Below are 141,765 nucleotides of genomic sequence, written 5' to 3'. Positions count from 1 at the left end.
GCCTCCCAGATGCTGGGGTTGCAGTTGTGCGTTACCACATCTGGAGCCTCAGTGGATTTCTGCAGAAGCAGATGGTTTGGAAGAAATGTGTGTTTAGGGGAGGCAGAGGGACCTCCTACTCCTGGGCCACTCAAGCCTCAGGTCCCTCTCCTTGCCAGCTACCCTATCCTACCCTGCCGGCTCTTTTCTGCTATCACGTAAATTGCCCAACTCACAAAACAAAACAAACAAAACCCTCTCTCCTGGGGCCCCACCTATCTCTTCAGATAACATCAGATCTTTCTCCCCTGTGCAAATCTCTACACTATGTCTCTCCTGGCTTCTCTTCATCTCTGTTACTTGTCAAGCCATTCAGAATTGGAGTCCCAGTGGCTCTCTTTTGAGGGTCATCACCAGTCCAGCCATTTAAAACCCAGCAGCCATTCTCAAGGCCTTTCTACTGTCGAAAGACAAAATGGCAACCATTTAGCTTTATTTTCAACTCTAGAATCAGGCAAAGCTTGTTTCATAAAACAGAGCAGATATTCAAATGGCCCCAGCAAAGACTTTTGGATTTACAGAGAAGGGCTAAAAGAAAGCCAAACCCAAAATCAAAAGCAAATTGGTCATTTCAGCTCCTCTCCTTGTATGTGGGAGGTGGAGACAGAACAATAGGGAAATAATTGATTGGCTAACATTGGGTTACTTCAGGTTACCCTTTCCTGTATATGTCTAAGGATTAAGCCAGAGGGAATTTTATTATCATGCCAGTCGAAACCAACCTGTTTAGGAAATTTGGCTGTTATCTCTCTAATCCTGATTTCTCAGAAGAGGAGATAAACAGCTTAGTTTCAGCTTGGTGACATGGATGTTTAGCGTGAGTGACTCCATTTTGATTTTCAGACTGTTGGGGCCTAGGCAGAAGATTAGTCCAAAACAGCATCTCATGTAATTTTTTTTTATTTTATTTTAACCCTGACTTAGGCAGCGTTTTACCAAGTGGGCTCCTGCTCTGAGATGCTACATCCTTGGGTTTCCTGTATGGGATCAATACTGTCCTGTTGGTCTCTGTTTGCTAGTTGCTCTCTCTTCACCCTGCACCTCCCCCGCACTCCTTTCCCCCCACGCTCCCCAGCTCTGTGCAAAGGCCTCTCCTTCTTTCCATTCTCCTTGTGAACTCATCCTCCTTGTGGCTTTAATTACCATGGAGAGGCGGTGACAGCTCTCCAGTGCAGGCTTGCCTGGGTAGCAGGATGCTGAACAGCCCCAGAGCACCTCTGTATGGATGCCTCATGGGCGTCTCCGCTCTGCATGTGCAAACTTGAACATCCTCTAGAGTGAGTCCCTCCCTGTCTTCCTGACACGGTCAGTATCCCAGCCAGCACCACCTACCACACACCTATCAGAAACATGGACCTTGTCTTTTTCCTCTTTCCTTTTTGGGTCTTTGAGACAACCCTGGATATTCTAAAAAACAAAATAAAACAAACAAACAAAAAAACCCTTGTAGACCAGGCTGGCCCAAAATCATAGAGATCTGCCTGCCTCTCTGCTCCCAAATGCTGGGGTTAAAAGCGTGCGCCACCACCGCCCCACTGGCCCTTGTTTTCTTGTCTTGTTTGTTTTGAGACGGTCTCTTAAGACATAGAACCGACTTGGTGCTCACCAAGTAGCAGAGGCTGGTCTTGACTCCGTGCCCTACTTCTAAAGTCCTGGGATTACAGGTGTGTGCCACCATACCTGATGAGAGTTGCCTTAAAAACGCTGGAGGCTACCCTTATCTAGGTAGTAAGATGTTATCTGAGCAAGCAAACAAACAAACACCCAAATCAAAGCAAAAAGTCCTTCACACACATTTGAGAGATAAAATCCTCCTTTCTAGGTAGCCCAAGCCATCTTTTACCTCTTGATCCTCCCACCTCTGTCTCCCTTGTTCTAGATTACAAGTGTGCACCTGGCTATTATTATTATTATTATTATTATTATTATTATTATTATTATTATTATTATTATTATTATTATTTTGGTATGTTTGCTGGATTAGGTGTTTTGTTTTGACACTGAATCTTGCCATGTAATGCTGGCTAGCCTGGAACTTGCTGTGTAGATAGGGCTGTCTTTGAACTTGTAATGCTCTTCTTGCTTCAGCCCCAAGTGCTGTGCTTCCAGGCATGTGCTACTTGCAGGCATACTGTTTTGTGTGTGTGTGTGTGTGTGTGTGTGTGTGTGTGTGTGTGTGTGACTTGCACTGCCTCCTCTGCGTCCCCAGAATGCCTCCTGCCTGTCTCCACTCATCTGTCTCTGCGTACCAATCTTGGATTCGTGTTTTTCTATTTTGATAGAAGAAATCTGGCTGGTTTTCACATGCATGCTACAGAAATAGAATTATTGTTTTTTGGTTGCGTCCTGGGTTCTGCCTTCCATTTCAGCAGCGGTTCTTTGAGCAGGAAATCAAATGGACACTGTTTGCTGGTTTCTCATGTCTTACACACACCAGCGGCTGTGGGAGGAGGTATCTGCTGGCCTCTGCTGTGAGTGTTAATTCTGTTGTGCTCGGAAAGCAGCACTCCAAAGTGCACAGCTCAGACACACTGAGCGCTTTGAACTAAAAAAAAAAAAAGCCATCTTACAACTCAGCCCTCCCCACTTCCTCCTTCTCCCAAGGACACATGTGTCTCACAGGGGCATGGCCTCACAGCACAGGACCAGAGTTGACCTTGGTCCAGAGCCTTGATAAGCTACCAGTATTATTTTTACCCACTCAATACCTCTAAATGTGTTTCTCTTTCTAAATTACCAGTCTGCCCCTTCCGGGGGGCATGTGTACAAACCCTTAAGTCTCCCTGGCTGCTTGGTCCTCACCCTCCTGTGAGGAACAAGCTTAAGTCTTTTCTCTGTGAAGGTTTGGGCTTCCAGAGGGCACGAGACACATTCCTTTGGCCTCTACAAATCCATCTTTTAATCTCAAAAAACAAAACAAAACAAACAAACAAAAGCAACTTTTGAGACACTTATCTCATTGTAGCCCAGGTTGGTCTGGAACTTACTATGTAGCCAAAGATGATGTTGCGTTCTGAGCTCCTGAGCCTCCTGCCCTGACTCTTGCGTGCTGGGAGCTTTGTTGTGTACATGGCCAGCATGGATGGAGGATTTGGCCCAGATTTAAAAAAAATTAGCAAGTATATAGTATTATGGATGGGAGGTAGCTTGATAGAAATTATTAAAAACAGATGGCATGGGACTGGGACAGGTATCCCATACCTGCTCCACTATGGGAAGTAGTTCAGAGGATTCATATCTGCCTTGCCCCAGGTTAACTGTTTTAACTAAGGCTGTTTTAAAATATAACAGGTGTCTGTGTCTTGATTGATTGTTGTAGGGTTACACTGCTGCGATAATAATTATAGGCCTGATGATAAACATTATTAGGCCGTACTGGTAAAATAACACCACCACCCCATGGTGATAATCATCTCTTCTCCTGCCTTATTGTTTAGACAGAGTCTGTCTGTGAAGTCCAGGTTGGCCTGGGATTTTTTTATTTGTTTGTTTGTTTGTTTTTCTGTGTGGCCTTGGCTGTCCTGGACTCACTTTGTAGACTAGGCTGGCTTCGAACTCAGAGATCTGCCTCCCAGAGTACTGGGATTACAGGTGTGTGCCACTGCACCCGGCTTTGTTTGTTTGTTTGTTTTTTATTTTATTTTGGCCTGGAACTTTAAAAAACTATTTATTTATTTTATGAGTATGCTGTCTTGCCTGCATGTGTGTGTACACCATGTGTGTGATGGTGCCAGTGGAGGTAAGGAGGCATCCTCTGGAACTGGAGTTACAGACAGTTGAGAGCCACCATTTGGGTGGTGCCAATCAAGCTCAGGCCCTCTGAAGGGGCTTCCAGTGCTCTTAACCACTGGACCATCTCTCTAGCCCCAGAATTTGTTCTATAGTTCAGGCTGTGAGCTCTTGGCACTGCTACCTCTGCCCCCCAAAGCTTGGGTTGAAAACCATCATGCCTAGCTCCATGGTGGCCCATAGCTGGGCGGAAGCTGGCTAGCATCAGCCAAAAGCCCCCCTATTCTATCTTTATTCCTGACTTCACTTCTGAATCTTGGGGTGTCTGTGCTGTCCAAGTAATAGAGAGGAGGCTGGGTACTGTTAAATTGAGGGGTGCTCCTGGAACACAGGGGCCGTACCTGATGAGTCACCTGGAGCTCTAGTTTCTTGTTCGGGAAATGCATGTACATATGAGCCACATTGAATGTATGCAACACTGCTGCTGTTGATGAATTTCAGATTATGTCTCTATAGCCCAGGTTAGCCACAAACCAGTGGTAATTTTGTCTCTCAAGTACTACCACATGTGCTACTGTGACTAGCCAGAAAGGCTTTTAAAACAGAAGAGTTTGGGGAGTGGAGAGATGGCTCAGAGGTTAAGAGCACAGGCTTGGTCTTCCAAAGGTCCTGAGTTCAATTCCCAGCAACCACATGATCACTCACAACCATCTATGGTGAGATCTGGTGCCTTCTGGTGTATAGGCATACATGAAGGCAGATACTGTAAAAAAAAAAAAAAATCTAAAACAAACAACAACAAAACCAGAAGAGCTTGCCTCTTTATATTAGAAACTTGAGCCTAGATGTGATGTCTGTGACCGTGAGGTTAGCTAAAATAAAGGCAGTGTGGTCAGGAAGAAGATGAGAAATGTGAAAGAAATGTGAAAACCAAAACAAAATTCACACACACACACACACACACACACACACACACACACACACACACGCAACAGTAATGTAATCCATCTGTCTTTAATCAACAAAAATCAAGCTAATAAACTCTTTTTACACATGTAGTTAATGAAACTTTTTTTTACACTAGTTGCAACTAAGCCAGGAGCTGCTAACCCTGAGTGTATGCAACTGTGCTTTTAACATAAATGAAAGACCGTACATTCATCTCTACTTCATTTTATTTTTAGTTTTCATGATTGTTCCTCTTTCCACACATGCTGGGTTGCCAGTTCAGCTGTACGGGATATTCCTGGTTCCCCCTTCATTCACAAAGTTTCAGCTCAATGTCTTCTTTCAGGGAAGAATAGGGTCCTAGCCGTGCAGGGCTCTAGCCCCAGCTACTTAGGAGGCGGAGGCAGGTTGGGCTGCAGAGTGGATGATGAAGGCCAGCCTGGCAAACTTAGAGACTCTGCTTCAAAAATGGAAAAAAAAAAAAAGCAGAGGGGAAAAAAGGTGTGGGCATAGAGTGCAGCAGCAGACGGTGTGCTCAGCATGCACAGGTCTGGGGAGAACGTGGGGTAGAGGGAAGCTTGATGCTCAGCCACACCACACGGGTAGTTCTCAGGCATTCTGAGTCACTTCTCTAGGTCTTGATGCCCTCACTTCTCCATGCTGTTCCCATCTGGGCAAGGCTTTGTTGAGGGCAGGACGCAATGGCTGTGACACATGCAGGAAAGTGGAAGTTGTACTAGGCCAACTGTACTGGACCTGGGTATGTTCCCAGGTGTGTGTGTGTGTGTCTGTGTGTGTGTGTGTATCCATGGAGCTTGGCCTTTGTGGCTTTCTGTGTACTGTTTATAGTCAGGCCTGTGGGTTTTTTTCCCTTTGAGGGTTGAGCTCCTCTTTAGTAACTGGGATCTTGAGGCACTAGCAATTTGGGAGAGAAGATTCACCCTCCTAGTTGACTGCTTTCCTGACATGACATTTTCCTGCTTTCTACTCAGAGCTGTCCACCTGAGCCTGTCTTCTCCCTTCCTAGCATATTTTGGTTGGTTCCTTGGTGGTCCCTGAGGAAGGGGCTGATGGGACTTCTAGTCCAGGAGTCACTGTGACAGCCCGTCCCTTCCAGACTATAGGCCAGTATGAGAAAGGAAGGGCAGAGGCAGCAATGGGGCATTGCTCAGGCGTTCCCAGGGTCCAGTCCCTGTGCCATGAGAGAGAGCCACTTGGAACTAGACTGGCCTAGATGCTTCATTGCCCTTAGAAGGAGAAAAAGTTTATAACCTGGGACCCCTGGGCCCTAAAAACATGAGTAAAGAGACTTGGCTCAACCAGAGTGCCCCAGGCTCTGAAGGGTCAGCAGAGGTTGCTGTCTGGTCCAAATTGTTGAGATCCTAAGATGACCTACCCATGAGATCTAAGACAGGGGCTGGGGTGACCAGGGGGGGAGGGGAAGAGACCTTGGGCTTGAATCTGGAGGCAATTTGGGGATGCTGGAAAGCAGGTATAGGGGCCACATAAGGTCAATTCTGGTGCCTCCTCAGGAACTTGATGTTTGGCTGATGTTAAGCTTGGGAGGCCAAAAGGAAGTCCGGAAGTGCCTGTGAGAATATGGACCGAAAGCCTACATATGGTGGTGGAGATGGCAAAGCTCTGTGAATTCACCCTCCCCATGCTCTCCTACACACAGTGAGTGTCCACAGGTATCACACCCACATGTACTTTTAAGCTTGCCCTGTGTGGAGAGCTGAAAGGAAGTTAACAGTCTCAAAGCACCCCCCACCCCACCTCGGTTTGGGTAGGGATCCTCCATTGTAGGAGAAGCTGCTTCCTGGTCTGGCCCACTTGCAGCAGGAGGAAAGGGGCACACGTATGTGTGAGGTGACCGCATTGCCTCATGGATGCCAAGGGAGTGAGTAGAGCCCTGGGAGGCTGGTGAGAGGAGGCTGGTTGATGCTCTGAAAGAAGGTCATGGCCCTAGCCACAAGTGGGAAGCTGGCTCCAACGCAGAAGTCTTCCGGTGTCAGTTCTGGGGTCCTGGGGCCCTCATACTAGAGCTCTAGGGAAAAAGAGGAGCGAAGAGGAAAGCAAAGGAAGATGCTACAGGCAACAGGTGCCTCCCATACCAGGCAACTCCTTAGCTCATTTCAGCTCATAACAGCTTTTCCAAGATGCCCAGAAGTGGTCCTTACTCTCCTCCTCCACAGGCTTAAGGAAGGTCATATAGGTGAATAGCAGATTGGTCTGACCTCTTCTCTGTAGGGATCTGGGGGAGCAGACAGAAGGGTCTCTTTCCTAGGGAAGGACATGGGTGGGCGGCAGCTAACTTTAGAGGCCTTAAAGGGACCTCCACTTGGCTCCTCACCACCCTGAGTCCTGGAGAGGACATGCCAGGATCTCTCTCAGCCTCATCTGAAGTCTCTTTGTGGCTTCTCAGAGGGGCTCATTTTGAGGGACCCCCGTTGGTCTCAGGGTGAAAACGCTGGGTGCCCTTCCTGGCCTTCCCAGCAGGGGGAGCCCTGGCCTCCAGCTACTGTTTCCGAGGTCCCACAGACATCAAGGGTAGGAATAACAGGCCTCTTTCTGCTTTGCCATTAGACCAATGGGCATGGGCCTTGGACAGATGACTGGACACTTGCTGGCTCAGGGAAGGGGCCCCAGCGTCATCTGCCAGGCTTACAATGTCCAGCCTCCTAGGAAATCAGACATGAGAGTCAGGCCTTTGCAGGCTTCCTCCAAAGGAGAGCCTTCCCTCCCACCCTCCAGGTCCAGAAAGAAAAAATGTCTAGTTGAAGCTGCCCTGGTAGCACAGAACACCTCCAGGAAGGGAAGGAAGCCCTCACATTTCATCACAACCCTACTCAGAGAGCTGCTCGTTGGGGCAGCACAGGCCCTACCCTCTGCCCATGGCCACCTCTGGTCAGCACATTTGGAAGCTCAGTGTAGCCTGGACCGGGTTAGGGATGTTAGGAGGCAGAGGGTTTTTATGCTTTGTTTTGTTTTTGTAATTTTATCTCTCAGTGTAGATTCCTCAATGTAGTCTGTGATCCTGCTTCTGAAGCAGTTACTGCTGTCTGGAGAGACTGTGAAATCATAGGGGGGGGGAGTCAGGGTGGAAGAGGTTGATGATGGAGGTAGGGTGGGAGTGACCCAGGGCAGGGATAATGGGGAGCTGTGTTTTGAGTGGCTGGTAAGGCAGCTGCCAGCCCTTGGTCTCTATTGAGATTAACAGACATCATCATTAGCATAACAAAGGCCCAGATGTTAGAGGCTAGGGCCCCTGTTTCCTGCCCTCCATCACCTCCCGTGGCTGGAGGCTCCTAACAGGAAAGCAGCGGAACCAGAGCACCCTCCTTCACAGGTGCTTCTGTGGGCAGCACTGGTCCAGTTGTCAGACACCTGGTGACCTGGTGCAGGGCTTGGAATTGGGGTTTGTAGAGTAAGGAAGCTGAGAAAAGAACAGATACATGTGGGGTGGGGTCCTGTTTCGGGGAGCCTCAGGTCAAGGGAATCAGGGGGCAGCATCAGAGGAAGAGAGATAGAATCCAGGGAGGATGGGGCCAGTGCTGGGGCACAGGGGGCGAGGGAGGTGGATCCCAGGCAGAGGGTAGGCTGACAGCACGGAACAGTGTGGCTTGGTGCTAAGCCGGATCCCATCTTCAACCTCAGATCAGTCATGTGGTACAGCAAGGCCCTCCATGAAGCCTGTATATACATGATTTTGGGGGCATTCCTTCACCTCCTAAGCTGGGTCGCTTGCTTGGTAAAGCAGGGCTGTAGCATCTCCCAGGAAGCCCACATTTGGCTGCGCGGGACCTCTGAGGTCCTGCAGTTCAGTGAAATTATACAGTTTGCCTTCCTAAGGAAGGTTTGAGGCAGCTAACCTGTTATTTTGCAAATGAGAGAACAAGCTTGCTGAGGCTGAGGGACTTACTCAAGTCATACCGTCCCCGAGATTCCTGACACTTCAAGCCAAGAACAGCTTTGTAAATGGACGCTCAGCCCCACTTTTCTCCCACCCAGGAACCATCATCCCCTAGGGGATGTGGGATTGGATTGTGGGAAGGTAAGGAACGGCCTTAGACGGGGGGGGGGGGGGGGGGGGTGGGGGGGAGCCAAGCTAAAGGTTTAGATGATCCAGCAATGAGGGGATGTGGCCAAGTGTCCAGCAGGGGTGATGGGGGTGGGTGGGTGGGGCGTGGCTTTGTTGTAGTCAATTCATTCTGCGAGGCTCAGAGAATGAGTGGAACCTTCATGCCGTTTGGGGTCCAGAAAGGGCATTTTTGGGTTTTCCAGGACAGTAGCAGGCTTATCCCTCTGTATTCTCACTTTCATCTCTCCACGCCACCATGCCAGAGGACCTAAATAGTGACATTAAGAGCAGCAACTTACTGAGCACCTACTGTAAGATAGGCACAGTCCATTTGCTGCTTGCACTCTCCCCTTTAATCCACCTGATAGCCTCACGAGATCAATGCTAGCCCTATTTAAAATGTACTATTATGCTGGTTGCGGTGGTGCACACCTGCAATCCCAGCACTCGGGTGGCAGAGGCAGGTGGGATCTCTTTGAGTTTGAGGCCAGACTGGTCTACAAAGAGTGTCTAGGACAGCCAGGGCTATTACACAGAGAACCTCTGTCTCAAAAAAAAAAAAAAAAAAAAATACTATTACTCTAGTTCAGAGAGGTTCAGTAACTTCTCCAAGACCACAGAACCTACTAAGGGCTGGCTCGTCTTAACTTCACAGTTTGTTTTCTGAACCCCCAGGCCCTGGCTGTAGCAGTGAGAATCTGGCTGACCCTGTGCTCCCCAGGGTGGGAGCATGGAGGACTCCGGCTTGTCAGGGAGAGTTACAGTTATGGGGAGGGTTGCGCTGACAGAGCTTTGATGGGGGAGCCTGACTTTGATCTCCTTTTGAAGTTCTGACACTAGGACCAGGGACTTCAGTGGGGAGAGTGTGTGAGGAAGGGGGGGGGGAGATGAAAGGGTGGGATGGGGGTAGGGCGTAGAGGGAGGGGGTTAGGGGAGGGCCAGGAGGAAGAAACAGATGTGTGAACAAGACGAGGGAAGTCAGGCAGCTGAGAGGGTACAGAGAAGCTGGTGGGAAAGGCTGGATGGAGGAGGAGTGATGCTGAAGGCAGGCAAGGATGGTCAGGGCTAGGCCAAGGGGAGAAGGGGGAGGGGCTGAATGGCAAGGGGTGGGGGCGGGGCAGAGAGCGAGGAGGACTCATGTCCAGGCTGTGGGGCCCTCATTTCCTATGTCTTCTGAACCTAAGTCTGGGATCAGGGTGAGCCACAAAGAAGTACCCCCAGCTTCCCTAGAGCCTAGCCTTTAGTTCTTTTCCTTTCCCAGGCGGAGGCTCTCAAGCTGGCTCAGCCTAGGCTGCTTATGGGACAAGTTCCAGCTGAGGCCTCTTGGAAGGTACCAAATGGCCCCAAGGAAAGAGAGCGGTGGAAAGAGAGGAAGCGGGGAAGGGAGACTCTCACCTTGAGACTTCTGTTAAGGCTCTATGCCCCAGCCCTGTGCCCAGTCAAGGGGGAGGGGTGGATGGGCCTGTGCACCTGTTCCTGTCTGACATCCCCGCTTTTTGCTGTGGGGTTGCCTCAAGGCAGGCATGTGAGGACATGGCAGGAAGGGGCTCCCAGGCAGAGAGGGCTAATTCCCCAGCTGCACAGCTCCCCGCATCTCCCCCAACCCCCCAGTCCACTCCACAGCTCATTCTTCATGTTCACCCCGCCCCCTACTCTCCAGGCCCCTTGTGAGCTCTCGTCAGCTCTGCAGCTCCTCCCTCATCCTGGGCTTCCTAGCTCAGCTCCTCCAGGGCAAGGGCCTCTCTGGGCCAGGAACAGCCACCTCCCCCTCCACGTGGGAATGTTTGGCAAGAGAAAGCCCTAGAGGAGGCAGTAAAATATGTCCCTTTCCTGGGTTCCTGCCAGGAGCACCCAGGATTAATTTGGCCCCAGCCCCAAGGACTTCAGAGAGGCCGGGAGGGCATCCAAATTAGGATTTATAGGATTAGCAGCTTTTCTGCACATCCATCCACCCCCTCCACCCCCAAGCCTGTCTTCCCCCACCCTGAGCCTCATGCCTAGAGCCAGACCTCACAAGAAGCTGCAGCAGCCCCTGGGAGTCGAGGAGGGCAGGTGGGCACCTTCCTCTTGCCCACAGCCACCCCTTCCTGGTGAGGTGATGAGGAGTTAGAACGGGCGACAGGCAGGCCCCGGGTTATGGAAGAATGATTTACACAGGGCCATTATGAGCTTGCCTTTGCTGTCTCTCCTATTAGGCTAGACGCCCAGCCCCATCCACCTGCATAGTACGTGGGGTGCTGGCCTGCCGAGGCTTACTGAGATGCAGCAGCAGAGGTTAGGGGACAGTTCGTTGGCTTATGAAGCCCAGCTGTCTGGTAGGAGTGATAGACATCTTGCAGGGGCCTCCCCACAGAAGTCCCTTCTGGGAGCATCTCCAGCTGCTAGCCCTCACTGGACCTGCCAGCTGCCAAGCCCACAGCACCTCTCATTTTTCTACCTGTCACTCCTAGCCCATCCTACCCCCTCCATCCTGTCCAAACTAGTTCAAGTCCAGGAATACTATGTCAATACCAGGTGTGTTCATCTGCAGCCAGAGGGTGTCCTTTGCCCCTCAGGGAGACTCCTTGGACCCTTCCTATCTTCCCCAGCCAGTATTCAATATCTCTCTGCTCTCTGACCTCCTTGTGACCTCTAGTATCATCTGGGGCTCAGCTATGTTGAGGCACCTGTGGCCATCTATCCCTGTCCATCAGCTCCCTTCAGTCTATGAGCTCAGAAGTCCTGAGACGTCTACTTCAATGGGTACCACTCATGGGATAGGAGACTACCCCAGCCTTGAGGCTCTCAACATCATGTCTGGTATAAACAGGTGTTTGATGACAGTTCATTGGATTGAACTCTTCAGTTGGACTGATGGAGGTCAAAGACAAACGTGAGCATCCAGCCCTGGTACTGGGGACCCCTTGGTAAGAAAGAAAGATGCAACATCTAGGTATCTGGAGAGGGCTCAGGGGCCATCTATATCTGTGATGCCAGGAGTGAGCCACCTTACATGGAAATGAGGGTCACTGGGGCATGAGGGAGTGCCAGAGGTCACTGGGTCCACCCTTCTCTCTTCACAGGCTCAGGGAGAGGGGAGGCAGCATGCGTCACTTCAAATCTTGGAGGCTGGTGGTAGGAGCAGGTCTACATCCCAGGCCTCTGGGATCTTGGTCCTCCTACTTCACCTGGCTCCTGCCCCCTCCCAACTGCTGGGACCCAGCTCTGCCCACCCCAGTCCACCATGCAGCAGGGCACTGTGCTGTCAGGAGGGGAGAAGAGCCATCGCAGAGCAGGAGGGTGCTGGCAGGTCATACCTGTTGTCCCGAGCTGGGCGCTCGGTGCTCAGGTGGGCTCAGTTGGATGGTGGCATACTCCACAGCTTCCCCAGGTCCCAGCACAGTGGTCTGTGACCCTGGTACACGTTCCAGGGCTGAGGTGTCCAGCTCCGCATAGTGGACGTCACTGTCATTTAAGCAAGAACTCTGGGTATTGAGCAGAGGGTGGAAGGGGACAGACCCAGGTTGCAGGGTGTGCATGCATGTATGTGTGCGTGCGTGTGCATGTGCATTTGTGTGTGTGTGTGTGTGTGTGTGTGTGTGTGTGTGTGTGTGTGTGTGTTAGGAGTGGAGGGAGGAATGGAGAATTGGGCACAAGAAGGGGGGTCAGAAAAGCAATCCATTAGTGACAACAGAAAGCTAAGGTGTAGAGAGATGTTTTATGAGAACAGGCCAGAAGGCATTTATATGCTCTGTTAAATGTGTATGTGTCCCTTTAGACCTGCAGTTCTCAATCTCTGGGTCGAGACCTCTCTAGCGGTCAAATGACCCTTTCACAGGAGTCACATATCAGATATCCTGCATATCAGATATTTACATTATGATTCATAACAGTAGCAACAATGAGAATAACTTTATGGTTGGGGGTTGCCACAACATGAGGAACTGTGTTAAAGGGTCCCAGCATTAGAAAGGTTGAGAACTGGAGCCAGGCGAGGTGGCGCACACCTTTAATTCCAGCACTCAGGAGGCAGAGGCAGGTGGATCACGGTTAGTTCACGGCCAGCCTGGTCTACAAACTGAGTCCAGGTCTGCCAAGGCTACACAGAGAGGCCCTGTCTCAACAAAACAAAACAAAACAAAACAAAACAAAACAAAACAACCCCCTCCACCCCACCCCACCCCCGGGAAGGGCTGGAGAGATGGCTCAGCAGTTAAGAGCACTGGCTGCTCTTCCAGAGGACCCGGGTTCAATTCCCAGCACTCACATGGCAGCTCACAACTGTCTGTAACTTTGAGATATGACACCCTTACACAGACATACACACAGGCAAAACATCAATGTATTAAAATTATTTAATTATGTTTTTAAAATTAATTATTTTTTTTAAAAAAAGGTTGAGAACTGCCACCTTAGATGCCGGATGCAAGTGGGAAGAGTCCATGGGTTTCCTCATCCTATTGTTCTGGGCTCTGAGGGGGTGATTTAGATCTACCCTCTTATTTTTCAGAGGGAAGAGAGGGGGCTCTGATGTGCCTGAGGTCATGGAAGTTTGCAACAAGATGTTTGCAGAAGCAGAGTCAGAGCACCTGCCTTCGGATTTGAGCTGAACCACTTGCTATGACTTGCCAGGCAGATTGTTCAACTCATCCAAACTCAGTTTTTCATTTGTGACATGGAGACATAAAATTTATGAGCATTATCACTCTCGTTAGAGCCCAAGGCTCCCCTCCCATCTTGGGCTATTTGCAGCAGTGCTTTACTTGGGCTCTTGGTTTGATGTGGAAATTACCAGGAGTAGCTGAAAGGCAGACGCCCACCCCATCCCGGCTGACAGCTCAGCACTGGAACCCTGCCAAGCCCCTTTTTCCCAGGCCTCAGTTTCCTTTCCAATGTGAGGGTGGCCTGACCATCTGAGGTCTCTCTGGCTCTTATCTTTGGCTCTTTCTTCACAGCTGCCACCTCCTCCAAGACTCGGTGCCAATCTTTGGGCAGATAGACAGAATGCCCTGCCCCTCCCCCATCAGGAGGGCAGGAGACAGGGAATAGGATTAGGGTTCCATGCAATTGGAGGGCACCCCTCCTAGGCCGTGTCTACTCTTCTTGGGTCATCTGAGCAGCAGGCCAGGCCTTGCTTGTCCTGGTTTTGCTTGCCCTCCGGTAAAGCCCGGGTGGAGCCTGAGGTCAGGGACGTGGCGGAGCTAAAATTAGTGTAATTAATTTCTGATTTGTCACAAGCAAAAGTCACACCCTGGCACCTTCTTCTGCAGCCTCCTGTCCTTCCAGGGCCTGGCTGGAGTTGGGGGGAGGGGGGAGGGGGCAGGTTGTATATCTCTTCCAGAAGACAAGAGCCCTTGCAGGGAGTTGGCCAGAGACAGAAGGAAAGGGAAGGGGCTGGACTGACAGGCAGTCCGGGTCCTCCCTATGAACACCAGGGGTCCAGAGGGTAGCTGTGTGTGGGTAAGACAAACGAAGGCAAACAGAGACGTGTGCATGCAGCAGTCTTAAGGAGCAGGGAGCATGGTGGAGCCGAGAATGACTGTGTACTGACACGGTGTGGGGCCGTCCTGCTGACGCAAGGACTGGACATGTGGAGAGCACCCTCATTTTACATCCCCTCAGTACAAGAGGCCTGGGTCTGGGGTTCCACTGAATGGAATGCCAGGGGTGTCTGGGGGACTACCCAGGCTCCATAGAGTCCACCAAGATGTGTTCTGGCAACTTCTCTGTAGTTCTTTCCCAGTGCTGCCATCAAAAGGTGGCCACTGTGGCTGTGACCGCAGGGATGCAGGAGATTGAAGGTGAGGTGCTGGCTGAGGTGGTTTGGGAACACCCTACTTAGGTAAGCAGAGGGAAGAGGGATGTTCATTTTATAGATTTCAAGGATAGGGGCTGCCCTGGGAGCCCTCAGTACGTTACCTAAAAAAGCTTCAATAAAATCTCCCAGAGGCAGACGGAAAGCTGTGACCAGTGGTCCCTGCTGGGTAATGCCAGGGGCAACCAAAGGAAACAGGCACAGAGGGTGGGATGGAGATTTGGTCTGGTGGCCTCTCTGCCGGATAGCTAGGACTCTTCCTGCCCCAGCAGAAAGTAGGGCAAAGGTGTGGTGATGCCCATCTGTCATCCTAGAACTTGGGGGGGGGGGCAGAGGCAGGGGGCCAACCTGGTCTACATAAGGAGTTTCCAGCCAGTCGGAGATACAGAATGGCACTTTGTCTCCAAAAGCCAAAGGAACAAACAAGTCCCTCACAACAAACAAACAAAAAAACAAATGGGTCAGTAAGATGGCTGCGTAGGTAAAAGCATTTGTTGTGCAATTCTGATGGCCTGATTTTATCCCTGGGACTGACTCCTGAAAGTTGTCCTCCTACCCTACTCAACCATATTATAAAGAAATTTAAAACAAACTAATAAACCCCGCCCCCTTCTCTCCCCCATAGCCTTTGCTATGATGTGAGTTCGAGGTCAGCCTAGGCTAAAGGAGACCCTGTCTCAACAAACAATCAACTCCCCCAAAAGAAAAAGGAACGAAACAGGGCACAGAGTCCCTAGCACAAGGTGGCAGCCTAGTCACTGAATATTTCACTAGTGGTGACCTGAGAGAATGTGTTGGTGAAGGGACCCCCTGAGATACAACCAGGCATGAAGCAGATGCGGGGAAAAATGACAGCAGAGGTGGCTTATTATGAAGCCATGTGGACACTGATTCATGAATAGTGAGCCATCACCAGGAAAGCTCAGCGTGAGACCCCATCTCTTCATAACTTCCTAGGAGGCCCTTCTCTGGCAGTGGGGAGGATTCAGCTGAAAGGCAGGACCTGGGTGCGGGGCTTGCTGTAATGAGGTATGGACCCAGACAACCCTAACCTAGCCTAAAATGAATGGACAGAGGTCCTGAAACTGTATCCCCACAGCAGGCAGAGGCGGCCCCTTTTCCCTATTAAGAGCTACTACTGCTGGGCGCCCTGCTGCTCCGTACCTCAGTACCTCAGAGGCTTCTTTGCGAAGCATAAACCCTGGCTGCAGGCTGGTAATCAGGAATAGAGCCTCACATGACCCAGCTCGGAACATGCTGGACCTGACTGAGAAGGAAAAATTATACCCTGGCGTAAGGAATTAGCCGGCAGGCACGGCAGAAGCCAGATGAATACTCCTAGGTTAGATTTAATTTCATTTTTACAGAGTCTCTTTGGTAGCTCCGACTCTTTGACTTCCGACTCTATGGCCCTGTCTCATCCGGCTGAGGGGCTGGGATTGCTGGAGTATGCTACCTCCTTTGCCTATAAGTTGGATTTTGAGGATTCTGATCCAGTGGCCCAGGAGAAGAATCAAATAAACAGGACACTGACATTTTCTCAGAACCTGGGATTTGACACCTTGGATCTTTGCTATGATCTGAGTCTGAAATGTTCTCCACAGACTCATCCGTTTGAGTACTTGGTCCTTAGCGGAAGGAATTTTGTTTGTATTTTTTATTTTTGTTTTGTTTTTTTCTCAAGACAGGGTTTCTCTGTGTAGCCCTGGCTGTCCTGGAACTTGCTCTGTAGACCAGGCTGGCCTCAAACTCATAGAGATCTACCTGCCTCTGGAGGGCTGGGACTAAAGGCGTGTGCCATCACCGCTAGGCTTTTTTTTTTTTTAAGTATTACTAGGAGTGTGTCACTGAGGGTGGGCTTTGAAGGTTATTCCTGCTTGGGGTTCTTCTTTCTGCCTCCTGGTTGGTCATGCAATTAGAGCACACCATCACCATGTTTATCCTGCCATGATGGCCTCTACCCTCTGGCTTGGTAAACCAAGACAGACCTTCCTCCCTTAACTTGCTTCTGTGCGCGTTATTTTGTAACATGACAAGATCTGCGACTGACAGACAGCAGAGAATAGGGAATGCCACCGCCAGGGCTGTGGTCTGTGCTCCACACAGGAGTGTAGTGTTGGGACTGACATACTAACGCCACGTTGGCTTCTTGGCCTGTGGGAGAAGAGCCAAGTGGAAATCACCACAGATGCAACCCGTGAGGCGAGGTAGGCCGGGGATGGGGGGGCGGGGGAGAGGGAGGAGCTGTGAGGTGTCACCCTTAAAGACCCAAAGGATGCAGGCAGATGCTCCCTATCTTTGGTCTCCTTACTCTGTCAGTCTAGCTTCTGCGGAAACCAGCAGGCTCTACAGAGAGATGGCTGATGCCATGATTTGAAGGTCAGTGTCCTCTGGTTCTCATGCTGGGATCCCAAGGTGAGATGTCCCCAGCCGGGGCCTCGAGGAGACGAGTGGGAACTCACCCACCTTTCCGCTTTGCAAGGGCAGCACGAGAGCTCGCTGTCTGGGGAACAGAACGTGGTGCCCGATGAACACTAAATCTCTCCAGTGCCAGCCGAAGGACCAGCTTGGGAGCAAAGCCAGCTTGGGAGCAAAGCCAGCTTGGGAGCAGTTACACTTAAAAACGGCTTTTGAATTAGATGTATGGATATGCGCATGCGCGCTGGCGCTTGTGTGGAGGTCGGGGCGGGGGATTGGGGGTGGGGGGAACTTATGGAAGTCCGTTTTTTCTCTCCAACATGCGGGTCCCAGGGAGGAGACTCAAGTCATCAGTCTTGGAGGCAAGCGCCTTTATCTGCTGAGCCATCTCTCCAGCTGTTTATCAGTACTTTGAAAAGCCTCTAAATGGGGCTGTGTCCTTTACAGGAAGAGTGCATAAGTCCAAGAACCAAAGTACAAAGGCCAGCAGGAGCAAATTCCACAGCTCCCAGTACCCAGTGGAGGGAATTCTGTGTTTCCATCCCTGTGCTTGGGGCTCTGCAAGGCTGCCGGTCCTATTGCGCCAGTAGCTGAGGCTGCTGCCTGGCCACTAGAACTCCCTGTATTTAGGATCTAGCGCGCAAGGTTGGTAGGGTAATTGATCCACAGGAGGAGGCCAGCTGCAGCTATCTGATGAAGACAAGGAATGTTTAGATCCTACACTTGATCTCGTTGACACGTCTTCTGGTCTGACTGGGAACTGAGACAAACAAAACGCCTGGGTGAGAGGGTCGGGCTTAACACAGATCCTGGGCCCTGAGGAGATGGCTTAATGAAAGGAGCTAAAGGACACAGGAGGAAGAAAGTGACCTAAGGGCGGTGAGACTTGCCTGTAACCCCATGCCTGGAAGATAGAGGCAGGAGGATCAAGGCTTTAAGGTCTTTGTTTGGTTTGTTTTGTTTGGAGACAGGGTTTCACTGTGTAGCCCTGGCTGTCCTGGGCCCCCTTTGTAGACTAGGCTGGCCTCGAGCTCATAGTGATCCGCCTGCCTCTGCCTCCCTTAGTGCTGGGACTAAACGCGTGTGCCACCTTGCTGGCTTAAGGACTTACTTAGCAACGTTTCAAGTATGAGACTAGCCTGGGCAACACAAGACTCTTCTGATAAAAACAGACACAATGAAACCAAACAAACGAAAATAAAGAGAAAAAAAGGAGAAGGTAACACCAGTTGTGAGCCTAAGGTCCTCCATAGCAACAGGGCTCCATCTCTTCGGAAGAGGTAACTTGGGTATCCTGGACATGCCTGTGGTCTCGGGATGCTATAGCAGTTGGCTGTGCCCTACCTGTGCTGAGGCCACCCATGGCCCAGGCTGCTCTGTCTATTCATCAGCGAGGATTGGTCAAAGCGGGTGGATTTCCGTGGGACGGCCATGATGAACTAAGTGTTTTCTATTGCCTGAGATTTCCCAGGTGATTCTCCTCTGTCCCCCCTATCCTTTCATAGGCAATAAGACAGCCTTCTGGTCAAAACTGCCCTCTCTGCTCCTGAGTCTTTCAGAGCTGCCCCCCGAGTGACTCCCACATGTCTGATTTCGCTCTGTGACATCTGCTTCTTGGGGGACTGGAGTTGACATAGTGGCTTCCAAACCCCAAGGCCACTGAGTAGCACCTTAAGTTTCTAGCCTGGCCTGTCTGCTCACAAGGCTGAGGAGAGAGGACTCTCTCTCTTTAAAGATAGGGCTGCCCCTCTTTTCCCCCTCTTCTGGACCTTATGGATCTCATGGGGTCCTCCCTAAGAGCTAACCTAGAGCTGTGCAGCTTTCCAGTAGTGCCTGGATAAACTCCCAGCAGGCATGCAGGGGGGTGTTGTCACAGCCTGGGTTAGCATCTTGGGTACAGCACGGATCTGCCTCACACAGAGAGGAGAACGTGGGTCCACTCAGGTTAGGGCTACTGAGCTTGTCTGGCCCTTAAGGTGCTAGCCCTCAGGCTCCCTGAAGTCTTCCTGGCCTCTCTGGAGCTTTGCCTCAGTGAATAGCGAACGTTGCCTGCCTCCCTCTCTCACCACTTGTTGAGGAGAATTGATGACCACATCAATAATGTGACTTGTATACAAGCTGCACGGACAACAAACCCGAGTACTGGGGATAAATCCTTTCCTGGCCAGTAATTGCTCTGTAAGGCAAAAGGAATTACACTTTTCCTGGGAACAATGATGGAGCCTCCCACAGTGCCAGACTCTCTTTCCCCTGGAGACCTGTGCACACTACCCCACTGGCCATTCTTTTCAGCCCCTAGCCACCCAGATGTCCTTGTTAGACTGCCTCTGGCTCACGCAGGACACAGGGTGAAGCCATCTCCTGGTCTCATCTGCCTGTGACTGGTGGGTAGAGGCGGCTTCTTCTGCTTTTGGTCCCTGGAAACTCTTGAATGGATAAATTTACAGAGCAGCGGTTCTCAACCTGTGGGTCGCGACCCCCTTGGGGTTGCATATCAGATATTCCCATTATAATTCATACCAGTGGCAAAAATTACAGTTATGAAGTAGCGACAAAATAATCTTCTAGTCGGGGGTCCCCACAACACGAGGAACTGTTTTTAAAAGGGCCGCAGCCATTTAGAAAGGTTGCGAGCCGCTGCGCCAGAGGATTCTGGGAGTCTAGCTAAAGCCGAGCTGGAAGAGAAGGGCAGGCTGCTCAGGAGGAGGGGGCCTAGAGCCATGAATATGGGGTGTGGTGCTTAGTGGGGAGAAGGGGAAAGGACTGTGCAGCAGGGCCTGAGGGATAGGTGCTGTCCTTGATTGGGAACTGCAGGGTAAGGTCTGGCTCCTCCTGAGTCCCCAGGGAAGCCTGTGCCTGCTAGGCGGAAGGGGCAGCTGGCAGAGAACAAGACAGAAAGAAGGTCGTGGTGGGGATTAGGGCCAGGCGCAGCTGTCTCCTTACATCACCGCGATTATTACGGTGAGCCTTGGCCCGCTCTACAGGGGATCCCGCTCTACCCACAACTTCCCAAATTGCGAACTTCCATCATCTCTTCTCCCTGTGCCACAGCTTTGGCTCCTCCTCCCTTTATTTGCCCCCACACTTCAGTTTCCAGGTTGAGGGAGATGGATAGTTTTGCAGATCTTGGAAGGGGAGTGGCTTGCTTGTCTGAAGATGGGGGGAAGGGGCTTCTCCACTCTTAGCTCAGCCACCTTGCCGCTCTTACTTTAAACCTTGCAGGCAGACAGGCAGACAGTAGACCTGGATCCTTCTGCACCAGACAGAAGCTCCAGGACCTACCCTAGTTCCCGTGACTTCCCTTCTCTCCCTCCATGTCTGGGGGTCGTGCTGGCTGCTGTACACGCAGCACCAAAAGCGGGGTCCCAAGGGCCTGGAAGGAGGAGTGAGCTGTGCTGTCTGCAACTGCTCACTGGGTGGTCTCGGTCAAGGCTGTTAAGTCCACTGAGCCTCAGTTCCCCAACTTATCCAGTAAATATCAACAGGGCTCCTGGTTTGGATTGTTGTGAGATTAAATGAAATAGTGTTTGTGGAACAACTGGCAAGGGGCCTGGGGCCCAGCCAGAGCTCTGCAGTGCCTCTGTGATTCCTTCTGAGGGGAGCTGGCAGGGCCATGCTATGCAGCCTCCAGTGGGGGTGTGAGTGGTACCGGGGTTGTTCTCTGAGGAGTCAGCTTCATGTCAGTTCTTGGCTGACCAGCTGGTGGTCTTTTGGACCCCCTCATTGGATCAGAAGGCGGAGGCTGAGTTGTTCTTCTGGGTGCAGTCCCCCCAAAGGAGAATGTGTCTGTCCTGGGGCCAGGATTTGGCACCTAAGTTGGGCCTTCACTGGCACTTCCAGCTAAGAGGGAGGATAGCAGTGCTGAGGAGACAAAGGCATGACTTGGCTACCCATGCCAGGAGAGAGGGTGTTATCTTTGGGCCCAGGCGCTCTGGCCTGGGTCTCTGAGCTGGCACCATATGGGTAACCACCTCCAGTTCCCAAGCCTTCTGAAAGGAGCCGGCCGTGGGCAGAGGTAGCAGCCCATTCAAGTGGTGCTGGCTCTTTGAGCAGTTGGGAGTGAGGCCAGGAGAAAGGGGCACGAGGGAGCTTTCTGGTTGTTGTTAGAGCCTGGAGGCTTGGGTGCAGGGTATAGAGCTCCGGCTGGGGCTTGGGGGAGTGAGAACTGGGCATCAGGCTACGGTTGGCTTTCTTGGATGTCTTACCTTCCCTCTGGTAGATAGGATGCTGCAGCACCCTTCTGCCCAGGGTCACTGAAATGGGGGTCCTCCTTCTCCCCATCCCTCTGAAGAATCCCCCCTCTGTCTTCTCCCCTCCCTTCCGTCTTCTTCCCTCCCCTTTCCTCCTTCCTGGGGGGGCTTGAACCTTGGGCCTTTTGAATGCTAAGTATTCTGTGCAAGCACTCTACCAGTTGAGCTATGTCCCCAGCCCAGCCGCTCACTCTTTTCCCTGGCTTTTCTCTCTAAGGCAGCTAGGTTCTGGGGGAGCTGGGCTGTGGCACTGCCCTAGGTTTTAGCCATCCTTACCAAGGGTCGGTAGGTTGGGGAGACCCCCAGGTCATAGTAGGGGGGCTGTAGAGGCAGATCTTCTTCACGTTTTTCCTCCAGTTCTAGGTGGAGACCCTGAAAAGGAAAGAGGGAGCTGCACAGATCACTCCACACCCTGGTCCAGGTGAGGTGACCCTATCTGTCCTGGAGGTTGGTGGGGATGTCCCACCCCACCCCATCCCATGTTCACCCTAGTGGTGATTGGTTCAGAGGTGATAATGACACCCTGACAGGAGCCAGTACAGGCACATCACCTCACAACTGCTCTTTGGATTTTGTTTTTCATTTTGTTTTTGAGACAATCTCATGTGGCTGTCCACGTTGCTATGTAGCCAAGGCTCGTCTTGAATGCTCTCTTCATTTAATTTTTGCCCCCCTCCCAACTCTCTTTCTCTCTTTAAAAACAGGGTCTCACCATGTAGCCTGGATGTCCTGGAACTCACAGAGACCTGCTTGTCCTACCTCCTGAGTGCTGGGATTAAAGGTTTGGGTCATCATGCCTGGCTTGGTCTTGAACTCACGATCATCCTGCCTCCAAGTCCAGAACGTACTATCTTACTTAGTCTATTTGGAGCTGGGCATTGAACCCCAGGCTTCGTGTGTGCTATGGAGGCACTCTATCAACTGAACTACATCTCCATGGATGGTTGAGAGGCAGTGAGAGGTTCCTCTGAGGGCTCTGGCCAGGACAGCCTGAGCATGTCACTTCTGGTTGGGCGGGGGAGCAAGAGAAGGCTTTGACCTAACCTGGGAGGACTGACTCATGAAGGCACCATACTCTCTTAGGGAGGATTCCCTCCCTGAGGTTAGCTCTCGTTCTCTGCCCCCAGTTCCTGTCTCCACAGGCCAGGGATTTTACCCTGTGCTGCCCTAGGCCCACCTGAATGTCCTCCAGTGCAAGCTGGCTCTGCCCTTCTGGAGGTGGCTCCGGCTTCTGGGAGGGGGACAGGTTCATTCTGGAGGAACAGGATGAAGGTGAGTTTAGCATAGCCTCAAATGGGGATGGGGGACCACCTCTGTCCCTGTCAGGATACCTGAACATTACTGTCCCAAGAGCCCTGAGCTCTGCTCTCTAACAGACCCCGGTAGCCAGAATCTGAGACGAGGCTACTCAGCAGAGGGAGCAGAGGCTAAGGGTGGCTGACCTGTCCATCCTTCCCAGGTGTCCTTGCTATAGTCCAGCTCAGTCTACCTTGGACGGTGTAGGAATCCTGTGAGTCTCAGGCTTTCTAGCTTCCAGCAACAGTGAGACCTCCAGAGGCCACACCCAGGGCCAGGGGAAGGAGAACACAGGGACAAAGTATGGGGCACAGGCCATCTGAGCCATCACAATAAATCATATTTAATGCAGTATTTTTCAAATGAAAGATAATGCAGAAATCCATGATGAACAAAATAACATTTTTTTTAAGTAAAGAGAGGATCAGTAATAGCATGCTGAGCCATATTGGAGCCTGAGGCAAAGGGGAGAAACCAGTCATTCTAATTCTGTCTCTATTTAAAATGATAGTTTGTTCATCCTAGATTTTTTTTTACATCGATTTTAATGTAAAAAAAATTTGTATTCAAGCTTAGCATGAGGGTTGAGGCAGAAGAATAGTTTGGGCCCATAAATCTGAGGTTAGCTTGAGCAACACAGTGAGACACTATCTGAAATTGTAATAATAATAATAATAATAATAATAATAATAATAATAATAATAATAAATGAATTAAAATGTTATTGATGGTGACAAATAGAGTTTTGGGCTCCTTCATAAACTTCATAAACTTTACACCTCAGTGGTCCCTGTCTCCCAGTTGGTCCAGTGGTTCTCAATCTGTGGGTCACAACCCCCTTGGGGGGGGTCACATATCAGATATCCTGTAGGTCAGATATTTATATTACAATTCACAACAGTAACGAAGTACCAGCAAAATAATTTGTTATGAACGTTGAGGACCCCTGAGCTAGAGGGAGGTCAGACTAATAGTTATAGTAGCTCCTTTTGGCCATGGTTTTCCTCACTGTAAATTGCGCACTTACTTTGAGCTGCTGCGGAGCACCTGACCGCCTGACCCCTCTGCAAGGACAAGTGCTTGCTAGGAGTTTAAGGGCCATAGGGGCTGGCAAGGGAGGCAAGCTTGTCCACACTCACCCATTGATGCCAGTTCCTAACTGGTTCTTCTGCTGCCAGTGGTACAGAAGGAAGACAGCCAGAGTCATACCGAGGATAAGGACCATGGCCAGTGCACCCCCAAAAAGCCTGGCTGTATACTTCCTGGTCCCCCCTGGGGGAGGGGCTTTTCTGGAATCAACAGACCAGGAAGAGAAAGAGGGGGAGGGAGGGAGGAAGGAAGGGACAGAGAGAGAGAGAGAGAGACAGAGAGAGACAGAGACAGAGACAGAGAAAGAGACAGAGGCAGAGACAGAGAGACAGAGACAGAGAGAGAGAGAGACAGAGAGAGACAGAGAGACAGAGAGAGACAGAGAGAGAGAGAGTAGTTAGTTAGTTAGTTAGTTATGAGCTAGGGAGAGTCAGCAAGGCTAGCAAAACCCAGAAATTAATAGGCAGACCCCAGGCAGGAGTTCCCCGCTGCACTCTGGTCCAGGAGGGTGGTTGCCAGCTTAAGTCAAGAGGTCAGAATCTTTCCCAGAGCTGTCACTCTAGTCCAAGTCCTTGCTTCCATCCAGATCTAGGGCATGGAGATGGGGGGGGGGCATCCAGGCTTGGCTGAGGGTGCTCAGAGGTGGGGTCTCCACCCCCTCATTCCATTTCTGGCCCTGCAGGGGAGATCCCTGACAAGGAGTTTAATTCCTTCCCCTCCCCACCCAATTAACCAAGCAAATGAGCTAATTGGAGCTCTGCCCTCACAGCTCTGGAGGGGACAGGATCCTGGGGGGAAGAAGGCTAGGAGATTAGATAGGGAAAGGGCGCCTGGAGGCTCCTGAGGGAACCCTAGTCCCTTCAGTCAGGAGGGGTTAAAATCACAGAGGCCTGTAGTCTAAGATGAGGGGCTGACTGTGCCTCCTGTCTGGGCTGGGGTGTGGGTGTGGCCCCTCTCAATTTGCCCTGTGCTGGGTATGCCACGTCTCTGGGCCTTGGAAAGAAAAAGGCCTGGGATGTGCTGGGACGTGGGGATCTAGGTCGCAGTCTGTGATGAGCCACCAGCCCACCCTGCAGCCAAGAGTACAAGCGGCTTTCTGGCTCTGCAGATTTGTCATCTGAAGACCCCCCCGAAGGTACCAAGTCCTTGCCCCCCACTGTGCTGGACTCCATGTCCCACCTCTGATCTTTTCAGCACCTCTGGGAGGAAGAGACTGAGGAGCCAGTCCTATGGAGTCCTTCCTCCGTTTCCTCCCCTCCACCGTATTATCCCTAATTAAACATGGAGAGGACCTGAATAGAGATGCTAAATTGCAGTTTGCAATAAACATCATGTAGCCAATTTTCCTAAAGTGGATTTGACGAGCGTCTCCCTTCCCACTCCCCCAGTCCCAAATGCTGTGAAGAAGAGGAGGAGGGGGACTGTCTGGCAGGTACCTCAGCACGGCCTGGCTTTCATAGACCCTGTGGCCTCCTCTTTGTTCTAGCTTCTGGTATTCAGAGGACAGTCTCTCCACAATGGCTCCACCCAGCCCTAGGCAGCTTCATCCATACACAGCTGCTGGCCTGTGGCTCCATCGGGAGGGTTGTGTTTGCTGAAGGGAGGCCTTGCATGGTAGTTATGGGCTCTTGGGGCTGGGGTGCGTGCGTGTGTGTGTGTGTGTGTCCATCTATCCACAGGGACGCAGATGCCCCAGGTTCCTCCTAACCTTTGTTCACAGACATCTTGGACTAGGATATGATAACCAGATATAGAAACAAACTTTGTCATCTCCTCTCCTCTAACCCCTGGCATCTTGCAAGAGTGTTTCTCTTCTGTATCCTTAACCTTCCTTCTCTCCCCAACCTTGTCCCTGCTCTCCACTCTCTCTCTGCCTTGGCTTTAGCGGCTAGGAGTATTCAGACTGTTTCACAGTTGTAGTAGTGCTGGCCACAGGGTTGTGAGAGGCTGAGACCGAGGCTCTGAACCCCACCAGTCTTTTTGTTGGGTTTTCGAGACGGGATTTCTCTGTGTAGCCCTGGCTGTCCTGGACTCACTTTGTAGACCAGGTTGACCTTGAACTCACAGAGATCTGCCTGCCTCTGCCTCCCTGAGTGCTGGGATAGAAGGGGTGCGTCACCATGCTTGGCTAACCCCACCATCCTCTTCCATGTCTGGTGCTACTGTCCTATTATCAGCTGCCATCACAGCCGAGCCTCTCCACAGCCAGTCTTGCCCCCTTGAAGCTATTCCCCACCTTCTATCCTGACTTGTATCACTTCCTTCCTCCCTTCCTCTCCGTTCCTTTTAAGACAGAGTCTCATGTAGCTCAGGCTAGCCCTATGTAGCCAAGGGTGACTTTGAACTCCTGATCCTGCTGTCTGTACCTCTAGGGCTCTGGGTTTACAGGTGTGTACCTCCGCAGTCACTTTATTTGATGCAGGCGCTCAAACCCAGTGTTTAGTGTACGCTAGGCAAGCATCCCCCTGCCTGAGCTACATTTCCACTCCCACCCAGCATGATCTTCCTAAACTACAAATCCCCTCAGGTCCCTGCCCCATTACAATCCCCCAGAAGCTCAGGGTGCTCAGAAGAAGGTCTCCGGGCAAGGCTTTTGAGGCTCCTTGAGAAGTGGTCCTGATGTCTGTATGTCCTGACTATTCTGTATCCTCATGACAGGATCCCTGGCTCCTCTCTTGCTCAGGTGTTATGGGATACACTTTTTTGCTGGGGCCACTCCAATATACCCCTCTCTCTGCCAGGTCAACCTGGCATCTGCTGCCCCCTATTTCCTCTATCCCAGTGGCTATCCCTCCCCCCCACCCCCCCATCAGCATCTTGTCTATGGATTGTGAGTGCCTGGATGACTAGTTTGACATGGCTGTCATGTGCAGGATCAACTAGCTTAGTGGGGCTTGGTGGGCCAGTCCCCAAGGGCAACTCTAGGAAAAGGGTGGGACCAAGCACTGGAATATCACCTTCCACCAGGGGGCGCTCTCACCCTGAGCCACCTTTATTCCGTTTCCCCCACCCCTGGCTAGGCCCCAACTATATCTGGTACCCTGGGCTCAGCTGAAACAGGCTGGCATTTCTGAGGTGCTGAGTGGGTGGAGCGGCAGGGGGATGAACACATCCCTTGTTTGGCTCATTGTTCAGGTTTCTCTTCTACCAGTCTAGCTGTGGGGCACCAGCTATACTAACAGAGCAGAAGGGAGGGAAAGCGTTAGGACCAAGGACTGGGGTCTCGGGCTCCATTTGCACTCTGTTTATGGGTTAAGGCCCTGTCTCCTGGGACAAAAATATACAGGAAGGGTTTGTGTATGCCTCAAAGGATGGGAACATTAGAGAGTGTCAGGTTCTTAGAAAGGCCTCACGGGTGCCGGGGCCCAGGTGAAGGCCTCTGACTTTGTTTCCTCTAAGTTTATCCTCTCGAAGTGTAGCTATCCCCATTGACCCTTGACCCTGCCCCATCGACCTGGAGGACTCTCCCCTCCCCCAACTCAGTGGAATAGAAAAGAGTAGAGAGGAGAAAGGAGGTCAAGAAATGAGAAGGCCAAGGGAAGAAGTTGGCTTATGCCTGCAGCTTGCCAGGCGCTCTGCTTGCAGAATTAGATCATATTATTCTTGATGAGCAAAGTCCAGCTTAGAGAGGTGAAATAGTTTGTTCAAAGTTCTCCAGGTGCTCAGGAGTAGACTGGGACCCTCACGTGTGTGGCTTTCCCTGGCCCAGGCTATAGAGGATTCTTACAGATCCTGGCTCCCTCACGCAGCATGGACCTGCTGTGGCCTCCTTGTCCCTTTGCAGACAGGGCCCCACCTATCCCCTGCCCCCAGTGAGGGCCCCTAGTTGCTTTGTCTCTGAGCCTCCTCTTGACAGCTGTGAGGAGGGGGCCTGGCGCTGGCCCCAGCTGGAGCACTGGCATCAAGCCCCCAGACACTCTCTAGTTACACCGTGACAAATGTGTTCCCCCGTCTCAGCTCCACAGGGTTTAGAGGAGGCTCTGTCACCTGTAGGCAGCCGGACATGGCTGGGAGAAGAACCAGTAAGGGGCCAGAGGGAACTGGGAAAGCACGTGGAAGAAAAGTCAGAGTTTCCACAAAGAACCTATGGTGTGTGAAGCCCAGTCTTTGCCAGTCTCCTGAGGTTGGTGTAAGCCCCTTGCTCTACTGAGAATTCTCAGAGGGGTTAAATCAACAGAGTTCCACAGCCAGGAGCACCACTTAGACCCAGTGTGACTTTTCTTTTCTTTCTTTTTTTTCTTCCTTTCTTTTCCTCTGCTCCTTTATGGTTGCATATAAAACAGGATGTCCTTAGACTTCATATGTAGCCTAGGCTCGCCTTGAACTCCTGAACTTACTGTCAACAAACTGCTTTATCCATCATCCTGCAAACTGAGCACATGAAATCTGGTGAATTACAAAAGAGGCCTGGGCTCAGGCCTGGAGGCTGTGACAGAGACAGATAGGGCTCTAGGCTCCTTCAGGCGCTAGCCTGGGTGGGTGGATTGGGGTCCCTGGGGAGCTGAGGATCTTGTCCTCTCCATGTGCCTGTCCGGGGGACTGTGCTCTTGACGATAGCCTGCCTCTCACCCACAAGCATATGGTCAGCTCTACATGCTAGGCGCTAAGGCAAGGGCTTTTCCTTGGGTAAGGTGGGGTCAGACACAGTCACGCAAGCACCCCACTTTAAGATACTTGCCTTGAGAGGTCTTTACAAAGCTCAGGATGAGTATAGAGAAGAGAGAGATTAACCCTGGGAGTTCAGGTTTCACAGAGCACAGACCTCTCGGTAGGGTTTTGAGAGCCTAGTAAGAGGTCCCAGGGGCATCGGTATAGTGGGTGACTGTGCATAAAGGGGCATTTGTATAGTGGGGCGACTGTGCTCCGGGGACGTGTGTATGAAGTGTGGGGTGCATGGATAAGGATCTGGATAGGAAACAGGCTCCGGTTAGATATGGTGGGGCAGGAGCTGGTAGTGGGGACAAGGATGGAGCATGATTAGCGGTGTAAATGGTCATAATCTCTCTTGTGAGGTCCCTGCCTGGGGACAGAGACCCTGGCTTTCTAAGCAGCTGGACTGACCAGGCTGTCCCGACCAGGCTGTCCCAATGTAGCCTCCTCAAGAGCTCTTTACTCAAGGCTGTCCTGGGTAAGTCACCTCCTATGGGGCAGGCCAACCAGGTGTTTCTCGGGGAGTCTATGGGTTCTGTGGGTAAGTAGCTGTTCTGATGGGAGAAGAAGAAGGCGGGACTTTCATTTTGGGAGACTGGTTGTTTGGGCATGGGGGAGGGTGGGACAGAGGAAGGGCTGGCTGAGTTCTCTGCTCAGTGTCCCATGGACACTTCCCCAGCCCAGATGTACAGGGTAGCCTCTGTCTGCTGGTTAGACAGAGGTTATTCTAGGTCAACTCCAGGAGACCTGAGGGCAAAACCCAGCATTTTACTGGGCCACTCAGCTGTCTCTAGGTCTAGGTAGAGCAGGTGTTTTGCCATGCAGTCTAGGCTGGCTTTGAAATAACTGCTGCAATCCTCCTGCCTCAGCTTCCCAAGTGTTGAAATTTCAGGTCTGTATCAGGCACACCCAGGGCATGATTCATTTTAATGTCATTGTTGCGTGGAAGCCCATGGGGACAGGAAGCTTCTGATGGTACAGGTCAGAGCAGATGTGAGGCTAGGGCGAGGCAACATCCCAAGGCATGAGGGCTTCTGCTGTGGTTTACCACCCTCTGGAATAAGCAGCCACTGCTCCCACAGGCCTATGGCCTTGGCATCTAGACTGAGCTCCCTCAGCACCCTAAGACCATGGGCTAACTCTTTAGCCTGACTCTAGTCATGCCCCACACAACTCTGCTGCTCTCTGCTTGTTCCAGTTCTCTCCAACTCTCTGTCCCATTTCAGTCTTGCCTTCTTAGGACCCCAAGTATAGCCGGCTGCTGTAGCAGCATACTGGGGGGGGGGGGTCATAGGACTCTCCTCTCTTCTGCCTAGAGGTGACTGCATCTCTCCTCTGCTTATATGAGACAACTCTTTCAGGCTCTTCCCTTTGACCCAGGCTGGTATAGAAACCATCTAGAGGCATGTAGAGGAGCAGCCATGGCATTCTTTTGTTCTAAGCAGCCAACGGCCACACGACTTAGACATAGCCAGGCTCTACTCGTTCCTTCTCTTTGGCTACAGATCTGGCCTCTATTTTATCTCAAGGTGGTTCTGGGCTGGGGTGAGCCTTTGACTATCTCATTCTAGAGCTCCTGCCTCTGTCACTGCCAAAGGCCTGAGTGCTGGGCCTGCACCAGTGGACCTTCCAGGGAAAAGAGCCTTGGCCATAGAAGTTGCTTTGGCTTGGGACTTGGCTGGAGGTCACTTTGCAGCCACCCTCTGCAGTCCCCATCTCTTTGCTCTCTTGCCCTTCACTCATCTTTTGCTTGCCTGGGGCAGACATAAATGATGCTCAGCCCCGTGCTTGGCACATAGTCGATATGTAATAAATGGTTACTATTTTTGTTATTAGCTATTCAATAGGTAGAAATTGATGGCGGTGGTGCTGAAGTTGCTGATGGTCGGGGCAAGGCTCCTGCTGCTGCTGGTTGTGGTGGTGATGATGGGAGTGAGGATAATGGACATATTAGTACCATCTCTCTCCTCCTCCTCTCTGCCCCTCTTCCTTTTCCTTTTTTTTTTTTTTTGGATGTCTTGGGACAGGGTTTTATGAAGCCCAGGCTGATCTTGAACTCATGATGGCCTTGAAGCTCTGATCATCCCGTCTCTATCTCCCACATGCTGATTGCCTGTGCATACCACAATGCCTGGCTTGGAAACAGAATTTGACAGAAGTGGCACCACCCTCAGCCAAATCCTCCGTGGCGCTGAATTGTATCAGTCGTGTCTTATATGTACTTGCACTTGAATTATCTCATTTGACATCTCCACTGTTTAATCTCTGCAGAGAGCTCGGGAACTGAGGCTCAGGGAAAGCTCGTGGCATGGCTAAGGTCACGTTGCTGGTGGAGACAAGAGAGAAACCAAGGAGTCCTGATTCTCGGCGCAGTGCTCTGGGTAGCGTGAAGGAGGATCCTGCCTGAGCCCCCCTTTAGATCTGCCTCTAGCTCTCAGTGTCTCTGCAAGGGAGTCAGGCAGCTCAGCCTTAAGTTACCCACTTTCCTAGTAAGTCACTCAAAACCTCCAAGTACCAGCTTTTCACCTGGAAGGCGGGAACAGTGGCACATACTATTCAGGGTTAGTCACATAACACATGTTTGAAGCATTAGCACAGTGCCTGAGCATGTTATTGACAAGCATTTTTTTTTCTCGTAGGGCTCCTCAGGAAAAGATTCATGCTAGTCTTTCTCCTGCCCTTAGCTTTCTTTAGTCGTATGATCCACTCATAAAGAGATCATTATAAATGCCTTTGTAAGCGTGCATGTGTGGGTGCATGCCTGTACGTGTGTGTGTGTGTGTGTGTGTGTGTGTGTCTGTGTCTGTGGTATGTTGAGGACAGTCACTTTCCACAGTGCCTATGATGTTCCTCCAACCTGGAAGGGTCTCTCCAGTGTCCCTAGGCTCCCCAGCTCCTCCTACCTAACCCTTTGCACCTTGAGTTGTCATTAGGAGAGAAGATGCAACTTAAGCTGAGCTCCTCCAGCGTCAGGCCCAGCTGGAGAGAGTTACTGGGATTTCATGCACATTCCTGGGGGAGGAGGAACTATCTTCCTGGTGGGGACCTTGCCCTGCAGGGACCTGACCCTTGGCTTCTTGGAGGGCGGGGAATGTCCCAGCCAAGTGAGGAGGGCATGGGAAGCCATTTGTGTCACATGGCCATCCCTTACTCAACTGGGCACCATGGTTCCCCCTCCTCTGTCAACTCCTTTCTTCCCCAGCTGGTTTCAGAGAACCTCCATGACTTAGGAACAAAGACCCAAACTGGAAAAAATGGAAAGGCAGTGAGAAGATAGAGGCCTGACTCTTTAGCAGCGTGGTCTTTGCTGGGCTATGTCAGGGGGACTCCCATCTGGGTAAGGGGGAAGGGTTGTGAGGTCTGGGCTAGGTGCTTTGGCTTTGACATGTTCCCCCTGTGGACTCCTTTTGAAGATCTGCTCCCTGGTGCTATGGAGAGGCAAGTGTATCACACTTCAATGGGCTGACAGGAGCTGTGGCTTGCCTAGAGGAAGTGGGTCACTGGGCTGTGCCCTGGAAAGATACAGTGTGACCACCCCGAGCTTCCTGACTGCCAGGAAGTGAGCAGCCTTCCTTCAGCATATTTGGTCTCTCTCACACCAGCCTAGACACAGAACAGGTGGAGAGTCTGAAACTGGGAGCCACAAGAAACCTTTCGTTCATTAAGTTTCTCTCACGTATTTTGTCTCAGAGGTGGAAAACTAAGAGCATCTCTATACCGAACATATGTTGGCTCTTTTCCTTGTCATTCTTCTTGAAACAATGGACCATGACAACTATTTACATGTCACTTAACCGTAACCAGTGTTTCAAGTAATCCGAAGATGACTTGAGGTATGCACAAGGATTGTGTGGGCGCTGTGTGACCCCGCACCGTTTTATGTAAGGAGCTGGAGCCTCTGTGAATTTTGGTATGGGGTGGGGGTGGGGGAAGTCCTGGACTTAATCCTCTAATGAGATCAAGGGATTTCATTAGAAGCTAGAAGATAGATCTTCTGCCTGGGATTTTCAGGTGTTGAGATTTGAAGACAAAGGAATAGGGCACAGGGCAGAACACCAGTGGCTTTGGCTTTGTGAATAGCCCTTGACCACTGAGAAGGGCTGATGGCAGTGCTAGGGGAGTGTGAGCTTTCCTAGTTAGTTGGGTCCTGGTGCATTCCCTATCCTGGAGCCTCCTGGAAGACCAGTACCAACCAGCTGAGTGCTCTCGATTCCACAGGGCTTGGGGACATCTCCCCAAAGCATTTCAAGTAAGGGAATCCACTTTTCATTACTTAAGCCCTGCTTCCTCCTCCTCCAGTAAACAGAGAGGAAATCTCTGGGGACAGAGTAAAGGCACAGTCTCCTTGGGCGTCTGTCCCTGCCTCGGCTATGGCAGGGGGAAGCCTCACCTGCTGTAGTTTTCTCTGTAGGAAGGGCTTCTCTGCTCATCTTGTCATGGAGGGGGCTTGGATGCTTTTTGTTTTAGAGCAGATCCTTCATTTCTCTGCAGTGGAAGGCAGAGGGGGGCCTGTCACTGATGAGGTGGGTCAAGCAGTGTGACTGGGCTGTCCATCCCCTGCCACCCCCGCCCCCACCCCCACTGCTGCTGTAGCTGCAGACCAGATTCCTCTGCAAACCTCCTGCCACTATCACCCCAGGCACCTGGTCTCAGCATCCACTGAATTAGACAGAGGGCATGGAATGGGGTGTGGCGATTCATCACTGCCAGGCGGCAAGAGCTTGGGGACTCGCTGTCCTGGCCCTGAAGCTTTGTCTGCAGAAGCATCTCAGAGGAAGCTAGTGTGCTCCCATGTCTCCAGCTCCTTGTTTCACACCCAGAGAGGGACCACACCCTGCACAGTCCCATCATGGAATCAAAGAGCTTACTTGGTGAGATGTGGCAAAGTAGGGGAGGAGACCTAGCCCTGGTTTTCAGCCCAGCCCTCTCCAGTGCTCTCCCCTGGGGTCCAGTTGTAACCGATGCTCTTCCCCGGCAACTCCTGATAGTCACTGGAGAAGAAACATGAAGTGTCCCTCCCTATCCACTGCCTTCCTTTTGCTACCCCACCCCCCACCCCCCAGGAACTCTGAATTACTTGGGAGTCAACCATGGTGGGCAGAAGAAGGTTTTTCAGCAAACTCCACCTGCTGTGGCCAAGGTGGCACCATTAACACCTCATGCCAGCCAGCTACTCCAGCCATCAGATTTTTTACTGCTGGTGTTTCCTTCCTCTCTAGGATAGCCCCTCCCCAAGGGTACTCATCGTTTCCATCCTCCTTTGGCTCCCAGTACTTCCTAGGTCCCTAAGAAGACTCCAGTATGCCCAGATGGACAGGTACCAATCTCCCCTTCTGAGCTCTGGAGAATAAGTGTCAAAAGACCTCCAAACTCTCTCTCTCCCCTCCCCTTTCTCTGTCTCTGTCTGTCTGTCTCTGTCTTTCTCTCTGTCTCTCTCTCTCTGTTTCTGTCTCTCTCCCTCTGTTCAGTGTGTGTGCACATGTGTTTGGAGGCCATCCTTTGTCATTCTCTACCTTATGTTGGGAGACAGGGTCTCTCGCTGATTTGGCTAGACTGTCTGGGCAGCAATCCCCAAGGATGCTCCTGCCTGTCTCTGCAGCACTGGGATAACAAGTGGATGTCAAACCTTTTTTATTTTCTTATTATCGAACCCTTGTGAAAGCCCAGATCATTTATAGTCATGAAAAACAACTCAAAACACCAGTAGCTATCAGAAAAGTGCAAATTAAAGCCACAATAAGACACCACTAGGTTCTTGCTAAGATGACTAAAAGTAAAAGGAGATCACAGCAAGTGTATAAGGTAGTAGGGCCACCAGAACATGCATGATGCTAGCAGGATTTGCCCTTAAACAACTCAGGTGCATCTGTCTCTAATCCACTTTCAGATAGGGGTCAGCAGACACAATTGCAATGGCTTCCACAGTTACATAGAACATGAATAGCAACTGGATAAGTGGTCATCTCACACAGGTGACCACTGTCCGCAGAATAAGTACACTGTAGCCCCACCCCCACCCCAGGAATAATACATAATGAGGAAACAAACACCAGAAGAGAACTGACTCCTGCAGACTGTCTACTGACCCTACACACATGCCATGGTACAGGCACATATGTGCTTCTGCACACACACACACACACACACACACACACACACACACACACACACACACACACACACACACCACATAAGTATACCCCATGGCTTCAGATGAAGGTCTTGCCTGGAGATGTGGTGTGGGAGGTACTGTCTTGATGGGGAGCTGGTGTGTGTGTATATGGCACTAGACCCTGACAATCTGAACACTTTACCCTTGGAAAATGAGGAAGTTTAAGAAATTACAATTGACAAACTCTTATGCAGAGTTCTGATAGGTAAAACAAACCAAAGACCAAACTTGAGACCTATCCACTTGCTTCTCCTGGGATTTTTTTGTTTTGTTTTTCTTTTCTTTTTTTGTTTTTGTTTTTATTTTTTGAGACAGAGTTTCTCTGTGTAACAGCCCTGGCTGTCCTAGACTCACTTTGTAGACCAGGCTGGCCTTGAACTCACAGAGATCCGCCTGCCTCTGCCTCCCGAGTGCTGGAATTGAGGGTGTGCATCACCACTCTGGGCTCCTATTTCTTTTTTAATTAATTATTTTGCAGTCCTTGGGATCAAACCCAAGGCCTTCTGCATGCCAGGCAGGGCTCCATCATGAGCTACAGCCCGGGGCTCCCATATCTACAGAGGGCGGCAGTCACCACAGCTTGTACAGTGCAGAGTTGGCCTCTCAGTTATGGTTTGACAAGTGTCCTGATAGCTTTTCATGGCCGATCCCTCATTAGGGAGACACATAATACTAAAAGTTATGGTAGGAAAGGATATCATCTTGGCTAAACCTGACTGGGCATCCCTCCCATCTGTCCAGGAATATATGTTGAATACTTGACAAGGAGGTTGTTTGCATTTGGATTGAGCCCTTCTGTGTTCCACGTCATGACTCTGAAGTCAGCTGCTTTGGCTGTGCCCACTGCACAAGAGTGGGTGGGACAGCATCAGGGAGGACACACAGTTCCCACCCCTGCACCCTCATCTTTTCCTGGTCAGACAGCTGCAGGTAACAACATCTCATCTGTGCCCATGAGGATGAGAGGGAGGTGGTTTTGTTCCCCTGGGGAACACTGGACCTGGGGGCTTGTCAAAAGTTGACTTTATGTTTTTGGAGTAATTTCAGGGTCCCAGAGAGCCCCTGCCCTTGCACACAGCCCCCTTCTCACACTCTCGGCAGTCTCAAGGTAGAGTGGTCTGTTTGTTAGAGTGGGTGAACCTACTCTGACACCTAGTTATCACCTGCAGTCCAGAGCCAACTGGGGCTGGGTGATGCCAGCTTGAGTGCTGGCCCTGTACCGGCCTTGAGATCATGCTTTCCTAGAGTTTCTTACCAATTGCACCAAGACGTAAGCACAGCCTTGCCTGACTCCCAAGGGCAGGTGCCTCACCGCTGTGGTGGTCAGTGGCCTGATGATTACTGTTCAGGTCAAGGAGAAGTAGGTAAACAGTGACCGTCTCCTAATATCCAAAGGGCTCTCCTAGGAAGCAGGTTGAGTTATTCTATGTACCCAGATCAGTGCACAAGACCTGGGAAGGCAATTTTTTTTCCCTTGCAGGTCAGAGCAGCGCTGCAAAGGCAGGGTTACCTGGGAGCTAAGCTATTCCGTCAATAGAGACATCTATCAGATGCTTGGGGGATAGCCCTGCCTTGGAAGAGGTTGGCCTGTGTGATCCAAAAGGTCTCTTTTGACTGTCCCTTTGACAAATTCTATTAGTCTTTAATTCTACGGAGCCACCTATTGTATGTCCCTCTTCCCTTAGTGCCGGGGGTGAGGGAGACACTCATCAGTCCAGTGAGGAAGGCAGCTTATGTGGCTCCTTGGCTTGCAGGTGATGGGCTCTTCCTGACACAAGTTAGAGTTATTTGGGAAGAGGTAATCTCAATTAAGAGAATGCTCCTCTCATATTGCCCATTTGTGATGCATTTTTTTTTTAAAATTAATGATTGATGTGGTAGGGATGGCCTATTGTGAGCGGTTCACCTATGGGCAGGTAGTTCCCCCCGGGATGTTAAGAAAGCAGGCTGAGCAGGATTTGGGGGAACAAGTCAGTAAGTAGCACTCTTCCATGGCTTCTGCTTCAGTTCCTGTCTCTAGGTTCCTGCCTGAGTTCTGCCCTGACGTCCGTAGACGATGGACTATGATGTGGACGTGTGAGTGGATAAACTCTTTCCTCCCTGGGTTGCATTTGGGCATTGTGCTTTACTACAACAACAGGAAGCTAACCAAGATGAGCTAGATCCTTCAGTGATGAGGAAACTGGGTGTGAGGACATCTGAAGCATCCATCCCCTCAAAGTTTTCATTCATTGTGGAACACACGCTTCTCAGGACCTTTGGGCCTGGACCTCAGGCAGGAAAAGGGCTGACAGCTATAAGCACTGCCACCTCTTTCTCTATATCCTAGCATGAGGGTCCTTTCTCATTTCTCTAACAGGGCCATAGGGGAACCATCAACTTCCTTCTTGAAGCACATTCACTTCTGTCAGCTCCATGAACCAGGACTCTTCACTCACAGAGGGCCTATGGAACCTCCTTTCTCTTCTGGAAAATGCCCAAAGCCCCCACATCCAGGAGTGATGTAACATCGCAACAGCTGCGTACAGCTATGGCTATCCTCTGGTCCCCTCCTTGCCTCCAGTCGGTGGCCTCTGTGAAAGGCATCATCATCCAGGACATTATGTCTTGGAGGATGATGAGGAGGGTGGTTAACAATGACAATAAATAGTCTTACTTGCCACCTAAGCCCTATGTGCACTATTATGCCATGTCACCCAACGACCCATCTACTTTGATGTTCAAGATACTGCACTTGTTATTAGCCAATAGGTAGCTCCTCTCCCCCCTCTCCTCCCTCCTTCCCTCCTTCTAGGTATTGCTTTCTATTCAAGGCTTGCCTTGAATTTACAATCCTACCCCAGCTTCCTGAGTTTTAGCACCTTCGTGCTTAGCCATGCTCCTATCTTGGGACCCTCCTCTTCTTCATGATTGACACCTGAGAATGTTCCCTCTCAACTTCATGCTGGAGGTCTTGAATCTGACTGTTTTGTTTTTTGTTTTTTTAAACTCTCCTGGGTAGCTAGTTAAAAGCTCCCAAGCTCCAGGGTTCTGCCTTTATCTGCCTGGGACAAGGCTCAGTGTTTTAAAACCTCAGCTGTGGTGGTCCATCTTGATTGCCACCTTGATAAGATCTAGAGTCACCATGGAAACAAATCTCTTGGCAGACCTCTGAGGGATTATCTAGATTAGGTTAATTGAGTTGGGAGGATCCGTCCTAAAATGTGGGCAACACCATTCCCTGGGCTCAGGTTGCAGACTGAGTGGAAAGGGGGAGTTGAGCATGAATACTCACTCCTGAATACAGACTCCTGACTGTGGACATCATGCCATCAGCCCGCGAGATCCTGATGCTACGACTTCTTGACCGAGATGGACCACATTGTCAAACAGTCATCAGAATAAGCTTTCTTCCTTAAGTTGCTTGGGCCAGCTATTTTGTCATAGCAACAGGGCAAGTAATGACTGCATTGGACAATTCTGGATTGACTCTGCTCAGTGGAGCTTGTGTTGTATGTAGATGGTGCTATTGTGTTGGTTCTCACGGCAGACATAACAATTCCTGTGCTAGTCTTAGCCTGGAGTTCAGGGTGGGCTGGATATGATGCGGCTGGAGGTGGGGCAGGGTATGGGGTGTGGAGTGTGTGAGTGGGGGGCGCATATTGGGGGAGGAGTGTTGTCAGAGGGAGAGAAACAGAGGACAATGCCTCTGTTATCCAGGAGTTGGTGACAGAGATGAGGAGTGAGACGGCACCCCCCCCCCCCAAAAAAAAAAAAAAGATCTGGGCATGGCTGTCATCAAGTTTATTGACCAAGGGGAGAAAACAGGGGCTTGAGGACCATGGAAGGCAGCACCAAGTTCAAATTCCAGGACTGTTTCCTGGAGGCTGCTGGACATGGAGGCAGGTACAGAGGTGTTTGCAGAAGCAGAGTCCAGCTGGTGCTTATTCTAGCTGTCAGAGGCCTTCTTCTGCCCACTGTCCTACCATTCACATCTATCTATCTATCTATCTATCTATCTATCTATCTATCTATCTATCTATCATCCATCCAGCTTTGTAAACCAGGCTGACCTTGAACTCAGATCTGCCTGCCTCTGTCTCTCAAACACTGGGATTAAAGGTGTGTACCACCATCGCCTGGTCCTCTCATTTCAAACCAACTCATTATTTTAAATCTTTCCCAGGTTGTGTTCCTCAATGAGTCTAATCTGACTGGCAACCCTACTCAATGCTCAGTGTAGCTCCCACTCGCCTACCTTATTTATGTTCCACTGGGGGCTTGTATTGTTGTTGTTGTTTTTGCTTTTTTTTTGTCCAACAGAAACTTGTTTTTCCTTCCCCAAAGTTTTTTGACACCCAACTTCCATTCTCCACTCTCAGAAGTGGCCCTGCCCATAAGCAAGCTCAGCGTACACTTAGGGGTTATATCTGGGTTCATCCCTAGTTTCTTCTCTTGGCTTCAGCTCTTCACATACAGAGTGAGGGGGTTGGACTGGCACGGTCACTTTGGAACAAATAATGTAAGATACTAAAGTCTGAAGTGTGCTCAGAGTACTTGTGACCTAGCAGTATCTACAGAGCCCTTACATATACAAGGTCAAGGTCACGTCACACTCTTTCAGACAAATGAGCACTTCTCATCCTATGCAGCTAGGGCCTTGCACTGCTAATAGCCCTTAGCCAGGAAGCCAATGGCTAATTTGGAATCTAGGGTCCTTGGTGCTCTGAATTCTTGGGAGCGGGATAATCACAGAATACTAGCCTGGCCTCCAGTGACCCAAAATGTGACCTAAGTGAAAGAATTCACGATCAAGTTTATTCCCTTAATCATCTGCAGCAGGAGACACACTCAGAGAATGGCCTTTAGGGGACAGGGTACCATCTGGGAGTGGGCAAAGGTGGCACGCAGGAGGTAGACTTAGCCCTGCTCAGGCAGGGTCTTCTGCCTCGGGCCATCCAACCTGCGTTCCTTGTTCTGTCTGGCTGACACACTGGCCAAAGGTTTTGGGTTTAGACAGATGGAGGACCCACGGCCTGACTAGCATGAAGTTTCTCCTAAGCCCTTATTCAACTAGGAAGCCTAGTGTAGATGCTGGTATCCTCAGGCCTGGGGAAGGTGTGGGTCTGGCTTCTCCAGGGCAAAGCTCCACCCACAGAGGCTGTGCCTGAGACTAATTGGCTTGCCCTCCTTCCTCGAAGCTGAGAAAGTCTTGGCTAATTTGCCGGAACGCTCTAGTTAAATGCCAATTAGGATGTTCTGTCCACTGCTCTCTTCCAATATATTAATAATGTAATTAAGCATTTATTGCTCGCACAAATTAAAAATTAACTTAAACAGACAGCCTGAAAAACTGAGGAAATAACCGCTTAGACAACCAATTTGCATCTCATTCCAATATCAACACCAAAACACAGCTCTGTCTGTCCTGGGCGCCTTGGTTTAACCTTGCAGTGAGGGGCTCAGCCAGCTGCCAACAGCTGCTGGCTCCTCCTTTTCCATGCTGGATTCTGCCTTTCTGTAGGGCCCCAATCTTAGGTGGGGAGGAGGTGGCCTTGCTCCCAGTGGACCTGAGAGCTGTCTGCTAAGCTGCCCCCTTGGCTTCTGTGGTCCCTGCCCCTCCCCACTAGAGCCCAAAGCTCTATGGTGTGGATCTTGGTGAAAAGCGATGCCACCAGGGGTGAGAAGGAGGGGGCAGTCCCTGGAGCCCCCTGTCCTCCCACCCTCAGGATCGATTTGTCCTGCATTCCAGCCCAGGAGATGGGAAGCAGATGGTGCTGGCATTGGTGGGGGGTGGGGGGGGAAGGGAGGAGGGAATGGAGGATCCAGAAGAGCTCCTCCCAACCAGCCCCCCTGGGAGAGAAGGGGTAAGGCTGGGACCAGGGAGAGCTGCTGGGAGATGGGGCCGCATCCTTAGAATGGAAGAGCAAAGGAAAGAGCCCTTCTCTTGTCTCCAGGGAGCTGTCGAACACAGCAGGTGCTCCACTGTGAGGGTGGGGGTGGGGTTCCTTCTCCTCAGAGCCACAGGGGACCTGGCAGGGAGAAACAGGACTCCAAGGAAGTGGGCAAGAGGGGACCAACCCGGGGAGGGTGGTGACTGACACAAGAGCTCTGGCACAGGGGCTCTAGCTAGAGCAGGCCTTCCTCAGCTGTGTACTTCTGTCATCTCTTTCTTGATCCCTCCGCCCCCAAACCCCCACATGCCTTGGCTCTGGCCAGCGGACAGAAGTCAGCCCAACCCTCTGTGCCCTGCACAGCTCACATCTTCTCATGGGAGGATGGCTCCATTGTGACCTGCAAGCACTCAACCGGGATGCCTGCAAGGTGGGCCAGTGGGGCACCTCACTCAGTAAGTCCCTGTCATAGAATGGGACGCTCTGGTTATCTGCACTGCTTCTTTGTCCTCCCTGAGGTCTGGCTGGGTGTGTCTTCTCTAGCTTTGCTCATACACCATCGCAGTGACATGAGGCAAACAGTCTTGTTTTAAACGCTTTATTTATAAAAAAGTACATTTTTTTTCTCAGTACATTTTCAACCCATCTTTTTTTTTTTTTTAATACAAGTAAAAGGGGGTGGGACAACCCCCACCCCCCAACTTCTGGGTCAGGACCAGGATCTGCTGGGCTGTCCCCAGGACCAAAGAGGAAAACAGTGACGAAGAAACTGACGCAAAGGAAGCTAGTCACACTCCAGAGGTGAGGGTGGCAGCTTCTCCTGGATTTTGCTTCCATTTGTTTAAAAAAAAAAAAAAGTCACCCCTCCCCCAACCCTTTCCTTACAGCCAGGGTCAGAAAGCAGCATCGGTGAGGCCAGGTCCTACACCTCTGAGTGTCTCTGGCCCAGGTCAGCTTGAGCCACCTGCCCTCACCAGGAGAGGGTTTCAGTTGACAGTCAGGCTTGGGGAAGTCTCTACCAGGACCCCCAGAGGCCTGGGAGCACCCCCCCTCCTCCCAGGAAAGGGAATGCAGTGTCCTGCTGGATTCAGGGGAGTGGCCCCACCCACCCGACATGAGTCCTGATTCTCCCACCTTGGAGGATGGCAGAAGTTATTGCACCAGTGACTGGGGCACACAGGGGTGGGCTGGCAGAGAGGGCACCTTTCCAGGCCTTGGGTCCCTGTCCACCTGTCTTGGGCCTGAGCATTAATAAGGGGGCTTCTTGTTCCTCCTGTGTGTACTTGTGTGTACTTGTGCGCACACCTGCCTGCACGCCCGCCCATGCTTGGTCTGTGGAAGGCGTGTGTCCGTGGGTAGGGCATGCTGTTCGCTGACTATGTACTGGCGTTTTCCGGGTCTTTCTGGTAAAAAAGGCTTGGGCAGTTGTTGCACATCAGAACAATATCAAAATCTGAAGGGAAACGGGAGCTCTGGAGCAGTGGAGGGTGACAGGAGAAGGAGGGACAACCACCGGAGAGGCCTTGGCAGTTAACACACCGAGTTTATTCTCTGCAGTATGGCAGAAGCTCAGCTGTGTGTGGGGGGGCATGAAGGTGAAGTGGGAAGCCCTCCTCTCTGTGGCACTGGACCTTCCACTGTCAGCTGTGTCCACTGCCCCCCCCACCCCCCAACACAGGGCAAAGAAAGCCTCGCCTCCTTAGGCCTACCTACTGACCCCTGCCTCATGCCCTCTTTTAGCCCAGGTAGCAGCTGCCTGGAAGTGATGCCACGGCTGGGACCCTGGATCCTGCTGCATGGACCCTATAAATTGTGCTTTGCTTGGGGGAAAGGCGTGCAGGTATCTAAAGGGGAGCTTGGGTGCTTGTCCGGGCCCAGGGCCTCCTCAGTCCATGACAAAATAAGGAAGAGGGGTTGACAGTGAAAGGTAAGAGAGGCAGGAGAGCGAGTCCTTTCAGTCTTATGGTTCCATAGGGGCAGAAATGCCTTTATGTGGCAGTCAGGGTTCTGCCTCCTGCCTTCGGGAAATGGGACCAAGCAGAGGGGCCAGAGTAGCATGAGGAGCAGGGGAGTGATGTGACATGGGAGGGACAGTAATACTGCTGGGAGAAGCAGCCCAGCTCTTCCATTTTCCTCTGCCCTGTGGCTAAAAAGGCCCCAGAATCTTCTTGCCCAAACTTCACCCGATCCAGTGTCCCCCAGTGCCAAGAGGGGAGAGCCGCCACAGGGCCGGCATGGCTTCAGACTTCTGCTACGTGGCTACTGGGCGGCCTGGGCTGGGACTAGGGCAGTGGCAGCCTGACAAAAGGGCCCCAGCTGGTGAGCTGAGGGGAGCCCTGATGGCGCTTGGACTAGGAATTCAATAGCAGCACCAGGGAGGGGAGGAGGGGGTGAGGGCTGGGGCTCCCTTAGGAAGCCTATGGCAGGGCTGGGTCAGTGCCCGTGGGGCACAGAATAGGCTGCCTCCCGCTTCCTGATATTTGTTCTCCCTCAGAGAGTGTCCACCTTGGGCTGAGTTAGCTGAAATCCTGGTAGGCAGGCCCTAGCTAGGGCTCTTGCAGCCCACTTTGCTGACCCCCAGGGCATAGGCATGCCCATTTAGAATGTTGGGAATTTGGGGGCACAGATGGAGAAACTGAGGCACTTTGAGCTTGGGGACAGAGGGCTGGGAGGGGGCCTTTCTCCAAGGGACTCAAGGGAAGGCCTAGCCCCGAATGGTCGAAGAAGCCAGAGTCCCATTCAAAGAGGGAGTCTGCATGCAAGGGTTTTCCTCCTCATCTCAGCATGGCACCAGGAGAAATTGAGCAGGGAATCAGACCATGGGCAAGCAGCAGGCTCCCAGGTGTCCCTGCACTTTCTTTGAGACCAGTGACATCCACGCTGGCCTTGCTGTACGAGACGCTAGCAGTCCCCTTCAGCCTACCAGATTGCGTTTGCAGAGCTTCCACCAGGCCGCCTTCTCCATGTAAACACTTCTTCGCCTCAAACTCCTTCCTGGGATCCCAGCCCTGACTTTCCAGAAGAGTCAAGTGTTGCTAGCACTCGACAGATAAGGAGAAATCTGAGAAACGTGCACACTGGAAGGAATCGTTGGAGCTATACTGAAATCTTAAGAGCAGCAGCAGCTGGGTGGTTCACCCTAGCTGTCTCTGGATGCTTCTGTGGGCCGATCTCTTCCTGAGGGGGTGGTGGTGGTGGGGCTAAGAGCTGGGACAGAAGTTTCGGCCTGGGGCAGTGTTCAGCCTGGGCAGGGCGTTGGGGGGGAGATTGGCATCGACTCAAGGGTGTGTGCATGGATATGTGTGCACGTGTTGGCAGAGGCATATAGGGTAGAGCCCACCTGGGGTCACCCACTGTGTAGAGAACGGACTCGGGGTTGAACGGGAGGGATACATGAGAGCTAGGCCAACTCCACTTTGTAGGTCAGAAGGAAGAAACCGTAAAACCACCCTCACTAGGAAAACACACTGCCCAGGGCCCCAGCCTCATTATTTCACAGACAAGACTCCCGTGTATACCTAAAAACCTCTTAGGTGCACTGGTAGCATCAGCTTAGTGGGGGAGATTGGGGTACTTCTCTCTGGGAAGAAGAGCAGCATATGGGGTAGGGGTGAGGCTGGGCTTCATCTTGAAGCTCCCTTTGCCCTCCATCCCCAATAAAGAAAACACAAACAAATTCCAGTGTTGGGGGTGGGGGTGGGGGTGGGAGAGGACTGGCTCCCCAAACCCTGGAGGGGTGCCCAAGTACACAAGACAAGAACAGGGCTCCCTACACAGAGGGCAGTGGAAGGGGTCCTTAAAGGAAAGATAGGGTAACACCAAAGCCACGGTCGAACACAACACCATTGGGGAGGGTTGGTGAGGGAGGAGATTTAAAAAAACAAAAACAAAAACGAAGCCAAGTGGGGTCTGCCCTGAGCTCCCCTGGCTCCCCAGGAGTTTGGGGCTGGTTTAGGGCAGCTGGTCAAGTCTCTGTCGAGCTCCTGGGGCAGTGGTGGGCTGTGGGGGTGGGCAGGGGGCGTGCGGGTAGGGGCCAAGGAGAAGTGGGCATAGACAGAGGCTCCAGAAGGCGGGGCTACACATACCACTCTTTCTTGGAAATGAAAGACCCGTCGTTCTGAGAAACCATGTTCTCAGCTAAGTCCAGCTGTTCAGGGTCGTACTGGTAGCCCAGAGTCCGGTCCCCATAGCCGCCCTGACGGGCCTCAGCCTCATCCACAGTGAAGTAGGGCCGCTTGGCGTCCTCGTCATATTTGGGGTGGGGGCCGCCCACCTTGCGTTCGCCTCCTCCACCACCCTCCTCCTCTTCTTCCTCCTCGTAGCTGCTCCCACCCAGTGGACCAGCCTTCTTTTCATCATCCGAGTCATCCGGGTACTGCAGGTTCTGTGCCATGGGTGGGTGATGCTGGGGGATTCCTGCCTTGCTGTAGCCGTTGCCGTATACATGCTTCTTGGTGCTGTAGTCACCCTTGAAGGTGTGCCGGCGCCGGCGCAGGGCCACCACGATCCCTCCAACCACAATCAGCACCAGCAGGACACTTCCTGCCACGCCCCCAATGATGGCTGTGGGCATCTGCCCCGCGCGCCGCCCGTGTTCAGGAGACGGGGTGTAGGGGAATTCTGGGTGAGGAAAAGAGATGGAGGGGATAGTGTCAGTGTCTGCTCTTCGGAAGTCAGCAGAGGTGTAGGGAGGCAGGGGAGGGAAAAGCCCAGGACAGGATGTCCACACCCTAGGTTTGAGCAATCCTGGTTCCAGAGGCCCCTTAGTGCGCCACTTCCCTAGGTCAAGTCAGCTGCAGCATTAGGAGCTAGGATAAGGCAGGCGAGAGGAGAGAAGCAGCTAATGTACCCATAGCACTCAGCCTTCCATCCTGACCATGCTTGGAGGTATCACCAATCCTGTCCTATCCTGCCACGCTGCAGAGGCACATCTGCATGTCCCCCACTGTCACCACTCTCCAAGGGTGGTCTGCTGTTCATGTCTATTCAGTGCAGAAGACAGTTAGGGAGCTTAACTTACCCAAGGCCACTGAGCCAATTAGATATCAATTTTTTTCAACATATAAATCCCATGCACATGTCACCAGTGTCGTTTAGCCTGACATGTTAAAGTGACTGTCCCAACACCAGGAGCCTAGGAGGTATTCCAGGACTAATTTCTTTTGCCTTCAGGACATACAGAAAATAGGTTCCCAAGTTTTGGCTCTGTAGATACCCTATGAGTGTCAATTGCTTGTCAATGTGCTACAAGCCAGGGCTGTGACTCTTGGTTGTGGTTTGGCCCTGCAGGGCAAGGTGGAGACCTGCTGGGATTGCCAGTTTGGGCCACAAGATTGGACCACCCAAAGTGACAGATTGTAGGTACAGAGCAGGGACAGGCAGAAAGGGGTTGTAGAGGCTCACATGCGTGTTACAGATCAGGAACATACACACTCAAAAGCATGTCTGATGGCCCACAGGCCTTGCCAGACACAACACATGTGTGCATAAAGATATGACGAGAACGAGGGCAGTTGGAGCCAGGTGTAATGGCTCATATTTGAAATTTCAGGATTGGGTTATAGAGCAAGACTGTCTCTCAAAAAAAAAAAAAAAAAAAAAAAGAAAGAAAGAAAAGAAAAGCCAATAATACAAATAGAGTAGAAATAAAAAGGCAACAACAGTGGGGGAAAAAAGACCAGGAGAGGGTGGGAGCAAGAAGTGGGTGGCTTTTTGTTAATCCTGTTGTCTTTCCTTTCCTTTCTTTCCAGGCCAGGCCAGGCCAGAGGCCAAGAGGTCCCAGGGCATGTGTGTTCCCAGCACTACCACAGGGTGGCACTGGAGACCATGGCTGGCCTTGGCAAGGAGCTGGGGCAAGCCTGGAAGGCTGCTGTCCAGTCCTCTCTCCAGCGTGGCCCAGGAGGGCCACGGCCAAGGTGCTGGATCTGTCTGGGCTCATGTGTCTGCTCCTGGGAGCCTGCTGCAACCAGCTCACTCCCTGATTCAGCATCACTCACTCTATCGGAATCACACTCCTCCTCCCATGGGCCCCATGTGAGTGTGTGGGGTGCTGTTGGCAGGCAGGCGGGAGCAGGGCGGAGGTTCTGAATGGGGGAGAGGCTTTCCTGTGGCTCAGGCTGGAAGGGCTAGTGAAAACTCAGGGGCCCCCAAAGGGGGGGGGCACTTGCCTGAGGTCACATGGTTGAGCTGTGGCCACCCAGATGCTCCTGAGCCTGGAGCTGGTGGAGAGAAGCCCAGGGCCAGAGGATTCAGCTCTCTACTTGTCACCACTGTGTCCTCAGTGTAGGTCACAGAGTGAAGGTCCATAAATGTTTGCTGATATGTGTCTTTACTGCAACACGCTGTGGGAGCAGCCTCAAGCTCATCTGCCCACTGCTTTAGAGAGGAAGCACCTTACTTATGTGTACTCAGCTTGCTCCCCCACCCTCAGCCCAGTCCTCAGATCCAGTCCTCTACCTCTGCCTCCAAGCCTTTCTTTGCTTGGTTGGTTTTGCAACAAGGTCTCACTAGCCCAGGCTGGCTTTGAACTTGAGATCTCCCTATCTCAGCCTCCCGGGTGTTGAGGTTCTGAGCCACTACTCCTGGCCAATCCTCTTCCCTTGTCTACTTCCTTATTCAGTTAGCAAATATTCCCCAAGTGTCTTTCTCTTTAGCCACTGCAGAGCTAAATGACATGCTTGGAGTCACAGCAGCAGGCAGACATCGAGGGAGCTGATGATGGGGTGCTTAGGGGTGTAGAATACTGAGACACACACTTCGCACAAGGTTTCTTGGAGGCTGGTATGGACTCAGAGAGGCCAAAACAGTAAGCGAGGTGTCCAGACAGAAGGGCCAGCCTGCAGCTTCTGAACTGTACCCTTAGCCTGCTGAGACGGGAGCCCTGGGTCCCTGGCTTTCCCTTTCAATGCTCTGTAACCACCTGCACTGGAGGTCTTTCTCCAGCGGTCCCAGTACAGGCTTTCTCCATTTCATGGCTTAATTGTAATCCTCCTGGCTTCTCTCTCTCTCTCTCTCTCTCTCTCTCTCTCTCTCTCTCTCTCTCTCACACACACACACACCAGAACCCACTTAGATAGCAAGCATAATGTATCAATCAGCTTTCTGCTACTGTCATAAAATACTTGAGATAATAAACTTAAAGAGAGGAAAGGTGGGTCTGGGTGTGGTGGCACACACCATTAATCCTAGCACTCGGGAGGCAGAGGCAGGGGGATTGCTGTGAGTTTGAGGCCAGCCTGGTTTACAAAGCCAGTCCAGGACAGCCAAGGCTAACACTGAGAGACCCTGTCTCAGAAAAAGGAAAAAAAAAAAAAAAAAAAAAAAAAAAAAAAAAAGAAAAGAAAAGAAAAAGAAAAAGAAAAAGAAGAAAAGTTTACACGCCTTTACTCCCAGTACTTGGGAGGCAGAGGCAGGCAGATCTCTGTGGGTTCAAGGCCAGCCTGGTCTACATAGTTCTCACTCAGCTGCAGAACTGTACCTCTGAAGGTCTCTGGGATACAGTTTCCCAATCTGTACATCATGGAACCATGACCCATTCACTCAGATCTCAGTGAAAACAGCGGGACAAACGTGGAGAAACGTTGGCTTAGATGACACACTGGAGCCCTTCACCTTCTCCCATCCTCTGGACTAAGGGACATATATATACAGGACACGGAGTACTTCCCAGCTTCCTGAAGCCTGACCTCATTTTCCCGCTCACAGAACCATCCCAAGGAACTAACACTTGGGGCTACAGAAACTTCTGGGACCACTAACTCAAATCCTTCCTGTTCCAGCATGGCTGTCTGTCTGTCCTCCTCTGTCATCCTCTGCATTCATCAGTCCTTCCCTGGGGCTCCCACTCCACCAGCATTGTCCACCTTGACTCTTCTATTTCCTCATTGTTTATTAACTCATTGTTTCTCTCTGGGTTTTGTCGTTGTAGAAGATTCCTGGGCCTCACACCTTCACTGGGTCTCTACCCTCTTAGTTGTCCCACCCAGTCAGCAGATTAGCTTCCATAGGAGAGACATGACCACTGTTATCTCAGAGATCAGCAGCAACTCCCCAAGGCCTGCTGGGACTTGGAACCTGGCCTGCCAGCCTCCTACCCTCATCACTGACTGCTATGATTTGGAAAACTGTCCCCACCAAAGGCCCGGGTACCAAAGACTTGGTTGCTAGCTCATAGCACTACTGGAAGATGGGGGTACCTTTAGGGCTGGAGCCTAGTGGCAGGAGGTCCAGTCACTTGGGGGTGTGTGTCCTTGAAAGGGCTATGGGGAGCCTGTCCCATGTCTGTTAGCTGGCTTCCATAGGGTGAATGAGTCACTCTACCTATCTCACATTTTTCATAGGCCTGAAAGCAACAGTCAAACAGTCATAGATGGCAACTTTTGAAACTGTGAGCTAGAAGGGAAACCCCCACCCCCACCCCGACACCCTTTGACAAGTATCTTACTATGTAGCCCGGGCTATCTTGGAACTCACGATGTAGACCAGGCTGGCCCTGAACCCACAGAGATCTGCCTGCCTCTGCCTCCCGAGTTCTGGGAGTAAAGACGTGCAAACCTTTCCTCTTTTTAAATTGAAAGCTGATTAATATGTGATGCTTGCTATCTAAGTGGGTTCTGGTTAGTGTGTGTGTGTGTGTGTGTGTGTGTGTGTGTGTGTGTGTGTGTATGTGTGTGTGTGTGTGTATGTGATATTAAGGATTTAGCATAGAGCCTGTGCTCTACCATCAGGCTATATTTTTAATTCTCATTCATTTTACGTTTTGAGATAGGGTATCACTAAGTTTCTCAGGCTGGCCTCAAACCTCTGACCCTCTAGCCTCAGCTTCCCAAGTAGCTAGGAATACAGAACCCACTTCAAGTGAGTCTCTAACCACAAACAGACCCTTGAGGCAATGCCTTCCACATTCAGGCTTCTCGTCTGTAGCTCACATTTAACTTTTTTTCCTCTGTAGACTTTCTATGGACCAATGGCTTGTGCCCTTCGCTCTCTTTTAAACAATTTCAGATGCAGATTTACTAATCACGTGTTTATTGCTAATAAACACAAACTAGGATTAAACACAGTTGGTCCTGGTTCTCCTTTAATTCAGAATAAGGAAAGGGCTGAGGGAAATGGCTCCCTGTCCTCCGGCATCGCTGCAGCTTGGCTCGCGCAGAACGTTAAATTGCACTTTGGTTACTTTCCTGCTTTCCCGGCAAAGAACCAATGAAAAATACCATGCTCTTACATTTAACTCAGCTAGATTGGATTTTCTGACCCTACTAATCACAGAGTGACAGGGTTTGCTGTATCATCTGTCTGATGAGAATGCTTGGTGTCCCAAACTACTCTGTAAATTATATTTTGAAATAAATCTAGAATCCAGCTGCTTCTCGCCATTCCGTCCCAGCCGCGCTCACGACACCACCATCTCTCACCTGGACTATTTATGGCTATCGACACCCAACTGCTCTCCTCCCCTGACTTCTATATGCCATATTTGCTACAGCAGCCAGCAAGAGCCCATTAGAGTGTAGCTCACATCCCATCACTACCCTGCCCAGAGCCCCTGATGACTCTGTTTTACTCTCAGAGAAGGCTGAAGCCACACACAGAGCCTACAATGTTCTCCATGGCTTGCACCCTGCTCTAACCTCCGACACCATCTTGTCCTGCTTTTCTGCAGGCCGAGGGAGGGCGCTTTGTCATGGCCTGGAGCTTCCCGCCATCACCTCCTTCAGGGCTTGGCTTGAATGTCACCTCCTCCTCACGGGCACTTTCAACCACCATAACTTAAAATTGCAATGTACAAGTCTCTCATCCTCAACACAGTGACCTCCTTCTCACTGTCCTTCCTCCTGTATCACCTTCGGGAACCCATAAGCTTCACACAGATGGAGTTTGGTCTGTTTTGCTCACTGATTTATCCCGAATGTCTAGATCCCATGGCAAAGAAATCCTTGTTGAGAAAAAAGACACGCTCTCATGCTGTGTCAGGCAGAGCAAGCATTTGGCCCACAGATAAAGTGGCCCTGTGACACACTGGGGACCTCATTTTATAGCTGGGGTAGGAGTAAAGTGGTTATAGTTGCTTTCCTTTCTTTTTTTTTTTCTTTTTTTGGTTTTTCGAGGCAGGGTTTCTCTGTGTAGCCTTGGCTGTCCTAGACTCCCTTTGCAGACTAGGCTGGCCTTGAACTCACAGCGATCCGCCTGCCTCTGCCTCCCAAGTGCTGGGATTAAAGGCGTGCACCACCACCGCCCGGCTTATAGTTGCTTTTCTACCTCTCACCTTCTCACTAGGGTCCTTTACTTAATGTTTTTCCTAAGCTCTAATGAGGTTTAAAGTTCATGGGGGGTCTTTTGGGACTAAAGGGAACCCACGTTATTTTGACTGCTCTAAGGTCAGGTCTGTGTAGAACAAGAGGGCTAGTTAGCTATGGTGCCAAAAGCACGAAGCAAGGGAGGCAGATGGAAGAGATAGTTATGGGAACTTAGTTCATGTGCAGGGAGGGCAAGAAGGGAGGATCTTGCCCCTCTCCTCTACCTTCCATTTGCCACAGTCAGCCATAGCCTCTTTCTGTGCCAGAAGCAGAACCACAAGGCCCACAGCTGCGTGGAGAGGGCAGAGCTGAGCACTGCGGTCCTTTGCTTCTGCTGCCGGGGGCCCAACTGGTCCCTCTCACATCCTCTTACAAAGTGGCCCTCAGAGCAATGAAACTTCTCATTCTGGGTCTCCAGTTCCCAGATTAAAATGGGTGGCTCAGTAGGGAGGTGGTGGTGGTGGTGGGGCTTTGGATGGACCTGAGGTGAACTGGAGTTAGGTTTTATGGTCTGGAACTAGGATCTAGGGTCAAAGACGATGTCTGGGCTTGCTCCTGCACAATGTTTTGGAAGGCAGGAAATGACCTACATGAGATCAGGCCAGGAAATTGTGAGGACTACATTTCCCAGCATGCAGCGAGGCCAGCCACAGGGAGAGTGGGAAGGCCTGGGGTCATACCCTGAGAAGCCTTGCTGAAGCAGCTGCAGCGCAATTCCTCCATTGTCTGACAGGACTACTGCAAGTTGCAGGAGGAACTCCCAGAGGTATGGATGCAGCTGCATTCTCAGACTCCCAAACATACTGCCATTTGCTGGTTCGGAAACAGGTACATGTGCCCTCAGCATAGCCCCAGGCTTCCATTTGCACACTCAGCACGCAGACGGTGGCTTGCCTGCTCACACTGGCTCACCCATACTTACAGAAGAACACACCCACACTCATGTCTGGGCACGAACACTCGCAGAGACACTCCCTGTGAAGGCCTGCCCATCTTCGGTCCAAAGAACTGGCCTGACTGGCATGCCCATGGGATGAGGCCAGACTTCCCACAAGTAAGAGCTGGGACAGACACAGTGAACTTGAGTAGCTTCCCTCCCTGCTCGTGGGAGTGGCAAGAGGCCAATCTGCCACTTTCCTTCTAACACCTTTAGTGGCAGAAGCTATACCCTAATTGGTTAAGGCCATAGCCTAGACCTCTTCCCCATCCCCCACCCCCCTCGGTGTCAGTCCTTGTGGAAGAGGGTAGGCACTCTGTCTACTGTGTTGTAGGACCACTGACCCAGCACTCTGGAACTGCTTCTTAGCACGAGGGCCTTGCACATGGGATTCTTGGAGTGGCCAGACGCTGTGAACGGCCTCCACAAAGCCCACCGGGTCGTCTGCTCAGCTTTCTCATCCTTAGGGCCACAGCTTGGGACCATTTCACACTAGGAGTCATTCACTATGACAGGCCCTAGCTAGTGTCCTGGTCCTGGTGCCACCATGCAGCCACCTGGACAGAGTCAAACCCCCAGCACCTCTATGCTGCTCCACTGTGAACCTTCCAGAGGCTCTCGGTACCCACCATCACCGCTGTTCCAGCGCCTCCCCTTACACACGCTCCCCCCCACTCCCCACCCCCCCACCCCCTGCCTACCTCACCCCAGCCGCTCTTCATTCCCCTCTCTAGATGTGCCCAGGGCAAAGCTATTACCTGAAAGGATGGCCACAATGAAATATTAAATTTCCACTTATCCCTCTTACTCATGCATTGCCTTTAGACCAGTGAGGCTGGGAGCACAGGGCCCAGCTGTGCCCCCTCGGGGTCGTCCCAAGGGATGCAGAGGGCACTTGCTGGTGTGGGGGTATAGAGCGATGAGGTCGCCTGCCACTTAGAGAATGAACAGCACGGGAAAAGCTTAGGACATCCAGCTGAATCCTTCAGAAAGGCTGAAAGCTGCTTCCTGCAGGGCTGACCACAGCGCCTGAGCCTATCAGGAGATCAAGGGATGCCATGCTTTTTTGTCTCTTAGCTTCCAGCTAATTGATTTGCAAGCAACAGAGCCCTGGGTATGACCCCCTTTCCAATTGGAGCTCTAGGTGGCTTCAGAACACCTGTCCTCGGAGCACACGCCAGGAGTTATGTGCAAAAGAGCACACACCACCTCCAAGACCTGACCACAGGTCCCGCAGAAGGTCCCGGGTACCCATGGTAGCTTCCTCCTCGTGGCAAGTTTCCTTTTTTCTTTTCCTCCTTTCTGCTCCTGGATCTGAGCCCCCATGGCCCCTTCCTCGTACCAATTGCCTTTGCTCCTGGACTTTGAGAGAAAGAAGGATGGCATGCTCCTGCTATCTGTGGCTCTGAGGCTGGTTATACTTGCTCTAGCAGGGTCTCTGGTCACTTGTCTCATGCTGAGAGGCAGCATCAATGAGAAAGATAGATGCCTTTGGGCTCCTTACTTCCTCCAAATTTCCAGTCAGCCATCTCCCAGAGTGGGATGCTGTGATGGCGTTGGCGGTCCACCTGGTCATATGGAGACTGAGGCTTAGGTTTGACTCTCTCCATATCACAGACTGGGAAGCTCAGACTCAGACAGGCAAAGAACTCTCCCTATAAGGCTCATCTTGTTCCAGAAGGGGGAAGTGTGTGGCAGTCCTCTTCTGCTTGTCTGTCACCCTATAGGAATTCCCAAACCCTATCCTGGCCGGTCACCTGAGCGATTACCAGGCTCCAACCCTGGCACCTCTGCTCCTATAAACAGTCCCAGAGTCCGGGGCAGGGAGTTGAAGAAAATCGTAAGTGACCACACCCTCTTGTTCCTAGGTGACAGGAGAGCCGCAAGGACAGGTCAGTGCAGTCCCTCGATAACTCCCGCTGCTCATCGTGCAGATGTGTGTCTGGGGTGCACGCACAGATGATGCCTCATCTTCTTGAGACAGAGGCTCAGAGCCAGCAAATCCTCAGGGCTCCCCAAAACCTGCGTCTTAGCTAGAACTCCTATCATTGGCTAGTCTCCCGGAAGCCCAAGGTTACTCTGCACATAATACATCCCGTCTGTCTCCTTTGGTGGCAGAGGGATGGATGTCCCTTCCTGTTTTCAGGGGTTCTCTGTGTCACTTTTCTCACCCTGCAGGCAGCTTAGGCTTGATACGAAAGAGAGTTCCCCCTTGTGAAGCTTGGTGGCAATTTACTCCTGCGTGCGTTTGTTTTGATGCTCTTGTTAATGACAATGATAATGATGGAGGTCACGGCAATAATCACGGAGCCCTGGCCACTGACCGACAGTCCGAGTTGTGCTAGGTTACGTGACCTACATTATGTGTCACTGGACAGCAGCCCTCCCTTCAAGGCAGGTCACGCTACCCCCATTTTACAGACGAGGCCTGCTCAGGTCATGTCCCAGGTGAAGTCTCCCTGAGGAGCATCATAGCCCTCACCCCGAGACTGGTCCACCCTCTTATGTGATGACAGAAAGATCTGGGTGAAAAGCTATTCAGTCCTGAGACATATGTATCCAGCGCCTTTAGGGTGCATGCTCACTCCAGCCTCCACCTTGTGTTCTGCTTTGAGGCGAGCCTCCCCCTGCAGCCCTGCAGGTTTCCTCATCTCCACCTGCAGAACCTGGAAAAGGACATGCACTCCATCTGCAGACCTGCCCCACCAAGCCAGCATGACTCCCTGGTGCCAAGAGCTCAGTTGTGGCCCCTAAATGCCATTGCTGCCCCTCTCTCAACGAGGGGTCACTCTGACTGTACCCTTTAGCTCCCTCCATAAAGCAAAGAGAAAAGTGGCAAAGAAAAGAATCATAGCCCGGACTCCAGAGAAGCAAGCGGTGGCTGGGGGAGGGGCGGAGAACAAATTTCCCATGATGCAAAGTAAGGAGCGGGTGCAGCTATAGAGGAACCTTAGGACGGGGAGCGGCGGGCGGGGGAGGCTGAAGATTCCTACCTGTGATATTGACCTCCACCTGGCCCGAGCGGGTACCAATGGGGTTGGTGGCCTCACAGATGTAGGTTCCTGCCAGGCTGTAGTTGATGGGACCCCGGAAGAAGAGGGTTCTGTTCTGGGCCTCCACACCCTTGGGGAGAGAGCCATTCAACCTGTAGGTATTGGGAGACACAGTGAAGGGTTATGACTCTTCAGTCCCAAGAAGCAGCCCCTGGGGGTGGGGGTGGGGGTGGGGGAAGGAATCCACTTGGCTCCGGTGCTGTCAGCTCTTTCTTTGAGTGTATATTAGGGTCTGTTTGGGATGGGGGAAATAGTAACAACAACTTTGTACATCTCACAGTTTTCTATTATTCAGTAGCTTAAGGGTTTTTTTTTTTTTTTTTTTTTTGGGTAGGGAGGTTGTTTTGTTTTTTTGGACACAGGGTTTTTCAGAGCCCAGGTTGGCTCTGAACTTGCAGCAATCCTATCGGGGCCTTTCTAGTGCTGAGATGACAGGACTTGGGCCACCACGCCTGGCAGTTTGTGTTTGATCATCACACCACTAAACCACATTCAAGGCAGGTGGGTACCACTCCCACATAACAGGTGAAACCCGAGATCCAAGGCCAAGGACACACAGCTAGGAAGCAGCAGAGCGAGAGCCAGCTGGGTCTGCAGGCTTCAGCAGAGTGCTTGTGCTGCTGCTCCTGGGTCCTCTTGGTCCTCTGTCTCCTTGGTAGTGGGTTGATAACAGAGACACCTGGGCTCTGACCCTAGTTCGCCTCTAGTGGGGCCACTGGGGCCAAGTGCATCTGGAGAAGCTAATCAGATGGGCAAGCAGGCCTTTGAGCTCCTTCTCATTGCTAGGCATGTCTCGAGACGTTTCCACGTGGGGACCCTCCTGGGGGCTCGTCAAGTACAGAAGACCTTCATCCTTCCCTTGTTCACTAGTCCTTTAGCTAAGCCAGCAGCCACTCCAGCTGCAGAACTGACTGGCAAGCAGGCTCTGTCCACCTTCACCTTCAGAAGCAGATCTGCGTCTGGAAATGGAGGCCAACAGAGATAGCCTGCCAGGGCTCTTCTACTCCCTAGAAAAAGGTTTAGGCTCAACTCTGAGCTGCAGCCTTCTTCTGACCACCCATGGCAGCTTTCTTAGCTTTCCCCACACCCTGTCTGAGTCCCACCATAGCCCTCTCCAAGTTGACCAGAGGGGCTATGTTTCTCTCTGAAGGTCAAGTACCAGACTGTAAAGTCAATCATGGGATAGTGGGACGTGGGATGTGGTGGGGAGGGTCCCACTGCTGCCTCCACCCAGAGAACCTGGCGACTGTAGAGAAGGACAAGGAACAAAGAAAGACTAGGGTGTTCCAGAACATCAGCTTCCCAAGGGATACCTTGATAAAAATAAATAATGGGGACCGGGGTGGGATGACTCAGGATGAGTCACCAAAGGAAAATGACAATCTTCTTTTATTAATGAGGGAAGGGAAGCAGGTTGTGAGAGAAGCCCCTGCCCGGCAGCGTAACAACCCAAACCCAAGCACTCAAATGCAGAGGTACATGATCTTAGTACGTGTGTGCATGTGTGTGTGTGTTGTGTCTTAAGCCACTGCCCATGGAAAAATATGAGCCTAGATTCTAATCCTCCCTACCCCTTGGAGGTGGGTGGTTAACAAGAGGTATTTTCAGGGGATGGGCCAGCCTACGGCACTCACGTGGTCCAGTGGTACTCAGTAGCTGGAGGGTTGGCATCTGCTTTACACGTAAGCTTCACGTCTGTCCGCTGCAGGTACCAGTTGCCGTCAAAACCCTCAATGGTCACCTCAGGTTCATCTGTGAGGCAAGGGAGAATGTTGGAAGAGAGTGAGGTCAGAGAGACGCTGAGGACGCAGGAGCAGCTAGGAGGGCAGGGTGGCATTATAGGACCTCAGCAGGCACAGCAAGGCTTGGGAAAGGTTAGAAGGAGAGAGGAAGTTACAGAGGAAAAGGACAGGAGACTGCAGCATCTTGGAAGAGAAGGTAGCGGGGAGACCACGGGACAGAAGAGGGGGGCAGGTGGCAATGGGTGGGAACGGCCCCTGGCCCTGGCTCACACTGCACGTTGAGTGTGAGACTCTCCCTGAAGCGGTCCAAGTGATAGTTGACGATGCAGGCCAGGGACTGCCGGTGGGCTTCCCTGCTGGGCACCAAGCGGTAACGGCTGATGACTGTCACTGTGCCGTTGGGGTTCCGAATTTCCTGGTACTCGGCCTCGCCCTTTAGCCGTGTTTCCCAGGACACCACACTAGGAGGCTTCCCATTGGCTGAGGTGCAGGTGGCCACCAGGACCTTGTCATCTTGTCCCTTCCTGGCTCGGAGCACTGCCTGGGTGCCCTCGATCCAGTTGGTGGGTTTGGCTGTGGGGACAACACCATGGCATCAGTTGAAATTGCCTGGGCATCTGCTAGGTACTCACCCTGGCCACATCTGCCTGTCAACTGTGCTTGGCCAAAGCCCTTCTCAGAATTTCTCTTGGGAACTTCCTCATGCCAGCAAATCCTCCTTGCTGTACAAACAGTGCTGTTTTTAGGCTTCTTAGACTCTTGGCATGCTCAAGCCAAGCAGCTTCCTTCCTTACCACAAGTGTCCAAAGCACCTGCCTGCTTCCTAGTCGCCAACACATGTCCTTTGTGGGGGCCCCAACCTAAATACAGTTCCTGCCCCTGTCCAAAGCCAAGGCCCCCACCTTAATCCTTGGGGGAATTGTGGACAATCTGGCTACTCAAGTGAGAGGCACTATACTTGGCGTTATACGGCTACTCGGGTGGCTACAGGCTAAGGATGGCCAAGCCCTTTAGGCAGGCAAGGGCGAGAGGCCCAGGGCAGCTTACCCATCACAGTGAGATTGAGCTGGCTCTCACGGTTGCCTGTAGGGAAAGTGGCAAATTCACAGATGTACATGCCCTCGTCCTCCAGCTCCAGGTGGGAGAGGCGGATGGTGCCATCGATGAAGGAGGGTCGCAGGAACTCCACTCGTTTCTCGTAGGGAGGCAGCACAGAAACGCCCATTGTTGGGTTGTAGATGGCCATGTTCTGCTTGGAGCCGTTGGTGGCCTTCTGCCATGTGACCTGGGTGATCTTCACACTGGGCAGTGGGTTGGCAAAACTGCAGTGCAGTACCACGTCTGTGCCGATGAAGCCATACATGGAATCGTTCACCTGCACCATCTGCGTGTGAGTGCCTGGTGGAGGGGATGACAGGAAGCGGTCAGTGCCAGGGACTGCTCCCTACCCCTACCATTCTCTGACCTATGGTCTTGACTTTTTACAGCAGCCACATTCCTTTTTTTTAAAATAAATCTTCTTATGGAAATAGTTACTGGGCTTGGTGGCTTGTGCCCATAACCCCAGCGCTTGGGAGGCTAAGCAGGGTGTTTGCTATGAGACTTTGAGGCCAGCCTGGGTTACATAGTAAGTTCCTGGACAGCCTCGGATGAGAGTGAAACTCATTTCAAATCCCCCTCAGAATGAACGAATTACTTACTTGATATAAAAACCACCTGTAGGCTGTTAAGATGGCTTAGTGGGTAGACATAGAGCACTAAGCACGTGATGACCTAAATTTGATACTCAGAACCCACTTGGTGGAAGAAGGGAATCCTGCAAATGGTTCTCTGGCTTCCACATACCCACCATGGCTTATGCATGCACGCATGCGCGCGCGCGCACACACACACACACACACACACACACACATACAAATAAGTAAACAAATTTAATAATAAAACCCCTCTCTGGATAATTCTGAAAACTACCGAGAAGATGACATCATTCACTTGTAGCTTAGAATGCCCTTGAACTCACAATCCTCATGTCTCAGCTTCCTGGATGTTGGGATGCTCTATGCGTACCACTGCTGTGCCTGGTGATGATCTACACTTTTTTTTTTTTGCATGTGTATGTGTTATGCATGCACATGTGGGTCTGAGGTTGATGTTAGCAATCATCCTGGGTTGAGTTCTAATATTCTTTTTTCCCCTACAGGGTCTGGCCCTGGCTGGCCTAGAATTTGCTGAGTAAACCAGGCTGGCTTCAAATCTGCCGCTACCTGCTTGCCTCTGCCTCCTCAGCCCTGGAGTTAAAGTCATGGGCTTCTCAGTCTAATATTTTCAGGTGAAATCTCTCAGCTGGACCCACATGGGGTTAGTTTGGCTAGCCAGGGATGCCGGCTTTGCCATCTGGCATTTGTGCGGGTGCTAGGGACCCTAAATTTGGCCCTCAGGCTTTTGTGGCAAACACTTTACCCAATGAGCTATCTCTCTTGCTCTCTACATTAAAAAGAAAACCAGTCCCCCACTCCCCACCATCAACCAAACCAAACCCAAAAAACCCCAAACCCAAGCAAAATCAGAATCATACTGTACAGATTGTGCCAAACGCTGCTCTTCACTGAGTGATAAAGGTCAGCGTCCCAAACATATGTGCTAGTAAACATACATCCACATCCCAATATCCCCCCTTTTGTCTAGTTCTGTAGATGGAGCCCAGGACCTTGCTTATTCTTGTCAAGCTTTCCACCACTGAGCTACATCAAGCCCCACCTCTCCCTGTCCTCCCACGGTGCCTTTTAAGGCAGTTTCTAGCTTCACGGTTAGGTCTGATCTTGAACTAAGCATCTTCCTGCCTCAGCCTCCAGAGTGTTGGGGTTACAGATGCCATCATTTTATATGAGGGTCAAAAAGCTCTATTTTCCAAGAAGAGCTCTGGCTGAGAGCTTTCCTGGGCCTCCAGTTCCCCCATCTGACAAATGAGCCAGATAACCCAGTGTTCTCTACTTTACCCATTGCTGGGGGGCCAGACAGCATACAGATAAAAAAGGACATGGGGTGGGGGGCAGGGATCTAGGGAAAGTCCTGAGGAAGTGCATCGAGAAGGCCCTTCCCCTTCAGCCCCTGTGAGGAGCACACTCAAGCCCCTCCTTCAGGAAGCCTGCCCGGTCTGGTCCTCCAGGTTCCTCCCGGTACAGCCCTCCCTGTCTTAGAATATGACTGTTGATACCTCTGACTTCTCTCCTGGACGATGAACTCCTACCGGGAGTCCCCAAAGCCCAGCCCAGCTCAGCATCTGGTTTACACAGCAGGCTTCCGTGTTTCCTTCTCTCTAGCGTAGCAAATATTTATCGCTGGGCAGACTGCAGTGGCAGCCAAGAGAATGGAGATTCCCAGGATGGAGCGGGCAGCTGGGCTAGGCATAAGATCCCTGCAGCCTCCTCATCTTACAAACTCTCTTTCCCTTTGAGCTCCATAGCACTTTGAGCTACTAACCTGGGGCAACCATGCCAGACCCAGGCTCTGCCCTCCACTACTCTCCATTTCTGAGTCTGTCACATCCCCAAGGCTGCATCTTTGTCACATGAACTGTAATATACTTCCTGTCATTGGTGGACTTCATATCCCATCCTGAGTGCCATCGATAATACTAGGCCCTCTACTGACCCAGAGGTAGGAGGCTGGCTCCAGGAAGCCTGGGATCCTTGACTCTTGTGTATGATGGAGAAATGGGGAGGCTCCTAGGAAGGACCTAAAGCCCATGGTCACTTTAGTACACTGCTCCCAATTCCACTCTTCCAGAGATCACTGTGGGACTGTGGGACCTCAGGGCCTTAGTCTACAACAGGCTCTCAAGAAATGTATGCTAAGCCAGGCATGGTGGGACATGGTTGTAATATTAGCATCCAGGAATCAGGAGGATGATGGTAAGTTCAAGGCCAGTCTGGACCATATAGTAAGACCTTGGGAGTGGGTGGAGGAAAGGAGGAGAGGAGAGAAGATGGGGGAGGGAGGAGAGGGAGGAGAGAGAGAGGGAGAGGGAAAGAGGGAGGGAGGGAGGGAGAGAGACAGAGAGAGAATTGCTGAAGACTTCTAGTTTTGACTTTCCTGAGCACTGAGAATTTCATACATTTCCCCCCCCATTCTTTTCGCCATTCACACAGCCTTACCAAGCACATCGAGTGTTCCCATCCCCCCAGCTGGCCCCTGGAAGCACAAGAGACACCTCAAGGTGAGGTGTTGGGGGCCAGGAGGCGCTGTGAGGAGGGAAGTGTGGCACATAGGTGGGGGCTGAATTTCCTTCTACCTGTGGGACCCTATCAAGGAGCAGGCTGGATGCCCTGAGTCTCCTGTTTCCTTCTGCCTCTGTCTGACAGCAGCCCCAGCCTGTGCCCCACCCAGAAGCAGCAGCCCTGAGAGGAGGTCAGTGGGTCAGATGGTCTGGCACTCTTGCTGACTGGTCAGCTGGCAAGCAACTAATTCCTCCGTCCTCCCCGACAGGATGAATGGGTGCTCCCAGATGCTCCTCCAGCCTCCACCCCCCAAGCCTGCTGGCGGCTGCCCAGCGGCTGAGATAATGTGGGCATAATTGGAGAACTTGCACCATATAAAGCCAAGAACTGGAAAAGCCAGTTGGGAGGGCTTGGGCCACAGGTGAGAGTTGGGGGAAGGGGCATGGGCATCAGGAACCATCTTGGTGCTAGATATAGTGAGTCTGGAGGGCCACATGGCCCACTGAGCTCCACTACCCTATCTCCCTCCATGCCTTTTGCAGGAGTGGGGCAGGCAGGGGGCTGGCCCTGGGACACAGGCTGGCATTCCTCTGCTGCTTCCGAAGCGGTGACATCACCCTTCAGGGGTAAGTCAATGCCAGGAGGGGAGGTTGTTGATGATGCCCCATGGAAATTGGGGTAGGTTTCTGTGCCAAAGCAGGTGTGTGTGTGTGTGTGTGTATGTGTGTGTGTGTGTCCTCCCTACCTAAGTCTATGCTGGGTAGAGGCCATTTTTTTCTCTCCACTGGTTCTCCCAGAACTCAGGGCAGAAAGAAACATTCCTGGCATCCCCTCGTTGTACACGGAGGTATTCCTGGCTCGGTGATGGGTTGGATGGGGACACAGAGGACCTCTCAATAGTAGGCATGTTCACTTTTATTCTTGGCCTCTGCTATTTGGGGCTGTTAACAGGGACAAGAAGGTGGTCCGTGGGTGGCATGTAGGACTCCTGGAACATGGAGGGTAAAGACCTCAGTGCCCTGGAGTTGAAAGGGGATGAACATTTAACAAAATTAGGCCCCTCCTTAACACTCCAGCCTGAGGGACCTGGTTCCCAAGCTTCTGTGGGGGCTCCCTGGCTTGCAGCAAGCATGTCAAGTCAGGTCTAGGTACCAGCTCTTAGACTGGGGCACCCTCCTCCCTTTTTCCTTTTTTTCCCCCAAGGGAGCAGACTCCACCTTGAACATGGAGAGGAGGAGCTGAGAAAGCCTGGGAAATGGAACAGGATTGATGGGGCTGGTGCAGGAAGCGTGTGTGTGTGTGTGTGTGTGTGTGTGTGTGTGTGTGTGTGTTAGAGTATGCTCATCTTTCTTTGTTTTTTGTTTGTTTGTTTTTGTTTTTTCGAGACAGAGTTTCTCTGTGTAGCCTTGGCTGTCCTGGACTCACTTTGTAGACCAGGCTGGCCTCGAACTCACAGCGATCTGCCTGCCTCTGCCTCCCGACTGCTGGGATTAAAGGCGTGCGCCACCACGCCTGGCCCCTGAGTACGTTCATCTTTCTACATTTCTGATCCAACCTCATAATCTGGAAGATGAGCTGGGTGGCCCCCAAGCTCTGTAGGACCTTTCTGGTACTCTCTTTTGAGGTGCACGATGGGGCTGGGAAGAGTCTGTGGTGTGAGTTTGCATTCAATGACTTAACCTCTCTATGACTCTGTTTACACGGAGGATGCACATTTGCAAAACGGGCATTCTAATAGTTAATGCCCGTCCTATACAACTGTTATAAAGATGAAATGAGGGAGGGTACATGGGAAAGTCACAAAGCAGCATGAGCACAAAAATAAATGCTCAGTCAATGTTGGCTGCTGCCATCATCGTTATCATCGTCACCATCATTATCTTCATCAATGCCGCCGCCACCACCACCACCATCATCACCATCACCTGTGAAACAGTAGGCCTCCCTCTTTGGAACTTCATTTAACAAATGTTTACTGATCATCTACCTGGCACCAGGCACTGTACAGCCCCCCTCTTCTGGGACGCCATGATAGTTCTCACTCCTGACTCCCTAGTGGGCACTTCTACTAAGACCCCAATGGAATATAACCTACAACTGTACCTATTACTATATTCCTGCCCTTGTTGAGCGTCTGTATCCTATCACTCAATGGATGTCTGGCTACCATGTGGAAAAGCAGGGACATGCTCGGCCTTGGGCTGTGTCTACTGCATTACACTTGATACGGTAGACCCAAGCATAGGGAGCCTGCTCACTCTCTGGTCACCCAAGGAATAGTCCTCTTCCCCTGAAGACTATAGACTAGAGCTTGTGACACAGCATCGTGGGAGAGTCCAATGGACCAGACAACCTTCCACTAGCCAGGTCAAGAGGGATTGGGTCATATGCTGAGTGACACAGAACAGTAGCCCCCTGACCTAACGCAACTCCCACCTAGACCAGAGCCTGGCTCAATCTGTCTCTCTGGGGACTTTGTTCTGGGTGGTGTCCTTCAGAAACCCCACCATATTTTGAAAAGGACACAAATGCCAATCCCAATATTCAGCCACAGTATTCACAGGTACCTGGTGCTAGGGTCCTGTGACAGAAGTTTAGAAATGGAATCTGGGGAGCCCAGGCCAGAGTGCCTACAGAAGGCTGTTATATGTGCAGAGTGGGGAGAAAAAAGGGTAGGAGACAAAGACCCTGGGACCTCTGCCTGCAGAATAGGGGTTCCTACATCTGAGGGTACATAATGAATCTTTCCCTGCCCTGACCTCAATCACTGCCTAGGTTGTCCCTGACCACCCTAGACAATCAGGTCAAGGTCCAAGACACAGGTCCCTGGGACTTCTGCTATGGTGCCTCAGTTTCCACAGCAGAACACAGGCGAGGCAGTTGGGGCGACCTGGCTTCCCAGAAGTGCTGAGCGAGCAAAGCCAAGCACTAGACCAGCCCACCTCCCAACGTCACAGGCCTGCAAAAGCCCAAGCTCAGCAACAAAACACAAAGGCTCTTCAGTTGTGGCAGCCGAACCTGCTCCCCAAGGCCCTGCCCTGCCTGCCATGGAGCTAATCTGCAGGGGGGATGGCAAGAGTTCCCACGCATCGGGCGTGGCCACATGAGCAGTTTCTCCTCCTGCCGTTTTCGACTTGAGAACTCCTGTCCTAGCTGGACAAATGGGCCTGGGCTCAGAAGGTGGGTGGGTAAATGGGTACTTTTGTGACCCCCCCCCCCATGCCCTGGCCTGGCTATGCTGATCTTCTCCTGGCCTTTATTTCCTGAAGCCTGCCTCAATGTCCCCAGCAGTGGCTTGAGCAGAGTGTGAGCACACGAGAGAGCAAAAGTCTGTGTATATAGGTGTGGGGTGTGTATAGGTGTGTTGGTTCTCGGACAACAACCTGTGCCAAAGCAACGTCCCTTTTTTCTCTTGGTTTTACTTGGTCTCACACCGTAGCCCAGGCTGCCCTAGAACAAGACTATGCAGCCTAGCCTAGCCTCAGACTCATGGCAATTCTCCTGCCTTAATCTCTTGACTACCAACAAGGTACATCCCCAGTTGAAACCAGTACTCTTTGCTTCTAGGGCTTTCTAGGCATGCTCCCTCCCTCTCTTCCCCTCCAGGAACTGGCAGGCAGGACGGGGACTTCCGGTGGTGAGAAACAGCTAAGTGCAAGTGGGAATGACTCACTGTGGGGAAGGGGAGGGGAGGGTCCCTGAAACCTTGCTGAGTCAGCAAGGTGACCTAAAGCTTAAGGACTCTCCCCTCTGCACAGCTTCTTTCCCAAATGTCAACTCTTGGGAAGCCCAGGCAGGAAGCATTTGGGGGAGGCCGGCAATGAAGAAATGGGTTAAGGAGGGAACTCTCTTTCTGGGGGTCACCTCCTCTTGGAAGGTTTTTGCCAACCTGTCATCTGGACCGGATCATTCGGCCAGGAAGAACCTATCCTATAAGGGCAGGGCACTTGCTGAAGCCCTTTGAACTTGTCCTTTCTCGTATCTATGCCCCAGGCATGGTTCTCCATTAATTCAGGCTGCATCACCTGCTTCCAAATTCCCCTTCATAGCTGGGATGGGACGGGGGTGGGGTGGGGGGTGGGGATAGGGGTGGGGAACAGTGACCTGGCTAAGAGGGCACCAGGAGGAGCGGACAGAGGCAATAGCTGTCCCATTCCTTGTCCCAGTGCCCAGCCAGTCCTCCCTTGGGAGGCACAGCAAGAGGGAATAGTGCATTTCCTGGCCCAGCACAATGCATCTTCATTTCCTACCTCCTGCAGTTCAGGGACCTCTGCTGGCGAGAAGGCCTTGGGGGAATTCTCTTGGGGACAGAGCTTCTGGGATGACTCCAGGGGCTCTGTGTCCCTTCCACTCACCATCAGCCACTCGCAGTAGTGATAATGTCCTATGATCCCACAGCCAGGGGCTAATTGCTACTGTCTGAGCCCAGGCGCCTCCACCCCCAGCTCTGGGGTCACAGAAACTGCCCATGTTTTCCTCTTGGCTGAAGGCTTCCCCCCCCCTCCGACTCCCCACATGGAGTTGGTTAATGATGGGGCTGTGGGGCTGGCGCCCAGTTGCCTTGGGTGGGGGAGCACAGTGCGTGGGAGAAGAGGGGGCGGGGCAGCCTGGGAAAAGACCTAGAAGGAGCCAGGGCGCAGGATCTTCCAGACAGGCTGGGCCAGCCCCACTCCCCTGGCAGTGCAGAAGCCCCGGGGGATGGCAGCACCCATAGGGGTGCCCCAACAAGCCCTATCTCTTCCTGAAACCTGACAGGGCAGGCTGGGGGGCCAGGGATGAATCAGGGAGCTGGGCTTCAGCTCTTCCATCGAGAACAAGGAAGGGGTTGGGGGTTCTGGACCACTCTTCTGCAGGTCCATTTCCTATTGTTGCCCCATCTCCAGGGTCTCTGGCAAGCAGGGACTCTGCTTTGGCACACCAGGAACACAGTGCTTGATTCCTGGCTCTCTACCTATCTCCATTTGGAGCCTTCATGATGCTAGCTCTCGGCCCACCCTACTTCCTCTCTGGTACCATACTTGCCACCTTTCCTCTGGGCAATGGATGGGGGAAGCATACCCACAGGAAATGGACATGGCAGGCTCTGTTGTCTCCAGGGCTTATGTAGGGCCAGTGTCCTTTTCTGGAAAATGGGAGTGGTGGACCTGAGGATGCTGGCGGGGTTCTGTGGCTCCAGCCTGCTCCGCTCAGTCTGCTTCCGCTTTGCTCCTCCTCTGGATTAACCTTCGGGAGCCTGAGTACCGACCAGCTAGTTCTCTGTCTTTGTATGCTGGCCAGTGTCTCCTGGAAGTCCTCCCAGATCAAATCCACGTTGTACCGCAGCAAAGCTGGGGTATGGCAGGTTCTTCCATAGCCAAGCAGTCACCCAATCCAGCTTACAGTAGCTCCTTAACAGCTTTGGTCCAAATCTAAATGTCCGCCAAGCTCCTCCCACCAATACCCTCATCGTCATCTCTATATCTCTCACTTTATTTTTCTTGACCCTCCTTGGCTGGGGCCCCCATGGGCCACCCCTTCCTTTTTAACTTCAACACCCATGTCTTATGCCTTCTTCCTCCTTAAGCCTTGACCCCGAGTGGCCCACCTCTCACTGGTCCACTGCAGGGCAATGCTGAGTGTACAGTTAGTTGCCTGGCTGGAGCTGCCATGTTGTAAACTTCCTGAACTCCTCAAGATCAAGTCCAGTATTGGCCTCGAACTCACAGAGATCTGCCTGCCTCTGTCTCCAGAGTGCTGCAATGAAAGGCATGCACCACCAGGCTTTTGAATTCACGGCAACCTTCCTGCCTCAGCCTCCTGTATGCTGAGATTATAAGTGTGAGCCACCATGCCCCAACGGAAGGCGTTGAACAGAGTCCCATACGAGGAATGTTGAGAAAAAGAGGACACAAAAAGCTGCTAGAGGCTTGCTATCCCTTCTGCTAAAATACCTACATAATACACACATATATACATAGATACACACACACACACACACACACACACACACACACACACACGCAGCTTCCTGGCGCTCTCTCTTCTTGCCCCTGTCATGGGTTAGGTGGTACTGTATGCTCAGGGTGCACACATGGGCATGCACATGTCAGTCTGAACCCTAGCACTCAGAACCCACAGAGCAACCCCCCCCACCCCCCCCACCCCACTGGGTGGTGGAGAAGGCTGTGACCCAGTTGTGGTCCTGAGCCAAGGCTAACCATTGTCTCAGGTCCAGCGGCAGCTCCTGGGAAGCACATTAGCCAAGGGGCAGAAATGGACGGTGAGACCTCCTCACCTGTATAGTGGGGGACACACCTTAAAGTCTGACTCTCCTTCCTTGCCCGAAAATGGGAAGCCACACCCCCACAGAGCTGGGGTTGGTTTGACCGCTTGCCCACCTTTCAATCCCGTCTTCCTGCTAGCTTCCCAGCTCATAGTCTTGATTCCCTTTCTCTCTCTTCTGTCCCAGTTCCTAGTACCCCGTCTCCCTTCCTTCCTCACACCAGAGCATAAGGTGAAAAATAGTTTTCTCACCTAAGCAAGCTGCTGCAGAGAGGCCCTGCTCCCTCCACCTAAGCCTGTTTATGTCTGTGCTCTACCTCCTCCCTCTACAGCCCTGGGCTGGTCCTGCCTGACCTGGCCTTTCTTGACTTGCAGGCACAAGAGAGAGCTTCTTGCTCTCAGGCCAAACTATATTCAGGAAGGTTCGGTGACGTGATGGCAGCTGAGGCTGCAGTGAACACTATTGTCTTTGAGCAGACACAGCCAGGGTTTCCCTGTGAGTGTGCATGCATCGCTACTGACACATTTGGGAAAGTGTGGGCAGCAGCCTCTTTGGAAGACAGGCGGTGGGGAAGGAGAGGCTGGGGGCTGCTGAGAAGGCAGAGGAAGAATTCCCTCGGCTTCCCCAGGGGTGGGTGGGGGGGAGCCTTCACAAGGCTCAGGATTGGCATGTAGCTTCTTTGCCTCAGTGCTCAGGGTTCCAGACTACAACGAAGTTCATCACCTGTTTGGCAGTGTAGGGCTCTTGGGTCTACCGTGTATCAGGAAGGGAAAGGTGGGCCACTCCAGCACCAGCTCTGCAGATGCTCTGTCTTTCCAGATGGCTGTAGGGAGGGTAGGCTATCAGGGGGGTACAGCTGCCTGCCTACAGGGAAGGTTCATTCTTTTTTTTTTTTTTTTTAATAATTTATTTATTTTTATTTTATCTGCTTTGGTGTTTTGCCTGCATGTATGTCTGTGGATATCAGATCTTGGAGTTACAGACAGTTGTGAGCTGCCATGTGGGTGTCGGGAATTGAACCAGGGTCCTCTGGAAGAGTAGTCAGTGCTCTTAACTGCTGAGCCATCTCTCCAGCCCAGGGAAAGTTCATTCTAAGAGAAAGGGCTCAAGGGTTATTGTTTGACAGACATAGGCCATGAAGAGGCTTTCGTGTCTCCAGAGGATGGAAGAACACTGAGAAGGGCAGCAAGGCAAAGAGATGCTGGCAGGAAGACTTGCTGAGTGAGCGAGGCCAGAACCTCTAGTCAGGGTGGGTAGGAGGCTGTAAAGGCAGAAGGCCGGGGTGTGCTCAGGGCTGTGCTCAGCCGAACTGGGGACAGGCAGCATCTTCCTTCGAGGGTAAACTGCTATCATTTTGGAAGGATTTTCACCTCATTTGGTTCCTGCTTAAGTGAAATCCACAACATGTGTTCTCTGCATTAGTGGAGTGTTTGTGCTTAATTAGTGGCAAATTCTTTCATATTAAAGTCATTAAGTTTTGCTGTTTGCTCTCCTCACCCTGGGTCTGGCTCTCCTGCGTATGCTTTAATGTGGGAAGGGCAGGTCCCTCCACTGTGGTGGGCTCAGGAGATATTCATGTAAATGAACACCACGAATGCACGCACACACGTTAGCATGCACGCTAGCATGCACATGCACTCTGTGGCATTTAGATTCCATTGCTCCAGCCCTAATGGCTGTCCCACCCAGGACTGGCATCTGTCCCTCCTGGCCCTTTGTCCATACCCTCAGGTACCTGCACATGACTGGCAGCTCTCCTGTGGCCCTGCCCCACCTTTGAAGCTACCTTATAGGCAATGCTAAGGGTCAGAGGAGTGTTCCAGACTGCTGAGTGTGGACCTGCCCCTCCAGCAGAAGGACAGGAACAGTGCAATGTGGAAAAGACAACTGCACAGGAGGCTGAGCTCTCATATCCAAGTGGGCAGCGGGACTGAGCTCAGACCAGTGCCAAGGGCCACTGAGGCATGCTGGGATGGGGGAGAGGGCAGAGAGGGCAGAGAGAGCAGGCTTTGCTCCTGCTCCGAGCCTCTGGAAAAACTATCTTATCAGTTCCAAAAGCTGAAATACGTAACTTGAGAGTGATGCTTTGTAGCCTAGAACTACAGTGACCCCAAACTCTTGTATACGGCATGGGTTCCCTTAGAATATTAGCTTTAGGGGCCATAGCCCAACTCATTACACATACCCCCTGTAGACCTCCAAACCAACCTCCCCCAACTACCCAACAGAAACTCTCACAACAGTTCCAGCCTAGATTTGTGGCAACTCAGACCACAACAAAACCAAGGTCATGACTCCAACCTGAGTGCTATCTCCATCCCGGTTTTAACCACAGAACACAGCGAACCGGGGAGCATGCTGGCCCTGCAGTGACAGGCCTAGTCTCTCTCTCTTTTAGTCACAGTTTTCCCAGGCTGGGCCTGAAATGGAGGGCTTGGAGGATTCTCTTATCTCAGTCCTCTGAAAAGTGGACCCAGGTCTACAGGTGGGTGGCCCATGCTGGCTGCCTTCCAACTTTTGTGGAACTCTAGGTCTAAGTTCAGCCAAGCTTACTGTCACAGGGAAGCGGGACATTTATGACTGCCCCTCCCCCCTTTAAAAAAAAATCTAGCAGGGATGTGGAGAAGGAAAGATATTCAGAGGGTCCCAACGTGGTGACTCAGGGAGAGGGAGGCTGCCTCCACTGAGGCACCCTGCTCCCACCTTCAGCAGGCCTGTGACCATGTCCAGGTTCTGCACAACTGTCCCTGTGTGGCCGTTTCCCCTAGCACACAAGAGGCTGAAGGTGGGGTGCTGCTGGGGTACAGGCTTTCCTAGCTGACCTGGACAACTTCAGTAACTTCCGGTGTCAGCGTCCATGGCCAAGTCTCATGCCCAATGCCCAAGCCCAGCCTTTCCACCCACACAACGAGTCCCGGGGCATCTACATCACTCGGCTGGGGAGAGGTCACCTCCTCACTACTGGGCAGCTTCCTCTGTTCCTGGCACATGGCTAGTCACTGCTCCTTCCTTCTTTCTCCACAGCACTCAAACCATCACCTTACACTTGGCAAAATGCTGAGGGAACACCTCCCAGCTGCCACTGCAGCCTGTCCTCTCCCTGCCCTGCCTGGGAGGGACACATGAGGTGAGGAGATGTGAGAGTCAGAAAAGGCTCTGAGCCCAGCCACTAGACCGCATCCTTCCGAGTCACCGTCCCAGTTTCCCCTTGTGGTGTCACAGTTTCAAGTGGTGGGGTCTTTCCCACTTTCCTCTCAACACCGACCATCCCTCTGCCCCACATGAGTCTCTCAGGGGCCTCACCCAGTCCCGCTTCTAGCTCAGACTTGTCAAGGTTTCAGGAGTCACTGGTAAGGGCTGGCATGCCAGGGCCTGTTTCTCATCCTGCCTCAGAGAGGGAGCCAGCACGTAGGCACAGGGCATGGCGCCCAGCTGTGGAGATGGAGCCGGCCTCTGCGGCCACCTGCTTCCCTTGCCTACCCTTCCTTCCTATTCCCTTGTCCTTCTGACCCTGCCCAGTGTGGCCAGAGAGCCCAGGGGCAGTAGTGTGTTGTGTGTGTAAAGCACCCCACACCCTTCAAGTGTGGGAGGAGTATCACCTGTCCCCTTGGACCACCCCAAGGTTGTCCAATACCCTGAGTAACAGAAGCCTGTGGGTCCTTGAGAGGACACAAGAGGGTGATGCTCCCTGCTGGGCCCCTCCTGGAGATGGAAATCCTCAAAACTCCTAGGTGCTAGGTGTCACTATTGTTCTCATCTTAGAAACAGAGAATTCAGAGAGGTTGGGTATCTGTGTGTCTTGCTCCTGCCCCTTTCTGGGGGGGGGGGTAAGCAGTGGTCTATACCTTCACGGCAGACACATGGAACCCATCTGAGGCAGGATGCATGAGGAGTCACTGCAGTACAGGGCGTGTGGGCATCATCCCGGCTGCCTGTCACCCCTGGGAAAAGGCTGAGTCTCTCACCCCTGGCTCCCACCTCTGCCTCTGTCAGGGCTGTAGGCCAGAATGAGGGCTCTAAACGCACATAATCTCCATCCTTCCATGCTGCCTGACTCTGGCTTAGATCTTTATCTTTCTGGCCCTCGGCTTCTCAACCTGGGAATCGTGGCATGAGCTGTAAGGGGACAGAGACAAAATGCTGAGAATTTCCAGGAATTGTGGAGCGGAGGGTAATGGTGGCTACTATAGGCACAGAGAGAGAGAGAGAGAGAGAGAGAGAGAGAGAGAGAGAGAGAGAGAGAGAGAGAATGTGTGTGTGTATGTATGTGTGTGTGTGTGTGTGTGTGTGTGTGTGCATGTATGTGTATGTATTCTTCATAGCCACCCCAGATAGGGAGTTCCCCTCAGCCTCAGACCTAGAAAGGTGAGTGGCTGCCAAGCTGTCTTTTCCCAAGGCTGGAAGTGGAGGGTGTTGGTGTTCTTTCCTGGCTCATCTCTCCCCAGTCCATCCTACCCTCATCAGTCCCAAAGTCAAGGAAGCCAGAAGCAGGGGGTACACACGAGAGCCTAGCCCGTCCCTGAGTGGACCTGGAGATCCAGTGCAGCCCTCAAGGAGAGCAGGGCTTGTCCCAGCTCCACCACCACCAAGTGTGTTGGCCAGCTCCGCTGCTGGCCTTCCCACCAGAGGCGGCTGGGATAGCATGCTAAATTAGCTTAATGAGTGAGGCCCCAGCTTTAATTGGGGCCCTGGGCCTTGCAGCACTGACTCCTGTTTTCATTTTTAAAGCTGGGAAGGGGTGGGTTTTCTCTCTCTTCCTCTCCCATGCATTTGCACCCCGGCTAATGGTCCCTCACTCAGAAAGGCCCCTACAACTGCTAATTGGATTTAATTACTGGGGTAATTAATGATTTGATTGGGAAACTGAAATGTGGTGGGTGAATTCTGGTACACAAATAGGAAAGTCAAAGGGACAGAGAGAGGCCTCAGACTGAGATCCAAGGAAAGTCTAGGGTGGGGGAGAAGCAGGCTATGGATCCTTCAGTGGTCTCCTTAGCTGGGGACCAGTTGCTATTGGCTCACTATTTGTCCATGAGAAGAAAAAAAAAATCCACAGAGGAATAAACTGGTCCAACAGTTGTAAAGAAGGTGATAGGGATTCGAACTGCAGAGCTGGCTGAAGAAGACGGGTGGGAAGGTATGACTTGGCCTAGGATGGCTCAATACGACGATAAAGGCCACAGGAGCACCTGGGGAAGACTTATCAGCCAGCCACAAGACTGTAGAAATGTAACGTGCTTGTCTCTCTTGTTGTGGTAACAGAGGCTTTGCCTCTGGGTCACCAGATAAGCAAACAGCGCACCTAAGAAGCCAGGTGCAGCAAAAGAGCAGTGGGCGGGTGGCTAGAAGGCCACCTCTAGCCACACATCTCTCTCCCCATTTGGCCTCTTTCTCCAGACTCAAATGTTTCCCAAGTCTCCCGACCGCCCATTTCTTTCATGCTTGGCTGACTGCCTGAGTGCAGCATCAAGTGACAAGAGTTCAAGAGAACTGCATGGAGCGGAGAGGGCAAAGCACCAGCTCTTGGAACTTTAAGAGCGACTTAAGGACTTCCTATGACTTTGGGAAGAGGCAGATGGGGAAGGAGTTAGGGATGGCAGAGGGGTGGGTAACTGGCCCACAGCTGGGTCTGTAATCTGAGATGTTCAGAGGCCCAGAGGTCGGATTGTGAGTTCAAGGCCATCCTGAGCGATTTAGCAACACCTTGTCTCAAAAGCCAGACTAACAAAAACGAAACAAGCCAGGGGCTGAAGAAGAGATGGCACAGGCTGTTCTTACAGAGGATCTAAGTTCAGTTCTCAGCACCCACATAGTGGTGACTTCAGTTCTGGGGGATCTAATGTGCCCTCCTTTGGCCTTCATAGGCACCATCATGTACACAATACACACACACACACACACACACACACACACACACACACACACTCAGGCCAACTCTAACATACATAAAATAAATACTACTGAGCATTGCTGCCAACTACTCCCTCACCACCCACAAGACTCAGCTCTTCAGTCATGACAGTATAGCGGTTTAAGCCTCCTTGGGAATTTCTAGACGTGTTCGTGAGCTTCCTGTCTTTACGAAATCGTGGGTAATTCTGAAGGCAGTGAACCTTTCCTGAGAGGCACCCACATCTAAGGGTGTGAGGTTAGGCAACCAGTCTCACAAACACCCTGTTAAGGCAGGTGCCACTGTCATGCTGGGAAACTGAGGCTCGGGCTGGGAAAGTGATTTGTTCGAGCAACACTGCTAACAGGTGGATCTGAATCCGAACCAGATCTTGTGACACAGCCTCCTTCCCTCTCCACTGCCTCGGGGCAGATCTAAACCAGTTATCAGGCCTTCAATCTACCCCTGCTTAAATTCCCAGCTTCCTCTCAACCCCTCCCATATCACTACCCGCCACACCTCCTTGAAGTGGAAAACTCCTTCTTCGACTTTCAGGTCCCTCGGAAGCTTCTGTTCAGTTCTCATATCCCCACAGCCCATGGCGGCTCCACCTTGCCCAAATAGCAATCCTTGGGCCCTCCATGATTGGCTGTGCTAGAACCCGAATCAGAAGCCCCAGCCAGCCTGGTGCCTGATGCCTGCCTGCACTGGGAAGGCACTCCAGCTGATCTCTATAATGAACTCTGCAAGCCCCGGGGAACAGACTTGGGGACATTCATCCCCAGTGACTTCTCAGGTCACTGAGAGCTTTTAATCAAGACTTTTTAGGAAGCTGCCTAATCAAAGGAGGACCTGGCTCCCTGGCAAAGGCCAGGGTTACTTGCCAAAAGAGAAGATTCTTTATGAGAGGAGGGCTGAGAGCCACAGGGTTGCGGGAGCCTTCACAGCTCTCTTCTCAGTGAGAAGAGGGCGCACCCCTCTCGCCCCCTGCTGGCTAGGCTGGCCGACTGGGGTCATCCCACCACTCTTTTCTCTAGCATCTTTGACTTCAGGCATCTAGAAATCCTGAAGCAATCAAGGGGAAAATACTGACCATTTTAGGATGATAAAGAGTTCGGTGACTTCGGTGAAAGACCCTTTTCACTTTGACTGCAGAATAATGGGGAAGTGGGACCAGCCACTGGCTGACAAACAGCCTTCTGAGAGTGAAGGCTTCTGGTTAAGGGTCTCTGCGAGGCAGAGTGGCATACCACGCACACTGCTAAGAGACTCAGAACAGCAAGATTAGGGTGCAGAAGTATGATGCCCATCCCCACCAAGCCTAGGCTGTAGCTGCCCCAGGCTGGGCCTCTTGTAGGTGCAAGCAGGAGGTACTCTAGAGTTCAGCCCTGCCTGCTCCCCCCCTCTCCCCCCTGCTGTAAGAGTCGGGTAGGAGGCCTGAAGAAGCAGGTCAATGCCAACTCTCCCCACTGCCCCACCCCCAGCCAGAGCAGCACAGCCAAGCCTGTAGGACCAGAACCCAGCACGTTGTCCTGACATGTCCTGGAGACACAGCTTGAGTGGGAAGTGAGAGAGTGAGTCAGGGCTTGGAGGAGGTGGGGTAGATGGGGGATAGAAGGGACGACAGAGGTCTGTCCACCTTAGACAATCAAGGGGCTGGCAGGGAGCAGGATCAGGGTAGTGCCCCCAGGTGGGAAAGTGGTGCTTAGCCTCAGGGGTCCCTCATCCTGGACCTCTGCTCCCTAGTATGATTCAATTGTTAGGCAAGGCCACCTCCAGTAGATATAGATAGGGGCTAGGAGAGAGGGAGAGATCAGGCCTGGACTAGATTAAAAAAAAAAGCAAGAGTTGAGCCTTGGACTCAATCAACAGGGAGCAGGACTGAGTGTCCCCTCTTTGCCAGCACCCCAGGCACTGCCCCATTGCGGTGGCACAGTCTTAGGAGTGGCAGAGAAAAGCCTCTTGCCCACAGTGTGGTGGGTGCGGGGAGGTCCAAGTGAGGAAGGATTAGGGCGGGGAGACGCTTTGAACCCCAGAAAGACTGGTGGGAACTGGTTCTTGACTCATGGCAGAGAAAGGGGGTGGGGAATGACAAAGCTCCTGCTTTATTATTATTATTATTATTATTATAGATGTGAACTCAAGTAATTAAAAACACACATCTGACTTTAGACCCTCATCTTCATGTGCCCCAGCTCTGGTCCCATCACAATGGCCAACAGTTCTCAGCAACTCTTTCTTTCTGAAATACAGATTAAGCTTGTCCCCCACCATCTGGAGGCTCTCTGAACCCTAAAAAAAAATAAATGCTGGTGGGCAGAATCTGTGCTTCTGGCCTTTGGCATCAAAGAACTGATTGCTCTACTCTGGTTGTTGTTGGTTTTTGTTTGTTTGTTTGTTTGTTTTTGTGCTAGGTACCGAGAAGTGCTTCTCTTCTGGGTTCTTTTCATTTTCATTGCTTTCTTTCATTCACTTTCTTCTGGAGCAAGTCTTGACACTCCCATTTTGCAGAGGTGGAAACCCCCTGGCCTGGGGTTGGGTGAGAAATCCACCAAGCCGCTCGGCTGGGACAGTGGAACCAGGACTCGGAGCTCATCTTCCATCTGAGCCGTGTCCTGGGCCAGAGCCTGGGGACCTGCTCCCTGTCCTGCATGCACAGAACAAGGGCATCATAGGCTGAAGCCATCAGTGACACACCTAGCCTGGGGTCCCACCTGGCCTACTACCCCAGACTTTGGCAAGCAAGGGTCCCCAAGTGGACTGGAACAAAAGTCTTTGGGAATGTGACACTTGGGTCAGACTTTCTTGGCTAGGTAGCAGCAGATAGAAGCCAAGCCTTTTTTTTTTTAAACTCTCGGAAACTTCCCAACGGGAGGGTTCAGAGAGGGGCTGTCATATGCCTCCGCATTGTGCCTGACAAGGCTGACCTTCTACACCTCTCACCTGTCACTAAATAAGGGCTTTCTCCTTTTGGTGTCTCCAGAGTAAGGTGCTCTACCGTTGTCCCTGGGAGACTGCTAAACTGATGTCCATCCTTTTACTCCTGGGGATGTCTCCTCAATTCTTCCTGCTGCAATGGAAGCACACCCTGTCCCACAGCACTGAGACCTGTTTGACCAGCCAGCAAAGCTGGAGATCAGTAAGCTTTTCCTCCTAAGGAGAGAAGTGGGGGAGGAGACAGACAACTCGGGAGGCAGAGAGAGCTCCGGCTGGGCCCTTCCATTCACTGGCAAGTTGCCTCAGTCCTGGGAGCCTCAGTTTCCTTACCCACAAAAGTGGACTTGATAGCTTATCTCAAAATGGCTGAGAAAACAACACGCAGACATGATTATCCAGTTGCCTAGCTAAGGAATCGCTCAGGACGGGGAGCCCGACAGATGGAGCTGCTGTGGGATCAAGGCATGAGCCACAACCTGACACCAACCTTGACTTTTTCCAGCTCCCTAAGCTGATGTCTAGGTCCCTCTGTCTGGATTCTCTAGGCTGCTTTGTCAACCCACACAGCTGGGTAGCTCAACTGCTCCCCCTCAAATCTGCACCCTCATTTTGACTACAGAGCTGGGGCCAGGTCTTGAGGTTCCCATGGCCAGTGGGACAGCAACCTAGGAGAGTGCCACAAGGCGCTGGGTGTCCTTCTTGCAGAGATTAAGTGCAAGTGGCCCTGTGTTTTTCCTGGCCAGGGTGCGAGGGTGTGGTGAGAAGCATGGGAGTGTGGCTTCACAGGCCTAAGGGGCTTCTCAGTCCCTACTCCACGTTCCCCAAGTCTAAGACAGTTCCAAGTGGCCTGTGTGACTTCCTTCCATGTCCAGTCCACAGACTCAGACACCAACCTTGCCAGGCCTTCTCTGTCCCCAGCCCCCTCCCCAACTGGCTACCCAAAGTCCTTCTGCCTAACTTTGAGACTTGGAGAACAGAGGCCCCCATCCCAGCTGCCTGCTCCACTCCTGCCCGGGCAGGTGTGCAGCAAGGCAGCCGGGCAGCCCTGGTTAGAATCACAGGATGGCCGCAAGGGCCCCATTCCATCTCTGCCTAGTGTGGAGGGAAAGTGGCAGGAGGCAGGGAGGAGCCTTTCAAAAGACACTCTGGAGATCACTGGGCACTGGATCCACTCCAAGGGCACCACACCCATGGCTCATGGTGCCCTTACATTTCAAGGCAGGCATTCTAAGACAGCTGGAAAACTGAGGCTCAACTGCACCCAAGGGCAGCCAAGGTCACAGTTACAACTAAGCCCGGATGCAAACCCAGGTCTGCTGGTTCTACATACTGCATACCGCTAATGCAGAGATGTGGCAGGGCCCTAAATGCCCCCAAAGTCACAGGGCATACATCAAGAGCATGGCTATTGAGGGTGGGACTGTTACCTCCCCTACCCTGGACACTAATCCTGTAGTCTGAATCTACTGAGCATAAGCCTCATATCCTTCATCTTGGTTCTGAGAGACCCTGATGTGACAAATTAGTTTACTTCCAATGTCATTTACAAATCCCTGACACCTGTTCATGAGAGGCATGTCCTGGGAGTCAGGAGACTTGAGTGCCAATTCTGAGGCTACTTTGACCCAGCAAACTGTGGCTTTCCCCGCCCCCCAAGACTTCAATGCCCTCATCTGAGTTACTCGAGGCTACTTAGCCCTCTCTCCCTTTGGCTTCTTCTGGCTTGGCCAGTGTTAGGGTCTCTGTGTGACCTCCAGCCAACTGCAGGGGTGACAGGCCTGTGGAGGAGAGTGGGTTTCATCCCCACAGTTCCTAGTTGTCTGAGATCTTGTTGGCTGGTGTCAATGGAACACTCTAGATGCTGTCAGTATGGTAGGACTCATAGAACGCATTGGATTTTTGCAACCCTCCAAGGCAGCGTCTACAAGGCATGACTGTGGAGAGGTCAGGAAAATCACTATGACACAGCGGGGTGGGGCCTGACTCTGGGAAAGGAAGTCTATCTCTCACCCAAATCAAGGGGCAGCTGGGGTGGCTTCCGGGCTGGGAGAATTTGCACTCACAACCCGGAAATGAGACAGCTGTTAGTGAGACTCCTAGAAGTGAGTCAGGCCCTGGTGGTGGGTGAGACGGGCGGGCAGAGAGGGCTCAGGAGGCTCAGCCAGGCAGCTCTTGGGAGCGCTGTCCCTCTCCAGCCACTAACGCACATTTAACCACTTCATCTGTATCCTGGAGACTACTGCTAATGCAAACCCCTGAGGGTGAAGACTATTTTTTTTTTTAAACAACAGAGTCTCTATAAATATATCCCGGGGTGGCCTTGAAATAGCAACAATCCTCCTGCCTCAGCCTCCTGAGTGTTAGGAATTACAGTCGAGCACTACCAGAAGGCTTAGGATGAAAGGATTCTGTATGTAGCGGTTTTAGTATTTCTCCTAAGCTCTGTCTCCCAAGTGACACTGAGTCCTGACTATGCCCAGAATGACACTTGACACTAGTGACTGTCCCCACAGCCTTGACTGAGTTAGGCAGTAACTCTGCTCCAATGACAATGTGATGTGAACTGAGGCAGGAGAGTAACCACGACTTGGCGACATGAGTTTTTTGGGTGGGTTCAGCGACCCAGGGAAATGAACAAAGGTGTCGGGTCTCTCTTAGCTGGACTTCCCTTTGAGTGACCCCTTTTCTGTCCCCTACTCTAGGGGTAGGAGCTGTCAGGAGTGGTTGGGACGGTGACCCTGAAGCTGAAGCCTGACTCTAGCAGACTTTCCTCCTTCCTGCTCTGAGGGTATCTGGAGAGGAGACAAATCTCAGGGAGATGTTAATTAGTTCTGACAAATTAATAAAGAAACCCTAATTTATTTTCCGTATCTAATTTCCTTTCCTGTGTTTTATTTTCCTGCCCAACAAGCTGGTGCTGGGGAAATGGAGAGGAAAGACGGCAGTGGTGGCGGCAGCAGTGGTGGTGGTAGCCGTGGTGGAGTTGGTCTGAAGACAGCCCAATCTGCCACCTCCCCATTTCTAGCTGCCCGCCCCACCCCCACCCCACCCTGCACTACTCCAGGAAGCCAGCCCCAGACATTAAGCTGTCAAACCGCTCCCAATTATCTCCCTCTATGCCCGCCGGCTCCAGGGGCGACAGTTGTAGCAAGCTGGTGTTGACTCATTCTGTCACCAGCCTGCCCTACTCTGGGAAAAATGCAATTTAATGAAGTCCAATGGCAGAGCTGGGGCAGATGGGGTCCTAGGAATAGGGTGGTACCAGTGTGGGGATAGCCAATAGCCTCTTTTTCCTGTGGGGCAGCATCTTCGGTCTGAATGGCATGGTCCTGCCTCTAGACCCTGGAGAGGTCAGCAGCACATCCTCCCTCCCTCCCTCCACCTCCTCAACAGCTCTGAGCAAGGACAGCATTAACCTTCTCTGCAAGGGCCTCCACCTTCCTGGGCGGCCTGCTTTAAAAGCGTATGGTCCTGACAGCTGGGCAGTCCTTCCTGCTGTTTAATCTCCATCCTTTTTGCTGAAGGGAGAGTCCATTCCCTCATGCTTTTTGATACGGAGCCCAGGAATGGATCTGTTACTGCCAGACACCACCCAGGCTAAGGCTAGACGTGGAAACTGTCCATAAACCGTCCAGCTAGGCCTGGTGCTAAAACAGCGGGAGATTCCCTTTTGATTTGGGTAGGGCCAGGCCCCTGCCTCATGTTGCCTTCTTGTTCCACCAAACCAGAGACTCCTTTGTCTCACTGTATAGCAGAGAGCTTTCTATTTCCAGTTGCTGGATCCAAAGCCCACCTCTGTAATTGCTGGCGCGTGTGACTTTACACTTTTGACACCTGCATCCTCGCTTACGACAATGGAAAGAAAGTGGAGTACGGTGGCACATGCCTGAGATCCCACAGCCGAAGATGCTAAAGCAGGGCCACACCTTTAAGATATCCTGAGCTACCTAGCCGGGTGTGGTGGCGCACGCCTTTAATCCCAGCACTCAGGAGGCAGAGGCAGGCGGATCCCTGTGAGTTCGAGGTCAGCCTGGTCTACAAAGGGAGTCCAGGACAGCTAAGACTACACAGAGAAACCCTGTCTCAAACAAAACAAGACAAAAACAAACAAACAAAAAAACTCTATTTCACCAAAGGGAGAGAAGGGGGGGAGGGGAAGGAGGAAGAGGAGAAGAAGAAAAAGAGGAAGAGGGAAGAGGGAAGAGGAAGAGGAGGAAGAGGAAGAGAGAGAGGGGAGGAGAGATGATTGTCCTTTCTTTACCTTTATCATTGATTAGCTGTTGGGAAGGTCGAATGACTAAAAACAAACACATTTTAAGTGCATTTTTATTTATTTTGTGTGCATGTTTGGGTGGGCAGGTGTGTGCCATGGCACATACGGGGAGGTCAGAGAACAGCTAGCCATCTTGCTGGCTCCGAAATATCAAATAACTTTCTATAAGCTGAGTCCAGGAAGCTGAGCCTGGCTCAAAGCAAGCGCTAAGTAATGGCCACGCGTTTCATGAACACACATAGCCCTTCCTTGCTAAGAGCGGGTGCTTGGAGCCTGCCAGGATGGTCACACTGGAGACCAACCATGAAGAAGAGCTGACATGAGCAGCGTGACCAGGAGGCCAGGGCATTCTGATGCTTCCCCGGCCCCAGTGAGCTTAGTTTGAGAAGAGACATGACCTCAGGGTTCTTTTGCCTGACCCTCTGGAACCCACGTGCTGGAGGCCCCAGGCTGTCAGGAAGGGCTCCTGAGCTTAACAGGGGATAGGCAGGTAAAGCTCTCCCCCAAGAGGAGGGAGGCATCTCCAGAACCAGCAGAAGTCTCAGTCCCTTGCTCTGGTGTAACGCGCTGACTAGTCTTTCAGTGCATCGGAATTGACAAGAGGTAGGAATGGATCTGCTGTGCAGAGAGCACCGGACAGGAGATTCCAAGAGTTCCTTAGAAGCCGCAAGGCCAGAGAACAGCCAGGGTGACTAGAAAGTAAGTGGCTTGGTGACTGAGGTGGGCTCCAAACTGACGCTCTTCCCATGTGAGCACGCTTAGCCGAAGCTAGCAAACCACTTCCTGTATGATCCCCACCTTGAATGCCCCGCTTATCGTATCCCCACCTGGCTATCATTAAAGTACCCCTGTCCTCAAACACTAAGATCCTCCAAGGACAATCACAGAACCTGCAAGGCAGCTTCCTGCATGAGTGTGCTCGGGGACATGCGGGCACTCATGACGTCATGGAGAGGCAATCAGCCTTTCCCGCACCTGTCTTTTCAAACAGGCTCAAATCGTACACTTGCTATGCTTTCCTCTCTGCCGGGTCATCCTCCTTTCAGAAACCTCTTCTTAGGACTCCTGTTCAAGCATCCAGATGCCATGGTTTTCCAGGCTGGAAGGAGCCACCTCTGCTAGGTGGCTCACTAAAGCTACCGTACCATTTTCCTGAACGTTCAAACTGAGGGTTAGGGCTGTCTTCTTCCTCCCTCTGGCCTTCTGGGACACCATCAGTGTTCCCCGAGAGGTAGAAGTGACAGCCAGGGAGAAGGAATGCAGTAGGATAAATGGGGTCAGAGGCTGTGAACCAAAGACCTTGGCTATAGCATAGGGAGAGATCCCTAGGCTCTTACAGGTCCTGTGTCCATGTGTAACTTGGCTGGCTAACCGTCAAGAGGGCTCGGAGCGAGTCGCTCTGAGCCTTCTCCTTGGAGAAGGGTCAGGTCTTGGAGGAGTAGGGACCCCTCTACTTGAAAAGCACTACAAGAGACTCTGGGGTGGACAGAAGACTAAGAAAAGGGCAGAAAACTCACTCTGGCCACGTCAATACCAGTGGCAGTTTCCTGGATCCAGCCCAGGTGAGCAGGAGATGTGTGCATGTGTGTGCAACATGAGCCTGCACAGGAAGGCCAGTGCGTGCAAGGGCACTGGCAGGGGCTGCCCTCTGGGGTGTCCACTCATTAAAATATTACTGGTATCGCAATCCTATTAGGGTCCAGGGATCTAGCACTAGATAAAACACAAAAATTCTCTCCTCCTGGGAAGCTTGGATGCTAGTGATGGAAAAGACAAGAAACAGGGAGGAAGCGTCTATAGGTTATCTGGGAGGTGTGACTGAGAAAAAGACATGTCAGCAAAACGCCAACCATGACAAGCAGTTGTGGGAGACAGTAACATTCCAGTAGCGAGAGCAGAAGGTGCAAAGGCCCTGAGGCCAGAGGTCTGGAATTTCTGGCCTGTGTTGCTGAAGTGAGAGACACAGGAGCCACATGACACAGGGCCTAGACAGTTCCTCTGAGTGTGATGGGAGGCACAGAAGGGGTGATCAGAGGAGGCACCTGATCCGCCTTGTTTTCACAAGATCACTGATAACTGCTGGGAATAAAAGCCTACGGGGAATGAAGGCGGGGAGCTACCGCTAGGCTGCTGTATCAACCAGGACAACTCCTGTGCCTCCCAGGGCTTCACGGAAGCACCCCAGGCCTGACGAAACAAGGCTTGGGGAGGCCTCCCCCTCCCCATAGCCCACCTCTCCCACCTGTGCAGGTGACAGCTGGCAGCCCACTCCCTCTCCCTGCAGACAAGCTGTCATACCCATCCTGGCCTGAGGGAGGAGGACCAGGGTAGTGGTGGGGGCACACTGCAGAAACAATGGCCCTGGGTCAGCTGTCACACAGAGAATAGAGCCTTCTGAGGTGGCCTCCCCGGGGTCTGGAGCCCTGGGCCCACTCCTCCAGCTTCTTCTACTGTCCCCCGACACTGAGAGATCAAATAACTTTCACTCAAGGGAGAGAAGCTCTACTTTTCACTCCGCCTCACGTCAGGGCCCGCACCCAGATTAAGAGGCAGTTCAGTGGCTTCCGTTGGGGCAGGAGGTCTGTTTGACACCTTCCTCAGGAACTGAGTCACCCTCTAAGGCAGTAGTAACCTGGGCCTTGGACCAATCCCTGCTTCAGCTTCAGGGAGTAGGGAAAGGCAAGTTTCCCTAGGCTTTGAGAACTTCTGTCTCTAGGCCTTTGCCCAGCCCAGGAAGATCCTGCAAACCAGGGCCCTGCACCTCTTTCTGCCCATCTGTACCCTCAGAGCAAAGGTGGCAGAAACATCCATTCCCTTCCATACCTAGAGATCACAGCATGGACTGCTTTCCAGTCTGTTTCAAACGCACGACGCAGAACTGCCTGCTTCCCAAGGGGGGGAGAGTGGACCTTTTAAACCTTTGGAAATGGCAAAGAGGATATCAGAGGCCTTGGTGTGGCCTCTACTTCATCGATTTGGTTAATGGCGTCCTCAGCACACCAGACGGCAAACATTGGCATACCCTTCCAGTTCACGGGTACTTACCTCACGAAAACCCTAGGAGTTGGCAGCATTGTTATCTATTGTTTTGTAGATGAGTTGACAGGCAGGGTCTCATGATGTAGTTCAGGCTAGCCCTGAACTCCTGATATTCCTGCCCCAGGCTCCCAGGTGTTGGGGCGATGGGTGTGGCCAGCTGGTCAGTACTTCAAAAGGAGAAACTGAGGGCCATGGGCCTGGCATAAAGTCCAAGGGGCATAGGTTCACAGGCGCCAGGGACCCCCAGATCTACTCTTGTCCCTCAGTTCTTTTTCTTTCTTTCTTTTTTTTTTTTTTTTTTTAAAGATTTAGTTGTATTTTTAATTATGTGTATGGGTATGCACATCTGAGTGCACGTGGCATGGCTGGAGGTCAGAAGAGGTCGCTGGATCCTCTGGAGCTAGAGCTGCAGGCAGTTGTGAATCACCTGAGACTGGTGCTGGGAACCAAACTTGGGTCCTCGGCAAGCGCTCTTAACTGCCGAGCCATCTCTCCAGCCCCACCCCCTTTAGTTCTTCCACGTAGGATTGGGTAGGTGAGGATGGAGAGGGGTTAGTATCTACCATTTGGATTCTAGTAGTCTCCATCAAGCCATCCATCTTTAAATGACCTTGAAGGACGAAGGGTGTGATGGGTAATATCGATTTTCAATTTGACAGGATTTAAAAATCACCTAGGAGAGAAACCTCTAGGCACATCTAGGCAGGGGTGGGATGCGGTGGGGTGGGGTGGGGGACTTTCTAAACTAGGCTAGTTGATGTGAGAAAACCCGCTCTGGGGCCCAAGACTGAATAAAAGGAGACAGCAAGCAGAGTTCCAGCCAGCCTCTCTTTCCCCTCCCTCCCTCCCCCTCCTTTCTCTACTGCTGTGCCTTTCCTGCTGTGATGGATTGTATCCCCTCAAACTGCGAGCCTGAATAAGCCCTTCTTCCTTTGAGTTGCGTTTGCCAGGCGTTCTGTGTGACAAGAAGTCTCTCAGGGAGGTTCCCATCAGGTGCGGGTGTAAAGGGCAGCTGGACCCCGTCCCACTCCACCTGCCCAAATTCACCACTGCTCTTTTCCTCTCCTGTGCTGGGCTCTGTGCCAGTGTATTTTAGGGCCTGGCTCTCCTCCTCCTCCCTCTGGGGTTTTACACAGCTTCTCTGTCAGCAGGGGGTGCCTTCTCCTATGCCCACCACTCCGACTTAGTGGCAGAAAATCACCTTACCCCATCTTTTGTGATTAAACCCCATTCTCTTCCCACCAAAGCCGAATTTTCCAAACCCATCTCCCACGCTACAACTGACCATTTGGATGTAGCACAGAAGCTATGGACGTGACCCACCCCCACAGCCGTCCTTTGTTCCTTGACGGTTCTCCTAAAACACTACTGACCACACACTGTGGGCCAAACACTGTGTCGGCTTCTTATAGGTGGCGAAGACAACAGTGATGACCACAAGAAGACAGAGGAATGAGAAAGACGGAGATATTTTCTTTCCTTTTCTTTTTTTTCCCCCCTTTGGAAAACTCAGGCTAACAAGAGACCCAGACATGAAAACAAACAATTACTGCATGCCAAGTGCTGGTTTTGTTTTGTAAAGTATGAACCAGAACTGAGGGAGTTTCAAATGAGGGAGGATGGCTGTCTGAGTGCGATGAAGGTACTACAAGGCAAGATGAGGCTTTTAGTTGGGTCTCAGGAGAATCCCTCAAGAGGGGGCAGAAGAGAAATCACGTCTTTAAAAGTGTGTGTGTGTATGTGTGTGTGTATGGGGGAAGCGGGGCACATGCAGATCTGTGGCAGAGGGGAGAGTGGTGGGGGGAGACAGGGGTGGCTAGCATGCTTGAGTCACCAGGCTCAGTCCCCAGCACCAAATAACCTTGATTACTCAACTGTGACTTTGGGAGGTGGAAGACAAGGAGTCCATGGGCAGTCTCTGCTACATAGTGTGTTTGAGGCCAGCCGGGTTTATATGAGACGCTGTCTCAAAACCAAAACAAATAAACAAGTAAGTAAATAAACAGTCCGTGTATTGACCTTAGCTATGAGCCACTTGGGTGCCATTAGTGCTTCTTGGCAACGCTGTGACATGGTCACTTGAGGAGGCTTTGGAGTGTGTTAAGTGAAAGAGGCCAGCCACTATGTGGTCTCACCTATAGGATATGTTTAAATAGGAAAACAGTGGATGAGTGGGCACGTGGGCAGGAGAGGTGACAGGTCTAGGGTTTTTCTCTGAGGTGGCACAGATGTTTTGAATGCTAGGGTGGTGATGGCTTCTCAGCTCAGTGAATATAATAAAAGCCACTGGGTTGCATACTTTAGAAGGGTGAATTTTATGGTATGTCAATTATATTGTAATAAAAAAAAAGTGCATGGAGAAGGTTGGGTGGTGAGGAGCTCTATTTAAAGAAAGCCAGCCAGGAGTTGGTATCTCTGCAAAGGTCTGAGACACCTTCGCTCCCCAGCTCAGGGATGATTCTGTGTGGAGTGGGCACTAACAGTGCCCTGCTGTAGTAAACATTTCATGCATGCCCCACACATGGTGGCTGGGACTAGTGTAACATACAGGTCACCTGACAGGCTACACCACTTATTTTTGAAGACAGGCAGGTCCCCTGGCAATAGAGCAGGCACAGAAAGGCTTTGCTAGAGATGATGGGAAGGGATTCAGAAGCCAGGACTGCTTCTAAAGGTGGTCCTTGATGTAGATCACTGAGTCACAGGCTTCTGGCTTCCCAATGGGGGATATAGAAGGCTTTACTCCTTAGGCACTTCATCTGTGGGAGTGGGGTTCCCCTCACACTAGCTGCTGAGTGAGAAAATGTGAGGGACAGATACCATAGGGAAACGCTGGATGCTTGGAAGTGGGGTGGGTGGGCAGGTAGACAGAAAGGTACCAGGAAGAAGATGGCAAAAGATGTGGTTCTCACTCTGCCAGGACAAAGGACTGGGGCAATCCTGCATGCCCCAGTGTGCACGCATGGAAAGTACTTATGAATGGAAGTGGAGGGGGTGGGAGCAGTGTGTGTGGGAGGCCAAAAGAAGCCTGGGAAAGGGCTGGGGAGATGACAAAGTGATGCAGGGAACTCCAGCTCTGGGGCAGGGGTGGCTTTTTATGTCACTCTGAGTTCGGAGGTAAAGGCACGGCAAAGACAAGAGGACTAGACAGAGCAGGTTGAGGGGGAGGACCTAGCTATTTTTTCCCAGCATCCCCCAGGCCACTTCTCTCACCACAAACCTCAGTCTCAAGCCACTTGGTTGTCATGGAAACGGGATGGAATAGAACAGATGGTCTCCACTAGCCAAATTCCAATTAAACAGGGCAGAGATAGGTAGGAAAGGGGGTGTGATCTGATGGGGCCATGAAGGTGCTCTGGCCCCCATCCCGTCCTGCACATACCCAGGACTCCCCTACAATAGGCGGGAGGCTTGGGAGGGTGAGTCTCACTGCTGAACACCCCTGCCCTTATGTCTTCAGTTCTTGAAGATGTGGGGCAAGTAGGTTGAAGAAATGTCAGCTGAGCGGAGCAGCACTTGGGGGACTCACCTCTAAATTCAGAGCATCAAAACAGATGCATGCATGCGCATGCACGCGTGTGTGTGTGCGCGCACGTGCGCGCTCTCTCTCTCTCTCACACACACACACAAGCACACCTGTGCACTGACACACATCTACATAAACAGAAGTACACAGGAGCAGTGCAGAAAGGTTAAGCAAAGTCATTACAGAGACACACTTTTAACACGGTACAAAAAAAAAAGCTTTGGAAACAAAGTAAGCAATTTATTCCCATTTATTTAATTAACATCTTGGAAGACTCTTATCAAGAGCCTGTGAATAGGGATATAAACATACACCTGTGCTTGGATATAGTCCCAAAGACACAGGACAAATGAACTAATAACATGGGCATTGCTTGCGTCAGACTGTACGAAAAGTGTTGTGGCCACGGAAGAAAGAAGTGATTCATCTGGGGAAGGCGACAGGAGATGAAAGGAGATATCCCAAGGATGTACTGGGCTTTGAAGGGTGAGTAGGAGCTCACCACGCGGCGAGAGAGGGCTCTCCAAACAGAGAAGGCAGCCAGAGCAAAGCTGGGAAAGAACATAGCTTGCAGGGGGATACGCTCATTTGGGTGGCTGGAGTGTAGAGCAATTAGTGGGAGAGAAGACCCCAGACCCCTAGACAAGGCCTGGCACAAACGCCATCATTTCTGACGCAGTCGCCAATACCCGGCACACGGAAACATGCCACCACTCGGTTCCCCGCCGGCAAAGCCACCCCAGCCACACACAGCTTTGCTGCACACACAACCACGGTGCCCCTGTGCTTAGCAAATGGAAAAAGATGATCCCGTTTGCTGTGTGTGGAAAAAAAAAAAACGAGGTGGGTATAGAGGTGTCAGGAAAAACGGAGCATCCGAAGTTCTCTCTTGGCTACGGGGTGAGAGAAAGGGTGCCAAGAATGGCACAGAGAGGGGGTGCTCCAGAGCCAGCTGGCTTCCATTGCGTTATCATACATTCATGAGGCACCTGCTGCTTACAAGGCACTGAGCTGGGCTGTGTGAATACCCCGCAATACACACACACACACACACACACACACACACACACACACACACACACACACACTAAGGAGCCAAGGGTCTAGAAGAAGGGAGAAGAGAAAGTCATACTGAGCAAACTGGGTTTTTTTCAGGCAGATGTGCTAGGGCTCAGGGCTGAGGCAGCAGCAGGAGGCAAGGCCCAGGGAGGGGAACTGGCACGGTTCACTCTGCACTCAGGTAACAGCATGGGAGTTAGCTTTGGGAAAACAGGTCTGGCTGTAGCAGAAGGCTAGACCAGAGATGCTCGATATGTTGCCTGTGGGAACGCGGCAATGTTTTTGGTGGGTTTGTTCCGTTTTGTTTTTGTTCATTTGTCTGAGGCAAGGTCTCCAGGCTGGCCTCAAACCCACAGTGGTCTGCCTGCTTCCACCTCATGAGTTCTGGGAATACGGGAATGTACCACCATGTCTGGCTTGAAGACATCTATTGTCACAGTACACAGGGGGTAAAAGGGGTGGATGCTACTGGCCTCTAGTGAGTAGAGGCTAGGGACATTGCTAAACATGCTACAGTGTGTAGGACAGCCCACACCAAAGCTTGTCTGGCTCCAAGAGAGCAGTGCTAAGGCTGAAAGGCCTGGCCTAGAGCATAGAGCATGAACTGAGGTCAGCAGCAATGGAGAGCTCAGGAGAGCTTCAGAGCGGGACAGTGAGCTCCAACTTCTCTTCAGTCTGCCAGTGACGAGTGGCTTGCTCAGGACTGGGGAGAGACACAGGGGAAGAATAACAGTACCAAGCTCAGAGGTGTCCCCAGGAGTAGAGGGCCAGGGTCTTGCAGCAGCAAAGTGGGGAGATTGAAAGACAGGGAACAGACTACTGGGGGCAGGGGGTGGGAATGGGGGGTCCCAATGGGGGTGAGCTGTAGTCTGAGAAGGGGTGTGTGTCAGTGAAGGTCTTGGGAAGAGGGGCTGCAAACACGTCAGGCTGAAAGAAGAAGTGGATGGTTTGTTTCTCTAGCCCGCCCCCTTCACCTGAGCCTCCCGAGGCTCCATGCACATCCACAGACCCCAGAAGACACAGGTCTTCCACGTGGAGTGGCCCTGGTCTGTCTCCAGCCTCTGGGCCCCACTCTCACAAAAGCCCAGCTCCTGCCCCTCCACCCTAACCTCTGCATTCTGCAACTAAACCACTCAAGGAGCTTGGATGCTCTGCATTGCTCCCAGAAGCCAGGAACCCACGTGTTGAGGACAACCTAGCACTGAGCACTTGTCTTCAGGGGATGTGAGGGATGAGGGAGAGTAGGAGAGCTCATCCCAGTGGCCTGGCTTCACCTTTGGCCTTTCTCATTCTTCCTTTTCTGCCATTCTGTCCCCTGATGACAGTCTTGTTACAAACAAAACAAAGCAAAGCAAAACAAAACAAACAAAAAACGACCTCTAATGGCCGTCAGGACAGGATTATACCCAAGACCATAAATCAGAGGTGAGAAACCTGAGCAATCTCTAACCAGCAAGTGCCCCACAAGGCAGATGAAGAAAATGCTAGAACCCAAGAACATGTGACCCCCTCTCCTCTTTTTTGTTTTGTTTTTTGAGACAGGGCCTCTCTGTGTAGCCTTGGCTGCCCTGGACTCACTTTTTAGACCAGGCTGGCCTCGAACTCACAAAGATCCACCTGCCTCTGCCTCCTGAGTGCTGGGATTAAAGGCGTGCGCCACCATGCCCAACACGCCCCCTCTTTTTACCTGAAATGGCGGGACCTGGTATAACTGGTCTCAGGTGCTCCCAACACATACCAGCTGAATAACGTCTCTAATCTTGTCTCTAGTTGCTTAAAGCATTTCTTGTTGATACACGGTCCCCGGCACAAAGGAGCTACCTAAAGAGGATCTGTGGGCTCATTCCTCTTACAGGCACCCTAGGTAAGGGCCCACATATAATGAGGTGGTGGTGGGCTGCTCACTAGGGCACCTGGAGACCCTCTGTGGGTGGCCTGCCCTCCCAGCAGGAAGTATCCAGGAGCATCCGTGGCCTGTGGGGGAGGGCAGGGAAGCCAGGCCACTAATCTCTCTCAGAGATTACAATGCAGGCTGGTTCTGGATGCCAGAGACCAGAGTGGGGGTGGGGAACATGATGAGAAGCTCTTGCCTGGAAGGTGGGGGGGCCCAGGACAGGGCAGATGGGGCTTCTTTTCTGGGATCTGGACATAGCCAGAGAGACCTCTAGGGTTGGGGCTGAAATTTGGGGACAAAACTGCCAATGATTTATTAACCAGAGTTACCAATGATTAACCCACCAAATGCCTGGACCTCTAGGCAGTTTGGCTTCTCCCATCAGAGCTGAACTGCCCCCCCCCCCCAGGGTCAGGATCCATTTCTGGTCTGGATCTTATCTTCTGGTGCCCTGATGGCTGCTACAATTCAGCGACACCACCCCTACCCCAACACACACACACACACACACACACACACACACACACACACACACACATCCAGGATTGACAGTTGTTTGGGACAGGACCCCAAGCTTGTCTGAGGGAACAGGGAGGTCCTCAGCCTTGTCGTTTCTTTCTTTCCAACCTCCCCCATGGTTTGGCTAGATGCTCTCAGCTTCTCAGGCAGGGCTTGGGTCAGGCTAGGAGTCTGAAGGAGAGGACACTGTCTCTGCCTGCCACAGGGGGACTGATACCAGGCAGGGTGGTAAGCGGCAGTGGATATCCTGGGGTATGAGCTCTACCCAGGGCTGCCTGGGGAGGGGGGTGGTGGACAGGAGCTGGGTGAGGTGGAGGCAGGTGGAGCAGATCCCAGATGGCCCCTCACCTCTCACTTGGCATTCAAAAAGGCTTCGGAGGGGCCCTGCGAGTAGAGGGAAACTGATTCTTCCCCTCAACTTTTGCTTTGGGGAGCTGGGTGGCTGGTGGCTGTGTGGGTTTCAGCGTAACTTCAGGCATTCTCTGGTAAGAAACCCCTGAGACCGGCAGTGAGGCCCACCTGGACTCATTTCAGAGACAGGACAGATCTGTCAGAGCCACCCTGGCCCTTGAACTTCCCACGGCAGAATTTGCTTCAGTACCCTAGTGCCAAAAAGTGGCATGCCCCACCCTGGTGCATGCTGGGGCTGGCCCCTCCTGTGTTGTGACTTGCCACAGAGTTGCTGTATTGGGTCATGAAACACCAGAAAACAACAGAAGAGGCCACTGGGAGATCACTCCATCTATGCTAACCCATGGGACACCCCATTCCCACAGAGTCACCACACTCTCCATGGCTGTCAAGGAATCTGGTCCCCAGGAAGGCCACAGGGAGCTTGGAACCCAAGGCCAAGTCACCCACCTTCAACCCCCAAGGTAACAGATGCAGGCAGAGAGGGTCCTAACCCACCACCCTGACTGCCCCCCCCACCCCCGCCACCCTGATCCTCTGCAATATGCTCCCTCCACCATCTCTCTCTCCCATCACTAACTTAATTCCTTAATTCCCACTGGAGATAAGCCGATCTTTCACTGCAATTTATAGTTAATCCAAAAGAAAACAGGGGTGGGAAGGGGGTGAGGGCTGGGAGAGGATGGGGTGAGGATGGCGGGAGGTGTGAAGCCAGCCCCTCCCCCCCCCCCCCCCCCCGCCCACTCCACCTCCTCTCACATCTCTCACAGTTGGGAAATGAGACCAGAATCACAGGTTGTTCAGTCCACTTCGGGTGCGCTGAGTTCACTTGTGACTAGATATCTGTCTGGATGGGTTCACCCCCAGACACAGACCCAGAGATGGTGAGGAGTGTGACGCCTGGCCACAGAAGCACATGGGGAAGAGCCATGGCTTCAGGCTTCTCTGAGCAGATTATCACAAGGGCATTAGATGCGCCCCCACCCCCACCCCCCGCCCCCAGGCAATTCCATGGGGCAGAGATAGAGCTGTTGGCATAACTGCATGGTGAATGTGGGGGGTGGGGGACACCCTCCCTGTCACTAGAGGGGTTCACACTGAAGCTGGGAGCTCTACCAACTGGTAGGGGCTTGGGTAAGGGGTTCAGGATGTGACTGTGGTTAGCACTTTATTTGATTTTTCCCTCCAAGGCTGAGTCTCTAGGATTTTGACCAACCTGCTCTGCCCTCTGAGGCAGGGCAGGGAAACCCCTTACGTCATGGCTCTACTGGGAGGCTCTTTCTAGACCTGGGTCTGGTCGGGGAAGCGGGGACTCTCCTTGAAGACTGAAGGAGAACACAGTATTTTGCCAACCCCAGCTGTTCTTCTATATAGGGAAGATTCAGGGTGGTTAGTGATGACGGGACCCGCCAGGGTGCAACACTGTCTACACTGCCTTCCGGGCATCTGTGCTGTGGGCATTCTCACTTAAAGGAACTGGCACCCTGAGGTATCACATGCTGTGTGTGAGGGTAGAGGGCAGAGGGCTGCTGGCTAGAATAGTATGTTGGCCATCTTTGAGAGAATGTAGAGATGAACTCACCCACCCCTATTGCACAAGGGTGGTAAGGAGTATGTGGGAGTCAGAATCTGGAGGCTCTCTCATTTAAGCCTTGCTTCCAACTACCACTTAAGAAAGACCACATGGCCCCAAAGAGCCACCAGGCACCAGGCGACCATCTGAGGTGGGGGCACATCTCTAAGGGCACATGTTTGCTCCCAGTCTGGAGGAGGGAATCTCTTGGCAATGCGGTGTGGTACAGATGCTAGGGGGGGTTCCTCCTTTGGAGCCTGACCCTTTCCCTCTAGACTCAGCACTCTTAGGTGACAAGGTAACGATGGCCATGGTATGATGTCAGACCCTCTCAGCTATCAGTTACTTTCCCATTCTAACCCTTCACCCTAACTTAACAGTTCAGGGAACCCACGTTTAGACATCATATGGCATCAATCCACAGGCCAACACAAGTCACTCATAAAAACCTTGAGACCAAAATAACTTGTGGGTTCAACGTTGAAAAGAAAAAGAGTGAAACAAGTTGCTTGTGGTCCCATAGACAAAACAATTATGGCAGTGACCTTGGCGTCTCCGCATGGCACTGGGGGCCGAGCAGGTCCTGGCTGGGAGAGCCAGCATCTCTGGCCACATCTCACCTCCAAGTACCTGCTCTGCATGAGCATCACGAGCTGGGTGGAACCCCTCTCCCCGTGAAGATGGCGAGCATCTAGTCAGGAGTATGCTCACGCATATAAACACACACACAGCACATGACTTCATGTGCGCATGCACACACACAGCCATAAACCTCCATAGTACACACACAGAGGACATAAAAACACTTGTGAAGAACACACATAAACCATACAGATTATTACCACAGTGCAAACTGCATCCACAGTGCTGAGGGGATGGGGTAATTAATGGAGTGATAGGGGGCAGACAGGGTAATGGGAGACACTGCCTGAGAATGATACGTACATGCAGAGCTCAGGGTGGGGTGGGCATGGAGACTTCCCAGCTATCCCTGCGGCGGCGGCGCTGTGAGGTGGGCGCCAAGGACTATCACTGCCTCCCCTCCTTTATCACCCCTGTTTCTCTTCAGCGCAGACCCAGGCCCATTATCTGCCTCCTGGGAGGGCTGAGAAGGGTGCTGTGGCGAGGACAGAGGAGGGAGCAGGGGGTGGGTAGGGCCTGTCGCCTCAGTTCCCCTAAAGGCCCATCCATCAAGCCATCGGAGATAATCAGTGCTCAGCTGGTTCAGGTCACTGATGACTCTCTGGGCACCATAGACACAAAGAATAAATTTAGGAAAGGGGCTGTGTAGGAGGTATCTGGATAGCAGGGCTGCTGCCCTGCCTGGGAAGAGAGAGAAGGCCCATCCATCATTCTGAGAGATGCAGCAATCTAGGCCAATGAGATGGCGACGCTTCGGGGTGGGGTGGCAGGCAGTAATAATAAAATCATCTTGTGCATGGTGTGTCTCCTCCATTCGTGTCTTATTTACACCTGGGAGATGCCTATCCCCGCCTGCGCTCAAACCGAGACCCCCCTCCCCACCCCCAAAAGAGGTTGCGGAATACAGCCACCATAGAAGCAAACCTTTCTAGGGAGTAGAGGAGAGGGGTTGTGGAGTGACTTTACCCAAAAGCAAGCCCTGGGCAGGGGCCCCCTTTGTGATCACTGGGTAAGACCTGGTTTTGGGGAGGATCCAAGCAGGTTGTAAGCCTGCTTCTTCTAGGAGCTTTCAAGTAGATCCCAATGTGGGGAACGCAGAGCCTGGCTCTGGCTGGTGTCTGGGCCACAGGGGCCACATCGTGATTCGAGCTAATGGAGCATGGACAATCAGAGAGAGGGTCTGGGAGGAATTTCTCTTTGGCTTCGAAGCCGATCAGATGACTTTGTTTCAGTCCAGCTAGCTTCCTAATTAAGCCAGTGGAGCTGTGGGGCTAGAGTCCACTGGGTGACCTGTTGGGTCATGGGTGCCAGGAAAAGCTCTAGCCCTGGGTGAGCCTGAGAGTGCAAATATGTGTAGAGGCCATGATTAGTCCCCAGCCACAACAGGGGAAAAGGTCTGATTTTTCTGCCCCGAAGATTGCCTCTGCTGGGCTCATTCTCTACCCTGCTGCACACTGAGGCTCCCAGGCTGCTACCCCCTCCCACTCCCATGCCCTGCCTCCACTCCAACTCCTGGTCCCCAGCTTCCCTGGGGCAGAGGAAGCACTGGCCCTTTCATCCTAGGGGATCAAAGCGTCTTGCACAGGTGAACACCCTAAATCCGCCCCCAGCAGAGGCCCCTCCCTTCCCATCTTTTGGGATCTCTGGGAGACAGCAAGCGAGATCATAACCTCCCCGAATCAGGGATGAGCTCTGGACCCACCCACGATCTGTGCCCAACCCAGGAACCTTGATACCTACTGGGAGCAGTTCTTGGCAAGTTCTCTCCCAGAAGCCATTGCCCTGCTTCTCGTACCTGCATGGAGCATGGTAGGAGGCCCCCACACTGGCACTGGTAATGTGTAGACTCAGGATAGAAGAATAACAGAGTAATATCGATTCTGTTCCAGCACAGCCAATGAATACTCCTGAGGTCCAGAATCAGTGGGAACAGGATGGTCCAGGACCATATTAACTGAGCTTCTAAAACTTCTAATATAGCCAAAGGATGTCGCTGGAATAGCACCAGGACTCTTGAAGACGCGATGCTCCCAGGCCATCTAACCACAGAGCCGGGCTATGTGGGGGATCCTCAAAGGGACAAAGATGTGAGCAGTGTAGTGCTATGCGCAGGAACTCAACTGACTGCTCTTAATGTCTGTGAGCGCTTGGGGTGCCTCCACCATTTGCCCACAACACCTGGGAAGAGAAGCTTAGCTGAGTAGAAGCATCATGGGCATTGGGTCTGACTTCCTAGACCCGAACTCTGGCTCTGCCACTCAGCAGCCGAGTGGCCACAGGCAAGTCACCTAACCCGTCTGGGCTTCATCTTTCCATATATAAAAGCAGGCAAACCACATCTATCATGAACATCCCACGTGACCCGCGATAGCCATTAAGTTATTACATGACGCTGCCAACAGTGTCTGGCACCCCAGATCTCTGAACACAAGTTTGTTTTCATCATTATTATTCATGCACCGTACCTATCCACACAGCAGCCCTCTTAGCCGAGTTAGGCCATGGGGACACCAAGCTCTATCAGCAATGGCACTCTCAACCTTACAAAGAAGATAAATCCCAAGCTCAACAAACTACGAGGCACCCATGAGGTATAGGAAGGCTTTAAGATGAGAAGTTATCCTCAGCCAGGGGGCAGACCATGAAGGGTTCATGATGCCATCGGGTAGGAGTTAGTGTTTGGAACCAGCATTTAAAGGAAATAGTGGACAATGTTCAGGAATAGCATGTGCAAAGGCACTGGGTTGGGAAAAACACTTGGCTCGAACTGAGGAGCGTGCAGTGTGCAGGCGGGGGCAGTGAGACTGCAGGGAGGGAGCGGCCAGCACATGTTCCCGGGCTCATGAGTGTCCTTCTCAGGTGTTTCCTGAGAGGGTGGGAGTCAGGAGTCAGGGCCAGATGTAAGGCAGGAGCTGCAGTAGCAGCCTACCAGGGAGATGCTGTCATCAGAGCCCACAGCCACAGTGTCCATAGGGCCGGCTTGGCATCTTCTCTAACACTCTGCCTCAGAGATAGAGAAGGGACCCATCTCCCCATCCCAGTGTCATTTATATACCAGAAGTGGCTTGAAGGGGCTCACAGGGATTTGCCCTGGAGCCATTAGTGGCCTCTTGCTCCTTTTCCTCCCGGCAAAGTTGACTGCGTCTGCCCAAACAGATCACGCTCCCATCTCCGCTGACTCATCGGGCAGCCATACCAGCTCATCCATCTCCTTTGCCAAAGCGTGGGCTCCCCTGCGTGACCCCCTTATGGGAGCAGGGAAGATCAGGGAGCCCAAGTGTGCTTACACCAGTTATTTGGGTCTGGCCTGCATTTTCCTCATAAGCCTGAGGCACCAAGAGGGATCTTGTTTGTTTTCCCTTGTGACACCCATGGAGCCATGCTGGTGTTCTGGTATGCTGGGTTTCAGGCAAGGAGCAGCGGCAGAGGAGGGTACAGGCAGAGCAAGGCTGGTTGCTCACAGACACTAGAGCTTGCTATGAAACAGACAACCTCATCTTTGGGGGAAAGAACTCCAAAAGTCCCTACCAGTTACTATGGTCAAGGTACCCAACTCCAGGGAGGTGGGACATGAAACCCTGACAAAGCTATTAGGTGGTTCTTGGTAGCAGCTGGCTCCTTCTTTCAGGCCTGGATGAAACTCCAGTTAGAGATGGGGAAGATGCTTTTGCCACAGGGTCTCTACGTCTCTATCCTCTTTGGGATGGAAGACAGGCAAAGGCCACTGAGGATTCTGGTTCTAATTCCCCTTGTATGTGGGGTTGGTATATTGTCCCTTTCCCTAAGGACCCTCCTCTATGGACCGATGGCGGGTGGAGCCTGTAGTCAGCTCCTTTCAGAGAACAGCCTGGAAGAGAGCCAGGTCTAGTCCGCCATAGGCAGAGGGCAGAACTGAGCATCCAGTTGGTTTCCAGCTTTGGGGTGCAGGCGTCCTGGGACTCTGGAGAGATGGCCTCCATTTAAGTCCATTGATTGACCCCAAGCTCTCAATGGGACAGTCTTGTGCCCATGGCCAATGGCCCATTTCTCTTCCCGGACCACGCCTGCAGCTGGGTCCCAAAGGAGCCACGAGCCAGCGGAACTAATGTCCTCTAATGAGATTCGGGCCAGAGTGGTCAGGCGGGTTTTATTGTCTGTGGCTGGGTAATGAGACTCCTCGTAAACTGCGAGTGATTTGGGGGTCTGTGCAGACTAGAGGTGGCAGGGGTTGCCTGGGCGAGGGAGTTGACTCAAAGTGCCAAACTGTATCTCCAAACCCCTCTTGGGTGCTCCATCCACCTCCTGATGCTTTCTGGGCTCCTGCTCTCTGCCTGAGCCAAGCCCACACCCTGTCCTGGCGTGCCCATGCCCTGGGGCTCCACGCTCACACCTCAGGGCCCTGCCCTTGTCTCAGCCCACATTCCCAGAGGAGGTTTCTCACTCTCCTGCCCTCTCCCTCCCTGCCCCCCCCCCCATTAGGCATACCCTGTGCCAACCTAGGCTCTGTGGTCATCTCCAGCAGCACTTTTCTCTGTTTTCTACTTACCTCCCCCGGGAGCTGGCATACCTGCTGTGGGGCAGGGAGAGTGGAAGCTGGTGGTTGCTGACAATGCCAGTGACTGTATCCTGGACACAATGATGACTTGGCTCAACCTCTTCTGCGTGCCCATCCCTGCCTGTTTCTTCTTTCTGGTCTAGAAGGATTTACCCTCAGAAGCCCTGTCTCTAATTTGCCCGCGTGGGAAAGGCAACAAGTCACCGAACTAATATTCCTTTTCCTCATCTGTAAAAGGGGAACGATATTAACTCTAACACACAATTCATGTGAATTTCGGCTACAACTCTTGAGTGCAGGGTTGCACCGACATTGCTCTCACGACCACATAACCCAAGGGTTCTATCTACAACACCCTGTGACAATTCAGCCGAAGTGTTCCATTTGCAACAGGAGACCCGGAAGAGAAGGAGGCAACCCCAGGAAAGACTTTCTCTTTTCTTGGCCTATAGCACCTCACCAGGAGCTGTTACCTCCCCTCCCCTCAGATGTAGAAGTTTGAAGAAAAAAGCAGGAGCCAAGAGTCCCAGCCCCCCGCCCCCCCCCCGGCCCCCCAGCCCCTGGCCGCTGCCTCTGCAAGCACTCCAGATGGGCAATGGCGTCCCAGCTGGGCTGCATCCAGGGAGCAAAGCGGGTGCCTGGAGAGGCCTGAGTGACAAGCTACAGAACAAAGGCTGCCCAGCACCTGCTGCCTGTGCAGTACTCAGCCTCCACAGGACTGGCCTGGGCAGGTACCTTCAGCTAGTTAGGCCACCCGGGCCCTCCCACCATGCCATCAGCTCCCAGGTGGCTGTAGCATCATGTGTCCAAATAGGAGCAGGGACTTACTCCCTCAGTGCCAGGTTGGAGAAAAATGAAGCGAGGCTGGAAGTGAGCAGGCAGCTCGGGGGCTTTCTCAAAGGAGCATAATGGTGGTACTACCCAATGAGTAGACACAGAGGGGAGGGGCCAGTCAGAGAAAAGAGGCGGGGCAAGCAGCCCAGCTCTTGGTCCATTTTGTGTTATCACAGGCTAGCCTTGAGCCAACCATCACTTTTCACTCACCCTTCTCCACCTTGTCTGGCAATCTTGCAAGGCATATCAACAGAGTTCTATTTTGCAGATGGGAAAACTGAGGTCCAGGAGGCACCTCTGCTAAGGTTTCTCAACTAGTCATCTGTAGAGCTGGGATTCCAACCTAGTTTGGCCAGTTTTACAAGGCTGGGCCACCAAGATGAGGTAAACGCCTGGTTACAGGACAGGGACAGCTAAGTGACCTGCTTCTCTGCCCTCCACGGAGAGACTGGGAAAGGCACAGATCCCATGCCCTACCCCTGAAGAATAAAAACCTCTAACTGTCCCTTTTCGGCCCTTCCCCCAGATGAAGATGACTTGCCTACCCATTGTCTCAAAGCCCTACATTCAGCTATTACGAAAGCGTGGTGTCTGTCTTGGGTCTCTTCTGTGACACCCGGGTTCGCCTCTACTTGTGGAAAGGTCAGTGTTCTGACAGCATGCCTGATATCTTGTCTCACATTTCTTCCCTTTTCTCTTCTTCCAGCTCCACCAGGCTCTTGGGGCTTAGAGGGTTAACTGGACACAGGGGTGTTATCTCCAGCTCAGGGCATTCCCTCTGCAAGGTGATCCAGCTCAGATCTTAAGTTACCTCCTGCGCCAGGCGGCACATCTGCTGTTGGCTCTGCAGGCCTGCTCTCTATGGAGTGGGGTTGGCAGCACAGGGGTATACGTGCCTGCTTGGCTTGGGAGAAGAGGTTAAGCTCCTGAGACTGCTGTTTCCCTATTCCCTGTCCCTCATTGCTACCTCCTTTTCTAACTAGTGGGCTCTCTCCTGCCACCCAAGCCTAGGATTCTGTCAGGTACATTCATGTTGCTGAGCTGGCCACCCACCTGGCCCTGCAGGATTCTGATGGGGACCAAAGTCTCAGTCCTGCTCTTTTAGAAAGGACACCGTGGCAGCTGGGCATGGTGGCACACGCCTGTAATCCCAGCACTCTAGGAGGCAGAGGCAGGTGGATCTCTGAGTTCCAGGCCTGCCTGGTCCACAAGGCGAGTCCAGGACATCCAAGGCTACACAGAGAAACCCTGTATTGAAAAACAACACACACACACACACACACACACACACACACACACACACACACACACACACGGGGTGGGGGTGGGGTAGTGTGGTACCCAACTTCCTAAGTGCCCAAGCAGAGAGCAGAGGTGACTGAGGAGGAACTGAAAACCTATGTCTCTTGGCCCCTTCCAGACACTTCAGAATCGTGAGAGCCCATGGAGCAGGCTCTAGCATTCCTCTGTTGGCCAAGGAGACAACAGAAGGCTGACAGAGGGAAGGCTTTCCAGGTGTTGTCAAGGTCTTGTGCTCCTCCCAGCAAGGATTTAGTAGAAAGCCAAGGACAGAGACTCAGGAAGCAGCATCAAGGTTTCCTATCTCCAAAGGACTGGGATCCAGAAGCTTCCCCCAGAGCCAGCTAGCCAAGAGCAAATCCTGGGTCTCCTCTCAAAATTACCCTCAAGTCACTGATACAGACACAGGCGTCGTCAAGGCTCAACCCGTCTGAATGCCGTAAAAAATCAGTTATGTGTGAACATGCTATTTGGTACTCAAAGCTCCAGCTCCATGGTAATCTGCAAATATGAGCATATATACTCCCTAATTCTAGTCCTGGCAGATCTGTACTTGCAGCAGTGAATTGTAGATGACCAACACCATCACACAAAGCCCTGTGCACACACCCACGCTAGACCAAAGGTGAGCCTGTCAGAAGTGTCAGGGGCCAAGTTCCACAACTGGCTACTGTCTATTCTCACCTGGTGTGCTGGCTAATGTTCAAAGAGGGGGTTAAAAAAAAAGGAAGGAAGAAAGAAAGAAAAGAAAAAGAAAAGCCCAACAGGTGATTTTGCAGACACCTCTCTGCCCCTTCTTCGGTTAGGAGGTGTTCAATTTGCCAAGTGAACCAGGAAAGATACAATCAGAAGAGTCGAAGCTGTAGTCACACCTCCCTTGGGTGTTTTCTGTTTGTGCTGAACAATGAACATTAGTCAGCTGCTAAACAATGGTAGCATCAGAGATGCAGCAATGGGAGCCGACCCTCTGGCCCTCCATCCCATCCCACTGGCTCAGCTGTGGGCACAGCCATGCTGGCAGCCTACAACTGGGCCCACAGGCCAGGCAGCCTAGGCGATTGCCCAGGTGGGCTTGTTGTGCAGAGCCAAGTGGCCAAAGAAGGAACTGGCAGCCTACAAATGGTCCCCAGCTTGCAATAGGGAACCGCTGACTACATGCCCCACATGCGCACTGTGAGTCCAGGTTCAGAAAGCACCTTCTGGGCCACTGGGCCAGGCCTGCTGGGCCCAAGCTCTGCAGTGTCTAGCCTTCCCTCCCGCCTTGAGGGTTAGGCTTTGACTCTGACTCAGATGCTCCCCACAAGGCTGCCTGACTAATAGGCCTAGAGATGGCTGTTTTACACTGCAAGCCTCAGGCCAGGAGAATGGCTTCTGCTATAATGCCTGGCCCAGTAAGCCCGAGCCTACCATGTCTGTGAGAAACAGGGAGGAGGAAAAGAACCCAACCGCTTGGCTCTGGGGGCTTCAAAGGAGAGCACCAGGACTGATGGGTGCTGTGCACAGGCAGCCTGGCCTGGCAGGTCTATGCACAGTGAGCTTGACACCTAGGGTGTGGGTTTTCTTTCTAGACCAAAGGTGTAGGGAAGCCAATTAGAGAGGGTGTGGCATAGGTGGGACACTTACTTCCCACACAGTTTCTCCACCCCTTCTTCTTCTGGTTTCCAACACTGGGTGGGTAGCCCTGACCCTCTCTCTCCTCTAAGTGAGCACCCTGGAAGGAGCCTGCCACCTCAGGAAACAAAGACGAAGCTCCTGGGCCCTTTCTACGCTGCCTGTACCATCTGTCATATAGAAACATACTTCAAAAGCCAGGTGGGCTGTTATAAAGGCAGGAGCCATCACACACACTGGGGGCTCCTTCCTCTCTACTTCCTCAATGCTCCCCACCCCCACCCCACCCCCGAGAATCCAGGAGAGAGCAAAAGACTGGCAAATCCCCCAGAGAAGGGCAAGAAAAAGCTGAGGAGAGGGAGAGGGAGGGACACAGTGTGGATGGGTTGCCAACTGGGCCTGCCAGCTTCCTTGGTCCAAGGACCTGAGAGAGTGTGGCTGTGTCTAACAGCTGTGTGCCACAGTGGACCTCAGGGAGCAGGCAGAGGAAGCAACAGAGACACAGAAGGAGGCTCCGTCTAGGTGAGTCCAGGAACCCTGGCTGCCTCAGCTGCACCCATCCACCAGTCACAGTCAGAGGCAGAGAGCACTTACTAAATACCTCTTGGCTGTGATTTCATTCTGGGCATCCTAGCCCCTCGGCTGGATTTTTGGTGGGGGAGCATCTGCTTTGAGCCAGGTGTCACCGGCCTCTCTGTCTCCACCTCTTGTGCGGGTGGGGTGGATGGAGCACAAGGGGCCTCTAACCCAAAGTGATAAAATTGATCATGCTTCAACCCAAAACTGGAGCAACAAACAGAACGCGTAGTGGGCTGATCCTTTCTCAAACCCTCTGGCCCTTTGTCCATCCCAGGATTAGGTTAACCCCTAGTATGCTAGGAATCCTTAGGGCTCTTGGCAAAGTGCTTGCACTGGGTTCCAGGAGGAGTTGGGGATTTAAAAGCTGCTCTGAAGTCCAACCTATGCTGACGATGTAAATTCAGAGGCTGAGCTTCTCTGTGTACTTCACTTGACATCGTCAGCAAGAAAGTGAACGGAGAATCTCTCACACTCACCCGGACCACACCGCTGGAGGGCTCAGCGCGACCCTGTGTTGACAGTGGACAGTGGTGTGGAATTTTCCCTCCTGGGACACCCAAGAGGGGAGCACTCCACAATGGCCCATGTACCTGGCTTCCCCAAATTGCCTTCCTAGCATCCACCACTGATGGAGCGGTGCAGTGCCCCCAGCAGCAAGCTGGCTGGCAAGAGGAGGAGGCAAGTAAGGGAAGCAGAGGCCAGGCTCTTGGCTTCCAGGAGTGCATCCAAGCCACACCTGGACAGTCAGACCAGCCTCTCCCTAACAAACTGCCTGGCAAGCCTGCAGAATCGCAGTGGCTGAGAATCCAATATTCTTAATCCAGGAGGCGCTGTCTATATTCCAGCCCCCTATTCTTCCACCCTCAGTTGATGACCATAAGCTACCTTCAAGCTTCCTCTAGCTTTCCAAGACCCCATCTTGCTAGGGCCAGAGCTCACTTCAGGTTTTTTTATGGGAGGGGGAGGGGTAGCTAGAGAGATACTTTTCCCACTTTGACCCAAATTAGTGTCTTGATGGCAGCCTAGCCGCTTCCCCAGGGGACACAAGGGGTTAAATTCAGGCTAGGGGACTCGGTAGGATTTGCCTCCTAAACGCATTTTCCAGTTCATTCCCCAGCACAATATGCCTGGCCCGTCCCAGCCTCCGCCCCCACCCCACCCGTCAGAATGGGCTGCCGTGGGCCACCCCAGGGTCGGGCGCCGAGTTAACCCCTCTTCTGCCGGCAGCTCCCACCTCGAGGAAAGACACGCGGGACACTCTCGGGGCCTCTCGGGAAAGTGGGTCATGCGGCCACCTGGTTGGCATGAAGCCCACGGAGCTTCCTCCTGGGAGAGTCCGCCGCTTTAGAAGTAGAGTTCCAAGGCGGAGCCCAGTCCCGCGCAAGGTCGAGAGTTTGCCATCCCCAGGCGGCCTGGCCTCACCCTCGAGAAAAGGAACCGCAGGTGAGCAAGAAGCCGCCTGTGCCGCAGGAGCGGACTCCGAGCGCCCGCTGTGGGGCGATGTGGGGCAGGAGGGGGCTCCCGCGAGCCCGAAACCGTCTGACAAGAGGCCGCCAAAAGAAACGAAGAACAACCCCCCCCCCAACGCCGGGCCGCCCCGCCACCCCCCCCCCCCAAGCCCACCAGCTAGGAGACTGACGCCCTCCCCCTGGGGCTGTTGTCTCATACCCGGAGCCCGTGATTACGGTGATTATTTTGCATTTATGTAACACACAGTGTTTCCAAACTGCTTCTCGAGCTGAGAACTGGTTATTAAATAAATAGAACCCTATTACATATTATTATTTTTGTGAAGAACTGAGCGGAGAAAGTGCTTTCTTGCTACATAGAGACGTGCATCCGATTGCTTCCCTGCAGGGCAGGCTGTTGGGCTTCTCAACCCCTTTCTCCACGGTGCCACCTCCTGCCCCCCCTTATGCCCCCCCTTATCCAAGCGTGACCCAACTTTTCTGGCTCCGTTCGCTTCCTACAACCCATAGTCGTGCCCCGTCATCCAGCTCCCAGTCCCGGGGAGGTTCTGGTTGGGTAGGGAGCAAAGGGGGGGAAGCAGAGACAATCGCCTTACCTGGGAAGAAGAAGGCGGTCAAGCCGAGAGCGAGTCCCCACCAGCGTCCAGCGGCGCCCGCAAGCCCCATCCGAGCCATCGGGGGGCGGGGGTCCGGCGAAAGGGGCGGCCAGGAGGGCGCTCCTCGCGCTCCAGAAACCAGCCTGGAAGACGAGGGCGGATCGCTGGTGCCCGGCAGGCGCTCGGAGGATCCAGGTCAGCCGCAGCCGTCGGCCGGGGCGGGGTGGGCTGGGTGGGATCCGCGCGGCCGCAATCCCGGCCCGGGCTGCCGCCGGCTCAGAGCCTCGGCAGATGCCCGCCGCAAGTTGCACGAGTCATGCCCCCTTCGCCTCCTCCGCTCTCCTCCTCGCCCCGGTCCCCGCCCTCTTCTTCCACGCAGAGCCCGGCTGGGGAGAGGGACCCACCCCCGGCGCGCCCGGCTGCCGGGCTAGCGAGGCGCAGGCTCCCGGCCCTGGGCTCGTTCACACCCTCCCGCTCGTCTCCAACTTGCAGGCATCCATGGCCGGCCGCTCTCCGAGGGTGGCCGGGCGGTGCGGAGGGCTCGGGGCCCAGGCTGTGGTGTGCGGCTACGGCGGCCAGCTGCCCGCGAGGCTCGGGGCTGCGCGGTCTTGGAAGAGCGTAGGGAGAAAGCCGGGTGCGCCACGAGTCCCCACCGCCGCCGCTGCGCCCGGTGCGGGCGATCCGCAACAATGTGGAGCTTCCCGGGCGCCGAGGCGAGCCGCGCTCGCTGCTCTCCCTCTCTTTCTCTCACTCGCGGATCCAGCCTCTCACCCGCTCTCCCGTGATGTCAGCCCGGGGGGAGGGGTTAGCGTTAACCCCCTCCTGGCTCCCACGCGCCTGGCCCAGCCCTGGCCGGGCCTCCGCCCGAACTCCCGCACCTCCCAACCCTAAGCAGCTGTGGCTGCGAGCGTGGCCCTGGGCTTCTGCTCGGGGCCCCTTAGTAGCTAGATACCCCTTGGGTCGCCTTCGGTCGTGGAGAGGGCGGGAGGGCGGGCTGCCCTCCTTGGTCGATGACAAAGGGAGGCAGTGACCCCTAGCGGCCAGCAAGGGGGAGAAGCGGCTCCATAGGGGTGGAGTTAAGATGGGGAGGGGGGCTGCCGTGGGAAGACGAGAGAATGCCGTATCTGGCATTGTCCAAGCTCCGAGGGCTTTTCCAACCTTCTCCTCCAACCCTGGGCCCATTTCGCAGACGAGGAAACAAAGGCCCAGAAGAGGGCGTGGAGAATGGTCCCGGGCAGAAAGAAGAAGAGCACAGTCTAGAACCCAGCTGCTAAAGCCTCTGCTCCCCAAGATCTGGACGCCAGACAGAAGCTGCTTTGCGGAGGGCCAACTGCGAAAGCGGTGGAGAAGCGGAGGGAAGGCATTAGTGGGTGCGATCAGGGCACTCAGGTTTCTAGTGGGACTTCTGTGAATCTCATTGCCTTCAGGGGGTCCTTGTCCCGAAACAGAAGCATTCTGCTTTTCCCCAAACAGCGAGAAACCGTGTCGGCTCCCATTGTCTGCCTATCGTTTCTGAGCGGTTTGCGGGATTCCCGCGAATGCCGCCCATCCAGTCGGTGTCCCAGAATGGCCAGGACTCTCCGCCCCATCCTGTTCGCCACCCACCACATCCGGGTGGCTTCTTGCCAAGGTGACTGAGCCCGAGGGGCCCTTCGCTCCCTGAAGCCTGGACCTTCTGTCCCCATCCTTCGTCTGGGAGAGGCAGACAGACAGGGTTTCCCAGTCGTGAGATCTGAACACTCCCCAGAGGCCTGAGCTGACAACGCCCCCCTTTGCCCTTTGCCCAGCCCCAAGGGCACAGATGCATAGGGAAGCAGCCAAATTCTGATAAAATGTAAATTTTCCTTTGGAGGGGGAGGGGGGTGATGAGGATGGAGGAGAGTGACAATTTTCCGCTATTGGCCTCATGACCTCGGCCTCCTAAATAAGTCACTCCACTCACAGGAACCCTCTCCGTAGTCTTTTATGTTTCGCATGTTTAACTCAGGACGGACTTTGTACCACACTACTGCCTGACCTGGGAATACATTGCACATTCTGATAGTTGGTCCTTGCCCCACAGGAGCTGAGTCTAGTGGGATGGGGGGTGGGGGGTGCTGCTGCGGGGGCACTGGGTAGGGGTGGAGGACTGGGGAGGAGGGGGAGGAGGAAGTTCTGAAGACTCATTCACTACAGCGTGGTGTGGGTTTTCAGAACCACTACAGAAGCATCTAGCTTCTAGCATCTAGCTGGGCTGGACTAGAAAGGCTTCTGTGGGAAGGGAGCAACTGGAGCTGACAGGAGGCATCCACCAGACACAGTCCTTCAGCAACTGGGTCTGAGGTAGGGGTCAGTGCAGGGGAAACCATGAAAGGGTGAGCAACATCCAGGGTGTTGGGGAAGGGGTTCATAAATACTTGGTTCTACCCCAGCCTCAGCTTGGGGGTAGTAAGGTCAGGCCTATAATCAGAATCATGCCAGGTAGCCCCAGGAGGGTCTTAATCCAGGGAATGCCCTGTCAAATTCAGCAAGTTGGTGGCCAGGCTGGCAGCCAGGAATCTTCCATCTGGCTGGCAAGTGCTTTTAAGCCTGTCAAAGCCAAAAATGAGTTTCTTGCTTGTGCCTAACATATCACGGGAGCTGAATGGTTGTGTGTTCAAGGGGGTAATTCCAGATACAGCAAGTTCTGTCAACTCCCCTCCCTTCTCACGCTTGCAGAGCTTTCCTGGATCTGTTATTCTTTTTGTTGTTGTTGGTTTTTTTTTTTTTTAAAGTTTTTCAAGACAGGGTTCTTTATGTTATCTTGGCTGTCCTGGACTCCCTTTGTAGACCAGACACTTGATTTATAGACCAGGCTGGCCTCAAACTTTCAGCGATCCATCTGCCTCTGCCTCCCATGTGCCATCATGCCCTGCCTGTTGGTTTGTGTTTGTTTGTTTTTAAGAATGGGTTTTTCTGTGGCTATCCTGGAACTCATTTTTGTAGACCAGGGTAGCCTTGAACTCAGAGATCTTCCTGCCTCTGCCCCAAAGTTGTGAGCCACCATGCCTAGCTTTAGATGCCTTTCTAATAATAACAGCCAGGCATGGTGGTGCACGCCTTTAATCCCAGCACTTGGGAGGCAGAGGCAGGTGGATCTTTGTGAGTTTGAGGCCAGCCTGGTCTACAAATCAAGTGCAGGGACAGCCAACAGAGAAACCCTGTCTCAAAAAGAAAAGAAAAAGAAAAAAAGAAAAAAAAGAAAGAAAGAAAGAAAAGAAAAACCACACATAAAAACAAAACAAGGCATCCAAAGAGGGCATTTGTCTTAAGGTGGAGAATGTGCCGGCAAGTGGCTGAGGCACTATAGCTCCTATAGTATAGTATATACTGTAGTCAGCTATATACATGCTGGAAGGCTGACAGTTAGCTGCTGCCCTTAAGGATCATTCAGATTTGAGCCCAGGAGGCAGAAGAGAGAATTTCAGGAAGGTGGTACTATTTGTGCAAGAGTATGGAAATGTTTGAAGGTAAGGGTTCTGCCTTTGTGGGAATGGCAAGTGGTTTAGTTTGTTTTCCAATCTAAAGGACTGTGAGAGAGGGGCAGGTAGGAGCAACAGGATTGCAAAAGACCAGAAGGTTTGTTTGTTTGTTTGGTTGGTTTGGTTTTTGCTGATGAGAAGGAAAATAGGACCAGGCATCAGAAGGGCACAGGCTGTGCTGCTAAACGCCCCGTCTTCCAAAATACACACCTAGCTGTCCTGAAACTCACTCTGTGGACCAGGCTGTCTTCAAACTCAGAGATTCTTCTGCCTCTGCCTCCTGAGTGCTGGGATCAAAGGTGTGTACCGCCGTCTCTAGGATCCCAGGTGTCACCTTTGCCTCTTCCTACTTAACTCTCATGTTCCAGCCTGAAAGCAAAACCTGATGTTTCTGCTGAGTGGTGGTGGCCCTGGCAGCAGCGCTGCACGCCTTTAATCTCAGCACTCAGGAGTCAGAGTCAGGACAATCTTTGAGTTCAAGGACAGCCTAGTCTACAGAGCGAGTTCCAGGACATCCAGGGCTACACAGAAAAACAAAACAAAACAACAACAAAAAACCCTGTCTCAAAAAGACCAAACCAAACAACAACCCCCAAAACCAACCAAACTAAAAAAAAAAAAAAAAAAAAAAAGTGATGGTTCTGCGTCTATGCCTTATATAGATGGCACTACTGCACTTCTGCTTTCCTTGGCTCGTGGTATCTGTGTGGTCCTCACACTGAGGACTAAGAGGATAATATATTGACCAGGCACATGGGACTTTGATGGTCCAAATGTCTGGATTCAAATTCTCCCTCCATTCCCCACCCCCCTCTTTTGATAGGGCCCTGACTGTCCTAGAACTCACTATGTAGACCAGTTTGGGCGTGAACTCACAGCATTGTTCTGCCTCTCTTTTCCTAGTGCTGGGATTAAAGGTCTGGGCCACTACACCTGGTTTAAGAGGTGTTTTTTCTTCTTCTTCTTCTTCTTCTTCTTCTTCTTCTTCTTCTTCTTCTTCTTCTTCTTCTTCTTCTTCTTCTTCTTTTCTTTCCCACTCCAATCCAGAAGATTCCATTCTTGATATTTTGTTTGTTTCTTTGTTTTGTGTTTATGTAGCCTTAGCTATCCTTGAACTTGCTATATAGACCAAGCTAGCCTTGAGCTCACAGAGATTCACCCGCCTCTGCCTCCTGGAATGAAAGACCTGGTCCCCAACACTGTGTTGTTTGTTTGTTGTTTTTGTTTTTGTTTTGTTTTTTGAGGCAGGGTCTCATTGTGGCCTTGGCTAACCTTGAATTTAGTATGTAATTGAGGTTGACATTTACTTTTTTCCTGCCTCCATTTTCCGAGTGCTGGGTTAATAGCTGTGTATCACCATGGCCAACTCTGGATTCAAATTATTTTTAAAATTCTTACTTTATGGGGCTGGGAAGATGGCTCAGCGGTTAGGAGCACTGGCTGTTCTTCCGGAAGATCCGGGTTCAATTCCCAACACCCACATGGCAGTTCCCAGCTATCTGTAACTTCAGATCCAGAGGAACTGAAATCCTCACACAGACATGCATACAGCCAAAACACTGATGCACATAAAATAATAAATAAATAAATCTTAAAATTTTTTCTTACTTTATTATTTTTAATTATGTGTATGTGCCTGTGAGTGCAGGGCCCAAAGTAGCCAGAGACAACAGAGCTCATCTTAGAGCTGGCTGAGTTACAAGTGGGTCCAGGGAACTGACTTCAGGTCTGCGGGGAGAACAGTGTTCTCTCTTAAGCTCTGAGCCATCTCTCTCTCCAGCCCTGCACTCAACTTCTTAAATGCCAGCTCTTTTCAGTAATTGTGTGTCTGTGGTCAGTAGCCCTCAGTCAACTATGTGTGTTTAGACAAGCTCAGTCCACATACTTGCACAAGCTGTCCCGTTCACCCATAATTCCCTCAGTTGCTTCCCTTGGTTCAAATCCGATCCGTCCTTCAGGACTGCAACCGACTGTCAGCTTAATTTCTATGTCCTCAGGCTCTTTATCTGTAAAATAGGAGTAGATGACCCACGCTTCTTAGGGTTGTGCGGACACACTTGGAGCAGTGCCTGGTGTACAGAGAACTGTTCTCATGTTGGCTTCCTTGATCCTATGCTATGTGCTTTGTTCTTCTCTGTCAGAGGGATCTACACTATACACACAGCGTGATGCGGACACTGCACTCCCATGCTGTGCGTTTCAAGTATAAAGAAGGCAAAAGGAATGGCTCCATGGTTAAGAGCATTTGATGCTTTTCCAGGGGACCTGAGTTCAATTCCCAGAGCCCACACCAGGTGGTTCACAACCACCTCCAACTCTAAGAGATCGGATGTACTTTTCTGCATTAACACAGGCACAAACGCGTGTGCAAACGCACAAATGTAATTTTAAAACACCTTTAAAAGCAAAACAAAATGGTAATGTAGTTTTCATTTACCCTTCACTTACTTTCTCAAATGCTAACGGCTTATAGATGAGCCATGTATCAAAACAGCTAGCATCACTGTGTCACTATTAAATGAATTACAGAATTTATTTGGATTTTCCCAAGTTCCTCACTAATGTTTATTTTCTCTCCTAGGATCCGAGTAAGGACACCACATGGCTTTTAATGTAAGTGACCTTCTAATGTCAGTGATCAGTTCCACCCTTTCCTTAGCCTGGCCGACCAAGGTCATTGTCAAGGCTCCAGCAATGCCTGTTGGATCCTGCCTGCTTCAGAAGCCCTGCATCCCTCTGCCCTAGGGCTTTGAGTGGGAGATGTGGCACTTTGGGTGGGTGGATGGGGGGCGGGGGGCGGGGCGCTGAGAGATGGCTGTCAAATTTATTTCCTGTGGAACTCTTCCCTACTCTTTCTGGTTAGCTACTTTTTTCTTTTGGCCTCTGTTTACTTGTGTCAGGTCCTAATGGTCTTCCCTCCTGCGTCTTCTCACAGCCATCTTTGCATTCCTGCAGCCTCATGGTGATTAGCTACAGGGCCTCATCTACTTTAGGGCAGGGACCCTACCTATTTTGTTCCCTTTTATATCCCTGGTACCTAGAACACACCTCGTACCCACTAAGTACTTAATAAAAACATGTTGTCTTTTCACTTGCATCCTGTGTTCCCTTTCTGCCAATCACGTGCTCTCTCTGGGTCTCATTTTTCTCATCTGCAGACTGAAGAGGCTATTGCGCCCACTGGCTTTCAAATTGTATTTTAAGAGCCCTACACTGTCTTTGGGTCTCATATCCTTGCTTTAATAAGAGCCATATATTTAAAGAACGTGTTGTTTTTTTACACACAGTAAAACACTGGCCTTCCTGAAAAGTATATTTCTCTTAATGGAGTTTGAAGATTTGGATGTTCAAAAAAGTTTGAGACTCCTGATACTTATTGCATTAGATGTTATGATTGCATAAAGGTGTATGATTTCACAAATACATGATGGTTGGTTTAAATCTTTTTTTTTTCTTCAATAGCAAGCCATTGAAGATTTCTGAACAGAGAAGTGCTTATTGGGAGCTGGGCTTTCAGGAGATGAATCTGGCAACCGCTGTGGGTTGGACAGACAGATGATGATTGGTCAATGAAAAAGGAGGGGAGCAGAGAGGGTGGGTTGTCATGGGAGCCAGTAAGAAGAGGAGGGGATTTAGTTGAAGAAGAGGAAGGGGAGAGAGGGCGGTTTGGGGAGGGGAAGGCCACCACCAATATTGATTTTGCAGGTGCAAAGGATCAGAGGGCTCTTGGAAACAGTGGCTGAAACACCCGGGACCTTTGAAAGAATAGTGTTGACCTCCAAGTAGGAGCAGAATCCAGATCCTAATGGGAGAGTGGGGGGAGGGGGGTGGTTTGGGGAAGAGCGAAGGGCGGGGGGGGGGGGGCGGGGCGGGGGAGTAGTAGGTGCCCTGCTTTTTAGAATTTGGTGCGAGGCATAAGCAAGATAGTCAGAAGCTTAGAGAGGTAACCAGACAGGTCAAGGGGCTTGTTTTCTCCTTTTGGTTGGGAAATCAAAAGTATACCAAGCGTCTTAGCATCCCAGGAGGAAGAGCTGGGGGCGGGCTTGGGGCTTGGGGGTTGTAGGTTGGGGGTTGGGGGAGTGGGCTCCAGGCAAAGGGAAGAAGTGAAAGTGAAAATCCTTTATGGATCCACCCCTGGAAATGGGTGGTGGTGGTGAGGTGGGGCCGAGGGTAGAAAACAAAGGTGAGGCAGGTGCTTCTGAGCCTGGGGGAGGAGACAAAGAGGGTGGAGGTGAAGAGAATTTTGGGGACAGAGCACCGGAAGGATAAATAACAGGGTCACTGCAGGCTGGAGTTACCTGCCGAGAGAGGTTGGAAGGCAGCTTCAGGTTTCACAAGTGGGAAGGCTGGAGAGGATGGAAGGAAAGTGTGATCTGCAGTCTCCCAACACTTCAGGGGAAAGGAGTACACGTGATTGGGTATGGCTTTCCCAGGGGATTCAAGACCCCCGGGACCCAGGACGGCTGTTTAAGCAAAGTTGGATTCAATTTGCTCTGGCAAGGTCTACTTAGAGACCCTAGCCGAGTGCTGAGGGAATGAACTCCAGGTCATCTTCCCATTGAGGCTGTTTTTCGTGGAATTTTGTTTTGGCTTGGACACTAGTGGGTCCTCCCTTTCTGGCTCTGGGACTAGACATGCCTCAGTGTGGCAGGCCACTCCAATAACAGGCAGCTGGTCTCTCCTTTCTTACCTAGTCCACCCCTACCCATAGGGGTACAAAAGGTGGCAACTGGTCTGCCAGAGTGGCTCTGAGAAAGGCGCCCTCCTAGGAGATTCTCCAGAGAGGCACTCTCTCAGCTTCCACAGGCCCTTTCAGACAGGCAGCTGTTGGGCTTGGAAAAGGCCCAAAGTCAACATAATAATGACTTCCCCTCCCGGGGCTGTCTCCCAGGCCCCTCTGTGTCATTCAGTAATTAGCTAATAAAGCTTACTTTGATGTGAGAAGGACCTTATGAAATCCCAAGGGTCTCCCCAAACCCCTGAAATCTGATGGCAGGAGAAGATACATTGGAAGTGCTATCTTAAATAAAAGGTTACCCCTTCTGGGGTCCCCAACCCTCAGTGTAAGGTCAGTTGAGGCTGAAGTGTGAGAAGAGGAAGATGAGGGAGGAGGAAGAGGAAGAGGAGGAACACGAGCAAGGTCAGAAAATAGGATCCCATGGAGAAAACATGGCCCAAACCTCTGACCAATCCCAGAGACACCCCACCTGCTATCCGCACCCCCTCCCCTCACCTGACAGGCCAGTATCACCCTAGACTGTGCTCCTGGGGGGAGCTGGAAACCACAGCCCCTAATTACTGTTATCATCACCATGGTAGCTGTGGTGATTACGATGGTACTTCTGTATCCCACAGTGCTTAGCAGCATTTAATTATTGTTATTCCTAGAGAGATCACTGCAGAGCTTCCCCATTGCCATGGCTGCCATTGCTCTTGGGACCGACCAGCTGAAAAAAAAAATGACTGCACCCCACCCTGGCGCCAATGATCCAACATGTCAAAAGGGAACCTCAAGAAATGTTCCAGGGACTTTAATGGCTGGTGGAACTGAAGTCCAAGGGTTTTGTTTGGGGTTTTTCTTGTTGTTTGTTGAGACATGTTTATGTAGGCTGGCAACAAACTTACTTTGTAGTCAAGGGCTACTGGAAGCTTCTGCTTCTCTGCTTCTCTTGTCTTTCCCCCACAAATGCGGAGATCGCAGGTGTGTACCACTGTGTCTGGTCTCTGTGTTGCGAGGGATTGAAGCCAGGGTTTCGCTTCATGCACGTTAGGCAAGCCCTCTACCAACTGAGATACATACACCTTGCCCCCTCTTGAACCATACAATTCTCCAGAAAGAATGAAGTCTGAAAGAAAGTTAGTGCTCTCCTTCCTACCGGTCAAGAGGTCCTCCTAGCGTTCTTGCCACTTTAGTGTTCTGGATCCCAGGGAATTCCAAGCGTGACTGGAGGTGACACGCTTACCTTGGGTGGGGCTTCTTACACTCTACAGTGGTGCTGAGAAGTGGGTTGTGTGAGGGTCTGCGTAGACCAGTGAGCCTGGATCATGAGCACAGGAAGGACTGGACTGAACTTCGGTGGCAGGGACCAAGGGACAAAAGATTTTTGGGAAATCTTTCCCTTTCATGTAGGGGTCACGGAAATTATAAGGGGGTGTGTTCTCAGTCGGGGAGCGGACTTTGCCAGAGCGGTATGAAGTTAAGCAATAGAACTCTTAAGGATAGAGGAGTGTCCAGCCGAGAAGGGCACACTGTGGACACTTGTCCTGGGCATGCTGAGTGGAAGCTGGCCCAAGATTTAGGCCTTTCACGCTTTTTGGCCTCAACTTTTCCCAGGAAGGATGGAGGGGAGCCATATTCCTCTGCCTAGGAGCCCTCGCATCTGTGCAAGGACAGTGTCTGCATGGCAAGCTAGCCCTCTGAAGAAAAAGTCCTTTGCAGGTGCTGCCCCATGTCCACACTGCCTGTCATCTGACTTAATGAGAGACCTTAGTGAGCCATAGACTCTGGCAAGAAGAGCATCCATATCGGGTTTTTATGGCGCGATGCAGGAACGACCAAGGAAGGTTCAGACACTGTATTGCTGGTCTCAAAAAACAGGCAGCTATAAGGAAGGCAATGTGGAGAAATGAAAATAATTTGTGGGTGAAGTTTTTTTATTCTAATTTTATTTAAAACTTTAATATCATTATGAAGTTACTTTAATAATAATTTTATTTTTTTTCTGTATTATGAAAAGCGCTTTTCCTGCAGAAATGAGCTCTGAATTATATTTGGTTTAGGTTAATGTTGGTGCCCTGTACTTCTTGAGCACATGCCTCTGAGAAGAGGTGTTCCAGGAAGGTGGCAAGTGGCCTGGGGTGACAGCCAAAGGGTAGACAGAGCCCATGAAGGCAATTGAGTTTGAAAGGAACTGGGGTCATGTGTTGCTCTGCTGTTTGGGAGATGGCCTAGCCAGGGGATGAGGATGTGACACGGAGTCAAGGCGATTGAAATAGGGTCCTGGATCCGCCATGTGTGAACTGTGAGGCCTACGACAGCAAGAGTGGCCCGCTGTACTGGTTTGCCTAGGGTTGAGGAGGGTGGGGAAGGTCCCAGGGCATGAGACTTCCTTTGGTAAAACTCGGAAGGTCGTGGACAAACTAGGACAGTCATTCATTTCTTAAGGAGCTACGGGACTGCTCGGCATCCTCAGGTCTGAGATGGTGCTGATGACGGGAGAGTCTCCATAAGTGCACTGCAAACTCCATTTTTTCCTACTTGTTGGGGGTGGCGCTCAGTACTGGGGTGGGGGTGGATTTAGGAGGAGGGAACGTTGGGGGTGGAGTGGGGGAACTGCTTCTCTCTGGTTGTAAAACCTCATAGCTCAAAAGTTTGTTTGGATTAACACCATAATTTCTATATAGAGAGTTTATATTAATGGGGACCAAGGATGTAGCTTGGTAGTAGAGACTCGTCTATGACATGAGAGGCCCTAGGTTTAATTCCTAGAACCCAGAAAAGAAAGAGTTACAGCCCATCCAGGACCAAGCTGCTGTGCCCTTTTCCTTGCCAGGAGCAAAGTCTAGTAGATAGGCAGAGATCCTTGAGGAAGTAGGACAATAGGGAAATTAGGAAGCTGTGGTAATGTGTGTGGGGACTTGTTGCCAGTCCAGGAGGTTGGGTAAGGCTGGGAAATGTCCTGCAGAGGTGAGCCAACCCCTCTGAGGCTGAGACTGGTTTAGTCAGGCTTATGAGCCTGGGAGGCAAAGCAGGCTGAGGAAAGGTAGGAAACCCACATAGGCTGGGCGCCTGCTTGGAGATGGGATGGGGTGAGGCGGGGAGGCTGTGAGAGTTCATGGTTACTGGGGCTGAGCAAGAGGAGAGCATGAGGGAGGGGCTGAGGAGATCCATGCCTCACTGTGGGAGTTTCCTGCGGCTCCTCCTGAAGTCTGGAGTGAATTCCAGGACAGCCAGGAGCTGTGGTAAGGCCTGCCCACTCAGCAGCCCCTCACCCCACGATTGCTTTGTCCTGTCATCTCCAGGTTCTTTGAACATGGCAGTGCTGGCTCTGCTTGTCTTGTTCTGAAGGCTTTTAAGCTTTCCCCACCTGCTGCACACCCCTGTAGCTCCTAACCTGGTGCATCAGTCTACGCCTTCCACTGGCAGGGGTCCTGCCATCTTTACAGACAGTGACTCCCAAATGCTGAGTTCTACCCCTCCCAAACATACTGCTGTCACCACATTGTGTCTGTGTGGGCTGGATGGCTCACAACAATAGTGTTCAGAGCCTACCAGGGCTCACTCAGATCAGGCAGCTGGTAGACGAGGGACAATTATACTTATCAGCCCAGCAGTGGGGAAGTGGGTGCACACACACACACACACACACACACACACACACACACACACACGGGCATGTACAGTTATGTTCACATATGTACTGAAACTCAGGCAAGCACATGGAGGCCATCCCTGCTACTTGGGTGAGATGAATAGACATTAAATTACATTAGATTCATCTGTGACATTCCTCTTCCAACGCTGACATACCTATGTTGAAAACACTATTAGTCTCGGTAGATGCTTGTATAATATGTTGGCTTGTGGGCCTTTTCATGTCCTTAAAGATACATCACAGAGGTTAGAAGGATCATCCACATTAATGCCTGGCATGTAGGAGTTTTGTATTGTATTTTAATACAATACCATTATCTACAATTATGTGGAGACATTTTAGTGTGTGTGTGTGCGCACACAGTTTCATCTATTGCCTTTGGAAGCAGGTGCAAATATGAGAACCCCACCCTTCCCCAGAACAGGTGGGTGCACTTCTGTGCACACAAACAAGCGCACCCTCACCTGGCCAGTGCCATCATTTCTTCCTCTTGTCGCATCTATACAGAACCTCATCAGCAACAACAGTCTTAGTAAAAACCAAGGCCTTTCAGGCCTGGAACCTCAATGGGGTCTCGCAGCAACTCTTGGGGGAGGAGGGAGGAGCAGGTATAATTGCTCCACATTTATGGCTGCAGAACCAGAACCGGGGAGGTGAAGCTCCCCATGCAGGAGGCAGTCAGCTGTCACAGGGTGATCTTCTTGGTAGTGAGCTTCCTGTGTATGGTCCTTGGATGCCAGTTTGATGGTTTCCATCCCTCATTATGGAAAGCAGTGACCAGGGCAGCGCCTGGTCTTGATTCCTGGTCAAAACATTTCCCGGAGTCAACCCGGGCCAGCAGCGAAGTGGGAATTGGAGGCTGATAAAGGGAAACCGCCATCATTAGAAATCCCATAAAGTCTCATTTACAACCCCTGTCAGATGAAAGGAGCAATTGAAGGAAAAGCAAATACCGATTTCCTTTAGGACGCCCAGCCTCACACAGCTGATCCCAGAGGCCCCGGAAGGGCATGTGTGTGTGTGTGTGTGTGTGTGTGTGTGTGTGTGTGTGTGTGTGTGTGTGTGCCCACCCTGGGCCTTCCCCAGCTCTGCATACTTTTTTGTCCTTCTGTCCAGGCTGTCTGTGAGTCCCCAGGCTCTCTGGTTCAGGGGAAGAGAGGAGGAAAGGACAAAGAAGGGATGTCCCTTCCCTCAGAGCCCTCTCTTGTGCCACACTTATTTTGGCTAAAATGAAGAACAAATTGCAAGCCCCCAAATACCCGTTTGCCATGTTCTCTGGGGCCAGGCTCTTAGTCCCATCAAAAGGGTCTATGAGGGCAGCTCTCTTTCAAAGTTGGTGACCAGTAGGGAGGTTGGCCTGATGATGGGGCAGGGAGAGTGATTTGTCACTGCCGTTTCACTCTGCATGGTCATCACTGTGGACCTCAGTTTCTGCAAAATGGCACCTTGAGGGACAGATGAGATGAGGTGTGTAGAGCCTGGACGGGTGCCTGACACATTGCTGAACCCCCTCAGTGCCAGTCCCTGCCCTCTGTGTTGCCAGCTTCCTGGTGAATGCCACCACTGACAAGGCTGGGAGGTGGCCTGGTGAGAAGCATATCACCAGCCTCCTGGGTGTGCCTGGTGGGGTTAGGAAGGAGGGGCAGGGAGGAGACATCTGTTTGACACTCTTGTCAGCACCCGTTACCTGGTGTGTATTTTCCCAGGAGCTGATTACATTACAGCATGTGTTGATAAACATTTGGAGTCGGAGCAGAGGGAAGTGAGCAGAATGCTAAGTGGATGGTGGCATGGTCAGGAGACACGGAGAAAGGGCTGACTTGAGAAAGCTATGGGGGATGCAGAGCACCCCTTCTAGAGGCTTCTTAACTTGGCTGGCCCCGATCTCCTGATTTTTCCCCTCCTTCCAATGGTCTGGCCCTCAGGAGCAAGCTATTTAGTCTTGGCCCAGAATCACACAGCACCTACAGCAGAGGAGGTGGGGGGCCTCAAACTTCTCTGTAGTGGCCCTAACATCCACTCCACAGTGGAGTAAAGGCCAACAAAGAAGGATGCACATGGAGTCAGAATCTGCATTTCTTGGTCCAGTTTACTGAGGAAGAGAGCCGCCTCAATCTAGACGGTGTTCTGGATGTCAGAGCATCCTTTCTCATCTCTGCCTTGACCTAAGAGGGGCATGGCTGATTCTCTTCCTGATGCAGACTCCCTTCCTTCCAACCATGGCTGGGACTGGAGCAGGCAGCCTAGGATGAACATGGGGGGCATCTCCCTGGAGATGAGTGCTGAGGGCTTTCTCCCACAACACTTGAGTTCCAAGGCACGGACTGTGTGCAAGGTCACAGAGCTTAGGGCTTAGCTCAGGGCAGATGGGACGGGACAACCCGTTGGAGTTTAGAAATGTGTCATTCCTCTCTGAGTCTGAATTCCCAGCTCTCCCTACACAACGTGGGGTGGTCATTTCTACTACGCAGCTCTAGTCTCTGAGGTTGTGACCTTCTTGAGGACAAAGGCTTTTAGATCTTCAAGGAAGTGTAACTGACTCCCTGTCCAATTTAGTGGACATGTGCAAACGTAGGACTGAATGAGTGACTTGGTGAATCTAGCTTCCTATGTACCTCTCATCTTTTCCCAAGTGCTCCAAAGGCTTCCTCAAGCTGCTGGGCCTGCCCCAAGTTGGGCGAGCGCAGTGGGGCCAGCGCCATCTAGCGGATATGGGGCACAGGGACTGCACGTCCGGTCTTTCCCGGTGTATGGGTCCCGGGACTGCCCACCACTATGGGAACGGCGCAGTGCGGGGAGACTTTGGCCACTGCCTGTGCTAGCCTCGTGTTCTTTGCTTTCAGAGAGTGTGTAGATGGTCCTGGAGAGAACTCTATCGAAGTTGAGGAGGGTATCTCTAGGGCAGAAGGCCCAGATCTCCCCCAGAGTCCCAGCGACAGCCCGTACCCCTCCCCCAACACTGCATGTTCTAGCTCCCCTCCCCTCTGTGCCACAAAGAGGCCATTGATTGGCAAGAGTAGCCGAGCTTGTGGTAGGAAAGCTGAGGGGACAGGCGCGTGCGCGCGCGCGCGCGCGCACACACACACACACACACACACGAATACGAACACACACACACACACACACACACACACACACACACACACACACACACACACACACACACACACACACAGAGTGCCTCTTTGCAGCCTCATCACTCTTGCGGGAGGACTGAAAGACCGAGTGGGGACGGTCCTCGCTCTCCACCCTCCATGCCTCATTCGCGTCATCAGAGACATCCTCAGCACTAAACCTCCATTTGGGCCAGCTAGCCACCCCCATCCCACCCCTCCCGCGCCGGCTCTCTGCTCCCTGCAAAGCTCCTCCGCCTCACTTAGGGGCCCTTTTTAATACCAGGCAAGCCGATACTGTTAGGAAACAGGAACTGCTATGCAGCTGCTGCAAAGACAAATACGTTGCAGCAAAGTATGTTGGCTGCTGTGGCTCACCTGGCCCTCCCCAGAGAGTCCCGTAAGGCTGTGTACAGGAGGAAGTCTTGAGGCTGGGCGAGGTGGGGGAGGGAAGAGGAAAGGAGGAGGAGAGCTGGGATAGGAGTCCTCCATGCCTCTTCTACCTCTTTAATTGGAAAATTGCCACAGCCTAAGGATGGCAGTGTGTGTGTGTGTGTGTGTGTGTGTGTGTGTGTGTGTGTATGTGTGTGTGTGTCTGGTTCCTTATAAGTAAAGTACAAAAGTACCAAAAGAGCTGTCCTGGTTATTGGTCCCTGCCCCCACTGCCTCTAGCTGGGCATCTGGGGGTGGGGGGCAGGCAGCTGGTAAGGGTAAGAAAGAGCTATGGGAGTGGTAGGGAACAGGCTTCTGGGCATGGCCCCTTCGTCCCTCCCTCCACTCCTGCTGGCCACCTGCCACTGGTGTGTACACAGGAGGTGGCTGGGGGTGCTGAAGGACATAGTTTATAATGTATCTTCCTGTTACCCACAGCCAGTGTGGAGGGCGTGCCCCAATTCATGAGCAAAGCTTCCCGAACGTGGGTGCTGAGAATGAGAAGTTTCCCGCATATTCACAGACTTTCAGGATTGGAAAGGATGTCTCACACACACACACACACACACACCACACACACACACACACACACACACACCACACACACACACCATACACACACACCATATGCACACACACCACACACACACACACACACACCATATACACCCCCCCACCCCCATACACACATATATACACACACGCACACCATTCTCTCTCTCTCTCTCTCTCTCTCTCTCTCTCTCTCTCTCTCTCTCTCTCTCTCTCTTTTCTCTATCATCCCTGGTGATCAGGAGCTCACTTCTTTCCCAGAAGGCCTATCCTGCTACAGGTTTGAATGCTGAATTGGAAACTGCCAGGCTACCTGACCAAGAACTTCCCATTTGCAAGAAAATGGATCACAGGACCACAGAAGCAAAGGCTAAGGAACAGTACTTGGAGTGAGTGACAGGGAGAAGTTACTGAGGCCTGCTACTACTCTGGTGCTCTAGGAACCTAGAGTCACTCCTGTGATGGCCATCAGGTTATTGAAGAGGAAACTGAGGCCCGGAGAAGTGAAAGCACTTACCTGAAGGCTGAGAGCCAGGAAGTAGCTATGCTTTAACTCAAAGCCAGGAAGTGTGGCTCTGTCTGAGTTTAATCAGTCATACACACACACACACACACACACACACCAGTGCTGTGGACTGAGACAGGCAGGACATGCATGTTCAGTAAGCAGGCACACACATGTATGTTTATATTCAACACTGTTTGCAAGAAGCAGAGCTTAGTGGGCTCCTGGGAACCCTAGATAAGAAACTAAGGCTTCAGGAATTGCTTAACCCCCTCCCCCCTTTCACCTTCTCTTCCTTTTTCCTTTGCCCTTGTTCAGGGATGAACTCAAAGTTTCATGCATGGGAGATAAATGCTGTCCGTCCTGGGGGCACCTCCCTCCTCCCCCCCACCACAGACTGCTCTCCTTTTCACCTCTCTCTATCCACCTCCGTCTTTGTCATCTTCATAGTCTCCCTCTGTAGCATAAGCTAGCCTGGAACTCATTATGTAGCCCAGGTTGACTTTAAACTCATGACCGTCTTTCTGTCTCTGCTGGGATGACAGGCATTGCACCGCCATGCCTAGCTAAATTGAAAATCTTCTTTTCAGCGTGAGGTTCTCCCAATCGCAGTGACTCTACCTGCGAGTTGCCTGGCCAAGCGAGATGCACTGGTCTACCCAGACATTACGCGCGTCCTCACCGAGGTGCGGCAGCATGACTGTGGTTGGGAGATGGGAAATAAATAGGGGCTCTGTATTTATGTTCCATGCCAGCCACAAGTTGGGCTGTGCATGGTTCAGGGAGCTTTATGTTCAATTTTATGTCTAGACAGAGTTTGGGATGAGGTTATCACTTCTCCTCTAATTGGTGCAGGAAGGCTTCCCCAGGCGCTGCTTTCGGGAGCTCTCCTGCTGTCTTGGCTTTGCCATCTGTCCCCAAGAGTCAGACTTGGATAGAGAGGGACAACAGAATGAACAATGAAATTGTAGTCAAGGTCTCTAATCCCCACCCCCACCCCCATCCTTAGTTTTGTCACCAGAATGCCACATGACCTTGGATAAATGATGATGTCTTTGGAAGGGGTCAGCTGGCTCTTTTAGTGGGTATGTCTCCTGAGGTCTGCCAAATGGGGTTACTGTGTGCAGATAGGCAGGCTGTATACTGTGCACACATACCCGGCCTAGGAGCAGACAGGCAAAAGGAGCTCCTTTTCTAATTTATGGAAAGGTGCCATACGGACAGGAAGTGACCCTGGGGAAGCCTCTTTTAGCTTGGCCCCCTGCAGGTGGAAGTGGAGTTGGGGCGCCAAAGAGAGCTTATTAGAAGGTAGGACATGAGTCGGGGTTAGAGCGAGGGTAGTGGGAATATGTTAGCTTGGAGCTGAACTTTAGAAGTAAGGACACTTGGGATTAGAGAGGCCACCTAAGCCACTAGCAGATCCCACATGGGGGTCAGCATGCCCCAGAGAGCAGTGGTTTCCCACTCCACGGCCTAGCTCACCCCTGCTCTGTTCTCACAATAGCCGCTCTAGGAAGAATGGGTCCCCTTGAGCTCTCTGCTGGAGGAACCCCGGGGTTTCTAGAACTCCTCTTCAATGGACATTCCCTTCCCTAACCTCTGGATTTGGGGCCTGTATTGATTCCTATTCTCCTTCCTGTGAGAAAAATGCCATACAAAAGCACTTTAGGAAGGAAGGTTTGTTTGGGCTGACAGTTGACGGTGCAGCCCGTCATGGGGGCAGTGCATAACGGCAGGAGCTGGCCATATGGAGTCCACAGTCAAACAGAAATGAGTGCTGGTGCCCATCATGCTCCTTGCCTTTGCGCTTGTATTCAGTCTGGGACTCCAGCACACTGGATGCTGCTACCTACGCTCAGGGTGGGTCCTCTAGCCTCAGGAAAACCTCCCCAGAAAAGCCCTCACAGACACTCCCAGATGTTTCCTAGGTTGTTTTAAACCTAGTTAAGATTAACCATTGCAAACCCGCCCCTTGTCAAATTGATACTCAAGTACATCATTTTAAAATCATAGCATACCAGCCCTGGTCCCCAAAGCTTTATGGGAATCTCGTAATAAATTGTTCAAAGTATCCTCTGAGACTCAAGGCAATCTTTTAACTGTGAGCTCCTGTTTTTTTTTTTTAAGGAAATATACTTCCATTACACAATGACACAGAATCAACACTCCTATTGCAAAAAAAAAAAGAGTCAAAAATATACAAAGGAAAGATTGGACCAAAGCAAGACTGAAATCCAGCAGTGCAAACCCCAAACCCAGCAGATACACAGCATCTGAGATTATGGTGGCATCACCTGGGCTCCAGTGCCTGCATGCAACCCTGCGTGTTTAATTCCGCACCTGGGTCACACATTGCTACTCTCAGCTTGGTTCCACCCAGTTCCTATAGCTTCCCTCAGCAGATGTCCTATACTTGGAATTCCCCAAATCTTGGCATCTTCACTGCAGCCCAAGGTTCATCCCTGTAGCCTCATGCAATCACTCTCGGGCTTCCTTGCTAGGGAATCCAACCCTGCTATGTATTTGCGTGGCCTCAGCAGCTTTCCGGAACCTTGGTGCAAATCCTTCACGATCCTGTAACCCTTGTATTTTATGTGCCTCCAAAACCACCACCACGTGGATGCTGTTGCCAAATTCTACTGATGTATTAGGATTCCCTTTTACCATAGCTGTGACAGGAAAAGCTGAGGAAGCTGGCCATGTAGCATCCCCAGCCGGGAAGCAAAGAGATGAAGGCTGATGCTCAGCTTTTCCTGTTTTTTTGTTTGTTTGTTTTTTATTTTAAATTAAGTACCAGACTCAGCTCATGAGGTAGCACCATCTACACTCTTTCTGGGTAGATCTTGCCTCCTCAGTTAATTTCCCTGGAAACAATCTCACAGACATACCCGGAAGTGCGTCTTCTAGGCTATTTCAAATTCATCCCCAGCTGGGCAGTCATGAACGCCTTCAATTCTAGCACCTGGGAGGCAGAGGCAGAGGCAGGTGGATCTCTGGGAGTTTGAGGCTAGTTTGGTCTACAAAGTGAGTTCCAAGACAGCCAGAGCTACATAGTGAGACTCTCTCAAAACAAACCAAAACCAAAACCAACCAGATAAAAAATTCAGTGCCTCTGGGGATCCTGCACTGAACAAGTAGCCACGGGCCCTACCAGCAGCGAGCTCATATCACCCAGGGCCAGCGTGCCAGGGGGCCACAGAAGGCTATGAGCACTAAAGCATTCTGCTATCTACACTGGGCCCAGCCTCGTTATATAAGAAACCTCTTGTCTTAGAACCAAGGACTATGCAAGGCTACCAAGTAGAAGATCCACAGGGGACAGCTGTCTGCATCGCTCTCCTCTCTAGGGAAGTTGTGAAGTTACTGAGGGAAAAGAAGGCTGCAATGTAAAGCTTCTGCTGAGGGGAAAAGTGAGACCAGTGGGAGGTCCTGGGGGAAGCCTCCCTCTTATTGGTTAGAGTAGGAACTGAGGAGGGAGTACTGAGCAAGTGTATTCTGTGGGCAGGGTAACCCATAATCCATTAGCCAGGCTGAGCTTCTGGGGGCCATCTCCTCTCCTTCCACAGTCCTGCCTTCTGCTCACAGAAGGACGGAAGATTAATTAGTCCTTCCCGCTTACTCGGGTCTTCAAGGTAAGTCCTAGATTATCTGGGGACCAGGGAAGTCCTTCTGTCTAGCTCCGAGTCCTTCCTATGGCATGTCTTGTTCATTCGCACACTGTGCAGTGAGTTCAGGGTTTGATGCCAAATCATACCTAGGGCCAAGCCTTCTCAGCCACCCTGTGTCCCTGCCAGTACCATTGTCAGGGGTGGGATGGGGTACAATTAAGCTCCAGCTGTCATCTCTGCAGGGGCAACTATAGGAACATCTTTGTGTCTGTGCTAGGTGGGCCCACCCCTCTCTCCCGGGTGCCCACAACTCCTGTTCTTTAAAAGAAAGGGACTTCAGGGATGCCCTGGCTTATCATCTGTCTTATATTTACAAAGTGGCTGTGCCAAGTGACACTTTGCTTCAAGGCTGTCCCTACCCACTGGCAGTATTACACTCAGCTTCATCTCTCCAGTAGAGCGAGATACAGGTTCTGAGCAGTTCACATAGGAAGCAACTATGCATCCTCCATCCTGACCAACCATAAAGATAATGAAAGTGACAGAGCTACATAGTGAGATGATGTCTGCTGGGCTCTTGCTGTGTGCCAGACACTCCCAAAGTGCTCAGCATGTGTTTCCTATTGATGCTATTAAAAATGGTGCAAACTCTGGGGGCTTATAGCAACATCCAGTTCCTATCTTACAATACTGTTCAGGGTTAGAAGTCTAATGCAAGATTTTCGTGGATAAAAGTTAACATGTAGCACCTCTTTCTGGGCTCCAGAGTCTAGGCTTGGTTCTGCTCAAGGGAGGCAAGAGTGGGGTGTCCTGTTTCCCAGGGGACGCTGCTATATCAGCCCCAGTGCCCAGGCTGGGTCAGCTCTGGGCTAACAGGAATGGCTTACTGTTTCTGGCCATCTATCATGACAAAGACTGGGCCCTGGGTAAGCTTGGGACCTGCAAATCACAGAAATTATGGCCAATTAAAGGGGGAAGCGGCAGCCCTGGTGGAGCTTAGGGCCACAGAGGCAACTCTGGAGCTTAATGGATGCTCCTTGCCATTTTGTGGTCCAACTGGGAGGTAGAAACATGCCATCTCAGCACAAGGCCATGTTCGGATGCTCTGTGTGAGATGGGGGGTGGGTATCCTTTGGACAGAATCCACAGTTTCCACCTGCTGCCTCTCTCGAACATCCATAGGGACCGCTAATGCCAGCATTCATCCCACGGAGCTTCTTCTTAGCCTCCTGCCACAGGCTACTTTCCCTCCACACAGGCTCTGTCCTTCACACAGACCTCTGGAGGGTTGAGCCTGGGGACCTGGAGGAGGGAGGGAGCCCATGTCAACCACCTTGGGTCTGTGGCCCAGTCAGCTTACCTCTGCGGCTGCCTCCCTTGGTGTGTCTATCCCCACACCAGCTGGAGGGCTCTTTTTGCTTCCCTGTGGAGATGACTTTGGGACAAATGAGTCATGCAGTTTCATATTCCCAGGAAAAAGGAGGGATGCAGACCCTTTGCTTTTGTGTGGCTGTGGCCAGATAGTGCCAGAGGCTTAAAAAAAATCTGAGTTAATCCTCCAAGCCCTCTACAACTCTCACTCTTGTCCCCTAATGCTCTGGCCTTTCATTAGACCCTCCCTGTTCTCTGTGGAGGGAAACTGAGCTGAGGCTATGCAATGGGGTGAGGGTGGGGTAGAAGGCTCTGAAAAGATCCCTTGAAGGGGCAGGACTGATGGGAAGTGGGCAGCTGCTGTGGGATGAAGTTGAGCCACCTTCTCTGTGTCGAGGTAGATACTGAGAGGGGCACCATGCTCTCTCTGCCCTGGGTTCTGCATTTCTGGGTCAAAGCATGGTGCTGAGTTGAGGTTAGCTTCTGAGCAAATAAACCCATATAAGGTAGTAAGAAGGAGTTTCGGTGTTTGGGCAGCATCTGTCAGAAGCCTCTTTTCATCACCAAGGACAGAGGAGCCCGGAATTCTGGCCAAGCTGGTGGATGATGGAGCTGGGCAAGGCGGTACCCCAGCCATTATCAGCCTGGGAGAAGTGGAGGGAAAGAGAAGGGGTCAAGTCCAAGGGAAAGCAAGGTCCCTGGATTCTTGGAGATACCTTGTAGGGGCAGATTGTGGTTGGACAGGCTGGCCCCGTATCACTGCCCCACCCTCTCCTGGACTTATCCTTTCTCCTTCTGAGACTGTGGTCTAGGCTTGCTAAGTGGCTCCCAGTTCTTCCAGTCTGATTTTGAGCAAGAAGACACATCTTGTTGACCTTGGGTATGTGGCTCAATCTTTCTGTGTATCAGAAAGAGCACTTGTTTCGTGGGTGATGAGGGAGATTAAATAAGTTAAGAATGTACAGCTGTAGAAAGGGAAGTGCTATATAAGTATTAGCTATAATAATAGTTATTACTCATACTATTTAAAAGAGCATATTATCAGGCCAGGGAGATAGCTCAATGGGTAAAGGCTCTTTGCCATGCAAGCTTGACAACCTGAGTTCAACCCCTGGATCTCATGGTGGAGGAAGAGACACACATGCTGTGGTATGTGTATGCACACACAAATTAAATTTGAAAAGAGAAGAAAAGAAAAAATTACATTATGTTGGCTTAAGATTGCAAAGTCTTGGGAAGGTAGATAGGAGAATGAAAATGATCAAAATACATTATGTATGCATACAAAATTGTCAAAAAATACATTTTAAACATTTTTTGAAAAGGAAGAAGACTGCAGGGTGATTTCAAGACAAGCAGAGTTTCCTGTCTCCTCTGTGACCTTGGTAAAGTGATTTCTCTCTTCTGAGTCCATTTTTTTCCCCTTTGGTGAAGAGGAGAGAAATGCTAACACACCTTGCAGGACACCGATCCGCGCCTACCCCCCTCTCCCCCGTGGGGCATTAGCCTGGGACAGTGGGCAGTGAACTGCTGTGACCCACAAGGAGGCCAGTTGGCGCGAGATGTCCTCAGGAAGAAGATCTGCTTACCACAGGACAATGGGAAGTCTGGGAGCAGGAAGCCTGGTGCTGCCACGCCCCACCGCCAACTCTGCTGCCCTGGGATTCTGAAGCTAAGCGGCAGCAGCTGAGGCAAGCGAGAGGGTCTCAGTTCATCAATTGCATGTATCTTGGCTAGACCAGCTTTGTCCAGCTCATGTGCCTTCTGATGCTGATGTGCACACAGATGGATGTACAGACTCAGTGGGGGATCTGGGAGACCTGGCCCTTCCAGAGAGCCTGACCCGACCTTCCAGGCTCATTCGGTTTCATTCGAAAGGCCTCCTCAGCATGCTCGATTCTTTATCTTCATAGTGATTTGTTAAATATGTAGTTTTTACATGATTATTGAAAGATTGGGTTGGGATGGTGGTCCGTGGTAAGGTGCTTCCCTGCCATGTTGCAGGCCCTGGGTTTCTTTTCCAACATTGCACCTATGGTGGGCGATGCCCCTGGCAGATGAGCCCAACACTTTTTTTTTTGGTAGCTGAACAAATAATAATAATAATAATAATAATAATAATAATAATAATAATAATAATCACAGCTAGTGCTTACTTAACTTCTACTATGTGTCATCTGTTATTCTAAGCACCTCATAGGTCTCTATCAAATTAAACCTTGTAATACACCACAATGTGTGGTAGTTTATGCCTATAATCCCTTGGGAGGCCGAGGCAGGAGGATTGCTGCCTACTTGATGCTAGTCTGGGCTACATAGTGAGTCCTAGGCCTCATCACTAGTGGCTTATGCACCTATTCCTCTCTCAGAAACCTCCCATGCAGGGTGTGACGAACATAAGAAGGACCATGACCTCTGCTGTCCGCACAGCATTTCTTCTTCTCTTTTCCGGGACTCTTGCTCAAGGGAAGGGCAAGTCCCAGCATAGACCTGCTTTCCTTAGCATGGTTGGTCCCATGGGTCACAGCTGAGGTGAGGAGCAAGGTAGAGGCAGGAAATGGAGGGGCTCTGACTTGGGCCAGAGCAGAACTGATCAACACTCCTAAGATGGCCAGGACTATATCTTCCCTGACCCATTCTTTCCCACATCCAGGGCTCCATGTTACCTCCAAGCCAAAGGGAGCCGACCATGGAAGCTCACTGCTGTGACTCTTCTCTGGCTTAAGGCTGAACCCTATGACTGCCTGCCAAGGCGAGGCTGCAACCTGTTATGCTGATTTCTGTACCATTATCAGTACACATGCCTCTCCAGGAACCTTAGTCTTCATTTACAACTGGGGGAGGTGGGGCCTAGAACATAAGACTCCAGTTTCAGGCAGGAGGTGTGACTTGGGAAGTCCCTGAGAATTCTAACCAATTTACTCCTGGGAGAATGGATTAGAGGCCAAAAAGGAAGTGTTTGCTTTGTAGTTGGTGCAATGCCAGGGGCTTCACATTCTTTATCTTATTATAGAAGGAGGAGGAGAAGGAGGAGGAGGAAGAAAAGGAGGAGGAGGAGGAAGAGGAGGAGGAGGAAGAGAAGGAAGAGGAGAAAAAGGAGGAGAAGAAGGAGGAGGAAGAGAAGGAGGAGGAGGAGAAAAGAAAAAGAAAGAGGGGCCTGCGTAGGCCTACGTATGCTGTACAAGAACACAAGGCTTCAGAGGCAAACCCTGACATCAAGGCTGTGACTCAGTGTCTTTGCTTATTAGGTCCACTATTTGAATTCAGTCACATGAGGTGGGTGGGATGGGAACAGAAGAGGCATTTGGTGGTTACTGTACTGGCTGGGATGCCATTGCTGCCCCCAGAACAGAGAGATTTGTCCTAGACTTGGAGACTGTCCTAGAGTTAGCCCCAAGGGAGGAAGAAGTAGAGGGCAGAGGAGCCCCTGGGATTGACAGACTCTCAGTAGTAGCTGATGGGGGGCTGTGAGCAAAGAGCTCAGAGAAGGGGATTCTGTCTGGAAGTACCTGATTCCCCCAAAGTGTGAGAGTACACTCTAGGCTGCTGACGGCAGGGACAACCACAGGTTCCTGTGGTCCACAAGCACAGGCATGCTCTGCCCTCTTCTGTCACAGCCTGCTGTCACAGACAAACAAGTCTGCTCTCGACTCACTCTGACAGCAGTTCAACTCTTGGCTCTCACTCTGGCTTTCCTGTTCCTGGTACCACCTACACACAGCTTGTGTGCATGTGTATGTGTGTGTGTGTGTATGTGTGTGTGTGTGCATGTGCGTGTGCATGTACGTGTGTGCATGTGTATGTATGCCCATGTGTGTGTATGTACATATGTGTGAACACATGTTTGTGTATGTGCACACCTAGTTTGTGTGTTTTCCTTGGCCTGCAGCAATCTCTGCTAGCCTTTCTTGGGTTTGCACAAACACTTTCATTTTCATATAATTTCTCACACACACACACACACACACACACACACACACACACACACACACACACACCTTCTTGGTGTCTCTCTCCTGGTCTTTCTGAACAGTCCACACAGAGCTCTCGGTTCTGGAGAACTCCATTCATCTTAAGGGTCTGGGTGTGTTCTCTGATGTTTCTCTTTCTGTCACCTCCAGATTCCCCAGCAGGCTCAGACTGCTGAGGAGGCTGTCAGGCCTGCTGTTGATCTCGAAGCCTCCATAACTCTTGGGCCACTCTCTAGCCTGGCCACAAGTGGGGCAGGCTTCTTCCTGGAAATGGCATCCCTAAGGAGCAGCTGAGCAGGGTATGCCGACGTGGGTGGGGACGGCACGGCTGGAAGGGATTTGTCTGCTTTGGATTCTTTTTTGTGAAATTTTTGTCTCTTTGCCATGATGCTCCATTCATTTCAGCTGATGTCACTGTGGTGTGGGGGAGCGCCTTTGACATCTGTGTAGAGCTAAGGCAGATCTCTGACCCAGGCAGCAGGAAACCCTGGTTCCACTTGCAGAGGAATTTCTGTCTTCTTGTCAGATCCTGGGGGTTGGGGAGGCTCCTTCCTTCCTTCCTTCCTTCCTTCCTTCCTTCCTTTCTTTCTTTCTTTCTCTTCTTCTTCCTCCTCCTCTTCCTTCTTTCTCCCCCTCCTCCCCCTCCCCCTCCTCTTTTTTTAGACAGGGTTTCATTACACAGTGGTGACTGCCCTGGATCTTCCCAGGTAGACCAGCTGGCCTTGAACTCACAGAAATCTGCCTGCTTCTACCTCCTAAGTGCTGGGAATAAGGGTGTCCTCCACTCTACTCAGCTTTGAGGAGACTTCTTTTGTTTAAATTTGTCTGCACCCTGATCACTCTAGTCAAAACTCTCTTGGTAACTTTTTTGCACATACAGACATCACACATGTGTACATGCATATTTCCTTGCACCTTGTCATGCTTTGCCGGAACTGCCTAACCCAGCTGGACTCCAGGCTGTTTCTGGAGGGGATGTTTGAGCAGAAGAAAGAGCCTGGTGTGTGTGTCCGGGTGTCCGTGCATGCGTGCGTGTGTGCGTGCGTGCATGCGTGCATGTGTATGTGTGTTTATAAGCCACACAATTTCATGGTGCATCCTTGTTGAACTATGACCAGGTCCCTCTTCCCACCCGGTGCCCTCTCCCCTACACTTCAACACTTGTCCTGGCTTCCTGTACCCTTTAGTTGTAAGCACAAGCAAGCTGGAGGAGCCTGGGAAGGGCATGCAGGGACCACAGGGGACTGGAATGTCACAGGCAAGGGACTTCCCTGACCTCTCTTTGAGTTGACAGGCTTCCAACCTTTTTCCAGCTTGGACACTCAGTGGTGATTAAGTCTTGCTTAGACATGTAGGCAAGCAAAACCCACAAAAGCCATGACGCTTGTGGTAAGGTGGGGCCTGCCCAGTCTTTTCCATCTGCATGCCAGCATGCCCCTGCTTGAGCGTCCTACAAACACAGCCTTATTCTGACAGAACATCCAAACCCATTTACTAAGCTCCCTGCCACCTTCCCAAGCCCTCAGCAGGGACCTCAGCATCTGGAGGCATTAGACTAGAAATGCAGGTCCTTAGGTCAAGCATGATAATGTAATAGATATAAAGCTGTGATCCCGGGACTCGGGAGACAGGCAGAAGGGTTGCTGTAAGTTCAAGGCCAGCCAGGGCTACGTAGTGAAATGGAGAATGCAGATTTCAGCCCTTCAGACCTGTTGAATCAGAATGGTGGGGGCAGACTTGGTTGGTGTAACACCTTCCTTCTCTTTACAGATGGCACCCAAAGCCTGGAGAGCAAGGCAGGTCTTGCTCAAGGTTATCATGGGGTATCATGGACAAACTACAATGCTAGGTTGCCCACCTGTGGTTCCTGTAGTGGTGAGGCCGAGGGACCATCCACCTGTCTGCTCTCCGTGCTGGCATGAATATTCAGCAGCGGTTGTGTTTGGAGACATTGGGCTTTAGTTAGGTTGAATGCCGATTGCTGAGGGATACTTCCTGTCCTAGTCATTCAAGGAAGGGTGTGTATAAGAGCCTAGCTGGGGTGAATTCTTAGAGCGAGGTTTGTCATCATCACTCATGTGATACGTCTTGGAAGGCTTCTGGGAAGAGGCGAATTTAGGGGAAGAGAAAATCTGAGGAAACAGAAGCATGTTTCGGCACAGCCAAGTGGGAGGGAGTGCCAGGAGCCCGGGGGTGGGGGGAGGGGCAGGGTCGGCTGGGTATGGAGAGGGACTAAATATGAGCAAGGTGAAGAAGCAAGGCATTCATGGGGTACAGCGGTAGTAGAGGCCCTACTACCAGGTCCCCAGAAAACCAGCGACTTCTCTCTCTTAGAGCCAGGGAACATTTAACATCTCCAGCTAATTATCTAGTGCCTGTTAGGGATGAGGGAGGAGAGGGTAGCTCAGAGCCACGAGGCTTTGAAAAGGAAGGGCTGCTCCCTGACAAAGCCGGCCTGTGAGGTTTCAAAGGCAACTTCTGAGCAGCCTGCACGTTTCATGTTCATTACACCCTCACTTCCCAGGTTCCAAAGACAAACAGTGGGATTTAAGGGTTTTCTTTCCTTTTTAGAGTCATTTCATTCTGAGCTGAGCTTTCAGCTGGGGAGGAGGCGCAGCGGCTGGAGCAACCCCGGCCTCCCAAATCCCTAGCCTAGGCAGATCTCAGCCCCAGCCTCTTGGTTGGTACCCTGCGGAAGCTTCCAGCCTCTGCCCCACCCCCTTCCCTGCCTGTAGTTCTCCAGGGTTCCTGCTCCAGGCTGGGTGAGCAGATGCCTCTGGCCAGCTGTGGGTGTATGATGCAAGATACAGTCCTGGTACTGCTGGATCCTAAGTACTTCGAGGACAGGACCCAGCATTCTTCTTTGTTTAAATCTCCCTGCTTGTTGATGCTCAGTAAATGCGAATGGGTGGATGGATGGGAGGACGAATGGATGTGCCCATCAATTGCTTCCTGATCACATCCTGCTGTTCCTAGCTATGGTTTATATGTCTCAAGGAAACTACATTTCCCAGACTCTCTTACCTTCTGGGGTCTGGATGGCTCCAGCCAATTAAAGCCCCTGGAAGAAGGTGGGTGGGAAGAGAAGCCAAGATGGCTCTCTGTCTCTGTGGGTCTGTATGTCTACAGCATCTGCCTTTCCTCCTCGGCTTCTGTGAACAAGCCCCTCCTCTCATAGCCCAGTTCCTTCTGCTTGACTGCAGTGGCTCCATGCCCTGTCTGGTGGTCTCAGTGCTGAGCTCTTAGAACATTGCCCCAGTTCCATCTCCATGAAGGGAACAGCTTCCTACATAGCTAATGTGGGCTCCCTACCTCTTCTGTCATAAGCCAGAATCAAGCCCATCAATTAAATCTCTCTGTTTAAAAGGCCTTGTGTGGCTTCTGATTTCTCAATGGACTCAGTGGGGTGAGTAAGTATGCACATTGTGTGACACCCCCCCTCCGGAAACAGACTCTACATGAACTTCCAGCTTTGAGTGGGCTGGATCTGCTGGGGACCTGGAACCCCTCTGATGTCGCAGCCTGCCATGGTGGGAGGAGCCCTCACAGACCTTTGGCACGTGATGACAGCTACAGCCCAGGGGACCCTGACTCCCCATCTTGGGACTGCTCCTTCATTTCCTGTGAGCCTGGTTCTGCTCGCTGCTGAAAAACTGCTAGCGGGCCCATCTCATACCCACTAGGATAACTTCTAGCAAAGAGTCAGTGTTAATGAAGCCCTTGCACAGCTGGGGATGGTGATGGGGAGGCGAACATGCAGCTGGAAAACACTACTGTGGTGCCTTGAGAAGTTAAACATAGAAGCATCACATGATCTTGCAATTCCGCTTCTGGGTATATATTTTAAAAACAAACAAACAAACATCCCCTCCAAAAACAGAGTCCTCAAAACTTACTGCCCACTCATGTCCTCAGTAGGAATAGTAGCTAAAATATAGAAGTAACCTATATATCACCTGCAAGATGTGGTGGGTACAACCAAAAGAGTACTATTCACACATTTTGTTTGTTTTTGTTTTTGTTTTTGAGACAGGGTTTCTCTTTGTAATAGCCCTGGCTGTCCTGGACTCACTTTGTAGACCAGGCTAGCCTCAACCTCACAGAGATTGACCTCTCTGACTGCTGAGTGCTGAGATTAAAGATGTGGGCCACCATGCCTGACCTACTACTCACACTTTAAAAAGTATTATTTATCTGTCTATCTATCTATCTATCTATCTATCTATCTACCTACCTATCATCTATCTGTCTGTTAACTATCTATCTATCTATCTATCTATCTACGTATTCATCTATTTGAAACAGGGTACTCTGAAGCCCAAGTTAGCCTTGTAATTTTGGCAATCCTCCTGCCTCAGCCTCCTGTGTTGGGATTATAGATGTGAGCCACCATATTTGGCAAGGATGGGAATATGGCATTGGCTACACCCGGGATGAGCCTCAGGATGTTTTGCTAAGTAAAATAAGCCAGGCACGGAAGGACAAATTATGTATGGTGGCACTTAAGTGAAATACCTCAGGAGTCAAAAATTACAGGAGACAGGAAGTAGAACTGCAGTTGCCAGGGCTGGAGGAAGGGGAAATCGGTGTGTGTGTGTGTGTGTGTGTATGTGTGTGTGTCAGTGTTCGACGGGTACAGATTTTCGGTTTGCAATATGAACATAATTATGGAGGTGGATGGTGATGGGTGTACAATCTCATGCATTGAGTCTTGTGAGACTGTGCACTCAGCTAGGGTAAGTTTACGTCCTGTGTATTTTTGTGATGTAGTGTATATAGTAAAATATATATAGTAAAAAATTAATATATATATACATACATACATACATACATACATACATACATACATACATACACACACACACACAAAAAGCCCAGTAGTATAAGATGTTGCACAAAGGCACAGCAAGGAGCAGAGAGGAAAAGCCATCTCTGCCTGCCAGACCCTGTTTTGGCCTTTCAGTCTCCCTCCATGAATCTCACAATGACACTGCTGGGTAGTTCTTCTTTCCTGTTTTATAGAGCGAGCTGAGGCTCTGAGAGCTTAAATGACCTCTTTCCTATTCACAGCCAAATGGCCGCTTGCTTCTGTCCTTTCCCTCTCACTCTCGGCCTCCCTCTGATACTCGCTGATCGTCACAGTCCACTCTCCTACAACGCTCAGCTCCGGGGTCTCCTCCAGTCTCCTCGTGGTCAGCCTGCCGGAGCTTCCCTTCTCCCTCTCCTCTTTCTCACCCCTGCAGGGCCATTTTCTAACACAGAGAGGAAAAGCATCTCTTTGCTTAAATTCCCTCCAGTAATTCCAGTTGTCTGGGAATAAGGTCTGTGCTCTGCCATGGCAGGAAGACCTGTGAACAACTCCTCCCCCTCCCCCACTCCCACCCCTAGCTGTGGCTCCTTGCATCCCCTCCACACTCTCCCCTGTCATCCAGCCTCGTCACACCTTATAGATCTCAGAGGTGGGGTCGTGTATCCTTATCTCCGTGACTGTCTTCTGCACTCAGGGATCCCGATTCCTCCTTGCCATAGAACACACTCAAGATACAGTCACGCCAGCTCCCTCTCCAAGAGAAGCTGTGGCTAACTGGGATGAGTTAAACATGCTTGACTGGGCTGTGGGGGTGAGTCAGCAGAGTGGCCAGGGTGGGATGAGGGGGCTGGGGTGCCATGCTGGGACACCCCAAATTTCTCATTTGTTCGCTTTGTCCATCCCGGAACAGGAAAGGTGAGCAGCCTTTCAGTTGCTCTTGTTCCTTCGGTGGCTCTCACCAAACGTCCCGCCTCTAGTGCTGCTAGTGCTCTTGCCCTTGCTAGGCACTGTAGGTGCCTGGGTGGAAGGATCAAATAAGGGCCACATGCCACCCTTATGAACTACTCCTACTGTGGGAGGGGGCAGATGTAAGTAAGGAGGGAGAGATTAAAATACTCTTCTTCGTCTCCACCCTGGGGCACATAGGAGACCCATAGGTAGAAAAAAACCTTTCAGCTTCTGGCTGCCCTGTCCTAAATCACCTCCCAGCATGCACTGAGCTGACAGTATGTCCTTACCTGTCTGTCTTCTCTAGTGCTGTAGGCACCTCCAGGACATAAACTATATAATAAGCACCCCCAGGTCTTGGCACAGGTTCCGAGCAGAGCAGCTGTGGACTCTAGTTTGGTTGGTTGGATGAACCTCAGCTCAGGAAACAGTTGGTTGCTTGACTCCCTAGAACAGGGGCCAACAAACTGTGGCTGTGAACCAAATCCCACCTGTGGCCAGCCTGTCTTATGTGACCCTCAAACTGAGAATACTTAAAGCCTTTGTGTATGTGTGTGTGGTGTTTTATGTGCGCATGCAGTTTCATGTAGATGTGTGCATGCACTTGTGTGCACAAACATGTGGAGGCGAAGGGACAACTCTAGCCATCATTCCTTAGGTGGTGGTGTCCACCTTACTATGTGGGGACTCACCACCTAAACCAGAATGTCTGTCCAGCAAGGCTCAGGGGTCTGCTTGCCCATCACCCCCACATGGCTTTCTTACATGGCCTCTGGGGATCAAACTCAAAGTGAGCACTTTACCAAGTTATTTCCACAGCTTAATTTAAAATGAACTTTTAATTGACAAGTAATTATTTTACGTATATAGGGGGTACAACGCGATGCTTTGATACATGTATTCGTTTTGAATGTCTATGTGTTTTGTTTGTTTGCTTTTGAGACAGAATTTCTCTGTGATAGCCTTGGCTGTCCTCGACTCACTTTGTGGACCAGGCTGGCCTTGAGCTCACAGCGATCCGCCTGCTTCTGCCTGAGTGTCTATGTTTTTAAAGAGATGTAGTGAAAACTATGAAAGAGGGACAGCAAGATTCATTAGCAGCGAAAGATACTTGTTGCCCCTCCCCCCCACTCTCCCCCCTGCCCCCCCCTTCACTCAGATTGACCCCTACGGTCCACACAGTAGAAGGAGAGAGCTAACTCCTGAAAGTTGTCCTCTTCTCTCCACGTGAAGTCCATGGCATACACCTACTACCCCCAAATAAACAAAATGAAAAAAAAAAAAAAAGGAAAGAAAGAAATCCTTAAAACAAACAAACAAGCAAAACAAAACAACAAAAAATACTCCTACATACCAGTAACATACTATAGAGACACACATGACCTGCAAAGCTTAAGCTATCACGGAAAAGTTTGCCTCCTCGGCTCTAATCCTTTCTGTAACTCAACTTCCTCACCGGGGTTTGGTACCATGAGGGTGACAAAGGCGTAATTCTGTGTTCATCTTCCAAGGTCCCCATCATCCTGTTCTTCCAGCATCAGCACCCCAGACACGTATACAGCAGATGCTCAGGAAATGCTGACTATCAATGTCATGGTGTGGTTATCCTTGATTCCCCAGCCATGTGCGCATCAGGTGTTCAGGAAATGCTGATGTCTTGGTGTGGGTGTGGTCATCCCTAATTCCCCACCGTGCTGATGCCCATCCCTGCCGACTCCACCTGTTCCTTGTCTGCCACCCTCATGCTTTTTGGCCTGTAGTGTGGGAAGCATGTGCTGGACTCTGAGAGGAGCTCTGAGCGGTGTGGAGGAGGAGACAGTGATCAGAGCTGGGCTCCGCTACCACATAGTAACTGAACTGTCAGAATCTTCCTTCCTGTCCCTGACACATACGGAGAGTGGCTCCGTGTCTCCTTCCTTCACAGGGTCCTGGGGAGAACTAAAAGAAACCATTTCCGGGAGGTGTGTCGTGATGCTGGGAGCTGCAGGTGCTATTACTGTGGGAGACAAGGGAGCTTTGTGTTGCTATTAGTTTCACTGATAGAATGTAGCTTGTAAGGTGATTCCCATAAAGACAGTTAGTTTGTTCCTTGAAGGACAAGGTGGAGTCTAAAGCTGCCTGTCGGACAGTCACAGGGTGAGTGCGATCACCGGGTGTTTGTGGCCCTAGGATAGCCCCTGACTATTCTCTGGCTTCTCCTTCAGTTAAGAGGCCTGAACAAGGTGGAGAAGGAGAAAGTTCATAAGGATTTGGGGCGGGTGCACTGCCAGAGTTCTGATCCGCAGACATTCCCTGGAGCCAGGATAAAATAGGAAAGGCCTTCACCATCGCCTCTGTACACAGGAAGGGAGGCCTGGCTTTGCTGCTTAGCCCCACTGTCCGCCCATTCACTAGTAGCTTGTTTTCCCAGAACCTTGTCTTTGTTTGGCATTTGCTTCCCAACAAACACCCTGTTCTCTAAACAAAATGAAGAAAAACAAAAACTACCAACAAAAATTAAACAAAGCCTATATTGCCGGGAATAGTAACACCCGCCCCTGATTTTTGTTTTTGTTTTTAGTTTTTCTTTTGGTTTTTCAAGACAGGGTTTCTCTGTATAGCCTTGTCTGTCCTAGACTCATTTTGAAGACCAGGCTGTCCTCGAACTCATGGATATCTGCCTGCCTCTGCTTCCCAAGTGCTGGGATTAAAGGCGTGCGCCATCACTGTCCGGCTATGCCCCTGATTTTTATAGATATAGATATTAACTTCTGGAGAGCTGAAGTGACTTATTCAAAGGGGCTGTTTCTCCCCCTACCCCAAAAAGGTCTTTATCTGTAGCCCAGGCACGCCTCAAACTCATGGCAATCCTCCTGCCTTGGCCTCCCAGAAGTACTGGGCAATAAGTATGAGCCACTATGCCCAGCTAGGATCTAACCTCTTTATTTCTAGGGTTTTCTAGACACCCGACTGTCTCTTTTCTTCTGCTTCTGGTTTTCTCATGAAATCTGTCTCCTTCTTGGCCCTCCAGGGCTGCCCTTTTGCCCACCCGAACTGCTACAGTACAGCTGGCTCCTGCTACATAGCCTATGGTGACAAGGGTGGGGCTTTGGGGACCTCCCTTGCTTGGCCCCGGCACATGCTGGGGCAGTAAAGAGGAGCTGTCATACTTGATTACCATGACATGGAATATTGTGCTGCCAGGGGGCCCTGGTGTCACACTGCATTAAGTGGCTCTCAGGGCCTTCTCCCTCCAGCCAGGAGATCAGCTGGTCAGCCCTCCCCTTGTCCCATTCAATCCCATACTCAGTGGCACTCTTGACCCTGGGGAGACAGTCAAGGCCACTTCATAGCAGCTGAGTGCCCAACTTGGGGCACGTCTCCATCCCTAGGACAGTCTCATCTGGCTTCTCGAGGACCAGGCTGTCACTTTGTGGTTGGTGGCGAGCTCAGAGCTTAGGGACTTGATCTTTCTCCCTATGGATTCACCTCACAGATGCTGTCCAAACGAAGGGTGGATGAAGCCTGGATGAACGCTTCAGATTTTCCAGCCTAAAAAGGAGACCGTTTATGTCCCCTATGATTCCCCTCTGCCCCATTCACCTGCAGCCTGTCTCTGTCTCCCTACTTTCTCCATATACAGTGTTAGATGGGAGTTCCAGGGTGAGCTGAAAGTACAGTTACACAGAGCCACACACAAGGGAAAACGCCATTGGTGGTGGTGGTGGTGGTGGGTGTCATGGATTTCAATGGCCAGCAATAGGAGTGGAGGCATGAGGATTGGGGACAGATAGCCTTTGCTGTCATCTGATCACTGCACCCACCTTCCTCATGAGTCCTTCCTAACTTCCTCCTCTGGATCTGGCAAGGATCCCAAACCCCATCACTGTTACCAATGTGTCAGTGTTTCTAGTGTCCCTCTGTCTCCAGCCTGACCCTCCTCACCACCACTGTACCTAACAGGGTGCTGAAACCCTAAAATGTCCAAGCCTTTCCTGGATTCAAGTTTCTTCCTAGGTCCCCGCCACTGACAGGATGGCATCTTAGCCTGTGAGCACAGCGTGCATATATGTCCCACATGGGCCAAGTTCAGCCTTGTTCTCTGCACCTGTGCCCACTCCCCCATGTTTGGGCTGTAGCCTCAGACACACAGTGTTGGCCTGAGCCGACGCCACTGCTGGGATTGATGCCAACTTGTTTGCACCAGGAAAGTTCTACGATGCTTCATTTCTTAAGATACACCCACCCTGTGAAACCGCTGCTGGTCTCTGAGCCCAGTGAGCTTGCCACGCAATTGGTCACAGCTGTGTTTCCATGTTCACAATTATTCATAGTGTTTTGGTTGCTTGATGTTTCTCTCAGAGTCCTGACAGGGAGCCACTGAGCGTTGAGACAATATCTTAATCACCTGTACCCTCACCAACAGCTCTGTGCCCTGCCAGCATGGCTGAAACTGCTCAAATTAACACACTCATTAAAGACTGGGGACATAGGGGAGGTCCTTCAAGGATCCTTCCCACCCCCTCTTCCTACCCCAATCCTGTGTGATGAGGAATTTGGGGTTCAGACCATACAACCCAGATGCCCCAGAAGGGATTTGGAAACTGATATGGGCCTCCTCCCAGCAGGAGAATGGGGTTTCCAGAGAGCTGTTATCCACACTCATAGCACTGTCCTCATCACTCTGTGACATCCCTGAGTAGCACTCTGCCCAGGCTCCTGGCATTCAGAACTAAAGCCAGCCCCAGAGTCCAATCCACAAGCCTCAGCCTGGAGCTTCACTGACGATGACATCATTAGCCTCGACCAGCACTGAACTAGGTCAGGGCTTTCTGGCAGGGGCAGCGAGCACTGACTGCCCAGCATGCTGGCCATGTAGTTGCAGTTTTTGGTGGTGGCAGCCAGAGCCTGCTATAGTGGGGCACAGGAACGAGGGGAGAGTGGTGCAGGATGGTGCAGAAGGCACGATGCCGCAGCCAAGGCAGGCTGTCTGGTGCTTGTGAGCCTGTGAGCTACTCAGCTACTCATTCTTCTGTTTCTGCTTGTGCATGTGTACATGCTGGTGCACATGCATGTGTGTGTGTGTCTGTGGGTCTGTGTGCATGCATGTAGAGGCCAGGGGGATCTTTCCTTATCATGCTCCGAGACCTTATTCTTTGACATGGGTTTCTTAATAAACCTGGAGATCACTGATTTGGCAGAATTGATTGATGAGTGAGCTCCATTGGTCCTTCCTCTGCCCCCTCCTTCTAGAGATACAGGTGCTCACTGTCCTGCCTGGCTCTACCTGGGCTCTAGGGATCTGAACTCAGGTGCCTCATGCTTACATGACTGAACCATTTTCCCAAACCTCATTTTCCCACTCCTTGTTTTTTGAAACAAGGTCTCTCTACGTAGCCCTGGATGCCGTGGAACTCACTACGTAGACCAGGCTGGCCTCAAACTTACAGGGATCCGCCTGCCTCTGCCTCCCGAGTGCTGGGATTACAGGTGTGTGCACCCGGCATCCTCTTCTACTTTATTCAGCGAAAAAAGCAGCAGCTTGCCTTCCAGGTGCTATTCTAAGTTCTGGTTAGGAAGATGAGATCTCTGCCTAGAGAGGGAGGCAGAGACATAGCCAACCATGGTGACTCCAGGGAGGGAACAGTGGCGCGAGCCTGTGGAGGTCAGGAGGCTACATAATCCGAGGGCCAGGTGCTTGTATAAACTCTGCAGCCAGCTTTGGAGCCCATTTCTGCTCACCAGCACCCCACCTATAGTGTGTACTCTGGACCCCACCTCTAGGTCAATCTTAAAGGCATCCTCCCACTCCACTGCTGCCTCTGTTGTCCCAACCTAGTGACCACAGCGGCTTCCCCAACCCCCCTGACTTCATGCTATGGATCCAACCCAGGCCCGTAGGCTTGCTAGGCAAGAGTTCTGCCCAGTTTTTAATCATCATCATCTCTCTCCTCCTCCTCCTCCTCCTCCTTCTCCTCCTCCTCTTCCTCCTTCTCCTTGTCAAAGTCTTCTCAGGTTACTATAAAGCCCTGACCAGCCTTGATCTGATGCTTTCCAAGCCTTCTGCATGCCACACGCAGCTACACCTACCTTGAGGTTTCCACTCTTACTCATTTGCCACCTAGACTCCACATGACAGCGGAGCTAATCTTTTTTTTTCAATATACGTTTTATCTCTAACAGATAATGCATACCCTTGGTGCAGAGTTGAATGATTAGAAACGACAAAGCAATGGCAATCAGATTGTGTCCCTCTGTTGAATGACATCTACCCACCTACCCAGAGCAGAGCGAGTGAAAGACTTGGAAGCAAATGACTTCCAACCTACTTGGAGTAAAGCCCAGACTTCCTGCTGGGCCTGCTGATCCCTCCCTGATCTGGAGTCAGTCTGCCTCTGGTAACCTCTGTGACCCACAACAGCCCTCCTAGCACAATGTGCCTCTCAGACAGGACACTCTTTCTTGTCCACAGGGGCCCTGTGTTTACAGTGGCCTCTGCTTGGGATGCTGTTCCCACACTTCTGCTGTGCTGCTTCCGGTCAGCCAGCCAGATCCAGCTTAATGTCATGATATTAGTTATTTTTTTCTGGTTCCTATGGCAAAATGCCTGACAGAGGCAACTAAAAAGAAGGAAGGTTGATCTTGCCTCACAGTTGTGGAGGGGCGTTAGCCAATCAGAGCAGGGAACAGGTTGAGTTGATCCATGGTGGCAGTGTGTCTTGGAGGTGGAGGTGTCTCATATCTTGGGGGGCTGGAGACAGAAGACTAGGTAGGAACCATGGTAAGTATAACCCTCAAAGGCTAGACCCTAGTTACCTGTTTCTTCTAGGTAGGCGTCACTTCCTAAAGCCTCTCTACCCTTTAAAACAGTTCTGCATGCTGGGGACTGAGCATTTAAAACACAGACAATGGGGGTAGGGAGTGGGGGTGGGGCAGTAAGGTGGGGGTAGGGTGAGGATAGGGTGGGGGGTGGGGTGGGGGATATTTCAGATTCAAAGAGACCCTGCTTCCTCAGAGAGGCCTTTCCTAGTGACTACTCTGAAGTAGCACGGAACACTATTCTATAGT

The 141,765-nt window shown here is 51.7% G+C and overlaps 2 protein-coding genes and 1 long non-coding RNA gene across 3 annotated transcripts; 1 reads left to right on the top strand and 2 right to left on the bottom strand.

Moving 5' to 3' along the window:
- Positions 1-12,087: 12,087 nt before the first annotated feature.
- LOC311598445 (uncharacterized protein) lies at positions 12,088-23,780 on the bottom strand (the record flags this gene model as incomplete). The annotated part of the gene is made up of 4 exons (XM_084783487.1): positions 12,088-12,261; positions 21,536-21,631; positions 22,437-22,512; positions 23,695-23,780. 4 exons carry the CDS (start codon positions 23,778-23,780, stop codon positions 12,088-12,090), a joined length of 432 nt encoding a protein of 143 aa, XP_084639613.1.
- Positions 23,781-40,921: 17,141 nt separating this feature from the next.
- NECTIN1 (nectin cell adhesion molecule 1) lies at positions 40,922-103,651 on the bottom strand. Its single transcript, XM_084783608.1, has 6 exons — positions 103,534-103,651; positions 57,417-57,767; positions 56,640-56,942; positions 56,262-56,379; positions 54,568-54,719; positions 40,922-44,959 (listed from the first exon to the last, which is right to left on the bottom strand). The coding sequence occupies exons 1-6, from the start codon at positions 103,610-103,612 to the stop codon at positions 44,415-44,417; spliced, it is 1,548 nt and encodes a 515-aa protein (XP_084639734.1). The 5' UTR covers positions 103,613-103,651; the 3' UTR covers positions 40,922-44,414.
- Positions 103,652-109,553: 5,902 nt separating this feature from the next.
- On the top strand, positions 109,554-127,741 carry LOC311597663. Its single transcript, XR_014779311.1, has 3 exons — positions 109,554-109,646; positions 126,315-126,680; positions 127,643-127,741. It is a non-coding gene; the product is annotated as an uncharacterized lncRNA (long non-coding RNA).
- The last annotated feature ends 14,024 nt before the right edge of the window (positions 127,742-141,765 follow it).

The sequence above is a fragment of the Acomys minous genome, assembly GCF_964271855.1.
Source record: "Acomys minous genome assembly, chromosome: 5".
NCBI lineage: Eukaryota > Metazoa > Chordata > Mammalia > Rodentia > Muridae > Acomys > Acomys minous.
Note: the sequence above shows the minus strand (reverse complement) of the source record. Positions and strands in the feature narration are given on the sequence as shown.

What these genes read in the sequence shown, in the direction of transcription:
- NECTIN1 (XM_084783608.1), bottom strand. Translation starts at nt 103,612, where the DNA reads ATGGCTCGGATGGGGCTTGCGGGCGCCGCTGGACGCTGGTGGGGACTC. An exon ending in GCTCAATCTCACTGTGATGG is followed by an intron (nt 56,943 to 57,416) that starts GTAAGCTGCCCT and finishes TTGTCCCCACAG; the next exon opens with CCAAACCCACCAACTGGATC. An exon ending in ACTGAGTACCACTGGACCAC is followed by an intron (nt 54,720 to 56,261) that starts GTGAGTGCCGTA and finishes CAATACCTACAG; the next exon opens with GTTGAATGGCTCTCTCCCCA.